The sequence below is a fragment of the Nicotiana sylvestris genome, chromosome 6 (genome assembly GCF_000393655.2).
Source record: "Nicotiana sylvestris chromosome 6, ASM39365v2, whole genome shotgun sequence".
NCBI lineage: Eukaryota > Viridiplantae > Streptophyta > Magnoliopsida > Solanales > Solanaceae > Nicotiana > Nicotiana sylvestris.
This window is the reverse complement of record NC_091062.1, coordinates 18,727,124-18,871,302: the sequence shown is the minus strand read 5'-3', so window position 1 is coordinate 18,871,302 and position 144,179 is coordinate 18,727,124. Positions and strand designations below refer to the sequence as shown.

General features: G+C 40.1%; 7 protein-coding genes and 2 non-coding genes across 38 annotated transcripts; 1 reads left to right on the top strand and 8 right to left on the bottom strand.

The window, feature by feature from the left end:
• Positions 1-64,913: 64,913 nt before the first annotated feature.
• Positions 64,914-67,119, bottom strand: LOC138870327 (uncharacterized). Its single transcript, XM_070148123.1, has 2 exons — positions 66,067-67,119; positions 64,914-65,090 (listed from the first exon to the last, which is right to left on the bottom strand). The coding sequence occupies exons 1-2, from the start codon at positions 67,117-67,119 to the stop codon at positions 64,914-64,916; spliced, it is 1,230 nt and encodes a 409-aa protein (XP_070004224.1).
• Positions 67,120-69,274: 2,155 nt separating this feature from the next.
• On the bottom strand, positions 69,275-69,358 carry LOC138872284 (small nucleolar RNA snoR77Y). Its single transcript, XR_011400747.1, has one exon. It is a non-coding gene; the product is annotated as a small nucleolar RNA snoR77Y (small nucleolar RNA).
• A 55-nt stretch (positions 69,359-69,413) lies between these two features.
• On the bottom strand, positions 69,414-69,568 carry LOC138872291 (small nucleolar RNA snoR2/U65). Its single transcript, XR_011400754.1, has one exon. It is a non-coding gene; the product is annotated as a small nucleolar RNA snoR2/U65 (small nucleolar RNA).
• Positions 69,569-72,396: 2,828 nt separating this feature from the next.
• On the bottom strand, positions 72,397-75,168 carry LOC104215420 (small ubiquitin-related modifier 2-like). The gene is made up of 3 exons (XM_009765221.2): positions 74,962-75,168; positions 72,803-72,952; positions 72,397-72,654 (listed from the first exon to the last, which is right to left on the bottom strand). The coding sequence occupies exons 1-3, from the start codon at positions 75,034-75,036 to the stop codon at positions 72,589-72,591; spliced, it is 291 nt and encodes a 96-aa protein (XP_009763523.1). The 5' UTR covers positions 75,037-75,168; the 3' UTR covers positions 72,397-72,588.
• A 1,332-nt stretch (positions 75,169-76,500) lies between these two features.
• Positions 76,501-79,258, bottom strand: LOC104215419 (clathrin coat assembly protein AP180-like). Its single transcript, XM_009765220.2, has one exon. The coding sequence runs from the start codon at positions 78,990-78,992 to the stop codon at positions 76,563-76,565; it is 2,430 nt and encodes an 809-aa protein (XP_009763522.1). The 5' UTR covers positions 78,993-79,258; the 3' UTR covers positions 76,501-76,562.
• Positions 79,259-82,443: 3,185 nt separating this feature from the next.
• LOC104215418 (protein-tyrosine-phosphatase IBR5-like) lies at positions 82,444-91,300 on the bottom strand. The gene is made up of 5 exons (XM_009765217.2): positions 90,911-91,300; positions 85,650-85,749; positions 83,961-84,018; positions 83,504-83,610; positions 82,444-83,040 (listed from the first exon to the last, which is right to left on the bottom strand). Exons 1-5 carry the CDS (start codon positions 91,142-91,144, stop codon positions 82,727-82,729), a joined length of 813 nt encoding a protein of 270 aa, XP_009763519.1. The 5' UTR covers positions 91,145-91,300; the 3' UTR covers positions 82,444-82,726.
• Positions 91,301-91,407: 107 nt separating this feature from the next.
• Positions 91,408-106,109, top strand: LOC104215416 (uncharacterized). 30 transcript variants are annotated; one of them, XM_070147912.1, is made up of 16 exons: positions 91,410-91,611; positions 93,564-93,866; positions 93,996-94,042; positions 94,161-94,223; positions 98,812-98,840; positions 99,625-99,654; positions 99,755-99,789; positions 100,861-101,025; positions 101,408-101,619; positions 101,695-101,810; positions 101,908-102,017; positions 102,121-102,288; positions 103,363-103,448; positions 105,268-105,370; positions 105,681-105,762; positions 105,869-106,109. In XM_070147912.1, exons 2-8 carry the CDS (start codon positions 93,794-93,796, stop codon positions 100,932-100,934), a joined length of 351 nt encoding a protein of 116 aa, XP_070004013.1. In that variant the 5' UTR covers positions 91,410-91,611; positions 93,564-93,793; the 3' UTR covers positions 100,935-101,025; positions 101,408-101,619; positions 101,695-101,810; positions 101,908-102,017; positions 102,121-102,288; positions 103,363-103,448; positions 105,268-105,370; positions 105,681-105,762; positions 105,869-106,109. The 30 variants fall into 30 exon arrangements, with proteins under 30 accessions (XP_070003992.1, XP_070004000.1, XP_070004019.1 ...); XM_070147906.1 differs by adding an exon at positions 105,072-105,119 and having other exon boundaries at positions 105,231-105,762; XM_070147903.1 differs by adding an exon at positions 105,072-105,119 and having other exon boundaries at positions 103,363-103,495; positions 105,231-105,762.
• A 3,116-nt stretch (positions 106,110-109,225) lies between these two features.
• On the bottom strand, positions 109,226-109,873 carry LOC138870326 (uncharacterized). The gene has a single exon (XM_070148122.1). It carries the CDS (start codon positions 109,871-109,873, stop codon positions 109,226-109,228), a length of 648 nt encoding a protein of 215 aa, XP_070004223.1.
• A 21,117-nt stretch (positions 109,874-130,990) lies between these two features.
• LOC138870325 (uncharacterized) lies at positions 130,991-131,473 on the bottom strand. The gene has a single exon (XM_070148121.1). It carries the CDS (start codon positions 131,471-131,473, stop codon positions 130,991-130,993), a length of 483 nt encoding a protein of 160 aa, XP_070004222.1.
• Between the last annotated feature and the right edge of the window lie 12,706 nt (positions 131,474-144,179).

Here is a 144,179-nt window from a genome sequence, read left to right as displayed (position 1 = left end):
CATTTCTGTCCTTTTACTTTCTGTTCTAGGTCGCCCACCAGTAAAATGCGGGAATACTTTCTGTTCTAGGTCGCCCACCAGTAAAATGCGGGAATACTTTATGTTCTAGGTCGCCCACTAGTAAAATACGGGAATACATTTATGTTCTAGGTCGCCCACCAGTAAAATGCGGGAATACATTTCAGTTCTAGGTCGCCCACCAGTAGAATGCGGGAATACTTTTAAGTTCTAGGTCGCCTACCAGTATAATGCGGGAATACATTTCAGTTCTAGGTCGCCCACCAGTAAAATGCGGGAATACTTTTAAGTTCTAGGTCGCCCACCAGTATAATGCGGGAATACATTTAAGTTCTAGGTCGCCCACCAGTATAATGCGGGAATACATTTAAGTTCTAGGTCGCCCACCAGTATAATGCGGGAATACTTTTAAGTTCTAGGTCGCCCACCAGTATAATGCGGGAATACATTTTAAGTTCTAGGTCGCCCACCAGTATAATGCGGGAATACATTTAAGTTCTAGGTCGCCCACCAGTATAATGCGGGAATACATTTAAGTTCTAGGTCGCCCACCAGTATAATGCGGGAATACTTTTAAGTTCTAGGTCGCCCACCAGTATAATGCGGGAATACATTTTAAGTTCTAGGTCGCCCACCAGTATAATGCGGGAATACATTTAAGTTCTAGGTCGCCCACCAGTATAATGCGGGAATACATTTAAGTTCTAGGTCGCCCACCAGTATAATGCGGGAATACATTTTAAGTTCTAGGTCGCCCACCAGTATAATGCGGGAATACATTTAAGTTCTAGGTCGCCCACCAGTATAATGCGGGAATACATTTAAGTTCTAGGTCGCCCACCAGTATAATGCGGGAATACTTTTAAGTTCTAGGTCGCCCACCAGTATAATGCGGGAATACTTTTAGCTCTAGAGTTTGGAATCAGTAGCCCCACCTGAAGACGGAAGGTTACAACAGAGAGCCCCAAGCAGGAAAAACAATAAAATCCCCAGCGCCAAGAAGCAGAAGTCTGCCAAAGCAAGCGCACATTCAAAAGGAAGAAAGAACGCGTCTCAGAAGAAGCAGTTCGGAAACATTGTAGCATGCCCAGTATGACAATACTGATGAAGAGACATACCACTGAAGAAACCAGTGGAAGATTTAAAGAAGAAAGCCATGTTCCCAGCAAATCAAACAAAGTGATGAAAACTGGCATTCAGAAAGGCGGGGGACCAGCATCCTCTCCCAAAGTCACAAGATAAAGGCATCGGAGGAAAGCGTTAGCCGACAAGAAAGCAAGGCAGCAAGAACAAGTGGAAAAAGGATAAGATCTCATGATCCTCAGTCTAGCTTAGCTTCTTGTTTTCCTTTTAGAGCAATGTAACAGGGAGATCGGTTGAGCAGTAGCATCATACAGCAGCATGCAACAGCGCACAACGACAGCAAGCACTACAGTCACACGGTAGTCCCAGCTACCAAAATTTCCCGAACTACATTGACCTGATTCCTGTTTCAGCCCAGGATATGTAGGAAACCTCTGAAGCAAAGGTTCGGTCAAATCGTTTTCAAAAAATGCTTCACACGGAGTATTCTGACGGGCAAAATCACTCGCTTTATCTTTGCGCGAAAACCCTTCGTGTCTTCGTGCAAAGAGGGGCAACTGTAAGCACGTGATTTTTGCTTCACGAGCAATCACTCCCAAAGGAAAACAAAAGAAAAATAGTAACAAATGGCTTCGCTGTACAAATTTTTTTCCCTTTTCGTGACATGTGTTATTAGTCGTTTGTAGGTCTGTCCATTTTGCATCTAGACATTATCAAACAAAAAATACAAAAATGCCTGTCGTTAAAAGAAAATTCAAAAAATATATATGTATATGCGCATCGTTCGTTCTAGGCTTTTAGTTCACTTACTTAAATATTTTGTGATAATTGTGTTAAAATATTGCATTGTTGTTTAGTTTTAATCTCGTTATTTTATTTATTTTGTTATTTTTATTTTTTATTTTTTTGTTTTAAAAGAAAAATGAAATTAGAAAACAAAGAGGGAAGGAAATCGGTTGGGCCCAAAAGAAATGAAACGAAAACAGGCCCAACCAGCACTGATCCAGTCCAAAACCGGCTGCCTAAGCAGCAATTCAAACGACGCCGTATGAGGGCGTTCGATCTGAGCCATCCGGCCAGGCCAATCCAACGGCTCAGGACCTCTATCAGTAACCCGTTTCAAAACCCGACCCAAATAACCAGCCTGACCCAACCCCTCACTTAAACCAAACGACCCCGTTTAACTACCAAACGACCCCGTCTCAGTTCTCACCCTCAGATCCAAGCCGTTGAGATCATCTGATCTAACGGCTCAGATCCAATCCCATAGACCATATATAAACCTTCCCTTACACCCACGCCCCCTATACCAACACCCCACCCCTTCGTCCCCAAGCTCAAACCCGGACCTCCCATTAGAAACCCTAGCCGCCCCCGTCTCCCTCGCCATTAAAGCCGGCGGCATGGACGCCGGTGGCCACCTCCTGAACACCCTAAGACCCCCTCACTCTCCTGAACATGGATCTGTTACTCCCTAGACTCGAATCACTTTCCTTCGTCTCGAATCTTCATTTGAAGATTTGAGTCGAACCTGGACCTATGCCAAACCACCCCATCTTCATACCAGACACTCCCCTGACCTTCCTCGTGACTAAACCAAGCTTGGTTTGGTCCGAATCTACCCACAACTCCCTAAAAATCAGATCTGGAAATCCAGACCTTAGAACACATGCACCTGGGGAACCCGGCCAGTCTTGACAAGGGTTTGAGGTCTAATAGACCTTAATCAAGGTGTTCTCATGTGAGAACACCCTGATTAAAGTTTGTTCGGCCTCAAGGGTTCGAAGTTGAATCAGAATTTGGGTCATTTTTGATTTCAAACCTTTTTGGTAAGTTTTTCTTTCTTTTGTTTTAGTTCTAATTAAGTTGTCAGCATGTTCTGTTGTGTTTGTTTGTTATGTTGTTATTTTTATTTCGGATTTCTTCCATCTCTGTTAAAGGCCTTTTATTTGGTCGATTGTCTTCTGTTTGTTCTGAATACACTCTGTGATAAACATGATCGTCAGTTAGATTAGTCGTCAAATGAACTAATTCATATAGGCCCAGTAATTTAACAAAAGTTGTCTGATACCCCTTAGGTCCCTGAACGTATTGTTTATACGAGCGACTGATTATTACCTGCTATAATTAGTATAGTCGACTCGATAAATGTCGTCGATTAGTTTTCTATAACTAATGAATCGAATGAGCTAATAATGTCGCATGACTAATGAGCCTGTATTGTGATTTGAATGTTGGGCATTACCCATGAATGGTAGTTTGTAACTACATTGTAAACAATTAAAGGCCAGGTTGGGGCAGTTCTGAAATCGAATGTTCAAAGCCCAAAGTGCCCTGATGCTGCAATAGGCAGGGCAGTAATAATCCAGGGTTAACAAGGGCATTCTGGGGTGTTGAAAAAGACAGAAAAGATTAGTATAAATGGGCTGACAAGTAGGGTACTAATTTAGGATTAAACTAATACCAATGGGGAACAAGACACAAGGGTATGGGGCTTAAATTGAATAATAAAATGATGCCCATAACTCCTGATTAAACAAAACCAGGCGTGGGGAACAAAAGGGGCTGGCACCAAAGATGCTTAGGCATGGGCTTTAACAGGGTATGGGCAGGCTGCAAGTTGCAGCATGAGGGCAGCCTAGCTGCACCGAGTCATTTGGCTTATAAATAGGCCATTTGAGAACTTAAAAGGGGATGGACATTTCTTAGTCTTCAGAAAAGAAAAACAAGAAACATAAAGTCTCAGAATATTGTAACCAAACACTGTCTGAAAATTACATAAGAGTTTATGTTGGTTTAGCTGTCTTGGCCAATTACTGTTGGTTGCCTGTTTGAGCTGCTTGTGGTTGTTGAATTGCTGGGGTGTTTACATTGAATACTCTGCTGTCTCTGCTGGTTCCTACTCTGTTTCTGGGATTTGTTGTTTGTTGCTCGACTACTCGGGAGCTTCATCTTTGTTGGTTGATTTTGTTGCTGTGTTGTTGCTGTGTGTCTGCTGCTGCTGTATTCGTTGCATACTACTCAACTGATCACTTTCTTTCTTCCTTTCCTTCCTATACCAGGTACACACCCAATACACTGTCAGATGTAGCTGGAAATTTGAGCATGAATGTAAATGAAAGACCTGAAGAATTTTGTTTATATACATAGTTTGCCCTTTTAAATATCATGTAATGTAGGAAATTTTATGCCTGTTTTGGATGTTGGAGATAGCCTTCAGGCCTGATAACTATCAATGAATGTTAGTTGAATGTTAGATTGTGTATATAGGATGGTGATAAGAGTATGCCTAAGGCAACAGGTTGTATCTCAGATTTAGTGCAATAGTGTAGTATAAGCATGTAATGTATGCCAAGCATAAAATTCGTACACTAAATGAGTTCTTTCCTTTCCAATAAATTGCTATATATAACTCTTAAAACCATGTCTTAAGATCAGGAACACAAATTCAGGGCCTCAACCTCACAAGGGTCGAGTTCAGGCCAAAACAGGCCAAGCCGGCCTGCTTCGAACAAGCAGTGGCCCAGGTCTGGCCAATCACGCTGGGCTGGATTTGGGCCTGTGATTACTTGTTCGGACAGCCTCGTTTCTGATTTTAGGCATTTCTGAATGTTGTTACAAACAACTTGCAAGCATGTAATTAATTAGGACTATCTACTGTTTTCAATTGATAAGGACAAACGCGATAAGAAACGTAGTTGCTATAGGATATCCTTTTAAAATAAGAACGAGATGAGCCTCGATGAAAATAAACAAAACGTGCAAATGCGGGGCCCTTGTTTAAATGTATATTATCGAAGCATTTAGGTTCCAGGACGGGTTGTTTAGCAAATCTCACAACCCTCCTAAAATAACAATACGATAGACTCTTTAGGACGCGCCTTAATAAATCTTACCTTCTTAAACTCGGGTGCGCATTTATGCGACCCAAATCCAATTCTCAACGGAGTCGAAATGTGTTTCTAATCACGGGTACATTGACTGTGACGTGGTTCGAGATGCATGTCCATGACGTTGCAAATTCATTAAAAATAAAGAACGAGATGAGCCTCGCCAAATAAAAAATACAAATTGCGGGGCCCTCAGTCAATATTTGCTTTAAAAATTATTTGGACTTCGGGATGGACCGTTAGTAAAATTCCACGGTCTTACCCAAAATAAATACGCTAGTCGCTTTAGGCGCGTCTTTAATAATTTAATTTCTTTAAACTCGGGTGCGCATGGATGTGACCCAAATCCAAATCTCAACGGAGTCAAAGTATGTCGACGACCACGGGTACATTGATTGTAACGCGGTTCGAGATACATTTTCACAACGTTGCAATTCCTGATAAAAACAGTAAAGTGATAAAAGCGGTTTAAAGATAAAATTTGCACACAAGTTCATATTGTATTTAAAATCAGATAAATAAGCCAAATATAACAGTTGAGCGACCGTGCTAGAACCACGGAACTCGGGAATGCCTAACACCTTCTCCCGGGTTAACAGAATTCCTTATCCGGATTTCTGGTACGCAGACTGTAATATAGAGTCATTCTTTTCCTCGATTCGGGATTAAAATTGGTGACTTGGGACACCCTAAATCTCCCAAGTGGCGACTCTGAAATAAATAAACCAATCCCGTTTCGATTGTCCTTTAATTGGAAAAAACTCCCTTGCGCCCCCGCGGGTGCGGAAAAAGGAGGTGTGACAGCTCTGGCGACTCTGCTGGGGATCCTTTTGACCCAGAACCACTGGTTCAGGGTTAAGAATTCGAGCTGGAAATAATTGTTATTATTTGGCTTTATTATTATCTGGTTTTTTACGTGTTTGAGCCTAATGTGCTAAATGCTGCTTTTACTGCTTTGATATTATTTGGACTGTATATATAAACTGTGCCGAAACCCTTCTCTTCTCTCTTGAGGAGCGCACGCTGGTCGTGGCTTCTTTCTGTTAGTGTCATATGCCAAAATAGAACGAGGATTCGGAGGAGTTGCAAAATCGGATGGCCTTTTGGTTACCGGTACACAGCTCCCATCCTTGGCTCGAGTTGTCCGCTCGGGTAAGCCAGGTCTAGAACAAACACCCAGGTTCTGAACGTAGTATAACAAAGCCACATGCCAGGATCCCTAGTAGGAACGTTTATTTGCATCATGTGCATTTGACTTAGGGGACTCAACACAGGGGTTGGGTCCGTCTAGGACTAGCAACCTGATATGAAAAGACCATCCTGCTGCATCCTGCTTGCTTTATGCATTTACTTGTTTCAAGGCTTGCATGCTGACCGGTTTCGGAATAACGGATAAGGAGATAATTATTTTTGAGAGGACTCTGCCAGAATTTTGAAAAAAAAAAAAAAGAAAAAAAAAAACAAATAGTGTGTCTTATTAATTTGTTTTAGCAAGGGTCTTTGATTCATCTCTAAGAGAAAAATAGTGTGTCTCCAAATTTCGGCTTATGCCTGAACTACGCCAGTTCAATTCTCGCAGGGTGCAAGATACATAGGCAACCCCCATCGGGCTCAACTCGTTTTTCAAAACATAGGTACAAACCAAATAACGAAAGTTTTAAGGTAACATCGTACTTTTCAGAAACAACCAAAATTTCGTTTTTCTAGAAAAATAGTGTGTCAATTTGTGTATTTGAGTCCAATGAGTCTGGATCTTTGCTTAATCACCCCAATAAACATGCAGAATGAGCATGAATCCAAGTTTGCCGGTAACAGTTAGAAGCAAAATCCCCCTGGAAGTGCGATTATGGTGGGAGGATTTGGAAAAGTCAGAGCAAGACAAGGTCAAACTGCACCTGGGAGGTTTGGTTGATTTGTTAAAAGTCAGGCCTCGGTGCGACATCATAAAGGCTTTGGTTACATTTTGGGATCCGGCCCACAACGTGTTCCGTTTCTCAGATTTTGAACTCACCCCAACCTTAGAAGAAATGGCGGGTTACATGGACGTCACTGAAGGTCTAAGACACAAATACCTGATCGCTCCAAGGGCTGTGAATTCACACAAATTCATGGATCTGTTGAAGATAAGCAAAGGAGTCCCATACGCTGAACTGGATAAAGGTTTTTCTACCCTACAATTCATATACCAGAGGTACGGGAGCAAGGGAGGATTTAATGATCCAGAAAGTGGTATTTGTAGCAGGGGAAATCTGGTAAAATGGAATGAGCATAGGCGGTTCGCTTTTATGGTGGCATTTTTGGGCCTTGTGGTGTTTCCCCGAAAAGATAGAAATATCGATCTAAAGGTGGCTGGAATCGTCAAAATCCTGATTACCAACGATAAAAGCATCCTTGCTCCCATGATAATGTCAGAAATATACCGAGCCCTCACAGCTTGTAAAGCTGGAGCAGACTTCTTCGAAGGGTGCAACTTGTTGTTACAGATGTGGATGATCGAACACTTGTGTCACCATCCTCAGTATATGCACTACATGTCTACAAATGGGGGCTGCATCGAGGGTTATAGCCTAAGGGTTTCAGGTTTTCGATCGCCGGGAGGGTTTGAAGAATGGATATCCTATCTCCGGATCATCACCGCAGACCAAGTAAACTGGACTTTGGGTTGGCTTTCTGTGGAAGAAATCATATACATGCCCGCCACTGGTCCTCACTTCCTCTTGATGGGACTCAGGGGTATTCAACCTTATGCCCCTTACAGGGTAATGAGACAGTTGGGAAGATGTCAAGTACCACACCCGGACGAAGATCTCAGCACTTATGCAGTCGAGGTCAGCAGTGACGGCCAATTTCCTGAAAAGACAGTTCGTTGCATATGAAGTGAATGCCAGTACTTGACGGCAAATACCCGGGTAAAAGATATGTCTAGGGGTGAAGTCTCGCCGGCCTATCTCACTTGGCAGAACAAGAAGAACATCGTGAAACGGCCAACCAAACGGCCTCACCTCCGAAATTTTGTTGAGTCATCGCAAGGACAATGGGACTGGCTCGCAAAAGAGGAGGGTTACCTGGTTGAAATTAGGAAGCTGAAGCGACAAGTTGAAAGGATTGTATTCGAAAAAAACGTGCAAGTCGCCCAAGAGCAGGCTGAAAAAGATAAGCTAGCCCAAGAGAACCAAACCCTGAGGGCCCGCCTTCGTCAAGCCAGTAAGAATAACATCGACCGACAGAAGCGCTGCTCCGACGAAAGATTGATAGCCAGTTTGAGAAATCAGGTCATCCAGAGCCAAGAAGAATTAGACCAATCAGAGGCTTGCATAGCAAGGATGAGGGCCAAATGGGCAGAAGGTACAATGGCCCGGAGGAAGCGCCTACAGCAAGTCATGAGGAATTGTGAACTGAGCGTCAAAACAGCAAAGGAAACAAATGCTGCTCTGCAAGAGCGGATCTTCAAGCAAACACAAGATGCCCAAGCCGACCGAAGACGCTATTACAATGCAATGACAAGGATGGAAAGGCAAATGGATATGTTCCAGGATCAGCTCGCCACCAATGCACAAACGCTAGGATTGAAAAGCCGACAGATAAGGCAATTGTTCGCAGAAAGGGACAACATTCGAGCAAGAATTGACGAAATCGGGCATTACATCTACCTAAAATGTTTGGCATGCGAGCAAACACCTCGGGAAACCCTCATTGCTTCCATCATGGGCTGCGTCCACCGGATTATGAACGAGTTGAAGAGCTTGCAAAGAGGCCTTACACCTAGGGCCGCGAAAGGGCCGAAAGATGCCTCGTGGGTCCCTAAGTTGGAAAATTAGTTGACCAAGTCCTGGTCGTTTTGTTTGTTGTTTCCCCATATGTTGTTTTCTTTTCCTCAAACCAAGTTTAAAACCGAGGAGTCTGTACTGTTGCTATTTTGTTTGAAGTAATGTGTAATAGCAAATTTTGATAATGAAATTAAGTGACTCCGGAAGAATTTCTATGTGTCTTTACTTTGAGGCAGAACTACGCCTGGTCTGATTCACGCGGGGACGTGATACGTAGGCAATCCCCATAAGATTCGACCGCTTTTAATAAATAAAGAAAAGAAAATGTAAATAAAATAAAACGCAGGGTTTCGCAAAATACTTTAAAGAGACGAATGAGCAAACCGGGATGACGCATGTTGTTTGAAGCAAAGCATGTAGAAACGGTTAACTGCCTAGGTGCATTGCATCCTCTATGTGTTATGATCAAATCTGTTAAGCTCTAACACTAACAAAGTTTGTTGTTGTCTGATACCAGACAGTTAGTTGTTAAAGAATTCTGGCAACACATTCATACCAAACCAGATCCAAAGGACCGATAGCATCAAGCATGACTACTTCGGAGAATAGAAATGAAGAAGAAAGGCCGATGAGCCAGTTGTTAAAAGAAGCGATGGAAAAGATTGAAAGGATGGGACTAGAAATGAATGCAATGCAACTAGCCCTAGCCAAAACACAAAAGAGTCCTGAAACACTGGGACACATGCCGGAGTACCCTCACTCTGGCCCTTCCACAAGCCGCCCAAATCCCCTCTATCATCAAGAAAGAAGCCCTCATGATTCCCAAGCTCCACCACCCCATCAACCTCTCCCAACACCCAATATTCCCATTTTTGTGGGACCTGCATCAGCCCCTTTGCAGCGAACGACCAGTGAGCCATTGTTTCAGGCTCACGATACACAATACTATCCCCCTGAGCCTACATTCCATGCACCCGAACCACAGGCTTACAATCCCCATTTGGAAGTACCGGCAGAGGTTGAGAAGCCGGTTAAGGCCCCTGAACAGGATGAAGTGTTGAGAAAGTTCAAAAGCCTGGAGCAATCCTTCAGGAACTTGCACGGGCTGGGCAATCAAGTCAGCGTGGCATACAAAGATCTGTGCCCTTTCCCAGATGTCCAACTCCCGGCTGGGTTCAAGATGCCCAAGTTTGATTTATATGAAGGGCACGGTGATCCCATGGCACATTTGCGGGGATTCTGTAGCAAAATGAGAGGGGCAGGAGGCAAGGATGAGCTTTTGATAGCTTATTTCGGCCAAAGTCTGAGCGGATCTGCACTGGAATGGTATACCAGGCAGGATTTCAGCAGGTGGTACACGTGGGATGATCTGGCGCAGGCTTTTGCAGGTCATTTCCAGTACAATCTAGAGATAGTCCCTGACCGTCTCACGTTATTGAGAACTGGGAAGAAACCCGGGGAAAGTTTTCGCGAGTTCGGGTTCCGCTGGAGAGAACAAGCAGCTAGAGTCGATCCTCCCATGAGAGAGGGAGAGATGGTGGACTATTTTTTGCAGACATTGGATCCAACCTACTTTGGTCACTTGGTGACAACGGTTGGAAAATCTTTCAACGAGGTGGTCAAAATAGGGGTCATGATAGAAGAAGGTTTGAGGTCGGACAAGATCTTGAACTATTCGGCACTCAAAGCCACGACCCAGGCTATTCAAAGCGGCACGGGGGGTGCGCTTAAGAAGAAAGAAAGAAGAGGTTGCCACGATCGAGGCAGGCAGTTGGTCCAGGGCTGGCAGGCCGCACTACAACCAACCCAGGCCTCACAGGTCAAACTACCCATACAACCCACCACAAAATTTCTATCCACCTCGAGAACCACATTGTTCCGTACACCAAGCCCAGGTATACACTCAGCCTCCGGTTCGCCCACAATGGCGCGCACCGGCTCCCCAGAACATATATGCACCACCACAAAACACCTACCCTCCACCAAGGGCATATAGAAACCCTTCAGGGGCAGGTTTCCGGGGAAATCCAGATGCTAGGAATGACAGGTTGCGGAAGCAAAGAACCTTCACCGAACTGGGAGAAACCTACACCGCTGTGTTCCACAAGCTGCGGCAATTGGGTTTGGTTAGTCCTGTCCATACTCGGGAACCAAATCCCCCACCTCAGAATTTGGATCGTTCAATCAGTTGTGAATACTGTTCAGGGATGCTCGGGCACGATACCGAGAAGTGTTGGAAGTTAAGGCATGCCATACAGGATCTTATTGACACCAATAAGATCGAGGTCCAGACACCGGAGGCTCCTAACATCAACCAAAACCCACTGCCAGCGCACCACGAAACTCACATGATTGAGTTGGTGTGTGAGGGAGGAGAATTAAGAAAACCCTCACAAACAGTGATGATGATCCAAGCCGCCCCGAAAGAAGTCTTAACCAGTGGAGGAACAAGTGTACAGTCGCAGGGAGAAGGCGTCAAGCCGGTAGTGATATTGGGGAAGAGCCCGTCCATCATAGCAAGCAAACCCGAGCCAAGCAAGTTGGTAATACCAGGGATCCTGCCCACACCGGCAGTCATGTTGAAAGGGGTATGTAGAGAACGGGTGACCATAAAGCCGGTGGTCCAACTGCCGATGATTGACAGCAGGGCTGTGCCCTGGAAATATGAAAAGGCAGTGGTGACGTACCAAGGAAAACAGGTGGAAGAAGTCAGTTGTGAAGCGCAAGGGCTGACTCGATCAGGTCGATGTTTTGCTCCGGTGGAGTTAAGAAAAACCAACCCAGTGGCAACCAAGAAGCCAGTGTCAGAAGAAGAGGCTGAAGAATTCCTGAGGAAGATGAAAGTACAAGACTATTCTGTGGTTGAGCAGCTGAGAAAAACACCTGCCCAGATCTCACTATTGTCATTACTCCTCCATTCCGAGGAACATCGTCGGGCCCTGTTAAAGATATTGAACGAGGCCCATGTACCCAGTGAGATTTCTGTAAACCACCTGGAAACCATTGCCAGCAAGATTTTCGAGGTGAACAGAGTGACATTCTCAGATGATGACCTGCCGGTGGAAGGAACGGAGCACAATAAAGCTCTATACCTAGCTGTCAAATGTGAAGACTCGGTGGTAACCCGAGTATTGGTGGATAACGGCTCAAGCGCCAATATTTGTCCATTATCCACCCTGGACCAGTTAAAGATTGACCGTGGAAGAATCCGGGAGAATAGCATCTGTGTCCGGGGGTTTGACGGAAACGGAACAGCCACTGTGGGGGATGTTGTACTTGAACTGACCATTGGTCCGGTCCTGTTTACCATGGAATTCCAGGTATTGGACGCCACGGTATCTTACAACTTGCTGTTAGGACGACCCTGGATTCATGCAGCTAAAGCGGTGCCTTCCACCCTACATCAGACAGTGAAGTTCGAGTGGGAAAGACAAGAGGTCGTGTTGCACGGCGAGGATACAACATGCACCATGAGCGGAACCATTGTGCCTTTCATAGAGACCACTGATGACAAGGGTCCCTGGGTCTACCAGATTCTCGATACAGGGTCGGCCAACAAAATTTCTGAAGGAGAAATCATCCCGCACCCTAGGGTAGCTGCCGCAACAGTCATGATGGTATCAGAAATGCTGGGTAATGGATTTGTGCCGGGAAAAGGCCTGGGAGTTGAACTTCAAGGGATAGTCCAACCTGTTTCCCTTCCTAAGAATCTGGAAACCTTCGGGTTGGGGTTCAAACCAACCGCAGCAGACAGGAAGGAGGCGCGAAGAATGAAGAAGAGGGTCTGGTTTCTGCCTAAACCAGTGCCACGCCTCTCAAGGTCTTTTGTTAAAGCAAGTGCCAAGGGGTCAGCGATCCCAAAGATTCGAGGACCTTTGATCGGTATAAATGAAGACCTGAATCAGAGTTTTGAGAGGCTATTCACAGATGTCAGTATGGTGGAAGCTGGAGAAGGTTCCAGCAGAGCAGAGATACAATTTGTGGGGCCTGAGGCCAAGACCAACAATTGGACAGTTACTCCTCTTCCTGTCCGAGGGGAGTCTTGGTAGTAGGCTTTGATTAATGTTTTGTTTGTTTGTTTGTTTGATCGGATTATTCAAGGGTGTAATCCAAGTTTTTACTTTCGTTTTTGTAAAAGTGTGAACCCTTTTATCCCGCAAATTTAATAAAGTTCTCCTCTTTTGTCTCATTTTAATTTTTGTCTTGTTCTTTTTCTTTCTGAACAGTTCTCTTTTTACTGGTTCTAATGACATGGCATGCACAGCGGATCTGCGACCTAGTCTAATAAATCAATCTGAAACCGACTCAATGATGCAAAAGGTCGTTTGTGACGATGAATCTGAATGTGACGAAGGTGAAGCCTTCGAAGAAATAAACAGAGAACTGTGCCAATTTGAAGAGAAACCCAAGCCTAACCTAAATGACACCGAGGCTGTGAATCTAGGAGACGCTGATAACGTCCAAGAGACCAAAATTAGCATCCACATTGAGCCGAATGTCAGAGCAGAATTGATCAAAACTCTCAGGGAATTCAAAGACGTTTTTGCCTGGTCATATGATGATATGCCTGGATTAAGCACCAATTTAGTGGTTCACAAATTACCCACTGACCCGGCATACCCTCCGGTCAAGCAAAAACTAAGGAAATTTAAAACGGAAATGAGTGTAAAGATCAAGGAAGAAGTGATTAAGCAGTTACAAGCGAAGGTCATTCGGGTTACTCGGTATCCCGAGTGGTTGGCCAATGTGGTACCAGTCCCAAAGAAGGACGGAAAAATCAGGGTGTGCGTTGACTACCGCAACCTCAACAAAGCAAGTCCCAAAGACAATTTTCCGCTACCCAACATTCATATCTTGATCGACAATTGCGCAGGGCGCGAGATCGGATCCTTTGTGGATTGCTATGCAGGTTATCATCAGATCCTAATGGATGAGGAGGATGCTGAGAAGACAGCGTTTATTACGCCATGGGGAACCTACTGCTATCGGGTAATGCCGTTCGGGTTAAAGAACGCTGGGGCAACATACATGCGAGCAATGACTGCGGTGTTTCATGACATGATACACAAGGAAATTGAGGTGTACGTCGATGATGTGATTATCAAATCTTGGCGTCAGGAGGACCATGTAGCAGACCTAAGGAGATTTTTTCAAAGACTCCGGAGGTATGATATCAAGCTTAACCCGGCCAAATGCGCATTCGGGGTTCCCTCAGGAAAGTTGCTAGGATTCATCGTCAGTCGGCGGGGGATTGAGTTAGACCCATCCAAAATTGAATCCATCCGAGATTTGCCACCACCAAGGAACAAAACAGAGGTAATGAGTTTGCTGGGTAGACTCAATTATATCAGCAGGTTCATCGCTCAACTCACAGCAACTTGTGAGCCCATATTTCGGCTGCTGAGAAAGGATGCTGCGGTAGGTTGGACAGCAGAGTGTCAGGAGGCCTTTCGACCAAATCAAAGGGTATCTGTCTAATCCACCCGTATTGGTCCCGCCTAAGCCCGGGAAACCCCTAATCCTTTACCTGACAGTCTTGGAAAATTCATTTGGTTGTGTACTGGGGCAACATGATGACACAGGAAGGAAGGAACATGCCATCTACTATCTTAGCAAGAAATTCACAGTACATGAGGTCAAGTACACTCAACTCGAGAAAACATGCTGCGCCCTAACTTGGGTAGCTCAGAAGTTGAAGCACTACCTGTCTTTATATACTACTTATCTCATATCCCGCTTGGACCCATTGAAGTATATCTTTCAGAAACCTATGCCCACGGGAAGGTTGGCAAAGTGGCAAATACTGCTCACAGAGTTTGATATCATCTACGTAACGAGGACGGCCATGAAAGCCCAGGCATTGGCAGACCATTTGGCAGAGAATCCCGTTGATGAAAAATACGAGCCTTTAAGAACGTATTTTCCTGACGAAGAGGTGATGCATACGAATGAGTTGGAATTACCTGAGGAACCGGGTTGGAAGCTTTTCTTCGATGGAGCTGCAAACGCAAAAGGGGTTGGAATAGGAGCAGTACTCATTTCTGAAACAGGACGGCATTATCCTGTTACGGCTCAACTACGCTTCTATTGCACCAACAATATGGCCGAGTATGAGGCTTGCATTCTGGGTCTGCGCTTGGCTGCTGACATGGATGTCCAAGACGTCTTGGTCTTGGGAGACTCGGACCTCTTGGTACATCAAATTCAGGGTGAATGGGAAACACGAGATCTAAAGTTCATACCATACCGACAATGCTTGCATGATCTGAGCAAGCAATTTCGATCGGTGAAGTTCAAACACATCCCGAGAGTTCACAATGAGGTTGCGGATGCCTTAGCCACCTTAGCATCAATGCTGCACCACCCTGACAAAATGTATGTTGATCCTCTACACATCCAGGTCCGTGATCAGCACGCCTACTGCAATGCCGTAGAAGAAGAAGCAGATGGCGAACCCTGGTTTCATGATATCAAGGAATACCTCAGGATGGGGATATATCCAGAACATGCTTTTGGGGACCAAAAAAGAGCCCTTCGGCGTTTGTCGAATGGTTTCTTCCTCAGTGGAGGAGTATTGTACAAAAGAACCCCGGATTTGGGATTGTTGAGATGCATAGATGCCGGGCAGGCAACGACGGTTATGGCGGAAGTACATGCCGGAGTTTGTGGGCCACACATGAGCGGATATATATTGGCAAGAAAGATCCTTCGAACAGGGTGTTATTGGCTAACCATGGAACACGACTGTATCACTTTCGTAAGGAAATGCCATCAGTGCCAGATACATGGAGATTTGATTCATTCTCCGCCAACAGAGTTACATACGATGTCAGCACCCTGGCCGTTTGTAGCATGGGGCATGGATGTCATTGGGCCCATCGAGCCAGCAGCGTCCAACGGTCATAGGTTCATTCTAGTGACCATTGATTACTTCACCAAATGGGTTGAGGCTAAAACCTTCAAATCAGTAACCAAGAAGGCAGTGGTGGACTTTGTTCACTCCCATATCATCTGCAGATTTGGGATCCCAAAAGTGATCATCACGGATAACGGTGCGAATCTTAATAGCAGCTTGATGAGAGAGGTATGCCAACAATTCAAGATTACACACCGCAATTCCACCCCATATCGTCCTAAGGCAAATGGAGCAGTCGAAGCAGCCAATAAGAATATCAAGAAGATACTGCGAAAAATGGTGGAAGGGTCCAGACAATGGCACGAGAAATTACCCTTTGCCTTGTTGGGTTACCGCACTACCGTCCGGACTTCCATAGGCACAACTCCTTATTTGTTGGTGTATGGAACTGAGGCCGTGATACCAGCGGAGGTCGAAATTCCGTCCCTCCGAATTGTCGCTGAAGCCGGGATTGATGATGATGAATGGGTCAAAGCTCGATTGGAACAGTTGAGCCTGATAGATGAGAAAAGATTGGCAGCAGTGTGCCATGGTCAGCTGTACCAGAAGAGAATGGCAAGAGCGTATAATAAGAAGGTGCGCCCCAGGAAGTTTGAAGTAGGGCAGCTGGTATTGAAAAAGATCCTCCCACATCAGGTCGAGGCGAAAGGCAAATTCTCCCCAAATTGGCAAGGGCCTTATATCGTGACCAGAATATTGTCCAATGGTGCTTTGTGTTTGACAGATGTCGAAGGTAGATGTGTCGACATAGCTATCAATTTAGATGCAGTCAAGAGATATTACGCATAACTTCTTTAATTATGGCAACTTTTGGTTTATTTGTTTGTATTTGGCATTTGTTGAATAATGAGATGACGGAGGCAATTCTTTCTTCTATCCAAACACTTTTAACCCTTGCTTTCCCCTTTGAGCCTTAAGCAATTCTTTCAATACCCCTCTTTTGGATCACTAATGGGAAAGATATGAAAAAAAAGAGAAAAGAAAAGAAAAAGAAGTGAAAAGAAAAAGACATGAAAAAAATGAAAAGAAAGAAAAGAAAAAAAGAAGAAGATAAAATCACAAGAAATACAAAACCGTGGGAATTACGTTTGACCTGATTCCTCAAAGAGGATACGTAGGCGCCTCACGGCTCGGTCATAGTATGCATCATAGCAAATATAGGATGCATAATGTACATAGCGGGAATACATTTAAGTTCTAGGTCGCCCACCAGTATAATGCGGGAATACATTTCAGTTCTAGGTCGCCCACCAGTATAATGCGGGAATACATTTAAGTTCTAGGTCGCCCACCAGTATAATGCGGGAATACATTTCAGTTCTAGGTCGCCCACCAGTATAATGCGGGAATACATTTAAGTTCTAGGTCGCCCACCAGTATAATGCGGGAATACTTTTAAGTTCTAGGTCGCCCACCAGTATAATGCGGGAATACATTTAAGTTCTAGGTCGCCCACCAGTATAATGCGGGAATACATTTAAGTTCTAGGTCGCCCACCAGTATAATGCGGGAACACATTTAAGTTCTAGGTCGCCCTCCAGTATAATTGCGGGAATACATTTAAGTTCTAGGTCGCCCACCAGTATAATGCGGGAATACATTTAAGTTCTAGGTCGCCCACCAGTATAATGCGGGAATACTTTTAAGTTCTAGGTCGCCCACCAGTATAATGCGGGAATACATTTTAAGTTCTAGGTCGCCCACCAGTATAATGCGGGAATACATTTAAGTTCTAGGTCGCCCACCAGTATAATGCGGGAATACATTTAAGTTCTAGGTCGCCCACCAGTATAATGCGGGAATACATTTAAGTTCTAGGTCGCCCACCAGTATAATGCGGGAATACATTTTATGTTCTAGGTCGCCCACCAGTATAATGCGGGAATACATTTAAGTTCTAGGTCGCCCACTAGTATAATGCGGGAATACATTTAAGTTCTAGGTCGCCCACCAGTATAATGCGGGAATACTTTTAAGTTCTAGGTCGCCCACCAGTATAATGCGGGAATACATTTTAAGTTCTAGGTCGCCCACCAGTATAATGCGGGAATACATTTAAGTTCTAGGTCGCCCACCAGTATAATGCGGGAATACATTTAAGTTCTAGGTCGCCCACCAGTATAATGCGGGAATACATTTTAAGTTCTAGGTCGCCCACCAGTATAATGCGGGAATACATTTAAGTTCTAGGTCGCCCACCAGTATAATGCGGGAATACATTTTAAGTTCTAGGTCGCCCACCAGTATAATGCGGGAATACATTTTAAGTTCTAGGTCGCCCACCAGTATAATGCGGGAATACATTTTAAGTTCTAGGTCGCCCACCAGTATAATGCGGGAATACATTTTAAGTTCTAGGTCGCCCACCAGTATAATGCGGGAATACATTTAAGTTCTAGGTCGCCCACCAGTATAATGCGGGAATACATTTAAGTTCTAGGTCGCCCACCAGTATAATGCGGGAATACATTTTAAGTTCTAGGTCGCCCACCAGTATAATGCGGGAATACATTTAAGTTCTAGGTCGCCCACCAGTATAATGCGGGAATACATTTTAAGTTCTAGGTCGCCCACCAGTATAATGCGGGAATACATTTTAAGTTCTAGGTCGCCCACCAGTATAATGCGGGAATACATTTTAAGTTCTAGGTCGCCCACCAGTATAATGCGGGAATACATTTAAGTTCTAGGTCGCCCACCAGTATAATGCGGGAATACATTTAAGTTCTAGGTCGCCCACCAGTATAATGCGGGAATACATTTAAGTTCTAGGTCGCCCACCAGTATAATGCGGGAATACTTTTAGCTCTAGAGTTTGGAATCAGTAGCCCCACCTGAAGACGGAAGGTTACAACAGAGAGCCCCAAGCAGGAAAAACAATAAAATCCCCAGCGCCAAGAAGCAGAAGTCTGCCAAAGCAAGCGCACATTCAAAAGGAAGAAAGAACGCGTCTCAGAAGAAGCAGTTCGGAAACATTGTAGCATGCCCAGTATGACAATACTGATGAAGAGACATACCACTGAAGAAACCAGTGGAAGATTTAAAGAAGAAAGCCATGTTCCCAGCAAATCAAACAAAGTGATGAAAACTGGCATTCAGAAAGGCGGGGGACCAGCATCCTCTCCCAAAGTCACAAGATAAAGGCATCGGAGGAAAGCGTTAGCCGACAAGAAAGCAAGGCAGCAAGAACAAGTGGAAAAAGGATAAGATCTCATGATCCTCAGTTTAGCTTAGCTTCTTGTTTTCCTTTTAGAGCAATGTAATAGGGAGATCGGTTGAGCAGTAGCATCCTACAGCAGCATACAACAGCGCACAACAACAGCAAACACTACAGTCACACGGTAGTCCCAGCTACCAAAATTTCCCGAACTACATTGACCTGATTCCTGTTTCAGCCCAGGATATGTAGGAAACCTCTGAAGCAAAGGTTCGGTCAAATCTTTTTCAAAAAATGCTTCACACGGAGTATTCGGACGGGCAAAATCACTCGCTTTATCTTTGCGCGAAAACCCTTCGTGTCTTCGTGCAAAGAGGGGCAGCTGTAAGCACGTGATTTTTGCTTCACGAGCAATCACTCCCAAAGGAAAACAAAAGAAAAATAGTAACAAATGGCTTCGCTGTACAAATTTTTTTCCCTTTTCGTGACATGTGTTATTAGTCGTTTGTAGGTCTGTCCATTTTGCATCTAGACATTATCAAACAAAAAATACAAAAATGCCTGTCGTTAAAAGAAAATTCAAAAAATATATATGTATATGCGCATCGTTCGTTCTAGGCTTTTAGTTCACTTACTTAAATATTTTGTGATAATTGTGTTAAAATGTTGCATTGTTGTTTAGTTTTAATCTCGTTATTTTATTTATTTTGTTATTTTTATTTTTTATTTTTTTGTTTCAAAAGAAAAATGAAATTAGAAAACAAAGGGGGAAGGAAATCGGTTGGGCCCAAAAGAAATGAAACGAAAACAGGCCCAACCAGCACTGATCCAGTCCAAAACCGGCTGCCTAAGCAGCAATTCAAACGACGCCGTATGAGGGCGTTCGATCTGAGCCATCCGTCCAGGCCAATCCAACGGCTCAGGACCTCTATCAGTAACCCGTTTCAAAACCCGACCCAAATAACCAGCCTGACCCAACCCCTCATTTAAACCAAACGACCCCGTTTAACTACCAAACGACCCCGTCTCAGTTCTCACCCTCAGATCCAAGCCGTTGAGATCATCTGATCTAACGGCTCAGATCCAATCCCATAGACCATATATAAACCTTCCCTTACACCCACGCCCCCTATACCAACACCCCACCCCTTCGTCCCCAAGCTCAAACCCGGACCTCCCATTAGAAACCCTAGCCGCCCCCGTCTCCCTCGCCATTAAAGCCGGCGGCATGGACGCCGGTGGCCACCTCCTGAACACCCTAAGACCCCCTCACTCTCCTGAACATGGATCTGTTACTCCCTAGACTCGAATCACTTTCCTTCGACTCGAATCTTCATTTGAAGATTTGAGTCGAACCTGGACCTATGCCAAACCACCCCATCTTCATACCAGACACTCCCCTGACCTTCCTCGTGACCAAACCAAGCTTGGTTTGGTCCGAATCTACCCACAACTCCCTAAAAATCAGATCTGGAAATCCAGACCTTAGAACACATGCACCTGGGGAACCCGGCCAGTCTTGACAAGGGTTTGAGGTCTAATAGACCTTAATCAAGGTGTTCTCATGTGAGAACACCCTGATTAAAGTTTGTTCGGCCTCAAGGGTTCGAAGTTGAATCAGAATTTGGGTCATTTTTGATTTCAAACCTTTTTGGTAAGTTTTTCTTTCTTTTGTTTTAGTTCTAATTAAGCTGTCAGCATGTTCTGTTGTGTTTGTTTGTTATGTTGTTATTTTTATTTCGGATTTCTTCCATCTCTGTTAAAGGCCTTTTATTTGGTCGATTGTCTTCTGTTTGTTCTGAATACACTCTGTGATAAACATGATCGTCAGTTAGATTAGTCGTCAAATGAACTAATTCATATAGGCCCAGTAATTTAACAAAAGTTGTCTGATACCCCTTAGGTCCCTGAACGTATTGTTTATACGAGCGACTGATTATTACCTGCTATAATTAGTATAGTCGACTCGATAAATGTCGTCGATTAGTTTTCTATAACTAATGAATCGAATGAGCTAATAATGTCGCATGACTAATGAGCCTGTATTGTGATTTGAATGTTGGGCATTACCCATGAATGGTAGTTTGTAACTACATTGTAAACAATTAAAGGCCAGGTTGGGGCAGTTCTGAAATCGAATGTTCAAAGCCCAAAGTGCCCTGATGCTGCAATAGGCAGGGCAGTAATAATCCAGGGTTAACAAGGGCATTCTGGGGTGTTGAAAAAGACAGAAAAGATTAGTATAAATGGGCTGACAAGTAGGGTACTAATTTAGGATTAAACTAATACCAATGGGGAACAAGACACAAGGGTATGAGGCTTAAATTGAATAATAAAATGATGCCCATAACTCCTGATTAAACAAAACCAGGCGTGGGGAACAAAAGGGGCTGGCACCAAAGATGCTTAGGCATGGGCTTTAACAGGGTATGGGCAGGCTGCAAGTTGCAGCATGAGGGCAGCCTAGCTGCACCGAGTCATTTGGCTTATAAATAGGCCATTTGAGAACTTAAAAGGGGCTGGACATTTCTTAGTCTTCAGAAAAGAAAAACAAGAAACATAAAGTCTCGGAATATTGTAACCAAACACTGTCTGAAAATTACATAAGAGTTTATGTTGGTTTAGCTGTCTTGGCCAATTACTGTTGGTTGCCTGTTTGAGCTGCTTGTGGTTGTTGAATTGCTGGGGTGTTTACATTGAATACTCTGCTGTCTCTGCTGGTTCCTACTCTGTTTCTGGGATTTGTTGTTTGTTGCTCGACTACTCGGGAGCTTCATCTTTGTTGGTTGATTTTGTTGCTGTGTTGTTGCTGTGTGTCTGCTGCTGCTGTATTCGTTGCATACTACTCAACTGATCACTTTCTTTCTTCCTTTCCTTCCTATACCAGGTACACACCCAATACACTGTCAGATGTAGCTGGAAATTTGAGCATGAATGTAAATGAAAGACCTGAAGAATTTTGTTTATATACATAGTTTGCCCTTTTAAATATCATGTAATGTAGGAAATTTTATGCCTGTTTTGGATGTTGGAGATAGCCTTCAGGCCTGATAACTATCAATGAATGTTAGTTGAATGTTAGATTGTGTATATAGGATGGTGATAAGAGTATGCCTAAGGCAACAGGTTGTATCTCAGATTTAGTGCAATAGTGTAGTATAAGCATGTAATGTATGCCAAGCATAAAATTCGTACACTAAATGAGTTCTTTCCTTTCCAATAAATTGCTATATATAACTCTTAAAACCATGTCTTAAGATCAGGAACACAAATTCAGGGCCTCAACCTCACAAGGGTCAAGTTCAGGCCAAAACAGGCCAAGCCGGCCTGCTTCGAACAAGCAGTGGCCCAGGTCTGGCCAATCACGCTGGGCTGGATTTGGGCCCGTGATTACTTGTTCGGACAACCTCGTTTCTGATTTTAGGCATTTCTGAATGTTGTTACAAACAACTTGCAAGCATGTAATTAATTAGGACTATCTACTGTTTTCAATTGATAAGGACAAACGCGATAAGAAACGTAGTTGCTATAGGATATCCTTTTAAAATAAGAACGAGATGAGCCTCGATGAAAATAAACAAAACGTGCAAATGCGGGGCCCTTGTTTAAATGTATATTATCGAAGCATTTAGGTTCCAGGACGGGTTGTTTAGCAAATCTCACAACCCTCCTAAAATAACAATACGATAGACTCTTTAGGACGCGCCTTAATAAATCTTACCTTCTTAAACTCGGGTGCGCATTTATGCGACCCAAATCCAATTCTCAACGGAGTCGAAATGTGTTTCTAATCACGGGTACATTGACTGTGACGTGGTTTGAGATGCATGTCCATGACGTTGCAAATTCATTAAAAATAAAGAACGAGATGAGCCTCGCCAAATAAAAAATACAAATTGCGGGGCCCTCAGTCAATATTTGCTTTAAAAATTATTTGGACTTCGGGATGGACCGTTAGTAAAATTCCACGGTCTTACCCAAAATAAATACGCTAGTCGCTTTAGGCGCGTCTTTAATAATTTAATTTCTTTAAACTCGGGTGCGCATGGATGTGACCCAAATCCAAATCTCAACGGAGTCAAAGTATGTCGACGACCACGGGTACATTGATTGTAACGCGGTTCGAGATACATTTTCACAACGTTGCAATTCCTGATAAAAACAGTAAAGTGATAAAAGCGGTTTAAAGATAAAATTTGCACACAAGTTCATATTGTATTTAAAATCAGATAAATAAGCCAAATATAACAGTTGAGCGACCGTGCTAGAACCACGGAACTCGGGAATGCCTAACACCTTCTCCCGGGTTAACAGAATTCCTTATCCGGATTTCTGGTACGCAGACTGTAATATAGAGTCATTCTTTTCCTCGATTCGGGATTAAAATTGGTGACTTGGGACACCCTAAATCTCCCAAGTGGCGACTCTGAAATAAATAAACCAATCCCGTTTCGATTGTCCTTTAATTGGAAAAAACTCCCTTGCGCCCCCGCGGGTGCGGAAAAAGGAGGTGTGACAAGTAGTATAAATTGTTTTAATTAACAGGTTTGTTTATTTAGAGTCATAAAAGGAGTTTTGTAGTTGCCGATTCCATTTCCACCTTATTGTGAATACTAAAAATGTAAAAGTAAGCCGCAGGTCGGACGTAAAAAAAAGAAATGGCCCAGGTCCAGTTCTGCGCCCGGTATGCTGGACCTGGGCCCCCAAAAACTGTGCTAGCCCCCATGTTCCTGTCTATCTTCGATGTTAGCTATTTAGGTTCGAAATTTCTTTTAATAATAACTCTCAAGCATTTAAATAAATTAGGTATTTTCTTCTTTTATTCTAGAGACAAACGAAATAGAAAACGTAGCCGCTTTAGGACTATCCCTTTTTTTAAAAAAAAATAATAATAAATGAGACGAGCCTCGCCAAATAAAAGGTACATACTGCGGGGCCTCAATAAATGTACATTTAATTACTTGGACTTCGGGAGGAGCCGTTTAGCAAACTTCACGGCTGTCCCCAGAAATAAGGACGTGATAGGCTCTTTAGGCACGTGTTTAATAATCCCACCTTCTCAAATTCGGGTGTGTATTTCATGCAACCCAAATCCAAATCCCAAACATTGAATAAAAATGTGTTCCGGGTTGCGGGTGCATTTCATGTGACGCAATCCAAAGATATGTTTTTAAACGATGTTCACATTCTTTAAAAATATAATAATAAAAGCGGTAAAGAGTTAAAACTTGCACATGAGCGCATAATTGTATAAAATCAGATAAACAAGCCGAATATGACAGTTGAGCGACCGTGCTAGAACCACGGAACTCGGGAATGCCTAACACCTTCTCCCGGGTTAACAGAATTCCTTATCCGGATTTCTGGTTCGCGGACTGTAATACGGAGTCATTCTTTTCCTCGATTCGGGATTAAATTGGTGACTTGGGACACCCTAAATCTCCCAAGTGGCGACTCTGAAATAAGTAAACAAATCCTGTTTCGATTGTCCTTTAATTGGAAAAACTCCTTCAACCCTCGCGGGGGCGGAAAAAGGAGGTGTGACAAGTATTTGTCGACTCTGCTGGGGACTTCTTTTTGGCCCAGAACCACTGGTTCAGGGTTAGAAATTCGAGCTTAGATAAATTGTTATATTTGGTTTTATCTGATTTTGTTACATGATCTGTGTATAATGTGCTAATTAACTGCTTTTTACCGTTTTGATATTTTGTGAACTGTATATAAACTGTGCCGAAACCCATCTCCTCAAGAGTCTTCTAAATCATGAAGAAGGGTGTACTTCGTACGACTTCTTTTCTGTATAGTGTCAAATCCCAATTTAGAACGAGGTTCGGACAAGTTGCTAAGCCGGTGAAGCTTCTGTATTCCCGGTACGCTGCCCCCCCTCGGGCTGTCCGCTCGGGTAAGCCAGGTCTAGAACAAACACCCAGGTTCTGAACCTAGAATAACTCAACTTCATGCCGGATCCCTAGTAGGAACGCTTATCTGCATCATGTGCATTTTTGACTTAGGGGACTCAACACAGGGGTTGGGTCCGTCTAGGAATAGCAACCTGAAACAGAAAAGACCATCCTAATGCATCCTACTCACCGCTTGCGCATTTATTTGCTTTGGACTTGCATGATGACCGGTTTTGAATATTGAAAAAAACTAATATAGCAGTGTATATGGTTAATCTTCTGTTTTTTTAAAATAAATAAAAAAATAAAAAAATAAAAAAAAAAATGCTTTAAAAAAAAATAACAATGTCTAAATAGTGTCGAAACTCTGACGAAATTTTGAGAAAAATATTTTATTTTTAATATAGTTGTTTTATTCAGAAAAAAAGAGTATCATTTTAGTTCGTCTGGTCTGCAAAAATGGAAAATGAAAAATAGTTTGTTCTGTTATGGGAAAAGAGTCTTGATTGTTGTTTCAAAATAGTCTATTTGCCCACGGAAGCGAAACTAGGTTGTGTTTAAAAAAGTAGTTTTTTTATTTTATTTTATTTTTCACTTATTTTGCTTGGAATGTTTCAAGATAGTTTGTTTAATTGGGTGAACTACGCCGGTTTGATTCTCACCGGATGTGAGATAGGTAGGCAGCCCTAATCGGGTCCAACCTCTCCTTTTGCTAAAAATAACCAAAATATGTCAAATGTTAATTTCATCAGAAAATAAATCAAGTCAGGCGATTTTGCCACAAATAGCCAAGTACTCCCGAAAGGACGCCGGAAGGCTGAACTTGCACAAACGGCCATTTTTGTGATTTTTGACCGGTATACCCACACAGCCTTAAAATCTTCGTCCCTGAAGTGCTGAAAGGCCGTATCTGAAAACCGAGTCCTTCATCTTCAAAATTCAGAAAAAAAATCGAATATAGATAGTTCTGTTTTGAGTCTAATAAAAGTTTTCTTTCTTTAATTACCTTAATAAATGTGCAGGATGAACAAAAATCGAAATGAACCGTTCTCAGTCTTTAGCGAGGTCCCTCTACAACTCCACATGTGGTGGAATGATCTGGAAGCCGATAGTAAAGAGATAGTGGGAAGAGTATTGGGAGGTTTTGTCAATCTGCTGAATATCAAGCCAAGGACAATATCCTCGAAGCTCTAATACCGTTCTGGGACCCAACCCGTAATGTATTCCGTTTCGTTGACTTTGAACTTTCACCTACACTAGAGGAAGTCGCCTATGCGGGATTGAATGGAAAATTAAGAGGACAATATTTACTTTCACCAAGACCAATATCTCCGCACGCGTTTTTAGATCTGCTAAGCATTAGTCGGAAGGTGCAAAATGATGATTTGTCGAGAGGATGTTGTGCTCTCCAATTCTTATATCAACGGTATGGTACTCCTCAGGGTTTTGAAGAACCAAACCTCAGACTAATTCATGCTGGGAACAAAAACAAGTGGGAAGCGAGACATACTTTGGCATTCATAACAACATTCCTGGGAATCGTGGTCTGTCCCCGCAAAGATAAGAAAGTAGAGATAGGCCTTGTAGGGATGGCCGATGTTGCAATCAAAAGAACTGACAGTACTGTGGTTCCTTTGGTTTTTTTCGAAATCTACCGAGCTTTAACTATATGCCGAGAAGGAGGCAAGTTCTTCTAAGGATGCAATCTGTTACTCCAGTTGTGGATGCAAGAACACCTCTGTCACCGAGCAGGATACATGAACCACGGGTTAACCGAGAGAAACTGTATCAGCGGTTTTGAGAAACGAATAACAGGCGTCGTATTCCCCGAAGGTGTCGAAGCATGGCTTACACGATTGAGGTCAACAACAGCCGACCAAATTGAATGGGAATTTGGGTGGTTGACTGATACTGAGGTAATATACATGGCAGCCGAGGAATGTCATATTCTTTTGATGGGACTTTGCAGCATCCAACCATATGCTCCTCATCGGGTTTTGCGCCAGCTAGGAAGATTTCAAGTAATTCCCACAGATGAGGATCTAAGCAAGCACGCCATTGAGTTGAGCCCAGGAGTCGTATTTCCCGAAGGAAAAATTAGAAAGCTGTGGCACGAATGTAGATTCTTGGAGCCCAAGACTATGGTTCGAGAAATGGCTAAGGGTGAGGTAGACCCAAAGTACGATCTTTGGTTCGAGAGAAGGTTCCAGATTTGTCAGAGACCTGCTAAAAGAGCTCACGTCCAACAATTTACGGATGATTCACAGGAACATTGGGGCTGGTTAATGAGGGAGGAGGCTACCGGGCTGAAATTGGGAAGCTGAAGCGACAAGTTGAAAGGCTCATATTTGAGAACAACGTGCAAGTCGCCTCTGAGCAGGGTGAAAAGAACCAATTAGCCAAAGAAAACCAGGCACTGAAAGCCCGAATCCGCCAAGTCAGTGAAAGCAACAGCGACCGACAGAAACGTCGCTCCGATGAAAGATTGATAGCAGAATTGAGAAATCAAGTCAGCAAAAGCCGAGAAGACTTGGAGAGATCCGAGGCGTGCATAGCAAGAATGCGGGCCAGATGGGCAAAAGGAACAATGGCACAGAGAAAGCATCTACAACAAGTCATAAGGGATTCTGAAATAAGCATCGGACTGTTGAGAGAAACAAACTCCACTCTTCAATAGCGAGTCCTTAAACAAGCCTGGGATGCCCGGACAGACAGAAGGCGCTGTTATGATTTAATGGCCAGAATGGAAGAACGAATGGAGAGGTTTCAGGATCGACTCGCCGACAATGCTCGAATACTTGGACTAAAGAACCGTCGAATAGAGCAACTGTTCGTCGAAAGGGACAACATCCGAGGAAGGATTGATGAGATTGGTCACTACATATACATGAGATGCCTAGAATGTGAGCAAATACCTCGTGATACCCTTCTGGCCGCCATCATGGGCTACGTCCATCAGATCATGAATGAGTTGAAGAGCTTGCAGAGAGGTCTTACACCAAAGTCCGCGGAAAGGCCGAACGACGCCTCGTGAGCACCTAAATTTAAATCTTTAATGTATCCTTAGTTCGAGTCTTTCTTGTTGGCTTTATGGGGCCATTGTCTTCCCATATGTTGTTTTTCCAAGTCAAGTTAAGAATTTTGGAACCTGTATTTTTGCTATTTTCGTCAGTTGAAATCAGTAGTTTGTAATAGCAAATTTTGGTAATGAATTTAAATGATTCCAAAAGAGTTTTGTGTCTTTACTTTGTGGTAGAACTACGCCCGGTCTGATTCACACAGGGACGTGATACGTAGGCAATCCACATAAGATTCGACCGCCACTAAAAGAAAAGAAAAAGAAGAAAGAAAGAAAAAGAGAAAAAAAAGAGAAGGAAGAAAGAAAGAATAATAGAGAGAAAAATGGGAGGTTCCCAAAACACTTTAAAGGCACAAATAAAGCAAGTCGAGATGACGCATGTGTTTGAAGCAAAGCATGTTAGAAATGGTTAACTGCCTAGGAGCATTGCATTCCTAATGTGCTATTATCAAAATCTGTTAAACTCTAACGCTAACAAGTTTGTTGTTTTCCACAAATACCAGACAGTTAGTTGTTAAAGCGTTCTGGCAACACACCCTTATCAGACCAGATCCAAGGGACCTGTACCAATTATCATGACTACTTTAGAAAATAGTACCGAGAAAGAAAGGCCAGTAAGCCAGTTGTTGAAAGAGGCGATGGAGAAGATAGAGAGGATGGGATTGGAGATGAATGCAATGCAGTTAGCTTTGGCTAAAGTACAGAAGAGCCCTGAACCACCCGCTGCTCTTACACCAGGGCATATGCTGGAATACCCTCACTCTGGCCCGTCAACAAGCCTCCCGAATCACCGCTATTATCAGGAGAGGAGCCCCTATGATTCCCAAGCTCCACCACCCCATCAACATCTCCCAACACCAAATGTTCCCACTTTTATGGGACCCACACCAGCCACACTACAAAGATCAACCAGTGAGCCGTTGTTTCAGGCTCACGATGCGCAGTACTATCCCCTTGAACCCACATTCAATGCACCAGAACCCCATACCTATAATCCACACTTGGAGGTCCCGACGGAGATTGAAAAGTCGGCTAAGGTGCTAGAGCAGGATGAGGTAATGAGGAAGTTCAAAATCCTGGAGCAATCCTTCAGGAGCCTTCATGGATTGGGCAACCAGGTCAACGTGGCCTACAAGGATCTATGACCTTTCCCAGACGTCCAACTCCTGGCTGGGTTCAAGATGCCTAAGTTTGACTTATATGAAGGGCATGGTAATCCTATGGCACATTTGCGGGGTTTTTGCAGCAAAATGAGAGGCGCAGGCGGCAAAGATGAGCTACTGATAGCTTATTTTGGTCAAAGCTTGAGTGGATCGGCATTGGAATGGTATACTAGGCAAGATCCCAGCAGATGGTACACTTGGGATGATCTAGCGCAGGCTTTCGCAGGTCACTTTCAATACAATCTCGAGATAGTCCCTGACTGTCTCACCTTATTGAGGACCGGAAAGAAGCCTGGGGAAAGTTTTCGTGAGTTTGGTTTCCGCTGGAGAAACAGGCATCCAGGGTCGACCCTCCCATGAGAGAGGGAGAAATGATGGACTACTTCTTGCAAACATTGGATCCAACTTACTTTGGTCACTTGGTGACGACGGTTGGAAAATCCTTCAATGAAGTAGTAAAGATAGGGGTTATGATAAAGGAGGGGCTGAAGTCTGATAAAATCCTAAATTACTCAGCACTCAAGGCAACGACCCAGGCTATTCAGAGTGGCACGGGAGGTGCGCTGGGAAGGAAGAAGAAAGAAGAAGTCGCCACGATTGAGACAGGCGGTTGGTCCAGGTCCGGAAAACCATACTACAACCAACCCAGACCCCACAGGCCAAATTATCCATACATCCCGCCACAACACTACTATCCACCTCAAGAACCACACTTCTCCGTGCACCAAGCCCAAACATACACTCAGCCTCCAGTTCGCCCGCAATGGCGCGCGCCGGCTCCCCAAAACACATACGCACCTCCACAGAACATATACCCTCCACCATAAAACGCCTATCCTCCACCAAGGGCATATAGGAACCCTCTAGGGGCGGGCTTTCGAGGAAATCAAGCTGCTAGAAATGACAGGCTACAGAGACATAGAGCTTTTACTGAGTTGGGAGAAACCTACACCGCCTTGTTCCACAAATTGAGGCAATTAGGTTTGGTGAGTCCTGTCGAGCCTAGAGGATCAAATCCCCCACCCCAAAATTTGGACCGATCAATAAGCTGTGAGTACTGCTCAGGAATGCTGGGGCATGATACCGAAAAGTGTTGGAAGTTGAGGCATGCAATACAAGATCTTATTGATGCCAACAAGATCTAGGTCTAGACACCGGAGGCACCCAACATCAACCAGAACCCATTTCCAGTACACCACAAAGATCACATGATCGAGTTGGTATACGAGGGAGGAGAGCCGAGGAAACCCTCACAGATAGTGATGACAATCCAAGCCACTCCGAAAGAGGAATCAACCAGTGGGGAAGTAGGGGTGCAGTTGAGGAGGGAAGATATCAAGCCAGTGGTAATACTAGGGAAGAATTCGTCCACCGTAACAAAGAAACCAGAGCCAGCCAAATTGGTGGTGTCAGGAACATCATCCACACCCGTAGTTGTTGTGAAAGGGGTCTGCAGGGGGCTGGTCACCATAAAGCCGGTAGTCCAATTACCAGTGATTGATAGCAAGGTCGTGCCTTGGAAGTATGAAAAGGCAGTGGTAATGTACAAGGGAAAGCAAGTGGTGGAGGATAGTTGTGAGGCGCAGGGACTGACTCGATCAGGACGGTGTTTTGCTCCAGTAGAGTTGAGAAGATCCAACCCAGCCGTAACAAAGAAACCTGTGTTAGAAGAAGAAGCTGAGGAATTCTTGAAAAAGATGAAAGTGCAGAATTACTCCGTGGTCGAATAGTTGAAGAAAACACCGGCCCAGATCTCGTTGTTATCATTACTGATCCATTCGGATGACCATCGTCGGGCCCTGATGAAGATACTGATGAAGCTCATGTGCCCAATGAAATTTCAGTAAACCACCTTGAAACGATTGCCAACAAATTTTTTGAGGTGAACAGGGTAACATTCTCTGATTATGATCTGCCAGTGGAAGGCACGGAACATAATAAAGCTCTCTACTTGACTGTCAAATGTGAAGATTTGGCAGTTACTCGGGCATTGGTGGATAACGGCTCAAGTGCCAATATTTGTCCGTTATCCACCCCGAACCAGTTGAAGATCGACCATGGTAGAATCCACAAGAACAACATTTGCGTCCGAGGATTTGACAGAAGTGGAACAGCCACCGTGGGGGATATTATACTTGAGTTGACCATCGGTCTGGTCCAGTTTACCATGGAGTTCCAGGTATTAGATGCCACGGTATCTTATAACCTTCTGTTGGGACGACCATGGATCCACGCGGCTAAAGCGGTACCATCCACCTTGCATCAAATGGTCAAGTTCGAATGGGATAGACAAGATGTCGTGTTGCATGGGGAAGACACTGCATGCACCATGGGAGGCGCCATTCTGCCCTTCATAGAAACCAATGATGACAAAGGTCCCTGAGTTTACCAGATTTTCGATGCAGTGTCAGCAGACAAGATTCCCGAGGGTGAAAGCATTCCACGCCCCAGGGTAGCTTCCGCAACAGTCATGATGGTTTCAGAGATGCTGGGTAATGGGTTTGTGCAAGGAAAGGGCGTGGGGGCTGAGCTTCAGGGGATTTTCTAACCTGTCTCCTTGCCCAAGAATTTGGAGACCTTTGGATTGGGGTTCAAACCGACTATGGCAGATGTAAAGCGAGCGCGAAAAATGAAAAAGAGAGTTTGGTTTCTTCCCAAACCAATACCGCGTCTCTCCAGATCCTTTATTAAAGCAAGTGCCAAGGGGTCACTGTGAGCACGTGATTTTTGCTTCACGGAAATCACTCCAAAAAGAAATCAAAAAATAAAACAAGTTACCTTTGGTTACAATTTTGAGAATTTGCGTGACATTTTTGGTAATCATTTTTGTCCGTAAATGTTACCTTTTTGTAGTTAATCGCAAAATGTAAAATAAATATATTACATGCTTATTTGGGATTTAATTGTACATTTAGGAATTAATTAAATCATGGTTTAGTTTTTAAAGAAAAATCGCAAAATGTATGTTTTTGTCTTGTGTTTTGTTGCCGTGGTGTGATTTTACCTATTTAAATATTTTAATATGTGTGTGATAATTGTGTTAAGTGTTAATTAATACGTGTTTAGTTTTACTTTAATTAGGTATTGTGTTTAAATTAGAAAATAAAAAGAAAAGAGTGCAAATTGGTCTAAATCGGATTGGGCCAGTTTATTTAGAAAATTCGAGGCCCAAAAGCACCAAAAACCAGCCCAAAGGCAGCCGGTCCAAGAGACCCATCGCCCAGGCCACTAAACGACGTAGTTTGACACCAAAACTACGCCGTTTCAAGAACAATCCATCTCAGCCGTTCAAACCAAGTTGATCTGACGACCCTCGTCACATATCCATACCCATTGTTTAAACCCGACCCGTTCAACCCCGGACCAACCCAACCCCTTTCAGTTGGAACGACACCGTTCCTCACAGGTGAAAGATCCTGGCCCTCAATCTCGCTTCATCCAATGGCCAGGATCTAATCACTCACTAACTATATAAGCCCAAAACCTTACCCCACGCCCCCATCCAAACACCCCCCCTTTCATCGTCCCAAACCCAGACCTCCCAAACCCTAGTCGCCCCTGTGCACCTTCACCGTAAACCCGGTGGCAACAACGCCGGTGACCACCAAAGTTACACCCCTAGGGCACCTCGACCCCCCGAACACAGATCCACCAGCCGTGGGTCTCGAATCTTCCCCCACCGTCTCGAATCTTCATTTGAAGATTCGAGCCAGACCCCAACCTATACCAAACCCCCCAAATCCATACCAGGCACTCCATTGACCTCCCTCGTGACCAAACCAGGCTGGGTTTGGTTCGAATCCAACCAGGAAGACCTGAATCCCAAATCCGCCCTAGGAACCCTAGAAGTCCTGAATTCGAGTTCTTGTTCGTTTGAACGAGAAGATTAGGGTCTAATGGACCTTAATCGAAGTGTTCTCAGTTGATAACACTTCGATTAAAGTCTGTTCAACCCCAAAAGAAGTTTTGATTCGAAATCCGAGACAGGGTCTTCTGATTTTTTTCAAACCTTTAAGGTATTTCTGCTTTCCTTTTCCTTGTCAGTTCATTTTGTTGTTTTGTTATAGTTAAATGTCTGTTCATATGTCCAAATGTTTAGTTGATTTATTTTGAATTTTTGTGTCGACTGTTTCTATCCATTTTGCCCGGACCTTTTATTTGGTCGAATCTCTTTTGCTATTCATTGATGAATGTATGTGTTTAACAGTGTAATCGATTGAAATGAATTTCGATCGATTAATTAGTTCCCAGGGTCATTTCTTGTTTTGACAGTGCAATCTGAACCCCCTGTTCAATACTGTTCGATTCTGATCATTAGCTATTGATTGTATGTGTTGTAATTCGCGTAGTCGATTCGGCGTATGTCGTCAATTAGTTTTAGCTAGGGATGACAGTAATCTAACTCATGCTTTTTAATTCACTAAGCCATTGTTTGAGTTAGCTAAGAATTGATTTTAACTGCTCATGGTCTGATTAGTTGAACCAAGAGTCATTAAGGATTGGGTTATAGCTGCAGTTCAGGTTTGAGTTTGAATCGATGGCATGTGCACTCTTGGGCAGCATGTGCATTATATTTTCTTTATTGAATTAAAGCAAATTTGACAGCATGTGCTGTCAGGGCATATTCAGGCTGCCCATATTTGCTAATTAGAATAAGGGACATGCCACTTTAGCAGTAAAGAAAGGGTTTGTCAGGGGAATCTTATGGGGGATACTTTTCTTTTAAGTTTTGAGTGGAAAAACAGAAGAAGGCACATGGGGGGGGGAGTTCAATGAGAAATAGGCTGGATTCTAAGCTATAAAAACAGGATAGAAGAGATAGAGAAGGGAGAGAGCATTCTGAAAGGGCAGACCTTAGGAGATAAAAAAGAAGATAGGGGGATTGGACAAAACAGTGGAGAGGGCAGAAAAATATAGTTCAGAAAATCAAAGATAGTTCTAAAAATCAGAAAAGAGAGGGTTTAGAAATTAGGGAGGGAGATAGAAAAGAAAATTTCTGCTGTTTGATTGAAGTTGAAAACTTTGCTTTTCTTCACCTTTTTGTGTTTGAAATCAGCATCAACTGCTTTGTTCTATTCGAAATTTGGGGTTTCTTTCCTTTGAGGGTCTGAAAATCAGAAACTGTGTTTCAATCTTGTGTCGGATTCATCTATTACCTGTTGAGTAACATTGGAGTTTCCTGGGTCTCAACTGAGCCTTGTTGAGTCTTTTACTTGGACATTGGGTACTGTTTCATTGAGTTACTACTGTTTCATTCTGCCTGGGGGTGCTATTGCTGCTGTATTTGTTGTTGTTGCTGTTGTCCTTTGCTACTGCTGCTGACTTCTCTATCCTTCTTCTTCTTCTTTGCATTTCAGCATCCAGGTACACATTTTGAATCTCACCTTGATGTAACAGTAACAATAAGTATTGAAATGAAAGGCGCGGAGAATTTTTCAGTCATTTGATGTTGTGCCTATAGTCTTATAAAGTGTTAGTATATTTGTGCAAATCTTTAGGTTGTAACTCAATAAGGAAATACAGCAGGTAGTTTCGTATCTAATTGAAAACTTAGTTTGTTTAATTTATCGTGATTTACAATGGTTTAGCTTGTTTAGTTTGTACGTATGATGTAATTATGTAATTCGTGGATTGCACGAGTAATTGGTATATCGATAACTAGACTTCATTTTTCATTTATATTTTGTATGTATAAGGTAGATTGCTACTAACCTGGACAAACACCATATAGCTTTAAATCATTTAATTTAACTCTGTCACGTCCGGATTCCATTAGGCAGTTTCGAATCCAATTAGTAGCATCTCCTAATAAGTAGTTGATTCCATTAATCAAGCCCAAATAAGTTAGTTTAAAATTCGAACTTGAAGAACATTTAGTGTAAGTTTAGTATTTTTATTAATCTTTCCTGCAATCTCCTTTAGCAAATTAACAGCATGTTCACCCGTGAAATAAGGCACGAGACAATTCCCGCCTCATAAACAACTAATCAGATAATCAAACAAGAATCCGGAGATGGCCAAGCATGCAATTTAATTAGAATGTATTTTCTTTCTTCCATTTCTTAGAGACGAACATAATAAAGATGTAGTCATTGTAGGTTTGCCCGTTTCATAAAATGAGACGAGCCTCGCCAAAAGAGATGCACAAACTGCGGGGTCCTCATAAATGTACATATTAAATACTTAGAATCCGGGATGGGTCATTTATCGAATTTCATGACCCTCCCCAAAAATAATAACGTGATAGTCTCTTTAGGCGCGTTTTAATAATATTACTTTCTTAAATTCGGGTGCGCATTTATGTGACCCAAATTCAAATCTCAGCGGAGTCGAAATGTGTTAACAACTACGGGTACATTGATTGTGACGTGGTTCGAGATGCATTTTCACAACGTTGCAATTCTATAAAAATAAATGATAATAATAAAAGCGGTTTAAACTTAATAAAAGCACATAAGTCACAACATGTATTTAAATTAGATATTTAGCCATTATAACAATTTAAGCGACCATGCTAGAACCACGGGATTCGAGGGTGCCTAACACCTTCCCTCGGGTCAACAGAATTCCTTACTTAGAATTTCTGGTTCGCAGACTTCATTTGGAAAGTCGAATATTTTCCTCGATTTGGGATTCAAGATAAACCGGTGACTTGGGACACCAAAAGCCAAACCTTTCCCAAGTGGCGACTCTGAATTAAATAAATAATCCCATTTCGAATATTGTCACTTAAATTTGAAAAACTCCCTCGCGCATTAACCCTTCGGGGCGGGCGCGCAAAAAGGAGGTGTGACAGCTCTGGCGACTCCACTGGGGAAATTTGAACCCAGAACCACTGGTTCAGGGTTCAAGAATTCGAGCTTAGAATAATTGTTATATTTGGCTTTATTATCTGATCTTTATTACATGTTTTGGCATAATGTGTTAAATGTTGTCTTTTACCGCTTTGATATTATCTGAACTATATATAAACTGTGCCGAACCCTTCTCTCTTCACCTCCGGGGATGTGCTTACTGGTTGAGACTCCCTATTCTGTTAGTGTCATACCCTGAAATAAAAAAGAGGCTCGGACAAGTTACGAAGCCGGATGGCCTTTTGGTTCCCGGTAAGTTGCCCCCTCCTCGACACGAGTTGTCCGCTCGGGTACACAGTCTAGAACATATACCCAGGTTATAAACCTAGTATAACAAAACCTCATGCCGGATCCCTAGTAGGAACGCTTATTTGCATCATGTTGCATTTGACATAGGGGACTCAACACAGGGGTTGGGTCCGTCTAGGACAGGTAACCTGAAATGAAAAGACCATCCTGCTGCATCCCGTTTGTTTTGCGCATTTATTTCCTTCAGATCTGCATGCTGACCGGTTTCTAAAAAAAACAATTCAAAAAGGAAAGAAAAATAGCAGTGTAGGGAGATAATTACTTATTTTGGAAAAATAAAACCAACAAGTAGTGTCAAAACCTTGCCGAAATTTTTTTTAAAAAAATGAAAATAAAAATTTGTCTTTTAGTTGATTTATTATTAAAAAAAAACATATATATAAAAAATTTCCTTTAATCACTTTCAAAATCCAAAAAATATATTTATTTAAAAAAGGGAAAAATTCAAAAAAAAATGTTGTTTCTGTTGTAGTGTCTCTTTTATAAATTCAGACTAATAGTCCAAATGCTTCCTTAAAAAGATTTTCTTTAGTCTTTATCTCTTTTAAAAAATATATATATATAAAAATCCAGAAAAATATTTTTTTCTTTCTAAAAAAGATTGTATTCAGGAGGGGTTTAGTTTATTTACTCTACGCTTGATCAAGCCCGAACTACGCCGGTTTGATTCTCACAGGGTGTGAGATACGTAGGCAACCCTCATCGGGTCCAACTTCCCTTTTTTTTTTCAAAAATAGCCAAACTGCCATAATTTTAATTTATGAGTCGGGTGATGCCGTTTTGTCAAGAATAGCCAAATGTTCCAAAAAGGGACGCCGGAAGGCTGACTTTGCATAAACAACCATTTTTGGTCATTTTTTTTTAATTTTTTTTTGACCAAGTTGCCCAATGGCCTTAAGATCCTCGTCCCCGAGGGTCTGCGAGGCCATGTTCCCAATGTCGGGTCACCATTCTGAAAAAAAAAGAGTCATAAATAAATCAAGTGATGCTGTTGTTGTCAAAAACAGCCGAATGTTCCCGAAAGGGACGGCGGGAGGTTGACTTTGCATAAACGGCCACTTTCGATCATCTTTTAAAGTTTTGATCGATTGATCCTCACAGCCTTAAAATCTTCATCCCGGAAGTGCTGAAAGGCCGTGTTCGAAAATCGGATCTTTCTTTCTAAAATATAGTCAAAAATTTTTAGTCAAATCATTTTTGCTTAACCACCCTATAAATGTGCAGGATGAGCACAATACAAAACAAACCCTTTTCAATAATGACCAAGATCTCTTTTGAGTTGCGATTATGGTGGAATGACCTAGGCAAGGAAGGGCAACATAAAGTAAAGAAGTATCTGAAAGATCTCCCGGATTTACTAGACATCCAGCCTCGGGGTGATGTTATCAGATCGTTGGTCACTTGCTGGGATTCGACACACAATGTATTTCATTTCTCAGACTTTGAGCTCACCCCGATATTAGAAGAAATAGCGGGATACATCGGAAGTGATGAAGCTTCACTAAGGTTCAAGTACTTGATTGCACCTAGGGCCGTCACTGTACACCGGTTTTTGGATTTCCTAAAAATACCCCAAACATTTCATCATCCATATTTTGCAAAAGGTTTCTGCAATCTCCGCCTCATATATGCTAGATATGGCCACGTGGGCGGGTTCAATAAGCCAGACTTCAAACTATGCAGTAGAGGTAACCGACAAAAGTGGGATGAATACAGGCTGGTAGCTTTTATGATAACATTTTTGGGTCTTATAGTGTTCCCAAGGAAAGACGGAAACATCGATCTAAAAGTAGTTGGGGTCGTCAGTACCTTGCTCACCCATGATAAGAGTACTCTGGCGCCTATGATTATGGCTGACATCTTCCGGGCTCTCACTATTTGCCGAGCCGGGGGCGACTTTTTCGAAGGATGTAACCTATTGTTGCAAATGTGGATGACCGATCATTTGTGCCACCGCTCCCCGCTCTTGGGTTACGGTTCGCCCGAGAAGACTTGTATTGGAGAATTCTACACAAGAATCAAAGGGGTTAGTCTGCCCGAGGGAGTCACAGCTTGGACGTCATTCTTCCGAACTCTCACTGCCAACCAAATTCAGTGGATACTCGGATGTACGCCTATTGAGGAAATCATATACATGCCGGCAACCAGGCCCTACTTTCTGTTGATGGGACTTAAAAACATCCAACCCTATGCACCGTATTGGGTTTTGAGGCAACTTGGGAGGTATCAAGTAGTGCCAAAAGATGAAGACTTGAGTACCCAAGTGGTTGAAATCAGTCCGGACGGTCGGTTCCCCAAAGAAGAAGTTCGCCAGATCTGGAGTGAGTGTCAACATCTGACGGTAAACAATTGTGTGTTGGATACAGATAAAGGAGAAGTTTCCCCGGGGTATCACGCTTGGTTTAGAGGTGACATGTCCTGCGAGAGACCAGCTAAAAGACCTCATCTCAAAGATTTCGTTGAGTCATCCCAGGAGCAATGGAACTGGTTAGCAAAGGAGAAAGGTTATCGGGCAGAGATCGGTGAGTTGAAACAACATGTTGAAAGTCTGAAATTCAATAACAATATGCAGGTCACTGCAGATCGAGGCGAAAAGAATAGATTGGCCCAAGAAAATAAAGAACTTAGGGCCCAAATCCAGAAATTGAGAATGGCTCTTGATAAACAACCAAGGAGTTGATCAGACGAGCAGTTGATAAAAGGGCTGAGAAGTGAAGTCAGGGAATGGCGAGAGGGTTTAGAAGAGTCTGAAAACGTCATGGCAGAGCTCAAAGTACAGTGGGGAACAAGAGCAGATAAGCATCGCCGATACTTGAATCAATTGAAACACGACCACGAGAAAACTGTTGCCAACATGAAGAGAAAAGTGGCTGCACTTGAGGTTAAAGCAGTTAAGCAGGCCGAGGATTTCCAAATTGAAAGCAGACACTGTTACGACTTGTTGGCCCAAATGGAGGTAGAAGTACGGCAACTGAAAAATCAGCATATGCAGGATTCTCAGGCGTTAAAAACATGTAGTGATCAGATAAAACGCATGTTTATAGAAAAGAGGCAAACCAGGGATAAGATTAGGACCATTGCCCATGCCATCATCAGAAGGTGTCTACGATGTGAAAACATGACCAGCATTACTGTTCTCTCGGCAGTGATGGTTTATGTCAAGCATACCATGCATGAGCTGTAACAACTTGAAAGGGATCTCACACCTAAGACCGCGGCGAGGACGAACGATGCCCCGCGGGCACCAATTTTCGAAACCTTAATGCATTCATAGGTCGAGTCTGTATCTTAGCATCTTCTGTCCATCTTTTCGCATTAGGGTGCATTAGTCCGTTTGAGTCTTACTTATTTTTCAAGGTTTGTTATTTTCCCCTAAAATAGATTGAGTCCCTTGTACTTACTTGGTTGTAATAGATTGTTTCAGTAATAAATGTGTGCTTCTTTTACACTCATCTGTTTTGAACTACGTAATGATCTAATTCACATGGCATCGTAATACGTAGGCAATCCTCATCAGATCCGGTCACATTTTTTTAACTGCAAATAATAATAATAAAAAAAAAACAAAGAAAAAAAGTGGTGATAAATAAAAGAAAAGCCTAAAGAGAAGCCGGAATGACGCATGTCTTTGTTGCAAGCATGTAGAAACCCCCCTAACTGTATAGGTGCATCACACCCCAATGTGGGATTACCTGTCTGTTGTTTGTTTCAAACTAACCATTTGTTTGCTGATAAGTGCAGGTTCCTAGAAAAGTGGTTTGGTTTTGTGGTAACATGGCCTCACATTCGTACTTCACGAGGTCAAAAGGAAGCGTTCAGCCACCCGTCGCTAAATCAAGAGGAAGTGTTCATACATACTTCACAAGGTCGAAAGGAAGTGTCGAAATGTCTTCAGAAGTTCCTCTGCCAATGATTCCTATTTCGGAGGAAAGTTCAATCTCAGCCATCCCAACTTCTGAGTCAGCAACGGTCGAGGAAAATAGAATTCTACGTCTCCGCATGATGGAAATGTGGGACGCCTGGGCCAATAGAAAAGAGCCACCAAGCGCGATCCCTGGATTCCCTGAGCTTTTTCCTAGGGCAAGTAGGACCTCCAACATCCCCATAAGTTATCCAAATACCCCACTGGGATTTCCTACCATCTCAACCTACTTTACTGGAACACCTTCTGAGTCTCGCCCCCAGGTGTTAGCTTTCGGTGTGGCTTCAAACATATTCACTGCTCCACCTTGTTCAGCCACGGCACAACCTGTTTTACCCAGGCCTAACTTCGATTCATCATCTTTCACATTTCAAGCACTACATCTTCCATTGGAACCTAGCCAGTTCACTACCAACGCTTACCCTCAGCCGTCTCGGTACGAGTTTATCGCAGGACAGGAGAAAGCCGAGAAAACGCCTGAACAAGAGGAAATGACCAGAAAAATGAGAAGCATGGAGCAAACTCTCAAAAATATACAGGGTCTGAGCGGGCAAAAGAGCGTATCTTACGCTGACCTGTGCATGTTCCCGCACGTACATCTGTCCTTGGGTTTCAAAACCCCAAAGTTTGAGAAATATAACGGGCATGGGGACCCCATAGCCCACCTCAAAAGGTACTGCAACCAGTTGCGGGGAGCGGGCAGAAAAGAAGAGCTTCTTATGGCTTACTTTGGAGAAACATTGATCGGCATTGCTTCTAAATGGTATACGGATCAGGAAGTATCTTGTTGGCACATTTGGGACGACTTGGCTCGGGATTTTGTCAGGCAGTTTCAATATAACATCGACATTGCCCCCGACAGGAATTCATTGTCGAATCTAAAGAAGAAGCCTTCAGAGAGCTTCCAAGAATATGCTGTCAAATGGCGCGAACAAGCGGCCAGAGTCAAACCTCCGATGGATGAAACAAAAATGGTCAGTGTTTTCCTTCAAGCCCAAGAGGCTGATTATTATCAAAACATGATGTCTGCATTGGGAAAGTCGTTTGCTGAAGCTATCAAAATCGGTGAAATAGTGGAGAATGGGTTAAAAATAGGGCGAATCTTGAGTCAGTCTGCTACAAGGGCCACCTCCCAAGCAATCCAAGGCGGTTCTGGAGGAGGAGCAAACCGAAAGAAGAAGGAAGAAGCAACAATGGCAACTTCGAGTGTAAGAAAACCCCATCCGTCCAGATTTCATTTCTCTGAAAGAGCCCCGCAACACTACTACCCCCATCAAGATGCGGCCTATGCTATGAACCTTCAGCCCTATACAGTAATGAATGCACAACCATATATTAGGCCACAACAACAATTTCACCAAAAGCGAGCTCAATTTCCAAGAAATCAACCTCCTCACCAAGCTTAGTATAATCCCCGACCTCCCAAAAATAATCTCCCCTACAACGCCCGCACTCGAGAGCCGCCCAGGAAAACGGACTTCACACCTATTGGTGAGTCATATTCCAACATTTTCCCTAAATTGGTCCAAATGGGTTTGTTACAACCCGTACCCCCAAATAGGCAAAACCCAGAGTCACCCTCTTACCAACCTGGTGCCCGATGTGCCTATCATTCTGGAGTGGAAGGGCATGACACTGAGAGCTGTTGGACTTTGAAAAGGGTTGTTGAAAACCTCATAGAACAAAAGCGAATAGTGTTAAAGGACGAAGGCATTCCTAATGTGACCAAAAACCCGTTACCAGCTCACAACAATGGACCGATTATTGGGATGATCTGCGAAGATAAAGAGTTTGATCCTATCTTGAAAGCCATCATTGCAATCGCCTACATTGAGAAAAAGCCCAAGACGTATGCAAAGCAAGAAAAGGGGGACAAGAAGAGTAAAACCCCCCTCAAAACACAGAAAAAGCAGTGGAAACCAAAACTGAGGTAGTACCCTCGAAAGATGTCGTCCTTTATGTCCCCCGAGGTTCGAAGAAAGGACAAGTGACATTGAGCCCTCCAAGAAGGTTTGAGCTGAACAAAGGATCTAAAATGTATGTGCCCAAAGGGACCTATGCGGAACGGGGGCCAATAATTTCACCAAGGCTGAATGAGCCCGTGATTATTGGACGCGCGCCGTAGAGGCCCATGACAGATCCTACTACCGTCCCGTGGAATTATAACAAGGCGGTAGTAACCTACAAAGGAAAAGAAATCCTGGGAGAAGTAAATGAAACTAACCCAACTGAGAAATACCTCAACCTGGAGGAGTTGAATGATTCTACAAAGAGGCGTTTCCCACTCAAGAAACCAGTTAGTGCCGAGGAAGCGGAAGAGTTTTTTAGGAAAATGAAAACTGCGGACTACGAGATAATTGACCAACTCCGAAAGTCTCCCGCTCAGGTCTCGTTGTTGTCTCTATTAATGAATTCAACTGAGCATCAGAAAGTGTTAATCAAGACCTTCAACGAAGCTTACGTCCCAATTGAAACTACCGTGGAACAGCTAGAGAGGATGGCAGAAAGATTCTTCATGATCAATCAGATTTCCTTCAGCAAAAATGATCTGCCCCCGGAAGGGGCCGCTCACAACAAGGCCCTCCACCTAACAGTTAAATGTGAAGGGTACTATGTGAAGAGGGTCATGCTGGATGGCGGGTCCGGAGTAGATATCTGTCCCCTTTCGACTCTGCAAAGAATGGAGATAGAGACAGGGAGAATCAGGCCCAACAACGTATGTGTTCGTGCCTTTGACGGCATCAAAAGGGACACCCTAGGCGAGATCGATTTGATTTTGACTATTGGACTTGTGGATTTTGAGGTGACCTTTCAGGTCCTAGATATGGATACTTCTTACAATTTCCTTCTAGGAAGGCCTTGGATTCATGCGGCGGAAGCCATACCTTCTACTCTCCACCAGATGGTAAAATTTGTATATGAAAATCAAGAGATTATAGTCCACGGAGAGGATGAGCATTCAATTTATCGAGACCCGTCGGTTCCATGCCTCGAAGCTAAGGAGGGTAGTGAACACATAGTCTGTCAAGTTTTCGAGGTTGTGGTCGCAGACCAATGCGAAGAAGGAAGCCCTTACCCTCAACCTTTTCTCTTAAAAGCGTTAGTTATGGTTGCCAAGGAAATGATCAGGCATGGTTATAAACCGGGGAAGGGACTCGGGGCATCATTGCAAGGCATCACCGAGCCTATCACCTTACCTGCCGCCGAAAAGTTCTTCGGTGTTGGTTTTTATGCCGAAGAAGCTGACGTAATGTGGGCAAACCAACGGAAGAGCAATGGTTGGGTTTTATCTCAGCCAATTCCGCATCTTTACAGAACATTTGTCAGACCCAAGTACATTGAAGAAAGAGAGGATGAGACCTTCACGACTGAGGAAATTGAAGAAATCTGTGGGGTTATGAGGCAAATGCTATATGAAACCCATATGGTTCAGCTGGGGGAAGGCTCGAGCACCGCTGAGGTGCTTTACATGGGGCCTGGTGCCAAATTGCAAAACTGGAAGGCTACTCCGTTTCTGATCAAGCGGGAATCCTGGTAGACCAGTCTTGCCACCTTTTCTGCATCACGAGTTATTTTGGGGTGTAACTCGAATGATTTCCTTTTAGTTTCCTATCCTTAAATTCTAATGTAAACCCTATTATCTTCAAAATTCAATGAAATGAAATTAATATTTCATCTTCCATCTTATTTATTCTCTCTGATTTTTTTGTTTTTTTTGTTTTATTTCTTTCAGTTCTAATAATGCGGTTTTAAATAACATGACATGCTTGCGGAATTCATGCCCAGATCCAAACATACAGTCTAGCTGCGAAATAATGAACCAAGAAATGGAATACGATGAAGAAGAGGCTTTTAAGGAAATAAATCGAGAATTGGAACACTTTGAGAACAAACCTAAGCCGAATCTGAATGACACCGAACCGGTTAATTTGGGAACTCCTGAGGAAATTCGAGAGACCAAAATAAGCATTCACACGGACAAGAGAACGCAAGACGCGATAATTCAACTCCTTTTTGAATTTAAAGATGTGTTTGCTTGGTCATACGATGACATGCCAGGATTAGGCGTTGATCTAGTGGTGCATAAATTGCCAATTCACCCTGATTGTCCTCTAGTTCAACAAAAGCAAAGAAAGTTCAAAACTGATGTCAGTGACAAGATTAAAGAAGAAATCACCAAGTAGTTGAAAACGGGAGTAATTCGGGTAGTCCAGTACACCACGTGGTTGGCGAATGTAGTTCCAGTGCCGAAAAAAGATGGGAAGACTCGGGTATGTGTGGATTATCGAGATTTGAACAGAGCGAGTCCCAAAGACAATTTCCCATTGCCCAACATCCACATCCTTGTTGATAATTGCGCCAAACATGAGATCCAGTCTTTCGTAGATTGTTACGCTGGGTATCATCAGGTGTTGATGGATGAAGAAGACGCCGAGAAGACTGTTTTCACTACACCATGGGGCACTTACTGTTACCGGGTTATGCCATTTGGTCTGAAGAATGCTGGGGCAACTTACATGAGGGCCATGACTACCATTTTTCATGACATGATGCATCAAGAAATAGAGGTGTATGTGGACGACATGATAGTCAAGTCCAGGACGCAGGACAATCATATCCAAGACTTGAGGAAATTCTTCGAGAGACTGAGGAAGTACGACTTGAAGCTGAACCCAGCCAAATACGCTTTCGGGGTCCCATCAGGCAAGCTTTTGGGTTTCATAGTAAGCAGGAGAGGTATCGAATTAGATCCAACAAAGATAAAATCTATCAGAGATCTACCTCCCCCAAGAACGAAGAAAGACGTGATGAGTCTGTTGGGAAGGTTAAACTATATTAGTCGATTCATTGCCCAGCTGACTAGCACGTGTGAGCCCATATTTAAGCTGTTAAGGAAGGATGCAGCAATCAAATGGACGGTTGAGTGTCAAGAAGCTTTTGACAAAATCAAGGAATATCTTTTAAATCCCCCAGTTTTGGTCCCGCCAGAGCCAGAGAGACCCCTGTTCTTGTATCTGACAGTCTTGGAAAATTCTTTCGGTTGCGTCCTCGGGCAACATGACATAACCGGAAAGAAGGAGCAGGCGATCTACTACTTGAGCAAGAAATTCACCGGCTATGAGGCCAAGTACACTCTGCTGGAAAGAACATGTTGTGCTTTGACATGGGTTGCTCAAAAATGGAGACATTATCTCCAAGCTCACACTACTTACCTCATAAGCAGGTTGGATCCTCTGAAATACATATTTCAGAAACCGATGCCTACTGGAAGACTGGCCAAGTGGCAAATCTTGCTTACTGAATTTGACATAGTCTATGTCACCCGCACGGCAATGAAGGCCCAGGCATTAGCGGATCATTTGGCCGAAAACCCGGTTGATGAGGAATACCAACCGTTGAGTACTTATTTTCCGGATGAAGAAATCAACACCATAGAAGTAACCTCGGAAAACGCTCATGTTTGGAAGATGTTCTTTGATGGGGCCGTAAACGCCAAAGGTGTAGGAATAGGGGAAATCTTGATCTCACTTGCTGGTCAACATTATTCGGCTACAGCTAGGCTTCGTTTCTTTTGCACGAACAATACAGCTGAATATGAAGCCTGCATCATAGGCATGAATATGGCGATCGATCAGGATGTTGAAGATTTATTGATTATGGGGGATTCCGACCTGATTATCCGGCAAGCCCAAGGTGAATGGGAAACTCGGGATGTCAAGCTTATTCCTTACCGACAGCACGTAGAAGACCTTGGCAAGCGTTTCAAGTCAATAGAGTTCAGGTACATCCCGCGGTGTCACAACGAACTAGCGGATGCACTTGCTACCTTGGCTTTAATTCTACCCTACCCAGGTGGAAATCCAAATCAGGGAAAGATACGGTTACTGCAACGTAATCGAGGCAGGATCGCGTACACAGCCATGGTACCATGATATCAAGAGGTTCTTGAAGACACAAGAATACCCCGAACATGCTACTGGAGATCAAAAGAGAACCACTAGGCGGCATGCAGGTGGTTTCTTTTTGAGCGGCGAGTTATTGTATAAAAGGACCTCGAACCTCAATCTGCTAAGATGTGTTGACGCCGAGGAGGCGGGAAGGATCATGCATGAAGTACACGCATGAGTGTGCGGGCCCCACATGAACGGGTATGTTTTGGCAAAGAAAATCCTTCGAGCAGGTTATTACTGGATGACCATGGAAAAGGACTGTTTTAGCTTCGTTCGAAAGTGTCATCAGTGTCAGGTGCACGGTGATTTGATTCATGCGCCTCCCACAGAACTGCATCCCATGTCTGCACCTTGGCCATTTGTTGTTTGGGGCATGGACGTCATTGGTCCTATCGAGCTGAAGGCCTCAAATGGACACAGATTTATATTGGTTGCTATCGACTACTTCACGAAATGGGTAGAGGCTGTCACTCTCAAGTCGGTCACTAAAAAGGCTGTAGTGGATTTTGTGCATTCAAATCTTATTTGTCGTTTTGGTATTCCTACAACTATCATCACAGATAACGCGGCAAACCTGAATAGTCACTTGATGGGGGATGTATGCGAACAGTTCAAAATAGCGCATAGGAATTCCACTCCTTATCGGCCCAAGGCCAACGGCGCTGTTGAAGCGGCGAACAAAAACATCAAGAAGATTTTGAGGAAGACAAACCAGAGTTCCAGACAATGGCATGAGCAGTTACCTTTCGCCCTGCTGGGATATCGCACTACAATACGCACATCAGTAGGGGCAACCCCATACTTGTTGGTTTACGGGATCGAGGCTGTGATACCGGCAGAGGTAGAAATCCTTTCTCTCCGGATCATCGTTGAAGCTGAAATTGAAGACAGTGAGTGGGTCAAAACCCGTTTGGAATAGTTAACGCTGATCGATGAAAAGCGAATGGCTGCGGTCTGTCATGGGCAGTTGTACCAACAAAGAATGGCCCGTGCTTACAACAAGAAAGTGCGACCCAGGAATTTTGAAGTAGGTCAACTGGTGTTAAGGCGCATTCTTCCACATCACCAGGAAGCGAAAGGAAAATTTGCTCCTAATTGGAAAGGTCCATACATCATCAGGAAGATATTGCCCAGGGGAGCATTATATCTAGGTGATATTGAAGGAAAAGATCCCGACACAGCCGTGAATGCAGATGCAGTAAAAAGATACTATGTCTGAATTTGCTCCGACGATGTTTTTGCACAATTGAGAGGACGAAGGCTTTCATTCCCGCTACCCAAACACTCAAATCCTTTGCTAACCCTTTGAGCCATTTACCTTTCTTTCATTACCCTCTTTGGAACCCGGAAGTGCTAGTTTAAAAAAAAAAATTAAAAAAAAACAAAAAAAAAATCAAAAAAAAATTGCCTGAACTACATTTGACTTGATTCCGAAAGGATACATAGGCAGCCTCTCTATGGGGTTCAGTCACACCAAAACAAAAATCCAGTTTTTCCCCAAAAATTTAAACTGGGGCAGACGTTATAATAATCCGGCGATAATCCCGCCTGGACGGTTCCAAAGTTGTAATTCGATCCAAGTTTTTTTTGACCCCAAACCTGTTGCAAGTCCTTCCGATCAATCGGCAAAAGTTTCCTCAAAATCAAAGGACGCAGTTGCTCGGATCCGACGCAGTCAGGATGAGAGAAATAAAATGAGAGAGTCTTATTGGTGAAAACCTACAGGCACCATAAGGCGATGGCGAGCAGAGAAATCAAAATGAGAGAGTCTTGTTAGTGAAAACTCATGACGAGCACTATAAGGCGACGGTAAGAAGAGAAATGAGAGAGGTCGGCTAGCGAAAACTCGCAAAGGGCGCTGTCGGCCGAAAAGAGGATTTCACCACAGAAGGTTTTGGCAAGGCTCCCTGGTTTGGAAACATAGATCCGTTTGGTTCGTGAGAAAATGTAGGTTCGTGAGAGTCGGGCATCCAGTCCAAAAAGCAGGTCATGTCAATTTAAAGCCAGCATGCACCTCGGATAAGTCTTTCTTTTCCCCGAAAAGGACGCCTCTCTTTTAAATTCATTTCCTCGCTCTTTGTTTACCTTTCTTTGGATTCCTTTTCGGTTTAACCCTAAGCCCCAAACATGCTAGAAAGAAAAGGTGGCAGGACCGGTTTCACAGGGCTCTGTGTGGCAAGAGGTGGAGAACATACCCGACCTCAGTGGTGCGTCGGTCCAATCCCGACTGATCGTGACGTCTGATTACCTCAAAATCCCCAAGCAGAGTTTGAGACGGAAGAAACAGAGCCTTACACGCGCAAATCATTGTGAAATCCTGAAATATTGAGTCTTATCAGTTTGAAAGGAGGTCGCATTGGAAGCCAATCAATGGCGAATTTTCTCAACAGAAATGAGGCTTGGGACCAAGAAAAACAATGAAGGCCACAAACCGACCACAATTTCAAACTAACAATTTTCCTTTGTTTGAAGTTGAAGCAGTTGCAATACAAAACGGACTAAGCAGGAAGCAGGTACAACCCTGCGAGAGGCAGGTGCATCCAAAAGGAAATGCGCAAAGATTAGAAATAGCTATGCTGCAATAATCAACCCAAAAGGGAAGTCTCCTCCCGATTCTTTCCTACATTTTTCTCCTAACCCGATGACTTCCTCGGCATGACCCTAGGACTCTCTCCCTTTTCCGGCATAACCCGATGATTTCCCCGGCATAACCCGAGGACTTTTTCCCTTCCCCGGCATAATCCGAGGACTCTTTCCCTTTTCCGGCATAACCCGATGATTTCCCCGGCATAAACCGAGGACTCTCTCCCTTTTCCGGCATAACCCGATGATTTCCCCGGCATAACCTGAGGACTTTTTCCCTTTCCGGCATAACCCGATGACTTCCCCGGCATGACCCGAGGACTCTCTCCCTTTTCCGGCATAACCCGATGACTTCTCCGGCATAACCCGAGGACTCTCTCCCTTTTCCGGCATAACCCGATGACTTCCCCGGCATAACCCGAGGACTTTTTCCCTTTTCCGGCATAACCCGATGATTTCCCCGGCATAACCCGAGGACTCTCTCCCGTTTCCGGCATAACCTGATGATTTCACCGGCATAACTCGAGGACTCTCTCCCTTTTCCGGAATAACCCGATGACTTCCCCGGCATAACCCGAGGACTCTTTCCCTTTTCCGGCATAACCCGATGACTTCCCCGGCATAACCCGAGGACTTTTTCCCTTTTCTAGCATAACCCGAAGACTTTTTCCCTTTTCCGGCATAACCCGATGACTTCCTCGGCATAACCCTAGGACTCTCTCCCTTTTCCGGCATAACCCGATGATTTCCCCGGCATAACCCGAGGACTTTTTCCCTTCCCCGGCATAACCCGAGGACTCTCTCCCTTTTCTGGCATAACCCGATGACTTCCCCGGCATAACCCGAGGACTTTTTCCCTTTTCCGGCATAACCCGATGACTTCCCCGGCATAACCCGAGGACTCTCTCCCTTTTCCGGCATAACCCGATGACTTCCCCGGAATAACCCGATGAATCTTCCCGGCATAACCCGTGGACCCTTTTCGGCATAACCCGATGACTTCCCTGGCATAACCCGATGAATCCTCCCGGCAAAACCCGATGAATCTTCCCGGCATAACCCGTGGACCCTTTCCGGCACAACCCGATGAATCTTCCCGGCATAACCCGATGAATCTTCCTGGCATAACCCATGGACCCTTTTCGGCATAACCCGATGAATCTTCCCAGCATAACCCGATGAATCTTCCCGGCATAACCCGTGGACCATTTCCGGCATAACCCGATGAATCTTCCCGGCATAACCCGTGGACCCTTTTCGGCATAACCCGATGAATCTTCCCAGCATAACCCGATGAATCTTCCCGGCATGACCCGATGAATCTTTTCGGCATGACTCGTGAATCGTTCTGGCATAACCCGATGACCTACCGGCATAACCCGAGAACTCTTTCCCTTTTCCGGCATAACCCGATGAATCTTTCCGACATAACCCGGACAGTTTCCAGCATAACCTGGCAATCCTCCCAATTCAGGTCTCCAGTCCCTGAACTGAGCATTTTTTTGTTAAGCCGACATTAGGGCTCCAATCCCTGAGTTGTGCATTTTTACCTTTTGCGACATTAGGGCTCCAATCCCTGAGTTGCGCTTCGTAGACTAGGTTTGTTTTTCAAATCCCCGCATCAGTGCTGTAGATTATTATGGCCATTAACTCACGAAATTTTCCTAGTGAAACTGGGGCAGAAAAATTTCGTTCGTTTGTTTTGTTTGTCTCAGCAGGTTTGACCTCGAGACGCATGGATCGAGATGACCCATGGGATGAGCCTCAATCTTGAATAAAGAAAAGAAGAAAAGGACAAAAGGAGAAGATGTCCCCAAATACTAGAACAAACAAACGGCGAGTCGCTCTAAAATTTGATTAAAGTCCCGAGTTCCGCCAATCCCGTTTTATTCAATATTGCAGAAATAAACAAGCGCCTACAACTTGCAAGCATCAAGATTCGGATCGAAGTCTACAAGCAGAATCAGCTAAGACCCAAGATCAAGTTGCAAAAGAATTATAGATAGGAATCTTGTAACTAGCGGTTGACAGGCATAAATAGTTAGTTCAGTTTCAACTTCCTTTGGTTGTAATAAGGCAGTCGGTAAGCAGTAGCGACAACAGCAACAGCAGTAACAGCAAGCATTGCAATCCAATGGTAGTCCCAGCTACCAAAGTTTCCCGAACTGCATTGACCTGATTCCTATTTAGCCCAGGATATGTAGGAAATCTTTGAAGCAAAGATTCGGTCAAGTCTTTCAAAGGTGCTTCACACAGAGTATTCCAATGGGCAAAATCGCTCATATCCGCTCACTTTATCTTTGCACGAAAACTCTTTGTATTTTCGGGCAAAGAGGGGCAGCTGTGAGCACGTGATTTTTGCTTCACTGAAATCACTCCAAAAAGAAATCAAAAAATAAAACAAGTTACCTTCAGGTACAATATTGAGAATTTGCGTGATATTTTTGGTAATCATTTTTGTCCGTAAATGTTTACCTTTTTGTAGTTAATCGCAAAATGTAAAATAAATATATTACATGCTTATTTGGGATTTAATTGTACATTTAGGAATTAATTAAATCATGGTTTAGTTTTTAAAGAAAAATCGCAAAATGTATGTTTTCGTCTTGTGTTTTGTTGTCATGGTGTGATTTTACCTATTTAAATATTTTAATATGTGTGTGATAATTGTGTTAAGTGTTAATTAATATGTGTTTAGTTTTACTTTAATTAGGTATTGTGTTTAAATTAGAAAATAAAAAGAAAAGAGTGCAAATTGGTCTAAATCGGATTGGGCCAGTTTATTTAGAAAATTCGAGGCCCAAAAGCACCAAAAACCAGCCCAAAGGCAGCCGGTCCAAGAGACCCATTGCCCAGGCCACTAAACGACGTAGTTTGACACCAAAACTACGCCGTTTCAAGAACAATCCATCTCAGCCGTTCAAACCAAGTTGATCTGACGGCCCTCGTCACATATCCATACCCATTGTTTAAACCCGACCCGTTCAACCCCGGACCAACCCAACCCCTTTCAGTTGGAACGACACCATTCCTCACCAGCTGAAAGATCCTGGCCCTCAATCTCACTTCATCCAACGACCAGGATCTAATCACTCACTAATTATATAAGCCCAAACCTTACCCCACGCCCCCATCCAAACACCCCCCTGTCATCGTCCCAAACCCAGACCTCCCAAACCCTAGCCTCCCCTGTGCACCTTCACCGTAAACCCGGCGGCAACAACGCCGGTGACCACCAAAGTTACACCCCTAGGGCACCTCGACCCCCTAAACACAGATCCACCAGCCGTGGGTCTCGAATCTTCCCCCACCGTCTCGAATCTTCATTTGAAGATTCGAGCCAGTCCCCAACCTACACCAAACCCCCCCAAATCCATACCAGGCACTCCCCTGACCTCCCTTGTGACCAAACCAGGCTGGGTTTGGTCTGAATCCAACCAGGAAGACCTGAATCCCAAATCCGCCCTAGGAACCCTAGAAGTCCTGAATTCGAGTTCTTGTCCGTTTGAACGAGAAGATTAGGGTCTAATGGACCTTAATCGAAGTGTTCTCAGTTGAGAACACTTCAATTAAAGTCTATTCAACCCCAAAAGAAATTTTGATTCGAAATCCGAGACAGGGTCTTCTGATTTTTTTCAAACCTTTAAGGTGTTTCTGCTTTCCTTTTCCTTGTCAGTTCATTTTGTTGTTTTGTTATAGTTAAATGTCTGTTCATATGTCCAAATGTTTAATTGATTTATTTTGAATTTTTGTGTCGACTGTTTCTGTCCATTTTGCCCGGACCTTTTATTTGGCCGAATCTCTTTTGCTATTCATTGATGAATGTATGTGTTTAACAGTGTAATCGATTGAAATGAATTTCGATCGATTAATTAGTTCCCAGGGTCATTTATTGTTTTGACAGTGCAATCTGAACCCCCTGTTCAATACTGTTCAATTCTGATCATTAGCTATTAATTGTATGTGTTGTAATTCGCGTAGTCGATTCGGCGTATGTCGTAAGTTAGTTTCAGCTAGGGATGACAGTAATCTGACTCATGCTTTTTAATTTCACTAAGCCATTGTTTGAGTTAGCTAAGAATTGATTTTAACTGCTCATGGTCTGATTAGTTGAACCAAGAGTCATTAAGGATTAGGTTATAGCTGCAGTTCAGGTTTGAGTTTGAATCGATGGCATGTGCACTCTTGGGAAGCATGTGCATTATAGTTTCTTTATTGAATTAAAGCAAATTTGACAGCATGTGCTGTCAGGGCATATTCAGGCTGCCCATATTTGCTAATTAGAATAAGGGACAGGCCACTTTAGCAGTAAAGAAAGGGTTTGTCAGGGGAATCTTATGGGGGATACTTTTCTTTTAAGTTTTGAGTGGAAAAACAGAAGAAGGCACATGGGGGGAATTCAAAGAGAAATAGGCTGGATTCTAAGCTATAAAAACAGGATAGAAGAGATAGAGAAGGGAGAGAGCATTCTGAAAGGGCAGACCTTAGGAGATAAAAAAGAAGATAGGGGGATTGGACAAAACAGTGGAGAGGGCAGAAAAATATAGTTCAGAAAATCAAAGATAGTTCTGAAAATCAGAAAAGAGAGGGTTTAGAAATTAGGGAGGGAGATAGAAAAGAAAATTTCTGCTGTTTGATTGAAGTTGAAAACTTTGCTTTTCCTCACCTTTTTGTGTTTGAAATCAGCATCAACTGCTTTGTTCTATTCGAAATTTGGGGTTTCTTTCCTTTGAGGGTCTGAAAATCAGAAACTGTGTTTCAATCTTGTGTCGGATTCATCTATTACCTGTTGAGTAACATTGGAGTTTCCTGGGTCTCAACTGAGCCTTGTTGAGTCTTTTACTTGGACATTGGGTACTGTTTCATTGAGTTACTACTGTTTCATTCTGCCTGGGGGTGCTATTGCTGCTGTATTTGTTGTTGTTGCTGCTATCCTTTGCTACTACTGCTGACTTCTCTATCCTTCTTCTTCTTCTTTGCATTTCAGCATCCAGGTACACATTTTGAATCTCACCTTGATGTAACAGTAACAATGAGTATTGAAATGAAAGGCGCGGAGAATTTTTCAGTCATTTGGTGTTGTGCCTATTGTCTTATAAAGTGTTAGTAGATTTGTGCAAATCTTTAGGTTGTAACTCAATAAGGAAATACAGCAGGTAGTTTCGTATCTAATTGAAAACTTAGTTTTTTTAATTTATTGTGATTTACAATGGTTTAGCTTGTTTAGTTTGTACGTATGATGTAATTATGTAATTCGTGGATTGCACGAGTAATTGGCATATCGATAACTAGACTTCATTTTTCATTTATATTCTGTATGTATAAGGTAGATTGCTACTAACCTGTACAAACGCCATATAGCTTTAAATCATTTAATTTAACTCTGTCACGTCCGGATTCCATTAGGCAGTTTTGAATCCAATTAGTAGCATCTCCTAATAAGTAGTTGATTCCATTAATCAAGCCCAAATAAGTTAGTTTAAAATTCGAACTTGAAGAACATTTAGTGTAAGTTTAGTATTTTTATTAATCTTTCCTGCAATCTCCTTTAGCAAATTAACAGCATGTTCACCCGTGAAATAAGGCACGAGACAATTCCTGCCTCATAAACAGCTAATCAGATAATCAAACAAGAATCCGGAGTTGGCCAAGCATGCAATTTAATTAGAATGTATTTTCTTTCTTCCATTTCTTAGAGACGAACATAATAAAGATGTAGTCATTGTAGGTTTACCCATTTCATAAAATGAGACGAGCCTCGCCAAATGAGATGCACAAACTGCGGGGCCCTCATAAATGTACATATTAAATACTTAGAATCCGGGATGGGTCGTTTAGTGAATTTCACTGCCTTCCCCAAAGATAATAACGCGTTAGACTCTTTAGGCGCGACTTAATTAAATTACATTCTTAAATTCGGGTGCGCATTTATGTGACCCAAATTCAAATCTCAACGGAGTCGAAATGTGTTAACAACTACGGGTGCATTGATTGTGACGTGGTTCGAGATGCATTTTCACGACGTTGCAATTCTATAAAAATAAATGATAATAATAAAAGCGGTTTAAACTTAATAAAAGCACATAAGTCACAACATGTATTTAAATCAGATATTTAGCCATTATAACAATTTAAGCGACCGTGCTAGAACCACGGGATTCGAGGGTGCCTAACACCTTCCCTCGGGTCAATAGAATTCCTTACTTAGAATTTCTGGTTCGCAGACTTCATTTGGAAAGTCGAATATTTTCCTCGATTTGGGATTCAAGATAAACCGGTGACTTGGGACACCAAAAGCCAAACCTTTCCCAAGTGGCGACTCTGAATTAAATAAATAATCTCATTTCAAATATTGTCACTTAAATTGGAAAAACTCCCTCGCGCATTAACCCTTCGGGGTGGGCGCGCAAAAAGGAGGTGTGACAGTCACAAATCCCGAAAATTCTCGGGCCATTGATTGGGATGGACGGGGATTTGAATAAGAGCTTCGAAAGACTGTTCGCTGATGTCAATATGGTATAAGTTGGAGAGGGTTCCGGCGTAGCAGACATACAGTTTGTGGGGCCTGAGGCCAAAACCAACAATTGGACGGTTACTCCTCTTCCTATCCGGGGGGAGTCCTAGTAGTAGGCTTTGATTTTTCTTTCTTCTTTTTCGGATTATTCCAGGGTGTAATCCAAATCTCATTTTATTTTGTACGAGTGTGAACCCTGTTATCTTGCATTTTTAATAAAATTCTCTTTTCTTGTCTCATTTTAATTTTTTTTTCTTTCCTCTTTCTGAACAGTTCTCTTTTTACTGGTTCTGATGACATGGCATGCACAATGGATCTTCGACCTAGTCTAATAAATCAATCTGACTCCAACTTAATTACACAAGAGATCTATTATGACGATGAGTCTGAATATGACGAGGATGAAGCCTTCGAAGAAATAAACCGAGAACTGTGCCAATTTGAAGAGAAACCCAAGCCTAATCTGAATGACACCGAGGCTGTAAATCTAGGGGATGCAGATAATGTCAGAGAAACCAAAATCAGCATCCACATTGAGCCAAACGTCAGAGAGGAATTAATCAAAACCCTCATTGAGTTCAAAGATGTTTTTGCATGGTCATATGATGATATGCTAGGATTAAGCACCGATCTAGTGGTTCACAAATTGCCCACTGACCCGGCATACCCGTCGGTCAAGCAAAAACTGAGGAAGTTTAAAATAGAGATGAGTGTGAAGATCAAAGAAGAGGTGACTAAGCAGCTGCAGGCGAAGGTTATTCGGGTCACTCGATATCCCGATTGGTTGGCCAATGTGGTACCGGTGCCGAAGAAGGATGGAAAAATCAGGGTGTGTGTCGACTACCACAATCTCAACAAAGCAAGTCCTAAGGATAATTTTCCATTGCCCAACATCCATAACCTGATCGAAAATTGTGCTGGGCGCGAGATCGGATCCTTTGTGGACTGCTATGTAGGATATCATCAGATCTTAATGGACGAAGAAGATGCGGAAAATACGGCTTTCATTACACCATGGGGGACTTACTACTACCGGGTAATGCCATTCGGATTGAAGAATGCTGGGGCAACGTACATGCGAGCAATGACTACTGTGCTTCACGACATGATACACAAAGAAATTGAAGTGTACGTAGATGATGTGATCATAAAATCTTGGCGTCAGGAAGACCATGTAGCGGACTTAAGGAAGTTCTTTCAAAGACTTCGAAGGTATAATATTAAGCTCAACCCGGCCAAATGCGCCTTTGGGGTTCCATCAGGAAAGCTGTTAGGATTCATCGTCAGTCGACGGGGTATTGAGTTGGACCCATCCAAGATCAAATCCATCCAAGATTTGCCACCGCCAAAGAACAAAACGGAGGTAATGAGTCTATTGGGAAGGCTAAATTATATCAGCAGGTTCATCGCTCAACTCACGGCGACTTGTGAACCCATATTTCGGCTGCTGAAGAAAGATGCTGCGGTAGACTGGACGGCGGAGTTTCAAGAGGCTTTCGACCAGGTCAAAGGGTATCTATCCAATCCACCTGTGTTGGTTCCACCTGAGCCGGGGAGGCCATTAATTTTTATCTGACGGTCCTAGAGAATTCGTTTGGCTGCGTGCTGGGGCAACACAACATTACAGGAAGGAAGGAGCAGGCCATTTATTATCTTAGCAAGAAGTTCACAGTGTATGAGGTCAAGTACACTCAACTCGAGAGGACGTGTTGCGCCCTAACTTGGGTGGCTCAGAAGTTGAAACACTACTTGTCCTCGTATACTACTTATCTCGTCTCCCGTTTGGATCCATTAAAGTATATTTTCCAGAAACCTATGCCTACAGAGAGGTTAGCAAAATGGCAAATTTTGCTCACAGAGTTTGATATCGTTTATGTGACGAGGACAGCCATGAAAGCCCAAGCGCTGGCCGATCACTTGGCTGAGAATCCCGTTGATGAAGAATACGAGCCTTTGAGGACATATTTCCCAGACGAGGAAGTAATGCATACAGGTGAGCTGGAATTACCCGAGGAACCAAGTTGGAAGATTTTCTTTGATGGAGCCGCAAACGCAAAAGGGGTTGGAATAGGAGCAGTACTCATCTCTGAAACAGGACGTCACTATCCTGTTACAGCTCAGCTACACTTCTATTGTACCAACAACATGGCCGAGTATGAAGCATGCATTCTGGGTCTACGACTAGCTGCAGACATGGATGTCCAGGACGTTTTGGTCTTAGGAGACTCGGACCTCCTGGTGCATCAGATTTAGGGTGAGTGGGAAACACGGGATTTGAAACTCATACCATATCGACAATGTTTGCACGATCTGAGCAAGCGATTTCGATCAGTGGAATTCAAACATATCCCGCGAGTTCATAATGAGGTTGCCGATGCATTGGCCACCTTAGCATCAATGTTACACCACTTCGACAAAATGTATGTTGATCCTTTGCACATTCAGGTTCGTGATCAGCATGCTTATTGCAGCATGGTAGAAGAGGAAGTGGATGGCGAGCCATGGTTTTATGACATAAAGGAGTACCTCAAGATGAGGATATATCCGGAGCAGGCCACCGTAGACCAAAAAAGAGCCATCCGGCGTTTGTCAAATGGTTTCTTCCTCAGTGGAGGAGTGTTGTACAGAAGAACCCCGGACTTGGGATTTCTAAGATATATAGACGCCGGTCAAGCCACGACGGTTATGGTAGAGGTGTATGTTGGAGTTTGTGGGCCACAAATGAGCGGATATGTATTGGCAAAGAAGATTCTTTGAGCAGGGTACTATTGGCTCACTATGGAGCATGATTGTATCAAATTGGTGAGGAAATGCCATCAATGTTAGATACACGGAGATCTGATTCATTCCCCGCCGACAGAATTGCATACAATGTCAGCGCCATGGCCATTTGTTGCATGAGGCATGGATGTCATTGGGCCTATTGAGCCGGCAGCGACCAACGGCCACAGGTTCATTCTGGTGACCATCGACTACTTCACTAAGTGGGTTGAAGCTAAAACTTTCAAGTCGGTAACCAAGAAGGCAATGGTGGATTTTGTTCACTCCCATATCATCTGCAGATTTGGGATCCCAAAAGTGATCATCACGGATAATGGTGCCAATCTTAACAGCAATTTGATGAGAGAGGTATGCCAACAGTTTAAGATTACACACCACAATTCCACCCCATATCGTCCCAAGGCGAACGGAGCAGTTGAAGCATCCAATAAGAACATCAAAAAGATACTGAGGAAGATGGTAGAAGGATCTAGACAATGGCATGAGAAATTACCTTTTGCCTTGTTGGGTTATCGCACTACAGTCCGGACTTCCATAGGTGCAACTCCTTATTTGTTGGTATACGGTACTGAAGCAGTAATACCAGCAGAGGTCGAAATTCCGTCCCTCCGCATTGTCGCTGAAGCCGGGATTGACGACGATGAATGGGTCAAAACTCGACTGGAGAAGTTGAACTTAATAGATGAAAAGAGATTGGCAGCAGTGTGTCATGGCCAGTTTTATCAGAAAAGAATGGCGAGGGCATACAATAAGAAGGTGCGCCCCAGAAAATTTGAAGTAGGGCAACAAGTATTGAAACGGATCCTCCCACATCAGATCGAAGCAAAAGGCAAGTTCGCCCCAAATTGGCAAGGGCCTTATGTTGTGACCAGAGTGTTGTCCAATGACGCTTTATGTCTAACAGATATCGAAGGAAGATGCGTCGACATGGCTATCAATTCTGATGCAGTCAAAAGATATTATGCGTAATTTCTTTGATTATGATAGTTATTGGTTCGTTTGTTTGTACTTGGTACTTATTGGATAATGAAATGACGGAGGCAATTCTTTCTTCTATCCAAACACTTTTAACCTTTGCTTCCCCCTTTGAGCCTTAGTTATTCTTTCATACCCCTCTTTTGGAATCATTAATGGGAAAAAATATATGTGAAAAAAAAGAGAAAAGAAATTAAAAGAAAAATGAAAACAAGATAAAGGTCATAAGAAAATAGAGAAACCGGTAGGAACTACGTTTGACCTGATTCCTCAAAGAGGATACGTAGGCGCCTCACGGCTCGGTCATAGTGCACCATAGTGTGCATAGAGTGTATAATGTGCATAGCTCTACAATAGTGTAAATATAAAAATCCCCAAGCAAGAAAACTGGGACAGGAATTATGTTTTTAAAGTTTCAAAAAGGGTTGATTCCAAGAGTTGTAGTGTTTCACCCGTCGAAGTTATTTTTGAGTTTTGATAGCCTTTCTTTAAACCTACACAAAACCAACAGCGATGTCCAAAAAAGACCTTCCGATCAATATCCGAGAGGTGCCAAGTCAGGCAAATGAAAGCCGAGAATAATACACTGAACCCCAGCAAAGAAGAGAATCATAAACTAGAAATTAATTGATAGCCGAAAAGAATTTCCGAAAGAAAGAGTCATATCGGCAGCGCTCCAAACCCCCATTGAAAGATAAAAATGAGAGTCTTATCGGTGAAAACCTTCACGGGCACCATAGGGCGACGAAAGATGAGAGAAATAAAATGAGAGAGTCTTATCGGTGAAAACCTTCACAGGCACCATAAGGCGACGGGAGCTGAGAGAAAAGAGAGAGTCTTATTAGTGAAAAACCCTCGAAGGGCACTATAAGACGACAAGATAGATTGGCAAAAAGGATTCGCATTTGCGAAGAGGTGGGCACCTATTTATCCCCAGCAAGTAAGGCCATCAGAAAGATTGATTGATACAAATAGACTGGGTCGAGTAATCCGTAATGCACAACATAATAGTTGGGACCAGTCATACCGTCCAAATAAGTTCTTTCCTTTTCTTCTCCCCCAGCATTTGTTCAGAAAGATTTTTCTCTTTTCTAGCCTTTTCATTTCTTTGTCTAAAAAGACTTTTCCAGAAATTTGTTTTGAGAAGGACTTGTCAGAGTTTCCTACCAAGGGCCAAAACTGTACAAAACAAAATGCGAAGGGCACAGGCCAAAGCCAAGGCAATAGGACAAAAGGTGTCTGTTGCAAAACCAAATGACAAACTGGCCTAGAAAGTTAAGGGGAACATGAAGAAAAGCAGAAAATGACGTTTGAAGGACTTGTGGAACAAGTTCCAAGAAGATCCCCAGCAAGAACTGCGATAAATCACGGACCAAGGTCCAAGGTGGTCAGACACCACAGAAAGGGGGAAATATGAAGAGAGAATTAATCCGCAACAAGATAACCCTAACAGTCTTATCCTCAATAACGTTATCCCCAGGTGATAACATGTTATGCCCTGCAGGGCTGGGAGAAAATAAACGTTTAAGGGAGTAGTTTTGAAGTTGAAAAGGACTCCCACAACATGTTGTGAAACAAAAGAGCAGGGAAGGGATAAATGGAAAACCATCCCCAGCGAAAATACCATCCCCAGCAGAGATGTCACCCCCAGCAAACAACTTTATCCCCAACCAGTTGCGGGAGCAAAGAGCAAGGGAAAGGGAAAGGAAAAATCATCCGCCAGCAGGAGTGACACGATCACTCACCATGTTAAAACTAACAAAATTTTCTTTGATTTCTACAGGAAAATAAAGGTTGATGATGGCAGAAAGACACGCCACAAGGAAGGTCACCAAAATCGGGGCAGAAAATTTTCTGCCGATTGTCCAAAATTTTCTCGAAGGAACGAGGAAACGAATTCATACATTTTCTGTTTTTTCATTTCTAGGCCGCCCACCAGTATAATGCGGGCATGCATTTCTGTCTTTTCATTTCATGTTCTCGGTCGCCCACCAGTATAATGCGGGAATACATTTCTGTCTTTTCATTTCATGTTCTAGGTCGCCCACCAGTATAATGCGGGAATACATTTTTGTCTTTCATTTCATTTCTAGGTCGCCCACCAGTATAATGCGGGAATACATTTCTGTCTTTTTATTTCATGTTCTAGGTCGCCAACCAGTATAATGAGGGCATGCATTTCTGTCTTTTCATTTCATGTTCTCAGTCGCCCACCAGTATAATGCGGGAATACATTTCTGTCTTTTCATTTCATGTTCTAGGTCGCCCACCAGTATAATGCGGGAATACCTTTCTGTCTTTTCATTTCATGTTCTAGGTCGCCCACCAGTATAATGCGGGAATACATTTCTGTCTTTTCAATTTATGTTCTAGGTCGCCCACCAGTATAATGTGGGAATACATTTTTGTCTTTCATTTCATTTCTAGGTCGCCCACCAGTATAATACGGGAATACATTTCTGTCTTTTCATTTCATGTTCTAGGACGCCCACCAGTATAATGCGGGAATACCTTTCTGTCTTTACATTTCATGTTCTAGGTCGCCCACCAGTATAATGCGGGAATATATTTCTGTCTTTTCATTTCATGTTCTAGGTCGCCCACCAGTATAATGCGGGAATACATTTCTGTCTTTTCATTTCATGTTCTAGGTCGCCCACCAGTATAATGCGGGAATACATTTTTGTCTTTTCATTTCATGTTCTAGGTCGCCCACCAGTATAACGAGGGAATACATTTCATATTTTGCATTCATGCACCCACCTGTATAACGAGAGGAATACTTTTCAGTTTTATACTTCAGGTTTTGAAATCAGTAACCCACCAGAAGGCAGAGGGTTACCACAGGAATCCCCAGCAGGAAACAATAAAATCCCCGGCACCAAAAAGCAGAAGGTTGCAACAAGAGGTCCCAACACAAATTCAAGCGCATGAGTCAAAAGGGAAGAAAAGACGCGTCTTGAAGGAAGCGGCCTGTGAACATTAAATTGTGCCCAGCATAACAAATCTGATAAAGAAAGATGGATCCCTAGAGGAACCACTGAAAAGCTTAATGAAGGAAGCCATACTCCCAGCGGACCGAACAAAATGATGAAAACTGGTGTCATCACCAAAATTCACGGAAGAAAAGCACCGGAAGAAACACAAGCCGACAAGAAAGCAAGGTAACAAGAACAAGTTGAAGATAGATAAGATCTTATGATCCGTAGTCTGGCCTAGCTTCTTGTTTTCTTTTAAGCACGGTGTAACAAGGAGATCTGTAAGCAGTGGTAATAGCTTGCAACAGCAGTAACATTGCAGTCCCATGGTAGTCCCAGCTACCAAAACTTCCCGAACTACATTAACCTGATTTCCTTCTAGCCAGGGATATGTAGGAAACCTTTGAAGCAAAGATTCGGTTAAATCTTTTTCAAAAATGCTTCACACGGAGTATTCCAACGGGCAAAAATTGCTCGTATCCGCTCACCTTATCTTTGCACGAAAACTCTTTGTGTTTTCGGACAAAGAGGGGCAGCTGTGAGCACGTGATTTTTGCTTCACGGAGACTACTCCAAAAGAAATCGGAAAAGAAATAAAATAAGTTACCTTCGGGTACAATTTTGAGGATTTGTGTGACGTTTGGATAATTGTTTTGTCCGTAAATGCTCACCTTGCTATAGTTAAAAAAAACATATGTTGCATGCATTTAGGAAAATGGTACATTTAGGAATTAATTAACCATTATTTGGTTTTAAAAGCGAAAATCACAAAAATACGCATTTCTATTCTATCTGTTATCATGGTAATTTTATTAAAAGTTTTAATTCGTGGATAAATGTTGTTAGGTGTTAATTAATATTTGTGTAGTTTAATTTTGGGTTGTAGAAATTTTTGGTTTAAATTATAAGAAGGAAAATACCGGATTTGGGCCAAAATTTAAATGAAAATCAGGCCCAAACTAATTACCACAACCCAGTCCAAATCCAGGCTTCCCAGGCGCACCCCCAAACGACGACGTATTAGCATCCTCATTCTGAGCCATTGATTGATTCAAATGAACGGACCAGATCAGGCCATTTACTTACCCAAACGACGTCGTATAGGGCCATCTAATCTCAACCGTTAACCCAATCCCATCCAACGGCCTCAGGCCATCTCCATATGCCCGACCCATTTAACCCCGGACCAGCCCGACCTCCCTTTAGGTGGAACGACACCGTTCCCTTTAAGTGAAGGGATCCTGGCCCTCGATTTCACCAGATCCAATGGCCAGGATCCATTTCCCCCTCCGTATATAAGCCCTTCATCACACCCCACGCCCCTATCCAAACCACACCCCCCACCTCATATTCATCATCGTCTCAAGAGACGAACCCGTTCCAAACCCTAGCCGCCCCCATACACTCTCACCCTAAACCCGACGGCAACGACACCGGTGACCACCAAAGTAACACCCTTGATGCACCTCACCACCCCGAACACAGATCTGTTACCCCCTTGCCTCGAATCATCCCCCATCATCTCGAATCTTAATTTGAAGGTTCGAGCCCAACCCTGACCTACACCAACCCACCCCAGTTTCACACCAGTCACCACCCTGGCCTCACTCGTGACCAAACCAAGCTTGGTTTGGTCCGAATTTACCCACAAATCCTCAAGCCCCAAATCGGACTGGTTCGAACCCTAGAACACAAGAACCTTGGAATCCGGCCAGTTTAACAGAGGGTTGGGGTCTAATAGACCTTAATCAAAGTGTTCTCGGTTGAGAACACCTCGATTAAAGTCTGTTCGACCTCAAAATGGGCAAATACAGTCAAAGCTGGGGTCGTTTGTTGTTGAGCTTTCAGAGTGAGTTCACTTTTTCTTTTCTATTTTTTGTTTTAGTATTGTTTTAGTTTGTCAGCATGGTTAATTAGTTTATTTGGTATTTCTGATATTTTCTTCCAATTTGTTCTCCATCTTCGTAAGACCTTTTATTTGGTCGATTGTTCTTCTGTTCATGGTTGAATACGTATGGTGATTATACATGCTTGGTTTGATCAATGTCGTCAAGTGTTCCATTTATGTTGTTCCTCTGTTTTGTGCAAAGTTTTCTGAAGCCATTTGGGACCCTGTTCGTATTGTTTGTTTAATCGACTGATCGTTCTATGTTATAATTAGTATAGTCGATTAGATAAACGTCGTCGATTAGTTTTATAGGAGTGAATGTTCAAATATTCTGATTCTGATAACTTCATATGATTGATCGAATCATTGTCGTTTAGCTGGTCGATTGACATTATCTGTGAATGGTTTGTAGCTGCAATGCAATAGCTAGAACTCAGTTTAGGGCAGCTTGAATTTGAACATTTAGAAGTTCGAAATTTCCAGCTGTTGTAGTATGGTAAAGCAGTAATAATCAAGGGTTAATAGGGGTAGTTTGGGGGTTTGAAAAGATCAGAAATGTTTAGTTTAAGTTGGGCTGACAATAGGGTACTAAAATAGGATTAAACTAATACAATAGTGGAGAACAAAACTTGATAGCATGGAGGGTAATTGAATATTATAGACTGCCCATACCTTTGGACAGAAAACACATGCTAGGGGGCTGCCAGGAGGATGGGCATTGGGGATTAGTTTAAGGAGGTATGGGCAAAGTTTGAAGAGGAGCCTGGTGCTTTCCCTTTTGCTTATAAATAGGTTGGCTTTAGAAAAAAAGGAGGAGGTTTTTTTTTTGGGTTAGAGATCAGAAAAAGGGGGTTAGACATGAGAGGTTAAGAGGTTAGGAAATCAAAAATTAAGGGTGGAAGACTAAGACTTCAGAATTTAAAAGAAAAAAACAAGAGTGTTAAGGCTGTTTGATCCTCATTCTAGGTTAAGCTTTACAGAAAAGAGCTTCAACTTGTCTTTGCCTTTGAGTGTTTAACAAAAATCAGAAATCACTATTGTTTGCCCCTGTCTGTTTTCTGCTGGTACTGTTGGATTTTTAGCTTGGTAGTCTCCAGTTTTCTGCTTGCTGAGTACTATTCCATTAGGCTACTCCTGGTTTTCTGTTTTTGGTTCAAACCTGTCGCTAGTTTCCTTGTTTGGTTATCATTGGATTTTCTTGCTGGGGCTTGCTTTTTGGTTCTTGAATCTGCCTGCTGGGTTTGTTTGGTTGCTGAGTGTTGCTTGTGTTGCTGCTGCACTGCTGCTATCACTGCTGACTTCTTTTCTACTGTATCTTTGTTCTTCTACCAGGTACACAACTTTATCATGGTTGTTGTAGGTCTGAAAATTTGAAGCATGAATATTAGATGAAGAACTGAAATTTTAACGTTTGGTTTCATATATTCTGAAATTTTAAGTTGTGTAAAAGGATATTTAGTTTCATTTGTTAGAAGCATGTAGTAGCTTTGCTATGTACAATTGAGTATCGAGCAGTAATAGTATATAGAACTCCTTGCATGTTATTCTACAAGAACCAATAATGTAATGGTAGCATTCTATTATTTCAGCTCATTTCTGTGTAAAGCATGCTTCAAATACGTATAAAGGCTTTAGGCTAATTAATCAGTAGTTTAAACTGTTTTAATTAACAGGTTTGTTTATTTAGAGTCATAAAAGGAGTTTTGTAGTTGTCGATTCCATTTTCGCCTTATTGTGAATACTAAAAATGTAAAAGTAAGCCGCAGGTCGGACGTAAAAAAATAAAAATGGCCCAGGTCCAGTTCTGCTCCCGGTATGCTGGACCTGGGCCCCCAAAACTGTGCTAGCCCCCATGTTCCCGTCTATCTTTGATGTTAGCTATTTAGGTTCGAAATTTCTTTTAATAATAACTCTCAAGCATGTAAATAAATTAGGTATTTTCTTCTTTTATTCTAGAGACAAACGAAATAGAAAACGTAGCCGCTTTAAGACTATCCCTTTTTTTAAAAAAATAATAATAATAAATAAGACGAGCCTCGCCAAAAAGGTACATACTGCGGGGCCCTCAATAAATGTACATTTAATTACTTAGACTTCGGGAGAAGTCGTTTAGCAAACTTCACGGCTGTCCCCAGAAATAAGGACGCGATAGGCTCTTTAGGCACGTGTTTAATAATCCCACTTTCTCAAATTCGGGTGTGCATTTCATGCAACCCAAATCCAAATCCCAAAACATTGAACAAAAATGTGTTCCGGGTTGCGGGTGCATTTCATGTGACGCAATCCAAAGACATGTTTGGAAAATTGAGGGTGAAGTTCCAGTATCACTCATCTTGACATTCTGAAGAAGTTGAATAAGTTGAGAAAATTGAGCTTGTGAAAGAGAGCTTCCTCCCACTTGATTGGCAAAAGGGAGTTGAACATTTGCCGGGGCAGTAGTCATGACAGCATTGCTCCTTATTGCACCTTGCATTTTTGTTGTTTTAGTGAACTTAAAATCTGTAGGGAAACCAATTATTCGATAGCATTTGTCAACTGAATGACCTGGTTTCTTGCAATGAGAACAAATGAAGTTATTCTTCCTCCCTTTAAGGTTTGATGTTTGAGATTTCTGACCTAAAATATTTTGATGTGTGGCTAGGAAAGAAGAAGAGTCACCAGGAAACTGAGGATTCATATATACTTCTCTCTGCCTCTCATCTTGAACCAAAAGAGAATAGGCAATGTTGATGTTGGGGAGAGGGGATATCATAAAGATGTTACTCCTAACAGAAGAATATGTATCATTCAAGCCCATGAGAAATTGAATCAACCTTTCATCTTGAAGAGACTTAACTAATTTCACTTTGCCACCACAGGTGCAGGCACAAGAACAAGTAACAGTAGTGTAGATAGCATCAAGTTCATCCCATAATAGCTTCAATTTAGTGAAATAGCCAACAATATCACTTGATCCTTGAATTAAGTCAGTTATTTCCTTTTGTAGGTGATAGAGTTTAGCCCCATTGGATTGGCCAAACCTATCCTCAAGATTTGTCCAAAAGGCTTGAGCAGATTTGGAGTAAAGAACACTGGCAGCAATGTCCTTTGAAAGGGAGTTGAGTAACCAAGAGGTTACCATATCATTACACCGAGTCCACAAGCTGAAAGAGATAGAATCAGAGGCAGGAGCAGAGCAGCTCCCATCGATGAAGCACAAATTATTCTTGGCGGAAAGGGCAATGAGAAGAGACCTCCTCCAACCTCCATAGCCACTACCATCGAAAACAGAAGTGACGAAAGTCATTCTGGGTGAATCTGATGGGTGAAGAAAATAAGGATGGCTAGCATCAATAGTTGGAGAGGTGCTAGAACCACCATCCTTGGAAGGAGTATCAGATGAAGAAACCATTTGGATTGAAGAGAGAAAAGAAACAGAGGGAAAAAAACAGAAGAAGTCCAGAATCTAGCTAAGTGTCTGATACCATGTAGAACAGTGAAATAAACGAGAGAGTATTGAACAATTTTCTGCTTGACTTTTTGAATGTGTACCAATGCATACAATTTATAAGCTAAGAGATTAAAATAATAAAAGGATCCTATAAAATAGTCTGACTAGTGTTGGCTAAAGGAATGACAAAATGACTACCTAAGGAATCCTATATAACAAACTCATGTGGGAATAGAAGGATCCAAAATGTGATCCAGATTTACCACTGGTCGTTGAAAAATAGCCAAGTTTCAAAAGTCATTGAAGTTTAGCCACTTTTTATGTAAAGATAAATTTGAGCGAAAACACTGTTCAAAATCCGAAAAATACGCCCGTAAATTTTACGGGAGTTCTAACATAAGTATGCTTGAACTGCCGCAAATTTTACGGGAGTTCCAGGATAACTATGTTGGAACTCCAGCAAATTTTACGAGAGTTCCAATAAGTATAATTGTCCAGTATAATATACTGGAGTTTGCAGCACTGATGCTTCAGTCTCCCGCAAATTTTATAGGAGTTAGCAAAGTATACCGGTCAAGCATAATATGCTGAAGTTCGTACACAAATGCACCAGAACTCCCGTATATTATACTGGACCGGTCTCTATTGCAGCAAAATAGTGACTATTTTTCATTGACTTGGTAAACGGTGACTATTTTTTATTGAACTATACCATGATATTTTAATATTGATGTGTCTATACAAATTGAGCAGATGGCCCAATTGTCACTAAATAAGCAGGCGGCCCTACTGTCTTATTTGTCTTGAGCCCAAGTGTTGAATTAAACATTTTTTGAATATATCGAACCTTTACCTTTTCCTTCTTCTCCATTAACGTCTTCTTCATCTTCTCCATTAATACCAGAGTTAACATTACTTAGTGAATAATTTATTTTCCTTAGAAATTCATATTATATTAATGAGTGTATCAAAGGTAAAATAATTACTTTTGTGGATACTTGATCTAAAAAGTAAAACTTGAAGAATATTGGAATGATACAGGAGGGAGTACTTGATTTAAAAAGTAAAACTTGAAGAATACTGGAATGATGATATACGCTTGCAAGGCTCGTATTCTCCTAGCTGAGAGGGTGATCGACAAGATTGGCCCTAGAGAGTTGGTCCTTACATATTGTCCCATTTTTGAAAGAATTTAAAAAATGATCCCGGCCTCCCACATGCTTATTGTTTATCATGGATTTCGCTACTGAATTGATAAAATTATGCTATATTTACTTTATAGCATGTTGTTAATTGTCACAAACTCTACCTAGTTGCCAAGATTTTGTGCTTATCAATTGTTGACTAAACTTCATCAAATCAGTAGGACAAAGTCTATCCAATTGACATTATTGTTCACAAACACTATATTGTTGACATGATTTTGTGCTTGTTCAATTGTCCAGTAAATTTTACTAGGTCGGTATAACTTGTATTTTATGCAATTGACTTATCTGTTAAGCTATTCATCAAAGTCAGCTGATCAATATAATATTTCTGTGCTATTTAACAAAATGTTATTCAAAATTGCAATTCCAATTTAGATCAAACAATCCCAAATCTGCTACAAATGATATCAAATTTGAAACAAAACTTCCAAATACCAGAACAAACTATCTCCAATCACCAATTTAGTTAAACAACACAAAAAAGAAGACCCACTTTGTCTTTTTCTACTCTTTCTAAGGACCAAATCACGAAATGAATGTTTGAACTAAAATTTTAAGTACATATTATCGGCATTAAACAATTGATATATTTATACATATTGGCAGTTCCCCCTAAACACATAGTAATTCGTAAAAAATACTATATTATGTTTAAAACAATTAAACTTAAATCCTCAAAATTAAAAAAAATAAAGAAGGAAGCCTCAGAGAGTCGATCTGCAATGTAATATTCAGACGATATCAAAATTTTCATCCTCATTTACTTCACTATACTATCTGCTTAAAAAATATATTTTTTAAAAGAAATCTTAATAATATACTACAAATTAAGAAATATTTCTGCACATTCATAGGAAATAATTTTATATTGACCAATAAATTAGACTTAAATTCATGAAAAAATAAGAAGGAAGCCTCAGATAGTAGATCTGACATCAATATTATGTTCAGACGGTAATTCCAAATATCAAAATTTTGATCCTCACTGGCTTGAAATATAATAATATTTCTTCAAAAAAGAATTAAATAAAAGGCCAAATTAAAAAATTATGTAATCGCACAAAACGGCTCCGTGGAAAAACTAAATATAATTCCACAGATTCCTATCAAAATGCGAAGCGTCAAAAAACTTGATGTCGGTCCGATCATAGCATCGCCGGTCACTGCTATTTTTCTTGCTACCGCCGACGTGGCATCGGACCAAGTAAATAATTACGCAATTACAAAAAATTCAGAGACAATTGGAGAAAAAAAAAACTTCAGATATCTGACTCCGAAAATCCTAAAACCCATAAAAGCAGAAATAGAGAAAGTAGATGATGATGAATTGGAAGGTGAATCGAATGGAGTTTAAATAGATAAGTGTAGTTATATTTACGAAACCTAATTTTGTGGGCTGGTCTGCATTTAGGCCCATCATTTCATTGGGCTGACTTTCAAAATCGTGGATTAAGGGGTGATTGACAGGAATGACCCTGTAAGGATTTGGTTCGAATTATTGCTCTTCTTGGATTTCTCTATCGAATTGTTAGTGTACGGGGGTGTTTGGCTAAGCTTATAAGCTGATAAAATTAACTTATAAGCACTTTTCGGCTTATCTACGCGTTTGGTAAAATTAAAAGTGTTTATAAGTCAAGTGCTTATAAGTCAAAAATAAGCCAAAAGTCATAAGCTAGTCACCATCAGCTTATGAATTTTTAGCTTATAAAGCACTTTAAGTTTGACCAAGACTTTTACTATTTTATCATTAAAATATTTTTTTAGAATAAAACTCCTACATCGTCACTGCCTCAAGTATTCAACCTAACCCCCTCCTCTCCCCCCCTCCCCGCCCTCTTAAGTCTGCAATTCTGATTGACTATTTAAGATAAACAAATTCTCTATTCCTTTGCATATTTATATCTATGTGATTGTGTTTTGAATTGTATGTAATAAATGAGGACATGTCAAATATTTGGTGTATTGCTTTCCAAATGTTGTGGTAATCAAGACACTGTTTGTTTCTCTTCAAATATTTTATCCTATTTAAGTTTATTTTTAATGAAAAACTTTTGTCAATTTATTAATTAGTACAACTTATGATTATATGCTTTATCATATAATAAATTATATTTATCATAAAAATTATCTTATCTAAGCACAGTTGTATTTAAAATAAAATGACAAATAGAATATTTGTATTTGATTCGATTTGAATATAAAATTTTGAAGAAATTACGCCCTTATAAGCGTAAAAAGCTCTAAGGTTATTTAAGTCATTTTAACAGAAAAAGAGTTTATCAGCACTTTTTTATCAAATATTGCAGCAACTTATTATTAATTTCGGCACTTGTACCCAACACACATAACTGCTTATTTATTAAATCAGTTTCAGCACTTAAAGGTGCTTTTCAGCACCTAATGCTTATTAACTACTTCAAATTAGCTAATCCAAACTGGCTCTATGTTATATTTACTCTACCTATTTGTTAAGTTGTTCATCGAAGTCTACGAAGTGTTCTTCGAATTTGCAATTCCAATTTCGACACCCCAAGTATTCTTCAAATGATCTCAAATTTAAAGTAAAGCTTCCAAGTACCAACATAAACAATCCTCAATTAATAATTTAGTCAAATAACACCAAAACAAAAAGACCAACTTTATCTTCTTCAATACTTTTTAAGGTCCAACAATAAAAGTTTAAGCATAAATTATCAACATTCAAATGAAACAATAATAGATCATTAATCTGCTACTTCTTACTACCATACACGAATTTCAAACTTTAAAATATTGAATACTGTGGAGTTCAAGTTAAAAACGGAGACATTTTCCTAAGACCGTCAAAAATGGGATATTCCATCAAGACATGCAATTTTAGCCACTTTTAGGGCTGTTTAAATATAGCCAGAATTTGTAATGTATTAACTATTCATATAGCCACAACTTCAAAAAAAAAAAAAAAAAAGGGGGTGGGGGTGGGGGGGGGGGACCTCCTTCTTCGAAGTTCAGTTTTTACCATTCAAACCACAGTCCGTGCAGTTTGAATTGCAATTTTATGATAAACCATGCCATGATAATTCAAGTTTATACCGTGTTTTTGACTTGATAAGTTAGGTAGTACAATTGTGACACTAATGAGATTTAAACTCATGCTACGAATTATAATCTCTCAACAACATGAAGGTTCCCTCAGAGAATGACTAATAAGGAAATACATTCTTCTATTTTTAGTGGTGATCGTGGTTCTATATGTTACATGGAGCATTACGATTAAAAAGTTTACTAGTATTACTACCATAATTTTGCTACTCATAGCAATATGGATGCATATAATGGTTGAATAAAATTTTAAGTAATGATCTTGTACTAATTATTTTGATGCTTCATAATTGGAAAAACGAATGCCTCTTAAACAATGAAAGACCATGATTAGCGACACGAAAGACCGACTTTTGAAATCTGTTTTCGAAATATCAAACCAAGGACTCCTTAAGCGCTCATTAGCAAAAAGAAATAAGCAACTTAACAGTCAAAAAATTGATTAAAATTGACAGAAGAGAGGACCATTACCCCAATGAACCACTGTAGTTTCAAAGAATCAAAGAGCCTGAATAGAAGTTCTAAAACAAACTTATTGTCCGAAAAATGGAGAAATCTCCGATGACAAGTGGCTCACGGAGATATCGCCAAGGGCCAGTGGCGCACAATTTATAACTAGATGAATAAAGGGCATGTTCTCTACTCTTCTCCACTTAAATACCTGGATTTTTGTCTGCGCAGAGTTCAAACCTGTGACGTGCACCTAACCCACACATTACGTACTGCACTTTTACCACTTGACCAACACCTTGGTGCTAGTTCTAAAATAAACTACCATCAAGATAAAGAGCCTGAGATAACGGACCAAACTGTGATTAAGGTGAAAAGCAGGCCACACTGGAGCTTCTTCTTGTCACCAAGGTACAGAGTTTTCGTGGGAGTTGAGGGAGGGGGTTATTTAAAACAAACCAAGACTTTGGATTCATGTCATCTTTAGAAAACTAAACGGTTAAGGAAGTAATGACTTTCATATCAAGTTGCAGTGGCGATTAAAGTTCAGCCGAGCTGGTCAACATAAAGCAAACATGATCACGTTCATTACACTCTACACGCCCTAAAGTTGAACAACCTACACTTCACCAAGTCCATACCACCTAGACACACACATAAAGCCTAGGTCCACAGAAACAGCAAAGAAGACTCAAAGAATTGTGCCTCCAGTTTGATGCAACATTGCATCAATTTCGTCACCATCTTCCATCTCCAGCTGCACAAGGGAGAAAATTATAAGGAAACAAGATAATTAACACAATTGTTAAGCACAATATCAAGCAAATACATGGGTCTTTCTTTGGTATTCTCTTGTTTGTATTTGTGTGTGCACATTTGGGGGCTTTGGGGGGGGGGGGGGAGACCTCATCTGGTGACTGTTCTGCTCTGAGACGACGACCATCAAACAAGAAAGCAATTGAATTGAAATCCACTGACTGTCGGTCGCAATAAGCATTCATCAGCTTCTTCAGCTGGGTGCTTCTTTTGATCCTAAAGAAGACTTCATTCCCATCCTGAAACCAAAAAAAGCCAAATATATAATTTTCTCACCATTTTCCCCCTTTTCATTAAAACATGCAAAAGCCCATTTTTCCAGAAAATCTTAATGAGAAGCACATCATCCTAATAACAGCAAGAAATGGACAAAAACAAAAGATAAGACAAAGAAAGAAAAGGTTTACTACTAATTGTTCCATCAAGTATCGGAATCAACACACAACTGCATAAAATTTCGTGTTTGTATAGCCAAAATGAAAGATTTTATGGAGTAGCAACAGAAAGTAAATTCCAAAGCTCAAGAAGGATGTAGGTACAGCCCAGGTTATTGTCTTATCGTGAAGAAAAACTGCCACGCGCAATTACTCTTGGTAATACAACCCCCGATCACCAAATCCACATAAACAAATTCCCAATTCCAGGTTGACTTTCTGAGTCAAGCAGCAGATCAGATGACTTGACAACAACTTCAACTAATACAAGATAGTTAACACAAGCATTACAAAAGTCTGACATTGATGACTAAGCCATCAATTGCATTATCTTTTGCGTTGATGAAAAGACTGGTCTTTAAATCTTCAGAAAAGGTAATACAGCTCAATCAAACATGAAATATACAGGGGCTTCCTCTGAGTTTAAATACTTTTCTGAGACAATATACTAAACATGAACAGTTAAATTTTCTTAATGACAATGAATATAACATTACAAATCTTTTGCATCACATTAATGTTAAGGTAGACCAAGATATCTTGGTTTAGCATTGATGAAAAAAGTACCAGTAAATAAACCTCGACAAAAGATAATATGCCTCCATCCAACGTGACAAATATAGGGGGCTTTCTCTGAGTTCAAGAACTTCTCTGATCCAGCATATATTAAATATGAACATTCAAATTTATTAACAGAAACTCATTAAGCATTAGGATCATTTCGGTTTAAACCTTGATATTCCAAGACAAGTAATTAGTGTGTGTGTATACAATTTTTTTTTGATAAGTGAGAAATACGGAGGGCCAATAGCATATGGTTCAAAACTCGGTGAATATTGGACCCACCCCTTTACTCTTCTCCACTTAAATACCAGGCTTTTGTCTGTGGCGACATTCGAACCCATGATGTGCGCCTAATCCACCAATCATGTGTTGCTCCCTTACCACTAGACCAAAGCCCTAGCGCAGATAAGGAATTAGTATACAACAATAGAGTTTTTTCTTTCTTTTCTTCTTTTCGAGTTGAGGTGGGGACTGGGGTTAAGTTTCTATTTTCTAGTCGATTTAAGTTCAGATGATGTTGCTCAAATGAGTGACTAACGGCTTGTTTGGATGGTTGTGACATGTTGTATTGTATCATATTGTAACTTTAAATACAATATTTATTTTGATTGTTACTTAAATTTTAATGTATCGTATCTTATAATCCATCCTTACGTAACGACAAAAAGTGTCACTTCATGGAACGACTGATTTGGTATGGTCGCGTTGTTTCCATATTTTTTCCTCCCATCTTGCCCTTCCTTATTATTAAATAATCCTATCTTATCTTTTGCCCTACCTTTTTATATAATTATTCTACCTCGTACCTTTTTCTTTATAATATTGTAAGTTTATTTTTCGTATTGTTGGTGCATGACATCATGAAAAGACAACAAACATTACAATCTATCCAAACATTGTATACATCAAAACGATACAATACAATAAAATACTATACTATACTATACGATACATCATGAGATGATACATAACAACCATCCAAACAAGCTGTAAAGATTTTCAACAATGTAGACACACAAATCACAGAATGACAGTAAAAATTCCATGCAACCCTAAAGAAGGCCTAATCCATCAATCAATTACTAAATCAATCCCAAAATCGACATCTATTATGCTCTATTCAGGCTCATAAAACTAATTTAATGTTCAAATACACTTCAAAAGTTCAAATAAGGTACCAAACCAAACCCTAATGAACTCATACGAGGGACTAGTAGGGAAAGAGGAGATAAGAAAGAAAAGAAGAAGACCTGGCCTTTGACTTTGAGATTGATGTGACCAGCCTGATCGCCGGCGGGCTTCTTGTCTTCTTCTGCTCCCGACATTGTTCGCTTCTCCTCCTCTATTTCTAACGAAGGAAAAAAGTAAAATTTTTCTAATTGATAGTTCTGACTCTATGATGATTTAATAGACAAGAAGTTGAAGGGTTTGTTTTAAGAAGAACAAGAAGTTGAAGGGTTTAATAGGCCAAGAATTAAAGATTAAGATTTTTAAAAGAAAAATGAAGTCAAGTTTTAAAAAATTATCAATGTATTTGACCATCTAATTGGTGTGAATGCAAGGAACTGCTCACAATGGTATCACTTAAAATGAGGTGAAGCATTAAAACTGATCCAACTCAATACATCAAATTTAAAATGGGATCAAAATACTAATCATAAAGCTTAATGTAAATTTTATGAAAAAATACAAATATAGGCTCTTATGGTTATGTCCAAAATAGTCCCTTAAATATATTCCTAAGGAGTTTTGGTCCTTTAAATTTGCCAAAAGTTGTGGCCTCTATGGAATGAAGAGTAGCCTCTGTAGAGAATAAGTTGCGGGAATCAAGGTAGAGGTAGTTCGGACATGTGAAGAGGAGAGACATAAATGTCCCAGTTAGGAGGTGTGAAAGGTTAATCATGACAGGTCTGAGGAAGGGTAGAGGTAAGTCAAAGAAGTACTATGGAGAAGTAATTAGGCAGTACATGTCATTGCTTTAGCTTATCAAGAACATGACCCTCGATATAAAGACGTGTAGGTCAAGAATTAGGGTTGAAGGTTGACAGGTAGTTATGAGTTTCTCCTAGGCTTACGAGTAGTACTAGTACTATTATTGTATTTTCTTATCCTACTTTTTTATTACATGTTTTGTCATTCGCTTCTGTTACCCTATTAACATGTTGCTATTATTTGTTACTTTATTTCATTATTCGTTGAGCTGATGGCCTGCCGTAGAGGTAAGTTATGCGTGCAATCCTCCCATACCTCACTTGTGATATTATATTGGATTTGTTATTATTGTTGTTGTAATTTACCAAAAGTGAATACTTATTCTTCATTATTTAATATTCAAATATTTAATAAATTTAGTTGTTCAACAGGAATTGTAAGAAAAACAAGATTTAACCAAAAACACAGGAAGTCTTATCAAATTCTAAAAACACCAACACCAAGAATTGCAATAGGTACCAGGAATAGATCAAAAATAGTGGAAACTTTTTTGGGGGTGTTTGGGGTTGGGGAGGAGACAACCATCGTGAAATGCCACTCATGAAACTTATTTTTTCTATTCCCACCAAGAAAGTTAATTTCCTGATTTTTAAAGAACTTGTTTTCTTAAAGAAACTAACCAAACATGAAAAATTGAAAAAAAAAATCTGAACTCCACACCAAACACACCCTTAATATAGAAAATGTTTCGAGGATTAAATTTTAATTGATTGAATTTTGAGCCATTTTTTACGAACTAGATGCACGGAATAGAAAAATGCTGCAATTAATGTAAGTCATAATGGAAAGAAGGAGATTTAACAAAAGCAAAAACGTAAACATAACAACAAGATTTATTCATTTTACACACGTATATAAATCAAGCCATATGTTTTGCTATGATCTTGTTTTGGTTCTGCAACCATAACTGTTGTTCATGCAACAAATTCTGCTCATTCGGAATGCCATTAAACATCTGATCACTACTTGAAAACGTCGCGAATGGATCCTCCACACCACTCTGCACTGCCCCTGAAGTTGAATTCTGAGCACTAAAAGTTGGAGTTGCTTGGAATGTAGGTGCTGGAGTTGATGATGAAAACATGTCAGTAGACGTCGGAAATGTAAAGGGAGCATTGGTGGCCATAGTCGGGTACGTGGCAGTGGCAGTGGTGGTAGCAGTTGTAACCGCTACCATGGCCAAGTCCATTGATGTATCTTGTAAAAATGGATTGTAGTGTTGAGGTGCTGGCAAAACTGGATTTTGATGAGTATATGCATTCAGTCCATTATTTGGAGGTGGCAAGTTCAAGGACAGATTCTGATCATTCCAAAAGTTGTTTGTACTAGCTGTATATTGTGAATTTTGGCCACCATTTGGAAACATTGGCACTGGATTCTGATTATATAATTCGTCCAGAGTGGCGAAGTTGAAGCTGTTAACGTTGTTCGTTGTACTAGGCATGGATTGTGTTGATTGTGCTTGTGGAATATTTTCGAATAACACCAATTCCCAGCCATTGCTTGAAGAAACCTCTTCTGATGATGTCCCTATTGCTTCATTTGTTGGCGCGATTTCTTGTCCTTGTTCTGGAAACGCGTTGAAAGATGCTGATGGTGTTATTATCGCCTCTGTAGACAACCCTGTTGCTTCATTTCTTGGCAAATGTCCCGGTGTTGGCTGTTCAGGGAACGCGTTGAAAGATGCTGATGGTGTTATCATCGCCTCATTAGACGACCCTCTTGTTTCATTTCTAGGCAAATTTTCTGGTTTTGGTTGTTCAGGGAACGCGTTGAAAGATGTTGATGGTATCGCCTCAGTTAACACGAGCTCCCATTCTTTTGCTGAATTAGAATCTAAGGATGGATTCTGTTTATGCTCTTGTTGATGTGCAGCTTTTTCCTTGTTGATTTCTTGATCTTTCACTGCCTCCTGCTTTTGTTGTTTATCCTCTTCTTGTTTTCTGTCGTCGTCTTCATCATATCCTTGCCAATCTGGTAAGGATACAAGATCAACCATTGAATTTGACACAGGCAATGAATGAGTAGACCCCGTATCGTCCTTCTCATGCAACTGCTTCTCAAATTGAATATCCGAATAAGCCTCCAAATCAATCGAAATATTAGCTGGACTTTTCCATGTTTCGGTTGCACTTATTAGATCTTCTAATGATGTGCAACGCGAATCAACACCAGAATTAATACTCCTCTCCGAGTATGGCTCTGTCGTTTCTGTGGCCAAAGAAAATTCAGATTGTCCGCCATAACTATCACGTTTGCTGCTCGTGGTCCTCGTTGATCCACCAGGTCCCGGAAGAAGCAAATGTGATTTGGTTTGTGTATGTGCTGGAAATGAAGATTGATCTTTGAGAAATTCTTGTAATGTTTCAATCAATTCCTCTGATATAGTTTGTACACTTGGATATTCTGATGTCCTACCAACTCCAATACTTTTACAAACAGAATAAAATGCACTAATTTCTTCAAATTGTTTAGCTGCTTTGACACAAGTTTGGAATGCATTTACACATGATTGATATGGTAAATGGAAAAAGCTATCAAGAACAAGAGCAAGCCCATCTGATATATCTTTGTAAAGATCAAAACTTTCTTGAACAACAGCATATAAAGCAATTTGGACAAGACGATTCGTCTTAGCTGCCCCTGTTGGCCTTGTAGCGATTGCTCTCTCAATCAATCGTTGCCAATATGAAATCTTGTCGAGCAGCATTACTGGTTTCATGTCACGGACAGGCTCATCACCCCTTCTTCGACTACTCATACTAGTCCTATAATGACTGCTAGAATTTTCTCTTTCGCGATTATTATACCTTCTTTGAAGCTTACCAGTAAGGAAACAATCCAAACGCTCATCAAGATACAGAGCAAACGTACGAACAAAGGCTGTGAAATCCCAAGGACTAGAATTAGAATCATCGCGGAAGCTAGAGAGGTTAAGAATCTTGGCCCCTCGTTTCATGGCATGAAGAACTTCTCGAGGGAAATAAGGATCACCATCTTGAAAAATTCTTAAGACAAGCATCAACGATTTAAGGGCAACGATCCAATTCCTCGTTCTACCAATACGTTTGCCAATGGCACGAGCACAGGCAGCTGCATAGGCTTTGTTGGAGGAGACAAGTTTGATGACTTCTTGAACATATCGATCATCGACAGGCACATCATCATGACTTGTGGCTTTCAGCACAGCAACTTCAAGGGTTGAGGAAGTATTGCTTGCAACTTTTGCAAGGCTAATGCTTGTTTGATCTTTTACTGCACCAATTGCCTTCTTTAACTTGCTTGGCATATTTCTTGATTCAAATACAGAATGTGTATAACCAATATGATCACATTGGCATTTACAAAAAGGCAATTATGATCACCAAGTGAAAAAACACAAGAAAAAAAGAATGATTCTTTTGTTTTGAAGAGGATGGGGTTCTTGATTTGTCAACTTTTTTGGGATCTTGATCAGAAATATTGCAAAAAAAACTGTTTTTTGGATTCAAGATTGATGAAAGTGAGTGAGAGAGAGAGAGAAGTTAGTTGAAAAAGTAGTTGGAAAATTCTTTCTTTTTTTTCTCTCTGAATCGATTTGGTTAATGCAGTTTACTAGTGTTGTGAAGAATAAGAGAGCCTCCTTGAATTTCTCTCAGCCTAACATTATAGTGTACAAACGTGACCAACATTAAAAGCCATTAACAATAATACTCATAGCCATACACGTAGATTATGAGATTATGCCAAAAGATTGGGAGAAATAATTTTAAAAAATAGAGCAAGAAGAAAGGAAAAAGAGATCAAAGGAACATGTTATAGTGAACGTGCTGAGCATTCATGTGAATCTTTGATTATGATATGAAAAATTAAACTAATTAACCAGCTGCTCATTGTAGATATCCAATCCAAGACTAAATCAACTTTTGAAATTTATAAAAAGCTTTACAGTAGGGAGGGTCTAATTGCCTTCTTTAGCGAGTCTATCCAGCGCGATTCATGATTAATCTGACCAATAAATTTCAAATACTAGATAATTAAACCAACGAAGCTAACATATTGAGTAATTATCATCACATCATAGACCAAGATAATGACAATACTAACTAATCCTAGAACTCTAACTATAGCTATAATATAGTATAAATACCTAACCATACAAAATCTGTAACACATGAAAATTAATTGGGTGCAAACTTAGGTATACACTTGGCTGAAAAATCATGTATCAAAGTACTAAGGACATACAATGAGCAACTATATAATAAGGGTAGTTCGGTGCACAAAGTATTCCGCGCTCACGCAGGTCCAAGGAAAGGTCGCATCCCAAAGGGTGTGATGTAGGCAGTCTACCCTAATGCAAGCATCAGTAGTTGATTCCACAGCTCGAATTCGTGACCTAAGTCACACCGAGTTAACTTTACCATTGCTTCAAGGCTTCCCTTCCAAGCAACTACATAATTAATTAGATCTAAATATTTTTCGAATACATTTGTTTGCAAATACCAAAAATAAAAATGAAAGTCAAATTATTCTAAGGGAAAGATTGATCATGATAAAGAGGAAAAACATGTGTGGTCACACACCAATTACTGTATTACCCCACTTGCTTGTTTCATCAAGAGCTCCTTTGGCTAAGCTGCCAAAATTTGTCGTATTTTGAAAAGTACTTTTGAAAAAAATTGTTTGTGTTTGACCAGTTCATTTAAAAAGTACTTTTTGCAACATTTGGTAAATAAATTATATTTGGTCAATCTTTTTAAAAGTGCTTTTGAGCGTCATATTACCAAAAAGGATAGTATTAAGATCTTATAATTCTTTTAAATAGAAAAATGAACTTAAATATTTCTCGTAAGAGACTTTTATTATTTTTTATTTGATTTGATTAAAATATAAAACATAAAGTAAACAAACATATTAAAGATTTAAATCAATTTTACATGTATTGCTATACCAAATCATATGATATGATCTAGTATAATTACTTATTGTTATATGATGATTTGAATAATTAAAATACATCATTCAGTATAAATTAGAAGTCTATCCACAAATTACTATATATTAATAATCCAACATGAAATAATAAGTAAAGTCACTCACACATGATAATATTTCTCAACAATTTCATCTCTACTTCCATCACACAACGCCTCCATATTAGTAGAAGACTTACCTCGCATTTCTAAAGGAATATGAGAAGGCTCATCTCTTTCATCAATCTCTGCAGTAATGTCTTCATTAGCATAATAATTGAATTTTGTATCGGTAGAAGAATGTCGTCGGATGAAATTATGTATAGCCATGGTAGTTGTAATTAGATGATTCTGAGTGTCAAACTTGAAAAATGGCATTGAGCGTAAAATAGAAATAATTTTAAATATATTAAAAAAATCGTAAAAGAAATAGTTAAGTTTGTTTAAATTCTAATTCAAAAAGAGTAACTAATTAGTAACAACATATAATGTATAGTTTATTTTTTAAAAAAAAATTCAAATTATAAAAAAAACTAATTATTACATAACCTTACTAAACTTTGTCCTAAAATGCCAGGTGGCCTATTGTGAGGCTGCCACTTGACTTAATGTGGATTATAGATAGATTATGCAATGCAATTTTAAATTTATTACCTATTTGTAAGTCATTTTCACAAATTAGATTTGATAACTATTTTAAAGATTCGGGAACTAATAGCATATAATAGAAGAAATTATAAATGATTATTTGTAGGAAGAGAATTGATAATCCAAAGAAGGATGCAGATAATTTGCTTTAGTGTGCAAAAGGAAGAAGATAATTTAGAAAGTTATAAGACATTACACACACAAAAAAATCAAAAACAAGAAAAGTTAATAAAATTTTGGAAAGTTACAATAGGATTCATATATATATGATATCTTTAATTTTAATAGAAAGATAAAAACTAGAAACAAAAATGAAAAGAAAAAACTTAAATTTGTAAGGGATAATTTGGAAAATCAAATTTATGGTGAGAATGGTTTTGTCTTGAATAAATTAATTTTCTACTTCTGCTTCTGCTTCTTGGAAGAAACTAGAATTTTCTGCTTCTTCTCAAAAGCAGAAAAACTGCTTCTGCTACTGGCCAAAAGTACTTCTTTGTATTGGCCAAACCGCTCAAATTTTTCGAAAAGTACTTTTTTGGGGAAAATACTTTTGGCCTCACAAAATGGTTGGCCAAACATGCTCTATGAAACTTTAGAAGTTCTTTTGCTTTTTTCTGGATGAATGACATACGCGTGGTTCTCCTGACTACTGCTTTTTCTTTTGATAATCATTCTATGCATACACCAAATTGAATGGTAATGAAGCAATTTGTTGTAGGATCAATTTACTTATGCTAGTATTTGCCAACTGTGTGATTGTCAAAATAGATTGCATTATACCCTATTCTTTTTAACAGGAACCTAGAGAAAATGTTTTCCAAAATCTTTGTTGTGGGTCATCTTGGAATCTGAGAAAGGGAATATCTTCAATTTCTTCCTTTTTGCAATACAAGAGCAAAAGTTGGGAGCCAAAGTCTTTTGATGTATTTATACTGGGGCTTGTTTTCACTCTGGAAAGATTGGTTTTTGGACATCCACCATCAATGATTATTACCGTTCACAATGTTCTGGTTGAGTAGGTTTTGGAGTCTTAACTATACTTAACACAAACATGAGAAGCAGCTTCTCAGCAGGAGACTTGGTATAAAAGGAAAATGTTAACAAATTTCACCTACTTTTGCCGTAATTTAACAGTCATTTTCTACACAAAATCTATTAGTAAGGACCCACACGAAAACAGGCTTTAATATCTCGTACAGATTAGGCAAGAGTTACTTGGATTTCCTGAATAACGAGTCCATTTGATGGCACATTAAGTTACAGGGATGTCCAACTCTACATCTAGTGATGTATACAGCACTTACTCCCACTTTACATCCAAACTTCTGAAAAACTTGGTCTCTTGGCGTCAGCAACTGGCATAACTTTCTGAATACTCGTTGAAGTTGAGGACTTTTCACAAGGCAAAAGGCATGCAGTATCACGAACCATCCATGGAAATGTCGCTACCATTTGGATTTTGATTGGCACTCAAAGGGCTTTGTGAGACGTTGCCCTGATTATGAGCAGCACCAAAAGTGAATTCCTGTGGAGGAATGTCAAAAGCAGGACGGGCAAAAAGTGAAGGAGCACTAGAATTATTGAAGGCTGGAGGAGGAATGGGGTCGCTAGGCTTTGGGAAGCCAAAGTTGAAGGATGTCACAGGAGAAGGGAAGGCTGGCATGACGGGGCAGGGCTGGTTCTCAAGTGACGCCAAGATCTTTTGCTCGTACTCCTGTAGCTGTTGGTAGACCTCTGTAGAGGTAAAGAAAAGAAGGCGTCAGAGAGACGCAAAGCTAGAAGTAAACTTTTTAACTAATATCAGTTTCAAAGAGCAGCCACAGCCCAAGTGAAGAAAGAAAGGTTTTGTGAGCTGGCAACTCACCAACACAAAGGTTAACGGGCTCTGATCTTCTAATTCTAGAAGTCACTACATAATGACTTAACTCTATTAGCTTGGTCACAGTTTATATCACCAACGATGCACTAATGTTGTGCAGTTTTTCCCATCCCTATTTTTTCAATTTACCATTCGAGTATGAAAATAGCATCCAAAATCAAGATCAACTATCTGACCTCTTTAACTATATGGATACCAGGGTTTGTCATCTCACAGATTTGCATTTCTCAGAATGTGTAGAGTTAGTACCTTAATATTTTCGCTTTTCAACTGTATGTAAAAGAAGAAATCCTTATAAAGATAGCAGAGTATGTAGACCTTGAGTTAGGTCAACAGAAGGTCTTCGCTCTTTCACCCACTGAAGGCTCTGTGCAAGGTTCCATCTTCTACTTTTCATCAAATAAGCGATTACAATGGCTGCCGACCTATCAAAAAAGCACAAGTCTATGAGTTCTATATATAAAAACCTTGCACAAACCAAAATGGTGGTTTCTGCATGAACAATCAATTGAAAGCCACTCCAGAAAACTGCTGTAACAGTTTACTGCATTTATCATTCTCAGTGAGAAATATTATGTTTTAGCACTAAAGGTTGTTTAAGTTTCTGAGAGGAAGCTGAAAAAAGAGCACAAGTTTAACATCTATACCTTAATTGTGGAAAACCCACAAAGGGAGAACAAGAGAATGGAGGAGAAAAGGATAAAGCACAAACACGAAAGGAAAAAGGCAAAATGTAATGAGGCTTATGTGAAAAATTGATAATCAATCTCCTTACCTGTTTTTGCCTAACATACAGTGCACAAGAACACGAGCCCTATCCTTTTCACATTGTTCTGCGCAAAAAGAAATATTCTCAGATTAGCCAGCACAATGCCTCCAACAAAACATGAAAGAACACTGGAGAACAAGCTTGAGGTCATAAGCATGATATCTACTGTAGCAGTCAAGGCCGACGGTGTCTTCGTTAGTAATGATGCAACAGCTAGAGACATGTAAACGGAGGCTTCAGTTGAAACATATTAAATGCTGTCATGTAGAAATACATGTATAAAGAACCTTACTAGAATGTTTTTAAAAAAAAAAAGAAAAACAAGATCGCCTTTCCAGGTGAACCTGTTGTAAACAAATCTGTGATAATCAAACATTACATGGCTCAACATTCAACTAGAGAAAGCTACCATTCAATGTCCAGCAGAGAACAAAACTCAATCTAATACATTTATATAGCAGTTTAACTCGCTATGGTTTTTTGTACCTTCAGAGGCAGAGGAAGATGAACTAAAGAGGCAAAGCAGTAAAACACAAAGAAGAAGGCTGTAGATGAGGAAGTGAACTCAGAAGCTGGTTCACAATCTCATGGAAAGCAAGAGGCCATACCTTCGCGGGGTGGCTTGGTTTGTGAGTAAGGGATAATAATTCCGGGATAAAATACGGAATTATTTTATCCTGTGTTTGGTTGAACTTTTGATTTTGGGATTAGTCGGAATTATTTATACCATAATTGTTATATTATTTCTATCCATATGGTGAAGAATACTCCACTAAACAACACTACAGCCTAAATATCACATTTTGCAATATCAACAAAATTGTTTGTTGATAGATTATTAGTTTGTATAAATAATAAGCTTCAAAGCCTAACGTATCCACAAGATAAGTGTCGTAGACACACAAACGTTAAAATGGATGTGTGATCATACAAGATTATAAATAATCACATTCAGCATAAAATGCAAGTAGCACCAGTGATGGATTAAATGAGAGAATGTCCCTTAAGATGATCAGGTCATGTCCTATGTCGACCTGCAGATGCACTGGCACCAGTCCATATAAGTAAAATCTTGGAGATTGAAGGAGTTAAAAGGGAACGAGGTAGGCCTAAAATCACATGGAATGAAATTATCTATAGACCTACAACATCTTGGATTCATGCAGAGCTAACAAAGATAGGGACAAATGAAAGGAAAAGATCTATATAGACTACCAATTATTTGGGATAAGATTTTATTCATCTCAGTACATTACTTTAGGTCCACTGTTTGCTAAGATTCTTATAGTCTTGTCCGCTATTTATGTGCCAGGAAAAAATGTAGAATGCTTCTAGTGCTACACAGCTAGAGAAACTAATAATTTATAATATTGAACAAAGACACGCTTAATTGGAATGACGTAGACAATAATGATTCATATGACGGACCCCAACTTACTTGGGATTGAGAAATAATAGTATGCATTATTAGTTTGTTCACACAAATCAGTCCTCACTCCATAATTTCCAATGAACGAGGCACCTTAAGAGGATTGCAACAGCAAATAATTGACCAAACTAAAGAACTACTTTAAAGAGAAGGGTCTCATAGAGATCCCTACCTTTTCATTTAAAAAAACAAAAGAAATGTCTCATAGATCTCCAAATCAAGATTAGATGTGCTAGGTTCAACAAAGTAAAGAGAATGATACTCACCTAAGAATTGGATAGCATCATCAAATGGCAAATTTTGGTCATCTTGAAGGCAGTGATAAGTGAACGAATTTTTATAAAGATTCTGACAAGCAGGTACTGTCTGACATAGAAAAAATAAAAAAGTGAATACTCAGTGTCAACAATCAAGAACATGGGCCACAAAGAGCACATGGAAGTCATGTCAATGAATGATTTCTCAAGTACCAGAAAGAAAAAAGAACCATCTAATACGATTCAAGAGAAAAGTATATACTTTCCACTATGGTTTTATGGATCCAAAAGTACATATATCTAGTTCATTTATCCGAGTCCATACAAAGGAGCAAAATACCATACAAATAAATATAGAAAGAAAGAAATGTCCTTAGTGAGACCAGCATCATTTATCTTGGGAAAATGTTAAAATATGTGACATTGCTAAAATCTAAACACTTGTCATATTCGTGTTTTTACAAGAAAATGGGACATAGGAAAAATGGAAACACAAACATCCCCTCTTCCCAACCCTGCCCTCCACCACTGGGAAAAATCTCTCTGCATGTGTATATGTGTTGTGTCTCTGTCACGAGCCAAAGAATCCTTTACATTCCCCCCGCCCTGTCAAACCCTTTTCTTTCTCTTTTGAGAACGAGAACAAACGAACACTACAGAAGGGGCACGTTCTTAAATCCCTCACATTCTTTCATATGGTCTCCTCTTATAGATAGTCTAAAGTACAATAGCTTCTTTTTGTTTACCCATCCGTTCATCCATCTTCTAGTATCAAATTTAAAGAATGAGGGGAGTTGCCTAATCAAATAAAAAATAACAAATAAAATGATAAGAGTCACTCCCCCAGGTAAATAGAAAGATCACAAGTTCTTAAAAAAACAGATCATCTATATAGCCCATAGGATTTCCAAGGTCTCCTTTCGCACTGCTTCTATCTCCCACTGTAGAGTATCATTTAGCAAAACATTCGAAACCCCTCCCCCTTATTCCTCGAGTCTAGTCCAAAGAATGACATGAATTTGGCAAAGAAACCCTCTCCAAGACAGGTACTGTCAACATTCAACATAACTGTGTTTTCTAACATTTCGTCCATGTTGAAGAGGCATATCCCTAACCATGTTTTCCACTTCATAAAGTTTAAGACCAATTACAAGTGAACATTAGAATGGCAAGAGGAGAACTAGAATATTTCAGTTTGTTCTAGATGGTAAATATCTTCTCACCATTGTATTGCATTATAAATAAATTAGAGAAAAACAGCCATGTGTAGTAGAATGAGTAGGGAAGTAAATTAGCAATGTACCTTTTTGCGACGTTTCAGTCACATCTAACAGTCTAATCCCTAGATAACGCAGCTCAACTCAGTTGAGAATATAAAAAACCTCATCAGGTTCTAGTTGTTATGTGATATAAATATTCAACTGCTAAGTTGCCTAAGGGATTGCAGACTTCGCACCCAAGGGTGTGAGCATGATTCGGATCCAACAGGGGGAAAAAAGCTAATTGATTCCTTTGCATCTACTAAGCCTTGGTGGCTACAATTACCCAATATCTTTAATGGTGAGAGGATGCAAGTGCTCGGTAGAACAGTCGAGGTGTATGCAAGTTGTCTTGGAATTTCCATTATATATATGAAAAAATGGAACTGCAAACTTCACCTTTTCCTTCATTAATTAGTAATGCAAGATAGCTAATCAAGATCCCCAATCAATAATGACATGGGAGAGAATGACTAATAACAAGGGCCCTCTAACCATGATATGTTGGGAGTTCGAGTCACCAAGAGAGCAAAGTGGAGAAGGTTATTGCCAGGATCTTAGGTAGGGAGTTTGATTTAGTGCTAGGTTACCATATAATTAAATAAATAAAAGTGGAAAAAAGGTTCTCAATCAATAATGTGCAGACAGATAAAAACAGGATACACTACAGCTGGTCAAGCACTCAACCTAAAAAGGAATTATGCTCTTCTTCTTTTTTCTGAAATGGATCTTCTTTTCTCCTTTTTTGGTAAGTTAAAAATTATTTAATGAATAAAATGAAGGTGCAAAAAACAAAATCCAAGCTAATATGATATGACTTTTTTTTTTTTTGTGATAAAGAAAGTAGATTCATTGAATGGCATCAAGAAGATGCAGCGATAACAAAAGTAGAGAGCTAGCTCCATACAAGATGTTCTGATAGGGGCTGGGAGCGAGCCAAAAAAGAGTAGATTAGAGAGACTAGACTATACTAGAGTGAGAGCGCTCACAAAATCTGAGAAGACAGTAGACCTATTTAAATAGGACTGGTTGGTCCAACGATAGAGACTGAGCTGATATGTTATGACCTATGAGGGCATTTATCTCCCTTCCCGTTTTGGCTATTCAGAGATAACAGCAACTCCACTCTTACAAGATTGTACCTTATGTCACCATACTCCATAAGTACAAGCACACTCACATGTTACAGCCGTGACAATCACTGCTAAAGTTACAGAGACAACTTTAGCAAGTTCATACTATCTTGATCACTTCTATAACCCTTGGTATGTTTGGCACATTATTGACTCATGACCTTTTGCCTCCAGACAAATAATGCATTTGAAGATGGTCCAATAGAAAATTTTATTATACAAGTACATTAAATATTGAACTTTTCTCATGCACATGCTTAGACACGAGCTTAAGAAGATCTAATCCAATTAAGCAGCATTGTTTCCCTCAAACCTCCTGTCATCAAATACTGATGACCACTAAAAAGGGTTTTTAGCAATCATAACTGATAACTGAGGATTTGAAGAACTATGAACTATAAATTACAGATCAATCAAGCCACCATGCATTCTCACAAGCATAAACCTACAAAGAGAACTCCCAAACACTCACCTAGCACTGGCTGCATCGTCTCACACTTGCATCCTTCCTTTTCTGGCTAAGTGGCAAATACTAAAAGTTTTGTTCTTTTTATATAAGTGGTAAACAATATAAGATAACAAAGAACCATATCCACAGATCCTTTCCTAGAGAAAAGGCCGGTATTGAAATGTAATATGTGCTTTGCTAAACAGACTAATCCCTGGTTATATCTGCAATTTTAGCATTTTCTTCAAAGGGTTACAGTATCTTTTATGAAGTAGTTTGGTACAAATTGTATTGACACTAAAAATCAGTGCTAGTTAGTACCTCATTTAAGATGAGGGTACATTTGCAAATTCACAAAGATAAGAAGGAAAGAAACTAAATGCTCAAGTAAGAGAGGACCCCATTTGCTTCTCTTCTGCACCTAGCTGACAGCATGTTTATTGTACATAATAGCCCCCTATGAGACAATCTTTCCGCACCTGCACTATTCATATCCTCTACTCCTTCAAGAAGTATCCTTATAAGAAGAAAAAGCCATCTTGCACCTAAGGGTATGGCCTAGTAGTCAATAAAGTGGCTGAGAACCATGAGGTCCGAGCGGAGGCAAAAAACACTAGGTGATTTCTTCCCATCTATCCAAGCCTTGGTGGATAGAGTTACCTGGAACCTGTTGGTAGTGGGAAGTGGCGGGTATCCCGTGGAATTAGTCGAGGTGTGCCAAGTTAGCCCAGACACCACGGTTATAAAAAAAAAAAGAGTTACCTGGAACCTGTTGGTGGTGGGAAGTGGCAGGTATCACGTGGAATTAGTCAAGGTGCGCACAAGTTGGCCCAGACACCACGGTTATTAAAAAAGAAAAGGGGGAAGGCCATCTTTAAGGTTAAAATCACTACCCTAATTTCTTGCAAGTTTAAAGCACCTAAGGCAAAGCTAGGCTTGAAACTTGTGAATGATTATCTAGACAGTACTAACCAGTAAGGAAGATTTCTTACATGATTCAAACAAACGCATTGATAAGTATTGAAAAACAAAAGTGATAAACTCAATTCCTAGCCCCTCTCCCATCTCATCACTAGATCCTGTGTGAGTGACTCGTGGAAAGTGTAAGTGATGCTTGCTTCTTTTTTTCTTTTCTTTTTTTGATAACCACGGTGTTCGGGTCAGTTGGCGTGCGCCTTGACTAATTCCACGGGATACCAACTACCGCCCACCAGCAACAGGTACCAGGTAACTCTATCCACTAGGCTTGAATAGATGGGATTCACCTAGTATTTTTTGTCTCTCTTGAGAATTGAACATGAGATCTCATGGTTTTAACCCACTTCATTGATTACTAGGCCACACCCTTGGGCCTTGGGTGCTTAAGTAATGTTTGCTTCTTCGTTAATCAAAATATGGCGAAAGCTCTCCCTTTTCTAAATTCAAAAAAGTAAAAGGTACTATCTGACCAGGAAATTCAGGTACATTCCCATCCTATCGGAGGCAAATCCAGTAGATCCAGCATATTAAGCAGGTGAAGTTTGCAACCAATGCTTATAAGCCGACTATATGTGTGTATAAAAAGTTTAACCAAAGTTTAATAGGTAATAATTCAGACACTGCCTTTAAATCCACCTCTATATCCAGCTCTCTTTAGACAAAGTATTAAGGAGTTAAGCCATCAAGTTGAGTGATTTCATATCTTAAAAAGCTAATGCAAGAAATACTAACTAGATCCCAAAATCCCTCAATCACAGGCACGCACTTTTGATCAGAGAAAAAATTCCCAAGCAGAACAAGTCTACTGATTGCTACTTCACCCAACACACTGTTAAATCTTTCAACTTTTGCTCCCAAAGCAATCTAACTATTCAATCAACAGACTAAGCCTTGGGTTCTTTTAATATGAATTTTGTTCATCCCTTATGCTCTATTTAGTTCCGTTACACTCCAAAACCAACTCAACTCAAGGAATCAAATAATCATGGCGCAAAACCACATTAGTTGGCGACTTGGGGTCGACTAGATGAATCCTCCTGACCGACTCTATTTAATTCCATTTCATTCCAAAAGGATCTATAACAACATCCCTATATAACAGTCATTCACTATATAAACCAAGTTTTCTTGAATAATATATGTCCTCTTTAACAGCATTTCACTATAACATCCAGAAAACATCGGAACAAACACGGTTGCGGCTGTTATAGGGAGGTTTGACTGTATTCACAGGAATCCAAGAAATAGCAAAAGACAGAAAACAATAATAAATAGTAATGAGTTTAAATACTATGTAAACATTTTTTATACTATCAGGTTACTTATAAGGTACACTTTTGATAAGCATTAATTGATAATCAAATAAACATGCAATTGATAATCAGTATATATAACTTAAATCCAATACTGACAAATTTATTGAGGACAAATTAGTAAAAGAATACTACTAACATTGAGAATACGAGAAATCCCAAAAGTTTTGAGAAGCTCAGCACGAGAAGCATTATCATAGCTACCCAAAAATAGAAACTCAGGCAAGATCTCAGAAGGGAACGCACTGAGTTGAATCCCCTTTTCAGAAACAGCAGGCATTCGGTGTCCACAGATCCCACAAACTTCGCCTTCCTCATATTTGTGATAATGCCCACAAACACCACATGGATTTTCCCTTTCCCTTTTCCTCATAATATTGATTGATTTGTTGTGTGAACTAATTAGAACGAATGACCTATAGATAAGTAAAATAATTGATTTGAAGTGAAGTCGGTTTTTGTGGATTTTTTATGGCGAAAGTATAAAGATCTTTGCCCAGTGTGCTTTTGGGTGATTTTGACTTGTATAGGTTTCTATTTATATTACTTTACTACTATTATAGAAGCTAGCTTTGGGGTAGTAAGGGTATTTTCGGAATAGCATTTCGCTTTATGGACACGTGCTATCTCTGAATTTTTCCATCTCTGCCACGTTTTAGCAGAGGTACAGCTGCCGCTATGCAAAAGCCCAAAGCCACAGAATTCCGAAGAAGATCCACACTTCCACTGTTTCTCTTCATTTTGATTACTTTATCAACTCATCTCCTATTTCCCTCAAATCTCTCTTTCGATCTTTTCTCTTACGGCTCAATTTGTGCGTTTCGTGGACATAGTTATCAGGTTAGTTATGTTTTACCTGGAATTTGAATTTCGATTCTTTTTACTCAACTTTTGTGTATTTCTCTGATAATAAGGGTCTTATATGTGTTTGACAAAAAATCTTCAATGAATCACACTTTCTATGAAGAATAGTTTGATGATTTTTATTTTGGGTAATTTTGATTTTATTTTGGGTAAACGATGTGCCGAGCAGTAATAGATTTTTGAGGTTCTTGTGTCTAGTATTTGGTTAAATGGGAATTCTATTTTGATCTTTTTATAGTTTGTTCTGCTTTTTCAAGTTTGCTCTTGTGTCGATTTCTTTGATAGGTTTTAGCATAGTTCCCTATGGAAAATTGGATATGTTGTGACGAATTTGTTATGCATATGTTGTTTGACTTCTTCAGTAGTATATATTCTGCTTTTATATGTATTGTTATTGCCATGCTTTTGATTTTTTTTAATGTGAACATGTGTGACTGTAGGTGATATACCATAAGCTTTTCCCTTTAACAATAAACTTGGAAGATTTGGTATTGATAACTTCTACAAGTAGACTGCTAAGCATATATACATATACAATACATATATAAATATGTGTCTGTGTATGTATGTATGTATGTATATTTAATAGGATACTTGGTTAGGGGAATGAAATACTTTACTTATTTTCTGCTCCGAATGATTCCGGCTACTTTAATGGAAATTACAGAAGGTTTTCATGCTTTATATCGTTGAACTGGAAGTTGTGACTCTATTTTAGCTTAAAGTATCGTTGGAATTCATTTATTCCTCCCAGACCATGAGGGATAATCTTTATGATGTGATGAATGTGGTCTTAAAATCAATGCTAAATTCTTCTCCCCCTGTTTGTCTTACTGCTATTAGAACAATAAAAGGGATGAGTTTAGAATTGTATCCACATGAACAAGATAAACAGTGTCACATGCTTATTGCGTTGCTATTTTAGGCACCTGCAGATAAACACTTTCTACTGCAGTATTGACCTTTGATTTTAGCTTCCTTTATTCCACCTTGATGATTAAAAGATTTTAAACAAACATAATTTTTATGAAAAGTATCATCAGGATTTTTGAATCAACACGTAAGCTAAAGAATTTGAAGTTGTACTTGGCCTGTTGGTCATGAAATCATGATAAAAGGCACGTGTACATCATAGAAAGCTAATTACACCGGATGATTATAGCTGGCCCTTCTGGCCAATACGCTGAATATAGCAAAAAAACATGGGAATTCTCCATAATACCGTTACGATCGGGAAGCATGACAAGCTAGCACGACGACGCAAAGCTCCTTACTTTTTTGTTCTTGAGATTGTCTCATCAGTTTTTTGTTCTTCTATGTACTACTACACATTAATTGGTTGTTATATCTTGCTATCCAATCATTCGTCCACGTAAGCACGGCAAAGCCTAGCCGAAGTGGTGAACACCTTCAATTCTATAACTCTATAATTTTGTGATGTAGATCTGAACACTAACAATGTATATCTGATTATCGACTATCCTAAAAAATGTTTAGTCTTGCATTGGAAATCTAATTTCATATTTTTCGTGCCTTAGATGTCACGGTGAGTGAGATGCCTACAAATTGATATCATATTGTACAATCAGTTATATTTAGTAGTAAATTAGTTAATTAGGTGTCACGGTGAGTGAGATGCCTACTGATTGACATCATATTGTACAATCAGTTATATTTAGTGTGCAATCTGATAAGTTGATAAACGTTGTTGAATGGGATAACATAGGCAACATATACAGTGAGCGAAAATTCAATGTATGGTGATAGGTTATAAATATTTGTCCTTCATATTAACAGGGTTTAATTTAATCTCTATGTTTGTTCGTCTTATCATTAACATAATCGAGTTGCCTAACGAGAAAGCCTAAGACTTAAAATTGATATATGGCAAGTTACTACACCTTTTGATCTTTATTTTTCTGATGTAGGTTTGTACTGTGATTAGAATAGTGACATTTGTAAAACTCAAGTTCTCTTAACAATGGATCCTCATCAAACAAAAAAACGTCCTTGCATAACGGCAAAAGCTTATGACAAGAATGCCAACGACGTGAAGTATACAGCAATATGACCATGGCTGAAAAGAATGCGCTTCTGCTGCAACGACGTCTAAAAAAAAGAGAGACAACAACTAATCGTCTTCTCGCAAGTAAAACTTATGTCAATCTTGTTGAACCAGCATCTGTCAAGTAATTTTGCTGCTGGAGCCTCTTGTTCTCTGCCAAAAACAGGTTAGAACATTAAATTCACTATATGTCTTTTCCCACATATATATATGTATATACACACACATATGAGTGCGCATGTGAAACAGTTATGCCCATTTGGTTCTCATGTTTGTTAAAAAAAAATTCTTGCAGCAACCAATGAATGTGAAGTTTGTACGCCACCCGCTGTGCTTCACAAGGTGAAAAATGTGTTGTGCCCTTTTCATGTCTTTGAAAAAGGAAATCATGTAACCTTGATCACTGACAATTCTACATCTGTTGTGCTCACGTGTTTAATCCATAATCGTATTGCATCAGGTTCTACATCAGGCACTTCAAATGAGTCAAGTGCTATATCCTTTGAGCCGATTTTGGTTGACGGTTAGTATGAACATAACATATCATTTCTACTTTTTTGGTGTTTCATAATATTTTCCACTCCTTAAGTCTATTTGGAGTATGCAGGTCATGTAAAGAATATGAAAAAATTGACTAATGTTGGTTATGAAAAAAAGAGAAATATGCTAATAATATCCGATTATGCTCTGACTATGTTCCACTTAAAAAAGTGCCAAATTGTGAATTCTGCTCGGCAAAAAAATTTCAGTATGAACCGCCTTCGTTTTGTTGTGCTAACGGTACAGTTAAGTTGACTTATCATAAAATGCCACCTGCACTGAGAAATTTATATCTAGGATCTTCTGCAAAATCCAAGCACTTCCAGACGTATATTAGAACGTATAATAATATGTTTGCTTTTAGCTCGCTTGGTGTCAGTTACGATAAAGATCTAGCCAAAAGAAACCGTGGTATATACACATTCAGAGTTCAAGGTCAAATGTATCACTTTATAGATGATTTATATCCTGCACAGAGAAGGCCAAAAAATTTGCAGTTGTATTTTTATGATAATGACAATGAGATTGCAAATAGAATGGGTTGCTCTGATAAAATAGATGAATTGATAGTGAGGGAATTGATAGACACACTGAAAGATAATCCATATTCTATATTTTTACGAGCTTTATCTGAGATTTCGAACTTACAGAACTATCACATCGCACTTAAATGTAACTCTGGTTTGGATCAACGAATATTTAACTTGCCCAGTACTACTGAGGTTGCAACAATATGGTTTCATGAGAATGATGTTGGTGCTATTCATGTACCGCACATTCAAATTTATACTCATAGCAATAGAACGCAAAGAGTGAACTACTATTTTAGCTGTTATGATCCTTTATAGTATCCTTTACTATTTCCATATGGCCAAAGTGGGTGGCATTGTGGCATTAGAAAGTTTCATGGGGAAGAAAATATGCCTAAAAATTATGCTTTGTCTGATTTGGAACAACTACCAAATATAAAAACTTTCACCTCTGTTGACGGATATCTTGATATGGAAGATCAAGTTATGCAAAAAGGGAAACGAAAGAGAGATACAGTTTCAGTTCGTGAATACTACAGTTACAAGCTCTAGATGAGAAACGATGATGAAGATGAACTTCTACATACAGGTAGATTACTTCAACAGTATTCGGTTGATGAATATATAAAATTGGAGACTCAAAGATTGGATTTTGTTTTCTTCAATCAAGATTTGTTCAGAATGGATATGTTAAATGGACTTCTTGATATTTTAAGACTTGGTGAACGAGATGCTTCTAATGTTGGAAAACAAACATTTCTGCCAAATTCATTTATAGGAGGGCCTAGAGATATGCGTCAACGTTATATGGACGCTATTGCATTAGTGCAGTATTTTGGAAAGCCTGATTTATTTGTAACGATGACATGTAACCCAACTTGGCCAGAAATTGAGGAACATTTAGCACTTAGCGATGAGGCACAAAATAGACCTGATTTGATTAGTCGCGTATTTAGGGCCAAGATAGAAGAGCTGAAGACGGATATTCTAAAACGAAATATCTTTGGAAAAGTTGTTGCTTTTATGTGCACCGTTGAGTTTCAAAAACGAGGTTTACCTCATGCTCATTTTCTTATTATATTACAGAATGACTATAAATTGTTGACAACTGAAGCATACGATGAAATAATTAGAGCAGAATTACCAGATGCTAATGCAGACTCAGATTTGCGTAAGCTTGTTCTTAAGCATATGATGCACGGTCCCTGTGGTAGTTTAGACCCAACAAATTTCTGTATGAGGAAAAAAATAGGTTCTTGCAAGTTCAAATATCCAAAAATGTTTGCTGATCAAACATCAAAAGGAAATGATTCTTATCCAATTTATAGAAGACGAAACACAGGTGAAGTTGTGAAAGTAAGAGGTCATGACTTAGATAACTCTTGGGTCGTCTCATACAACCCATATTTATTCGGTAAATTCAATTGTCACATAAATGTTGAAGTTTGCTCTGATATCAAAGTTGTGAAGTACCTTTATAAGTACATCTGTAAAGGACATGACAAAATTGCATTTTCTGTACAGAATAATGATGCGAATATAGAAATAGATGAGGTAAATGAATATCGGTCTGCTAGATGGGTATCACCTCCGGAAGCTGTATGGCGTCTCTTTCGTTTTCCTATTAACGAAATGTCTCCGAATGTTTATCGTCTTCAGCTGCATCTTGATGGACAACTTGTTTCTTTCAAGAAAAAATATGGATATAAATACGATTGTAAACAATCCCATGATTAAAAAAACTATGTTGATCGAGTTCTTCTATATGAACAAAACGAATGAGAATGCCATGAAGCTGAACTTATTGTACAGAGAATTTCCTAAATACTTTGTGTGGTCCTCCAGCGACAAAATTTGGGCACTTCGACAGCGTCGTTGTACTGTTGGTCGCGTTGTAACATGTCATCCAACAGAAGGAAAACGATATTATCTTAGATTATTATTGATGCATGTGCGTGGGCCGACATCGTACGAGAATCTTCATATGGTAAATGGAGAACCTTGTAGTTCATTTAGAGAATCTGTGGAAAAAAGAGGATTATTACAGTGTGATAACAGTTTAACGGAATGCATGTCTGAAGCAACAAGTTATCAAATGCCATATAGTTTAAGGCGTTTGTTTGCTACATTATTGGTACACTGCAACCCTACCAATCCAAGAGAACTATGGGAGCAGTTTGAAGAGTCTATGTCTGAAGATTATAAAGTGTTATAGACTATTGAAACAAAAGAAATCCGATATCAAGTTCTGAACCATATCAATGATATTTTGCATTCTATGGGTCACAATGTAAATGAATATCAACTCATTCCACAAACTATTAGGACTTCCGCAGCAGCGAAAGAAGCAAAAGAGATTCACTTTGAAAGAACTATTACTGTAAGTGAAGACGAGGTACAATTGCATGAGAGACTAAATAAAAATCAACTGACAGCATATGATGTAATTATCAATAGAGTATTTTCTAACAAAGCAGGCGCATTTTTCATTGACGGTCCAGGAGGAACTGGGAAAATTTTCTTATACCGTGCTTTACTAGCAACTGTATGGTCTATGGGATATATCGCTTTGGCAACTGCGACTTCTGGTGTTGCTACTTCTATTCTCCCTGGTGGGCGTACTGCACATTCACGCTTTAAAATTCCTATTGATATTAACGAGAATGTCAGCTGCAATATTAGTAAACAAAGCGCACTCGCGAGTTTAATTCGCGATGCAAAAGTGATTGTATGGGATGAGGCATCTATGGCAAATAAAAGAATGCTAGAAGTTTTTGATTTGCTACTAAAAGATCCTATGGATACACATTTTATTCGGTGGGAAAGTAGTTGTTTTTGGGGGTGATTTTAGACAAATTCTTCCCGTTGTGAGAAATGGAAAAAAGGAAGATTTTATTAATCAAAGTTTGTTATATTGCAGCATTTGGGCCAAGCTAGAAAAAATACAATTATGTGAGAATATGAGAGCAAAAACAGATCCGGCATTTTGTGATTATTTTCTAAGAATTGGGAATGGACAAGAACGTCTTAACGCAACAAACAACATTGAAGTACCAAATTCTTTAATTGTGCCTTTCACAAGTGAAAGAGAATCTTTAGATAAACTATTCACAATAACATATCCATATTTGAATTCATCTGGTTATGACGCTTCTTGTACAGACTCCCGTGTAATTTGACAACAAAAAATAATTTTGTCGATGAAATCAACGATATGCTTATTACTCAATTTTCAGGAAAAGCAAGAACATTTGTTGGTATTGATGAGACCATTGAATCTGACAATCAATCACAATTTGAAGATCTATTGCATACTTTAAACCCTACAGGTTTGCCTCCGTATATATTATCTTTGAAAAAGAATTGTCCAATTATGTTATTACGAAACTTAAATCCATATGAAGGTTTATGTAATGGCACGCGATTAAACTGTTGTGAATTTAAAACGCATGTTCTAAGTGCTAAGATTGCAGCAGGTGATTTCAAGAATACGCATGTATTTATTCCAAGAATACCATTATTATCATCAAATAATGAAAAATTACCTGTTCAATTCAAGAGAACACAATTTCCAGTAAGATTGTGCTTTGCTATGACTATAAATAAAGCGCAGGGTCAAACATTGTATTTTGTGGGAATTTATTTGTGTGAACCTGTATTTTCCCACGGCCAACTTTATGTTGCCTTATCTAGAGCAAAGAGTTCGAACTGTGTGAAATTGTTGATTCGACCTCCCACCCCGACTAGCGATGATGATCATTCTACCTGTAACATAGTTTACGAAGGCAATCATGTGATGTTTCTTACTACAAGATGATTCTCTAAGTCTTTTGTTCTGGACTGGATAATTCCTCAGTGGATTATACTTCGTTTACATCTCTAAATGTTAACCAACAAGTATTTTCATCTTCCATTTGTTTTCATCTTGATCTCTATCTAATAGAATATGATTGCTTTTTTGGTGAAGAGTTATTGAATTATTCATTTATGTAATTTTTTATTTCTCTATCTGCTTCGCTAATTCTCTCCTTTTTCTTCTAGGATTGTTGTTGCCTGAGATCCCCATTTAGGTTTGTTTTCCATGCTTCCTAGCTTTTTTGACTTTTACGTTCTCCATTGGTACCGCTTCTAAGTAAGCTTTGCGGTTAATTACTACAAATTGAATTATCTATAAAAACTTTGAAGTTTCAAAGTTGCAATTACAAAATTGCATCATATATCTATAGAAGATTTTAATGGAAATACCAACATATCTAATATCTTACTTTCATGGTGTTTTACATCTACATTTGGAGTGGCTTCTGTTTTTCTTTTACTTTGTTCTTCCAGTTATATAACCTTATTCATTCTTTAGTGTTTACCTAAAATAAAACAGTGTTAAACAAGACTGATGAATGGTTGTACGATGAATTACTAACCTTGCTAGGACATTCTGCGGTCATTGAAAATTATAACTGGTGACAATTAATTAATCATTCTACGATTGTTCCTGGTGCAAGATGGAGGGCTAATATATTTTTATTGGAATGTTGCATATAGGTAAAGCATATTACATTACTGTAGCATGATGTTTTTAGGTGGTGTTCTAAAATTTTTTGCTTTCTCTTTAGAGAAATATAATATGTACATGATGATAAATCTAATATTTGGAAAAGCCAAAAAGAAAAAGAGAGCAAAACAAATGCATTCCGAAAGCAAACGCAAGCCTGATATGTCTACAAATCTGTATGTTTCATTTCTTTCGCTACTTGCTACTTCTCAATTTCGCCAACATCTGTTTTGACTCTTTAAGTCTCCTCTCTGGTGGATCTATGAAAAATTAGCACTAAACTTCTCCATGATTTTTCCTTGCAGTTGGTGTGCCAGTCAAGAAAAACTTTCCAGGTTTGCTTCTCCGACATTTCAACAAATTTTGCCGTTCTTTGATTAAAATATTTTAAGATTTATTATAACTGACTTGACACACTTTCTTATTATCCTAAAGTCTAATCATTGGAGCTTTTCTGTCACGTGGAAAAGGTATGAAATTGCATTTGCAGGTAGTATAAAATTAACCTATATTTTTTTAGCAAATGAGCTATTACATTGTTTGATAAATGCTATTGATGTTATCTTTGAATAGGTCATCAAGCAATATTGAGTTATCGATCAGTTTTTTTTGTTGCAAATGTGAGAAAATAAGAAGATGATATGTTACTATTAGAATGTGAAATGAATATGATAAGCCAACTTTTGAAAGAATTTTCATTTTACATGATTGAATGGATATTCATATTTTCCTCCTTTAATTTGTTGGACTTTGTGTTTTTTATTTTGCCTGGTATAACGATTAAGCTCTATTCTCCTACTGTTTGCTAACTCAACTGCTTTTAGAATTTTGGACAGAAATTACATAAAATTTTGGTACTTTTACTTCATTTATTTTATTTGTGTAAAAGAAAAGGCCAAAGCTAAAAAATGTGTTGTTGGCTACTCAAAAATACCACATTCTGTTAAGTCGAAAGATTTCAGCTGTAGTTGTTGGGGCAAAATGTAAACCTATATTCCACCCGAAAAGGAAAGAACTTTACATCAATTAATTTTGCCTATCCAGAAGTTTGTGACTACTTGCATGTGCATATTAGATGAGGGAATACAGACATGAATATGGTAGGTATTTGATAAAACAAAAACACCCGAACAAACAAGGTAACATTAATGATATAGTAAAAAATAGATTTATATATATTATTCTCCCTATAGAGTACTACATTTACTATTTTACAAAGGAAAATAAGTAGTATATTCATCTTTAAAAAAAAATTTAACCCCAAAAATAATATTTTTTTGTTAAATTAATCATTTTTATGTAGATGAGCAAATAAAGTTGTATTATTAATATGATCATTAAGGGAATAAGTAAGTTGATGGCTCTTTTATAATGAAATATTGCAAAAAATTTCTTTTAATGTTTCTTGTTCACTCTATAGATGTTTGGAGTACCCAGGTTTCGAAGTTTAATCACCACTAAATGTTCTTACAGTTTAATTTAACTGAGAATATACTACTGACAAATATACTTCTGACTCCAATATTATTACTGTAGTGTAGAAACACTTAGTGATGACATAACAGTTGTACGAAGGGATCACGAACACAGATTTCAAACCAAGAAAGGAGAATAAGAAATGATACAGCTCGAGAAGAAACCAAGAGAAAACAAATAACTCTTCAAGAAGACACAGCCTGACAAGAAACGATCAGAGCAAAGACAAGGTAAGTGTTTTTCCGCTATCTAGAGAGATTTACAATGTGATATGCTCATTGAAAATTGGCACATATGCTTACACTTTTTATTTACTTTATTTCACTAGCTTTTTCTTCTACTGATGTGTAAAGGATATGCCTCCATCTCTGATAGAATCCAACACTAAAATATAGTTGTTTCATTACAAGGTCCACAATTGAATACAAGTAACTGTCATCTAATTCCATTATGTGCTAAATACATGCATGATAACGTACTTGAAATGTCATTATTCAAAATTTGTTTATTTAATCCGGCCAAGTGATTCCATCTTTACTACTCAGAGATCTATTTTGTTTTAAGTTATTACCATATAGGCCTAATAAGTATATCTTTTTCCTTTGCGAACAGGTCAAGTCTATCACAAGTTTATCTTCCCAAAACTATTTGACAAACTTTTTGCACACATGAAATATTGAAGAGGGGTTCCTTTGCGAGCAGGTCAAGTCTATCACGAGTTTATCTTCCCAAAACTATTTGACAAACTTTTTGCACACATGAAATATTGAAGAGGGGTTCCTTTGCGAGCAGGTCAAGTCTATCACGAGTTTATCTTTGCCCAGGTTTGTCATTTATGGCAAAAGGACTTTCTAACTGTATGAGAAAAGATTGCTTAACAGATGCAACCCTTGCATCAGGCACTGGCGACTATCCTCTGACAACTATCCTGAAGAAAACATTCTGAATACATTAGAACTAAGTGACCGGGTTGGTCCCAATACCGGGTATATAAGCAGTGACTTCAAATCCAGAGGTATGCAGGGTTGTTCATATTTCCCCATTTGCTAATAGATTATCAATGCATCTTCCATATCATCTTCAGTTCCTGAGATGCTTTTCCAATTATGAAGCTTTGAGGTTCTCCTTGGCCATATCGACACTTGCAAAGAAGTTAGTCAAGCGCATGATTGAGAGGAGCTCTAACTCTGTTGGAATTTCTATCCACCTTCGCTTTGAGGAGGTACAATCTCTCTTCTTAGTTCTGCTTGCAAAGGATTTTCTGGAAGTCCATTGACACTGTTGATCTACAATCTAATGATGCAAACTCCAACTTACATGTGAAGGACATGATAGCCTTTTCATGTTGTATTTATGATGGAGGAGTGGTTGAAAAGTCACAAATGGATGTGGTACGTGAGAAGGGATGGAGGAAGAAGTTCAAACAAAAATATCGTGTTATTGCACCTGCTGTCAACCGCATAAATGGAAAATGTCCTATGACCCCTGTAGAGGTTAGAATTTATTTTTATCTGTTTCCCTTCAAATAAAATTGGGCTTCCTATCAGGAGAAAGAAAATGGATGTATCAGTATTACACTACCTAAGTGACATCCTGATCTAACTGTTTTATTTCTCCTCAGGGGAAAAGCTAAATTTTATAGGCTGAATGCAGCTCTTACGTCTTTAGTGGTAAAAGCGAAAATATTACACCAACTTGCTGTATTTCAGCTTTGAACACCAGCCAATTCTCAATTAGAAATACATTGTATAATTGACAAGCTTCCAGAGTAGATCTGGAAGAAATTATTTGTTATACTTGGAGCGTCTACTACAAATTGCTACAAGTCAAAATTGCATTTTAGAAACAGCGAAATGTTAGAGGCTGACATTTCATCTTAGTGCACTCTTTTGCTGAATGTATCTTTTAGGAGGCCTAGGTCTCTATGAGGTTTGATGGGACACATGCCAATGTTGACCTTCCGAGGAGTCAACAAATTGTGAATCATATTTAGTTTCTCTGCCTCAAACACTATGTGTTTCTTCGCAATGATCTTTCTTGATGAATAAAGGCTGGGGTTAGGATAGATACAGGGAGTAAATGTATCTTTCTCTCCTTTTTTTTGGTATTTTTCTAACTACTCTGGTAATCGAAAGAGGTGAATATATTATTGGTATAACTTGTAGAAGCTTTATGTCTAGGAGAACAGCTTGTAGAAGTTTAGGCTGTCAAAACCTATTCGAAGTGGAAATGGATGGTCTATATTATATATGATTAACTCCCTTTTTTTGGTTTATTGGCCTCAAAAAATGACTTCTATTTCCTGCTATTATTGCAGTCATAATCTACCATATGGTAGTCGTATATATAAATGAGGATGTGAGTTCAAAAGGGCATTAATATATGATTTTTTTGTTTCTAAGATAATCTTACAGATGAATGCATCTCACAAGTTTATTCACAGCTCTCTTAATTGTTAATAATTATTGCACATAGTTTTTGTGGGTGTTAGATATCCCTGAGTTTATTTGAGCAGATTGTACACTCTTATGTGAATCATTAACACGCTTAATTCATCTTCATAGCAGAGTAGAAGACGCTCAGCTGACTGACAAATTACTAGAGGCCATTTTAGTGCGTGCAACAGTACCAACATGAAAAGCTGGATGGATAGGTGAAGACAGTGCGCATGTTGCTAAATACTGTTAGAATCACATTTATGTATGTAGTTATGACAGTTAAATACAATCTCTCTTTAGCCTATAGTACTTACAAAACCTTTAGGTATACAAAAACCTTTTCCATAACATGTTTCTTTTCGATGGTCCATGATAGATTTAAGTACCTATATAGCTTTATTAACAAAAATACTAAATAGTCGTTCGGCCCGGGCATAGCCCGGGCATACCCTCACTAGTACTATTATAGAAACAGCTAGCGAGAGGAGCTTGGGGTCGTAGGGGTAGTTTGGGAATTTCAAATATTTTAGCTTTCTACACACGTGTTACCTTCGATTTCGGTTCATACTGCTGTTTCTTCGGATTTTCATACCTTTCTCAGTTCCTCTTCAAGTTATCTTTGTCTCTTCTGGTCTTTCCTCTTGCGGCTCTGAAACTTTTATCAGGTTAGTTATGTTTTGCTGGATTTTCTTTTCCTTCACTTCAACTTCTGTGTATTTCCTCGAGAATAAGGGCAAAATTTTACAATGAATCAAATTTACTACTTGATTTTTATTACTGTCTTCAGATTTAATTTCTTGGTTCGCTTGGGTGAAGAATAATCTGGTAATTTTGATTTTGGGTAATTTTGATGGCATTCTATTTTCATCTCTCTGTAATTTGTTTTGCTTCTTCAAGTTTGCCCACAAGTTTAATTGGTACAAATCCTTGATAAGTCTCACTTTCCTTAAATCATCCAAAGTTTTGCCCTCTCTTGAATCTTCTTATTTTTTCTTCAACTTGTTCCTGAAAAAAATTTAAAGAAAGGAATTTCAGAAGACATGATGTTATAGTTGTGACAATTTAAAAGTATACAATAAAGGAAACACAATAAAGGAAAACGGAGCAAAAGTGCAATGCACCTGTTGAGACCTTTGTTACTATAATTGTGAGAATGAAGGAAAAGAGTAAACAAGAAGCCGGTATATGGATGGTCTGAAGTGGTCGATGTAGTGAACTGCGACCCCTTTATGTTCATACAGAACATCGTATCTACTTCTCAACTTTCTTTTCCCCTAAATATTAGTACATACTTTCAATTACAAATATTGTTAGTATCTTAAGTCAAACCGCATTGATAAAATCATATGAAAATGAACAAGTAAACTTAAGAATTAATTGGTTTCTGCTGCTTTGCTTTTACTTTTCACTTGACTTTGTTTCTCCTCTCAATTATATTCGTTATTTGTCTTGTTATCCTCTTTGTTCTCAGAATATGCTTGTAGACTAATGAATTAACAAAGAGAGTTGTATATTAAATCAGTTTGCTCTCTTTTGTATTTCTATCCTTTAAGTCTATGTTCTTTTTGTGTATTTAAGCGTTACTTTTTTGTTCTTGAGATTGTCTCATCAGTTTTTTTCTTCTTCTATGTACCTACTACACATTAATTGGTTGTTACATCTTGCTATCCAAACAATATTTCAGTTTCTTTTGTTCTGGATAGTTCTCATCCGTGAAGCAATCAAATGGATACTTTACACTGACATCTTTTCTTGGATAATAAGTAACAACGTCTACTTCCCAAGTAATAATAATGGTTTCCACTAACTAAGCCTATTCTTGGTCTTACTTATGTCAGAACATGTACTTGGTGGAAGTATATCACTCATTTTAACACAGCTGTTAGGTGCTCATTCATGAACTAATCTTCTCTTTTGTTGACAAAAGCAAGCAATTTAAAATCTACTTCAAACTGTAGCTCAGTTTTAGTTAAGATTTCTTCTTTTATGTGTCTCAGACTTTGGAACAGCTAAGCTAGCTTCTCATGGGTACAGGAGAACAGCTTGCAGAAGTTTAGGCTGGCAAAACCTGTTCTTTCCATTGGTGGAATCCTACAAGTGGAGCTCTTACGCAGAGTTCAAAGACAAGAAATGGATGGTCTATATTATATATGGCTAACTCCCTCTTTTGGTTTATTGGCCTCGAAAAATGACTTATATTTCCTGCTATTAATGCAGTCATAGTCTACCATATGGTAGTCGTATATATAAATGAGGATGTGAGTTCAAAAGAGCATTAATATATTATTTTTGTGTTTCTAAGATAATCTTACAGATACATCTCACAAGTTTATCCACGGCTCTCTAAGTTGCATGTAGTTTTTGTGGGTGTTGGATATCATTGAGTTTATTTGAGCAGATTATACACTCTTATGTGAATCATTAACACGCTTAATTCATCTTCATAGCAGAGTAGAAGACGCTCAGCTGACTGACAAACTACTAGAGGCCACTTCAGTGCCTGCAACAGTTGGATAATACGAAACAAAAGTAAATTAAAATTTAAGTATTTTAAGTGGGTTATGGTAATCTCATCAGGGGGTAGCAATATGCTCGATCTCCTAACCATGCTTTTTCTCTCTTTCTCCTTCTGCAGAGAAATCATTTTTGGTGCACTGCAAGAAGCGTATGCTCATGAAGTTGGAGGAGAAATTCAAGAAGGAAAAAAGAGTGCTGGATGGATAGGTGAAGACAATGAGCATGTTGCTAAATACTGTTAAAATCACATTTTTGTATGTAGTTATAACTGTTAAATACAATCTCCCTTTAGCCTGTAGTACTTTGCTTTATAAAGCATCCTAACAAAACCTTCAAGTATACAAAAACATATTCCATAACATGTTTTTTTATGCCCCAGCATAGATTTAAGTACCTATATAGCTCTAAATAGTCGTTGGGCCCGGGCATAGCCCGGCGTACCCTCACTAGTAGATATCGGTAGTAATAAGTGAGTACAGTTTTTGGACGGAATTTCGACGGAGAGAGAGAGATCAGCACGTGATAGGTTGCAATTGCATAGACCGTAGCCAGTAGGTTCTAGTAGATGATATGGATAGATTCCTAGCACTAATGTTAATATATTTGGGATATTTGTATCTTTTTTTATACTTTGTTATCAGTATTATCGAGATTAGAAAAATAACTCTAATCTCTCTACCCTAGGGTAGGGGTAAGGTCTGCGTATATACTATCCTCCCCAGACCCCACTAAGTGGGATTATATTGGGTTGTTGTTGTTGCTGTTGTAAAAATAACTCTAATATAAAATTTGGATTTTTTGTGTGCAAATTTTCCAAGAAAACTCATAGCCGCTATCTTTCTGGCAAGCATTGGGTAACCTGCTCACTGTGCAATAGCTCGCAAATCACACATGAGATATAAACTGCGCTAGCAAACCCGGTGCGACCAACTCTAACTGAGAAGACTGCTGGTGAGGGGAAAATAATTCTGATATAAGATTTGGTATTATTTATATATGTTTGGTTGATATTTTGTAGGTACGAGGAATATAGCTTATTGACTAGAACCGTTAATTTGGCATTGGTTTGCGCGGCCGACCTAGTCTAGTCCTTCATGATAAGGTTGGACTAAGAATTTTTGAGCCTATTTAGATTGAGACCTTTTAGTTAGGTTCAAGTAAGTTCGTTGGCCCTTGAGGCTTGATTTGAATGAAAGGATGTAAGGAACTAAAAGTAACTAGAACAGGAGCTCAAACTCTACTTACAACACATTGAGGTCCATTTGAGGAGCTTGTTCTAACTTTTAATGGATAGAATATGGGGCATTTGCATCTATACCCGCTTTTTGGGTCACGTTTTAACTTGTGCCCGCTTTGCAAAAAAAATTACAAGCGTACCCACTTTTTCGCGTAACTTCAGCATACGGGGCTAAAGTAGCAAAGGCAATCACGCAAAACTTCAGCATTCTAGTAGACGGGCCTAAAGTAAACCAAGTGTACTGAAGTTTTTGTTTGTAATTGCTGAACTTAAGCATAGTAGATGAAGTTTTGTTCTCTATTTGTTGAAGTTTTTGTTTGTAATAGCTGAACTTAAGCATAGTAGTTGAAGTTTTGTTCTCTATTTGCTGAAATTTTTATTTGTAACTGCTGAACTTAAGCATAGTAGCTGAAGTTTTATTCTCTATTTGCTGAAGTTTTTGTTTGTAATTGCACTAAATAAGATAAAGTTTTTTGTTCTGGATTCATTAGTTTTGTCATTAAGCTTTTTCAAAAACTTCAGCACTAAATAAGCTGAAGCTTTTTTGTCCTGGATTCACTAGTTTTGTCATAAAGCTTTTTCAAAAACTTCAGCACTAAATAAGCTGAAGCTTTTTTGTCCTGAGAAGATGCTGAAGTTATTTAGTTCATTTGTAAAAATTTCAGTACTATATAAGCTGAAATTTTTGAAAAAACTTTCTAACATACTAGATAAATAATCAGATTGTCAACAGTATCTAAATCATAAATTTTGAAAACAATGAACGTGAAAAGAACAGAATTATCATGAAAAGAATCACTAAGTGTGACCTTAAACTTCACGTACGTGGAAATATTCACAAATTATTGTCTACTAACTTACGTAATTATTTATAATTTATTTTTAAATAATCTGATAAACATACTTATGGCAATAATCCCGTGAACTGATGTTTCATAGCAGCAGAAGAAAGAAGAAGAAAGAATAAGAAGAAGAAGAAAGAAGAAGAAGAAGAAGAAAGAAGAAGAAGAAGAAGAAAAAGAAGAAGCAACAGAAGAAGAAGAAGAAGAAGAAGAAGAAGAAGAAGAAGGAAGAAGAAGAAAATGAATAAGGAGAAGGAGGAGCAAAAAAGGGGTTGAAGTTGTTTAAAAAGTGAGTATAAGTTAAAACTTTTTAAAAAAATGGGTATAGGTTAAATGGGGGCGACCAAATAGGGCGCCCCTCTACTTCTTTGAGATTAGACGGGATACTTACTGGGTACATATTGTTTATGTACTCATACTACACTTCTGTACTTAATTGTACATGATCTGAGGCAGGTACATCTGGTTACCAGTCCGGTGCGCGCCCCTAAGTTAGTGACTGAGACTTCCACAGTGAGCTGATTTCCTTCCTATGCCGTTCAGCAGCCGAATGGAGTCTTTCTTTACTTTTGTTGTTTTTTCTATCCCATACAGTAGGATAGAGATATCCTTTTGTATATTCTACTAGATGCCCATACTTGTGACACCAGGTCTTGGCACACACATTGGTAGACTTATATTTTTGGGTTGTATAACTATGTCATTTACATTATTGATTGCTTCTGGCTTAAAATCCAAATTGGAGTATTTATTTCACTTATTTTTGATAAAAGTGACATAAGAATTTAGTAATGTTTCCGCGTTGGCTTGCCTGGCTATGGTGTTGGGCGCCTTCATGACCTATTATGCAAATGGGTCGTGACACACTTGTCTCATAAAGTTCTCCCCCTAAACACGACTCTCAAACACTATAGCTACATTGTGGATGCTGCTGAATTAGAAGGAAGGATCCTCAATTTATAGAAGTCCAAACATTTTCCTACAAGAAAAAGGACTAGCCAAGTATATGAGAATTATAATTTCCTTCTATAAAAAGGAAAATCCAATTAAGGTAATTATATTTCCCTTTCCTTCAACAAATAGGAAAACCAAATATGGTATGGAAATTATGGCAAACACCTAACAATTCTCCCCTTGGCCAGAATTTTCTGATAAAATAAACTTGATCCACCTTCTTCACATGGCCTTCAACAGGTCGCATCTCTAAATCTCCACCACAAAGTTTGTCTCAAACGACCACCCTTGACAAAGATAAAAAGCAGCCTTTAGTGCCTTAGCTCTTTTTATCCTTGTTTCCAGAAATCCAAACAAGCCAACCTTCAAATTATGGACAAACAGGTTCATTTCTTTCTGCTTGTCTGGCTTGTTTAGACCTCTGGCATTCCAAAAGCCTATGCTATCCATTTGGGTTGGGGTTTCCCCCACCCTTCCCTAGTTTAGGACCCCTATCAGCTTTACCTTCCCCAGGGCAGGGAGGCTTAGCTATCCCAGTGTTGTTATTACTTTGATCCCCTAGTGCAGCAAATGAGTTTCTAGTGTCACTTTGTGGTTCCCTTATTACTATTCCTCTTCTTTCGAACCCCCTCCTGTAGTAGTATTTGTCTTGCCTTAGTCTTACTACCTGCTTCCCTGCTCTTTGTTGGAATTTTTCCTCTATGATTTCTTTCCCTTCTGCCTGCTTGTTGTTTACTGTTTGTTCTCCATTTGTTTTCTTGGATTCACCATCCTTTACTTCTTCTCCTTGTTCCTCTGCCGTGCTGTTTTGCTCCTCTTTTATCTGCTTCCTGCATTCCTTCAATTCATGTCCATAGTTTTTGCATTTTGTACACAGTACTGGTTTCCACTCAAATTCAATTTCTTGTTCTACAATCTGTCCATGTTCATTTTCAAACATCACTGTATCAAGGAATTCCATATTGATTGGCACTTCCACTAATACTCTAGCATAGGTCATTCTTTCCTTCATGGTAGTTGCCTTGTCTGATTTCAGCGGGTTTCCAACCATTCCAGCTATTTTGGCTAGAGCTTGTTTTCCCCAGTACATCACATTTAGCCCAGGAGTCTGATCCACACTGGTATGTTGTCCATGATTTTCTTTTTCAGTTCAATATCCTGCTGCCATGGCTTAACAATGACTGGCTTTCTATCGAACATCTAGACTCCTTCCTCAACCACTTTCATTCTACTCTCAACTGTGTGGAATCTGACTAGGAACACACCTCGTTGAACTTGTGCTACTAGGTCAAGTCCCAATTTCCCCCCAAATTCTGTTAAAATAACCTTCCATTACACTTTGCGGTGGGTTTGAACCCAACACATAACATACCACTCCAGTTTTCCAGAATTCAACTTCTTCATGAATGTCTTCTGTTGTAATTTTAACATTACTGTGTTTTGGTGATTCTCTCTTTAGATCTTCTCCTTCTTCCAATGGAACAGTAGCTACAATTCTGCTCCATGTTTTCTTCTCTTGTGTTTGTGTCTCTTTTACTCTTCTTTCTTCCTCCCCCTTATCCGCCCAGGATTGGCTGTGTGACGACCCAAAGGGGTCATCACCGTAATTCTTCCTTGTTCCTTGCTTCCGAAGCCTTGAAAACCTCTTATTTTGTTGCCTCGATTTGCATGCGTAGTCCGGGCGCGAAGCCGAAAAGTTTTTATGTGGAAATATATGAATTTTGTGTTAAAAACTATGAATTTTGATAATAATATTGATATAGCTGACTTTTGTCAATATTTTGGGTAAACGGACCCGGACCCATGATATGACGGTCCCGGAGGATCCGTAGGAAAATATGGGACTCGGGCGTATTCCCGGAATCGAAATCCGAGGTCCCAGGCCCGAGAAAAAAATTTTCCGTGAAATTATTTTCTGAAAATGTTTAAGGGAAATGAAAATGAAATTTGATCAAAAAGTAATGGTATCAGGCTCGTATTTTGGTTCTGACGCCCGGTACAGGTCATATATGGTTTAAGCGCTTTCTGTAAAATTTGGTCGAAATCGTATGTCATTGGACGTGTTTCGGACTAAAAATGGAAAATTTGGAAGTTATGAACCTTGAAATGAAAATTATGAGTTTTGAGGGTTGATTCTTTGATTTTGATGTTATTTTAGCGATTTGATCGCTCGAGCAAGTTCGTAGGATGATATTGAGATAGTATGTGTGTTTGGTTGGGAGCCCCGAGGGCTCGGGAGTGATTTCGGGGGTGGTTCGAAGTGTTTTTGGACTTAGAATGCATCGGAAATTCTGCAATTCTTGCACAGACCCATTGGCCTACGCGAATGCATAGGAGCTTCGCGTTCGCGTAGCTTTAGTTGACCGTGGCAAATTCTCTTCTACGCATTCGCAGCCAGCTTTCGCGAATGCTATGCCTTGCACTCCCCTCCTTCGCGTTCGCGTGTCTACCACACGTTCGCATAGAACGACCCAGGCCCCCAGAAAACTTAACCCTCTGCGTTCGCGTTGCAGCATCGCGAACGCGATGCCCGTCTGTTCCCAACTCAATGCGAACGCAACCTACTATTGCGAACGCGATGAATGTTTTTCTCTAGTGATTTTAAAAGCCTAAAACAGTGTTCATTACGGGTTTATTCCCACTTTTTCACACAAACTCCTCCCTTAAACCCTCCATAGACGAAATTCAAGCTCTCCTTCCTCCATAACTCTTTGGGTAAGTAATCTTAACATCATTCCCTCATTATTTCTTCATCTAATCACTAAAATCCTGGCCTAAAAACATGAAATCAAAGTAGAAATTAGGGCTTTTGGGTAGAGTTAGGTTTTTGGGAATTTTGGGCGATTCAACCTCAATTTGGGGTCGAATCTTTAAACAAATTATATATTTGAACTCGTGGGGTTATAGGTGATTGGAATTTGGTCCAAGCCTCGAGTTTGGACCATGTGGGCCCGGTGTCGGATTTTGGTAATTTTGGAAGAATGTTAGGAAATTCATTTCTAAGCTATGGAATTGTGTCCTTGGGTTATTATTGATAATATTGAACCTAATTATGCCTAGATATCATTGTTTCGGAGTTGGATTCTAAAGAGAAGGCGACTTTAGAGCATTGATTGCTATTTTCGGACCGAGGTAAGTGTTTGATCTAACTTTGGCTTGAGGGAATAGGATTAGAGTGTTTGATTGCTATTTGCTAAATGATCGAGTACGGTGTATAGGCATGGTGACAAGTATCTATACACCGGTGTCTAGCATGACCGTGAGTCGTAAATGATTTTAATTCGAAAGAGATGATACAACTGTTTTGTTAAATTGATAATTTCCATGTAAAGTGTTGGATAAGAACGAAATGAACTGAAAAAGTTTGTGAAATAATAATTCCCTTGCCGGGATGAGTAGACTGTTACTATTGAATTCTCCCTCGCCGGGATGTATGGGCTATTAGTTGTACCCTTGCCGGGTTTAACTGTTATATTGTTGTTCTTCCCTAATGGGACCTCCTTTAGAGAGATTATTAGAGTTATTCACTTATAATATGAGATCATGTGGCACATCGACCACAACTTATATTGATTATTGTTATTGGCCTGAGATGCCAGTGACATTGTGCACAGAGGAAACGGGAGCGAGTGGTACGCCTACTATGTAATATATGAAACGGGATCATGTGGCGCGCCGTCTACTTATATACTACACCAAGGGATCATGTGGCGTGCCGTCCACTTATGATATACATTATGGGATCGTGTGGCGCGCCGTCCACTGTAAACATATGTATTATGAAACCCGGAGTAGATCTGTTGTTGTTTCTAATGTTCCATTTTTCATCTAGTACTCCCCGATAACATGTCCCCTCCCAGTTTTACTTTGTATTATTTTGTTATTGTTTTTCTCGCACTTGTATGTTATAATTGCACAGGTTATAAGTGGTAGGTCCTGTCTAGCCTCGTCACTACCTCGCCGGGGTTAGGCCAGGCACTTACCATCACATGGGGTCGGTTGTGCTGATGCTACACTCTGTGCATTTATTTTGCACATATCAGGACGTAGCTTACGGACCGCAACAGTAGATTGGGAGCGTGCCTTCAGTCCAGAGACTTCTAGGTAGTTTGCTGACGTGCGCGGGCCCTGAGTCTCTTCTATTTCTTTTCTGTTTGTTTTCATTGTATCGAAACAGACTTCTTATGTATTTTCTTTCAGACTCCTGTTTGTAGTATTTCATAGTAGTCTGTGAGCATTATGACACTAAATCTTGGGTAGAGGATGATGTTAACTTTTTCGTATTTCTTTCGGTTAATATTAAATTGAGACTTCCACTTTAATTTACTGTTTTTATTATTATCTTGTTCATTAAAAGTTGAAAATGTATGTTTAAGTTGGCTTTCCTAGCTCCGACAGTAGGCGCCATCACGACTCCCAATGGTAGGAAATCCGGGTCGTGACAAGTTGGTATTAGAGCACTAGGTTACTTGGGTCTCGGACAAGCTCGGTAGAGTCTGAGGGATCGGTACGGAGACGTCTGTATTTATCCCCCAAAGGCTACAGAGTTAGGAAAATTTCACTTTGTTTATTCTTGTCATGCAATTTTGTTTCTCAAATATTGATTGTCGTCCTACTATGTTCTTTCGCAGATGGCGAGAACTCGTGCGTCTTCTTCTACTGCGTAGCAGCCCGAGCCCCAGTAGCAGCTCCCGCAAGGGGCAGAGGCTGAGGCCGTGCTAGAGGCCGTGGTAGGGGCAGAGCTCAGCCCCAGGCAGCAGTTCCAGAGGTGGAGCCTCATATTGATTATGATGATGAGGTTCCAGCCCCAGCAGCTCCAGTGGGCCCAGTTCAGGTCCCAAGAGGGGTTATGTTTCCCCCAGATCTCCAGGATGCTCTAGTCCGACTGGCAGGCTTTATGGACAGTGTCACTAGAGCGGGTTTTGCTGCCAGTAGCACCAGTCACTTCTCAGGCTGGAGAAGGGGTTTAGACTCCTGCTACGCATACTCCGGAGCAGGTAGCTCCCCGGACTCAGGTTCTAGTGGTTCAGCCCGTAGTGGCAGCTCAGATAGGTATGACAGCTCAGGCCGGTGATGGAGTGGCCATGTCTTCGGATGCGTTGTGGAGACTTGATCGGTTCTCTAAGCTTTTCACCACCACTTTTAGTGATGCTTCATCGGAGGATCCCCAGGATTTTCTATTCAGTTGTCATGAGATCCTCCGGACTATGGGTATAGTGGAGACCAACGGGGTCGATTTTTGCATCTTCAGACTTGCAGGATCCGTCAAGACTTGGTAGAGAGATTTCTGTTTAGCCAGGCCAGTAGGGTCGCCATCATTGACCTGGGATCAGTTTTCCGAGCTATTTCTGGGGAAGTTTCTCCCAGTTACTCAGAGGTATGTCCTTCTCAGGCAGTTTGAGCGTCTCCAGCAGGGCTCTATATCAGTTACGTAGTATGAGACTCGGTTTATTGATCTTGCACGCCATGCTATTGTGATACTCCCCATCGAGAGAGAGAGGGTGCGGAGGTTTGTAGATGGGTTGGTTCAGCCGATCCGTGTTCAGATGGTCATGAGTGCCGGGAGTGAGATTACATTTCAGGAGGCGGCAGATGGCGCCCGCCGGATAGAGATGGCACTTTCTCAGGGAGGTGGTCAAGGGTCTGATTAGAGGCCTCGTCATTTTGGTAGATTCAATGGTACCTCGTCTGAAGGTAGGGATTCTTATAGTAGAGGCCACCCTCCGAGGCCCTTTCAGTCAGCCCTCCAGGCTTCTCATGGTACTCCAGGCGGTCGTAGTTCTCAGCCACAACATTCTGACCAGCAGCTCTTCAGCTCACCATCAGCTCCTATCAATGCACCACCACTTTGATATTCTCAGCAGCCGAGGGCTTGTTTCACTTGCGGCGACCTGAGGCACATTGCCAAGTATTGCCCTCGAGCTTCTAGAAGTTCTCAGCAGCAGGGTCCTCGCCCCATGATTCAGGCACCAGGTGATCCACAGTCTGCCCAGCCAGCTAGAGGCGGGGGCAGGGATCATAGAGGTGGAGGGAGAGACCGTAGAGGTGGAGCTCGGACCGCCAGAGGCAGGGGTCAGCCAGTAGCCGATCGTCCTAGGGACGCAGTTCAGGGAGGTGGGGCCAAGCCCCGTTGCTATGCCTTGCCAGCCAGGCCAGAGGCCGAGTCATCAGATGCTGTGATTACAGGTACTATTCTGGTCTGTGATAGAGGTGCTTCAATGTTATTTGATCCGGGATCTACGTATTCATATGTGTCGTCCTATTTCGCATCCTATTTGGTTATGCCCAGTAAGGCCTTGGGTATTCCTGTATATGTGTCCACTCCGGTGGGTGATTCTATAGTGGTCGACCGAGTGCATCATTCGTGTGTGGTAGTATTTGAGGGTCTTGAGACCCATGTCGACTTATTTCTCTTAGATATGGTGGACTTCGACATTATCTTGGGGATGGATTGGTTGTCCCTATATCATGCTATTTTGGATTGTCACGCCAAGACTGTGACCTTGGCTTTGCCAAATTTGCCCCGACTTGAGTGGAGAGGGACCCCAGGTCATGCCACCCGCAGTGTTATTTCGTATGTCAAGGCTCGACGTATGGTCGAGAAGGGGTGTCTAGCATATCTGGCGTATGTTCGCGACTCCAGCACAGAGGTTCCATCTATTGACTCTGTTCCTATTGTTCGGGAGTTCCCCGAGGTTTTCCCTTCAGACCTACCGGGTATGCCGCCCGACAGGGATATTGATTTCTGTATTGATCTGGCTCTGGGCACTCAACCTATTTCCATTCCGCTGTATCGCATGGCCCCGACAGAGTTGAAAGAGTTGAAGGAGCAGCTTTAGGACTTGCTTGATAAGGGTTTCACTAGACCCAGTGTATCGCCTTGGGGCGCACCAGTGTTATTTGTAAAGAAAAAGGATGGGTCGATGAGGATGTGCATTGACTACTGGCAGTTGAACAAGGTGACGATAAAGAACAAGTATCCACTGCCGAGGATTGACGATTTATCCGACCAGCTTCAGGGTGCTAGGGTGTTCTCGAAGATAGATTTGAGGTCTGGTTATCATCAGTTGAGGATTAGGGCGTCTAATGTCCCTAAGACAACATTTTGCACTCGGTAGGGGCATTATGAGTTTTTGGTCATGTCATTTGGGTTGACCAATGCCTCGGCAGCATTTATGGAGTTGATGAACCGAGTGTTCAGGCCCTATCTATATTTGTTCGTGATTGTATTCATTAACGACATTTTGATATACTCCCGCAGTCAGGAGGAGCATAAGCAGCACCTCAGAGTGGTTCTTCAGACTCTGAAGGATAGTCAGTTGTATGCCAAGTTCTCAAAGTGCGAGTTTTGGTTGAGTTCAGTTGCATTCATGGGTCATGTCGTATCAGCAGAGGGCATTCAGGTGGACCCGAAGAAGATAGAGGCAGTCAAAAACTGGCCTCGACCAGCTTCAGCTACAGAGATCCGGAGCTTCTTGGGGTTAGCTGGTTACTACCGATGTTTCGTGGAGGGGTTTTCATCCATTGCATCCCCGATGACTAGATTGACCCAGAAGGGTGCCCAGTTCAGGTGGTCAGATGAGTGCGAGGCGAGCTTCCAGAAGCTCAAGACAGCTCTGACTACGGCACCAGTATTGGTTTTGCCCACGGGATCAGGGCCTTACACTATTTATTGTGATGCTTCCTGTATCAGGCTTGGCGCAGTGTTGATGCAGAATGGCAGGGTCATAGCATATGCTTCGAGGAAGTTGAAGATCCACGAGAAGAATTATCCAGTTCATGACCTAGAGTTGACAGCCATTGTTCATGCCTTGAAGATCTGGAGGCATTATTTATATGGTGTGACGTATGAGGTGTACACAGATCACAAGAGCCTTCAGTACTTGTTCAAACAGAAGGAGTTGAATTTGAGGCAGAGGAGGTGGTTGGAGTTGTTGAAAGACTATGATGTTTCTATCTTATACCACCCAGGGAAGGCTAATGTGGTGGCCGATGCATTGAGTAGGAAGTCCGCCAGCATGGTTAGCCTTGCCTATATTCCGGTCAGCCAGAGACCGCTTGCCTTGGATGTTCAGGCCTTGGCCAATCGATTTGTGAGATTGGATATTTCTGAGCCTAGCAGGGTGTTAGCTTGCACGGTTGCTCGTTCGTCGTTGATGGAGCGTATTCGGGAGCGGCAGTTCGATGATCCCCATTTGTGTGTCCTGAGAGACACGGTACAACGAGGAGGTGCCAGGAAAATGACCTTGGGAGATGATGGTGTATTGAGATTGCAGGGGCGAGTTTGTGTGCCTAATGTTGATGGTATTCGGGAGTCGATCTTAGCGGAGGTCCACAGTTCTCGGTATTCTATTCACTCGGGCACCGCGAAGATGTATCAGGATTTGAGGCAGCATTATTGGTGGCACAGAATGAAGAAAGACATTGTTGCATATGTGGCTCGTTGTCTGAATTTCCAGCAGGTTAAGTACAAGCATCAGAGGCCCGGTGGTTTATTTCAGAGGATTGAGCTTCCCGAGTGGAAGTGGGAGAGAATTACCATGGATTTTGTTACTGGACTTCCGATGACTCGGAAGAAGTTTGATGCTATATGGGTTATCGTTGATAGGCTGACTAAGTCAGTGCATTTTATTCCAGTTGCCACCACCTATTCGACCGAGAGATATGCTGAGATTTATATCAGAGAGATCGTTCGCCTTCATTGGGTGCCTATATCTATTATTAAGGACCAGGGTCCGCAATTTACCTCGTATTTCTGGAGAGCGGTACAGCAGGAGTTGGGCACCCAGGTTCAGTTGAGTACAACATTTCATCCCCAGACGGACGGTCAGTCCGAGAGGACTATTCAGATTCTTGAGGATATGCTCCGAGCTTGCGTTATTGAATTTGGAGGCTCATGGGACTAGTTCTTGCCTTTAGCAAAGTTTGCCTACAACAACAACTACCAGTCCAGCATTCAGATGGCTCCGTATGAGGCGTTGTATGGTAGGCGGTGTCGGTCCCCAGTCGGATGGTTTGAGCCGGGAGATGCACGGTTATTGGGTACAGATTTAGTACAGGAGGCCTTGGATAAGATCAAGATCATTCAGGATAGACTTCGGTCAGATCAGTCTAGGCAGAAGAGTTATGCAGATCGCAAGGTTAGGGATGTTGCTTTCATGGTTGGTGAGCGAGTATTGCTCCATGTATCGCCTATGAAGGGCGTGATGAGATTCAGGAAGAAGGGCAAGCTTAGCCCTAGGTTTATTAGCCCATTTGATATTCTCGATCGCGTGGGGAAGGTGGCTTATAGACTTACCTTGTCGCCTAGCTTGTCAGCCGTGCATCTGGTTTTTCATGTATCCATGCTTCGGAGGTATCACGACGATCCCTTCCACGTGTTAGATTTCAGCACTGTCCAATTGGACAAGGATCTGTCATATGAGGAGGAGCCGGTGGCTATTTTAGACCGACAAGTTCGACAGTTGAGGTCGAAGAGTTTTCCTTCAGTGCGTGTTCAGTGGAGAGGTCAGCCTCCTGAGGCATCGACCTGGGAGTCTGAGTCTGATATGCAGAGCCGTTATCCCCATCTATTTCCCGACTCAGGTACTTCTTTTCTTTTGTCCATTCGAGGACGAACGATTGTTTTAGAGGTGGAGGATGTGACGACCCAAAGGGGTCATCACCGCAATTATTCCTTGTTTCGTGCTTCCGAGGCCTTGAAAACCTCTTATTTTGTCGCCTCAATTTGCGTGCACAATCCGGGCGCGAAGCCGGAAAGTTTTTATGTGGAAATATATGAATTTTGTGTTAAAAACTATGAATTTTGATAATAATATTGATATAGTTGACTTTGGTCAATATTTTAGGTAAACGGACCCGTACCCGTGATGTGACGGTCCCGGAGGGTCCGTAGGAAAATATGGGACTCGGGCGTATTCCCGGAATCGAAATCCGAGGTCCCAGGCCCGAGAAAAGAATTTTTCCGTGAAATTGTTTTCTAAAAATGTTTAAGGGAAATGAAAATAAAATTTGATCAAAAAGTAATGGCATCGGGCTCGTATTTTGGCTCCGAAGCCCGGTACAGGTCATATATGTGGTTTAAGCGCTTCCTGTAAAATTTGGTCGAAATCGGACGTCGTTTGACGTGTTTCGGACTAAAAATGAAAAAATTGGAAGTTATGAACTTTGAAATGAAAATTATGAGTTTTGAGGGTTGATTCTTTGATTTTGATGTTATTTTAGCGATTTGATCGCTCGAGCAAGTTCGTAGGATGATATTGAGATAGTGTGTGTATTTGGTTGGGATCCCCGAGGGCTCGGGAGTGATTTCGGGGGTGGTTCGGAGTGTTTTTGGACTTAGAATGCATCAGAAATTCTGCAATTCTTGCACAGACCCATTGGCCTACGCGAACGAATAGGAGATTCGCGTTCGCGTAGTTTTAGTTGACCCTGACAAATTCTCTTCTATGCGTTCGCACCCAGCTTTCGTGAACGCGATGCCTTGCACTCCCCTCCTTCGCGTTCGCGTGTCTACCATGCGTTCGCATAGAACGACCCAGGCCCCCAGAAAACTTAACCCTCCGCGTTCGCGTTGTAGCATCGCGAACGCGACCTACTGTCGCGAACGCGATGAACGTTTTTCTCCAGTGATTTTAAAAGCCTAAAACAGTGTTCATTACGGGATTATTCCCACTTTTTCACACGAGCTCCTCCCTTAAACCCTCCATAGACGAAATTCAAGCTCTCCTTCCTCCATAACTCTTTGGGTAAGTAATCTTAACATCATTCCCTCATTATTTCTTCATCTAATCACTAAAATCATAGCCTAAAAACATGAAATCAAAGTAGAAATTAGGGCTTTTGAGTAGAGTTAGGTTTTTGGGAATTTTGGGCGATTCAACCTCAATTTGGGGTCAAATCTTTAAACAAATTATATATTTGAACTCGTGGTGTTATGGGTGATTGGAATTTGGTCCAAGCCTCGAGTTTGGACCATGTGGGCCCGGTGTCGGATTTTGGTAATTTTGGAAGAATGTTAGGAAATTCATTTCTAAGCTATGGAATTGTGTCCTTGGGTTATTATTGGTAATATTGAACCTAATTATGCCTAGATATCATTGTTTCGGAGTTGGATTCTAAAGAGAAGGCGACTTTAGAGCATTGATTGCTATTTTCGGACCGAGGTAAGTGTTTGATCTAACTTTGGCTTGAGGGAATAGGATTAGAGTGTTTGATTTCTATTTGCTAAATGATTGAGTACGGTGTATAGGCATGGTGACAAGTATCTATACACCGGTGTCTAGCATGACCGTGAGTCGTAAATGATTTTAATTCGAAAGAGATGATACAACTGTCTTGTTAAATTGATAATTTCCATGTAAAGTGTTGGATAAGAACGAAATGAACTGAAAGAGTTTGTGAAATAATAATTCCCTTGCCGGGACGAGTAAACTGTTACTATTGAATTCTCCCTCGCCGGGATGTATGGGCTGTTAGTTGTACCCTTGCCGGGTTTAACTGTTATATTGTTGTTCTTCCTTAATGGGACCTCCTTTGGAGAGATTATTAGAGTTATTCACTTATAATATGATATCGTGTGGCACGCCGACCACAACTTATATTGATTATTGTTATTGGCCTGAGATGCCGGTGATATTGTGCACAGAGGAAACGGGAGCGAGTGGTATGCCTACCACGTAATATATGAAACGGGATCGTGTGGCGCGCCGTCCACTTATGATATACATTATGGGATCGCGTGGCACGCCGTCCACTGTAAACATATGTATTATGAAACCCGGAGTAGATCTGTTGTTGTTTCTAATGTTCCATTTTTCATCTAGTACTCCTCGATAACATGTCCCCTCCCAGTTTTACTTTGTATTATTTTGTTATTGTTTTTCTCGCACTTGTATGTTATAATTGCACAGGTTATATGTGGTAGGTCCTGTCTAGCCTCGTCACTACCTCGCCGGGGTTAGGCCAGGCACTTACCAGCATATGGGGTCGGTTGTGCTGATGCTACACTCTGTGCATTTATTTTACACAGATCAGGACGCAACTTACGGACCGCAGCAGTAGATTGGGAGCATGCCTTCAGTCCAGAGACTTCTAGGTAGTTTGCTGACGTGCGCAGGCCCTGAGTCTCTTCTATTTCATTTCTGTTTGTTTTCATTGTACCAAAACAGACTTCTTATGTATTTTCTTTCAGACTCCTGTTTGTAGTATTTCATAGTAGTCTGTGAGCATTATGATACTAAATCTTGGGTAAAGGATGATGTTAACTTTTCCGTATTTCTTTCGGTTAATATTAAATTGAGACTTCCACTTTAATTTACTGTTTTTATTATTATCTTGTTGATTAAAAGTTGAAAATGTATGTTTAAGTTGGCTTGCCTAGCTTCGACAGTAGGCGCCATAACGACTCCCGATGGTGGGAAATCCGGGTCGTGACAGGCTGCTAGTTCCAGTCCCTTGCATGTTTCCGATCTGTGTTTTAGCCGGAGTAACTACCGGTGTGCTCTCAATTTCTCGCTCCATCTCAAATGGTACTATGCCTGTAATTGCGTTAATATTTTTCTGTTTTTTCGAGTCCCCAGTTCTAGGGATACCTTTTCCTCCATGATTTTGAGTAGAATTAGTCATCTGATTGCTTTGCCCTCCCCTTCTTGCCTTCGATTTCCTTCCCATTTTCAGCTTTCGCTGAAAGGAAATGTCATTCTAGAGAGAGAAAGTTTTCTTTATAAAAGTACTTCATTCAATCGTATCTATTCCCCTTCCTTATTTATGACAGGTTCGTGCATCTTCCCTTCTTAACGGCTTTTATTCATTCCGCTCATGTTTTTTCTTTTACAGCTATCAAGTCCGGTTCTTTTCTGAATGTAACCCCGAGGGTGTTCCTCCCGTGCCTTTTTCGCATTCTTTAATTCGTCTAATTAAGAACGCTACTTGTCGCGATATTGATGATCCACATACCATGCCCTGTCACCTTGATAATAGTTCATATGTCATACCTTTTTTCTACTAATACAACTAAAAGGTTGTCTTGGAAATGCGATATTCCTATGGGTATGGCCTCTTTCGTCTTGATATAGAATAGGGAAAGAAAATCAATAGACGAGACCAATTGGGACCAAACCTTTCTATCTTCTTCTTTATCTTTTGTTCCCGCCTGCCGAGGACCTATGTTTCAATAACGATGAAGGTTAACTGTAACAAGTTATTGATCTATTTTAAGGTTTATATGCTATTGAAATTATTATATAAAAATATATTTTCTTGTACGTTAAATACTTATCATGATAACGAAAAATTATCATACTCAATTACTGTATAGAAATTAACTCTTATGAATCATGGGCGGAGAACAAGGCATAGTTAATTAGGTCAAGGGTGTGCTTGCCATTTATATCAACAAGAAGAATTAGTCAATTACTTGAAACCACATGTTTCTGAATCTTGTGTTTCTATCAAAGTAAATATTTCAAGTTATTATATTTTTAATCTTTTCTTTTTCAAAATTCTTTTTGGAGTATGGCCCAGTTACGGATGTTCCAGGAAAGGGAGAAATTTAAAAATAGCCAGAAGGTCGTTGAAAAATAGCCAAGTTTCAAATGTCATCGAAATTTAGTCACTTTTTATGTAAAGATAAATTTGAGCGAAAACACTGTTCAAAATTCGGAAAATACGCCCGTAAATTTTACGGGAGTTCCAACATAAGCATGCTTGAACTCCCGCAAATTTTACGGAAGTTCAAGGATAACTATGCTGGAACTCCCGCAAATTTTACGGGAGTTCAAGCATAATTATGCTGCAACTCCCGCAAATTTTACGGGAGTTCCAGCAAGTATAATTGTACGGGAGTTCCAGCAAGTATAAGTCCTCGTGGGATCGACATCTGATTTTTAGTCACTTTATTACTTGACGATCGCGTATACTTGCGTGTGCGTTTAGCCGCAACAAGTTTTTGACGTCGTTGCCGGGGACTTAGAAATTAACTATTTTTCTAGATTAGACTTTTACTTTTATTTTTACAAGTTTATTTCTTCTCTTTTTGTAAATATTTGTAATTTTATAACTATATGACTTTTTTCTTAGTGTATTTCTAGTTCTCTCAACATGACATCTGGGGATGAAATAGTCGGAGATAAGGTTATTGATGAAGACGCTTGGTTGACGGAAGACTTTTATGGCCCGTATTTTTGGGCTTGTCATGACCTGAACTATGGGAGGTCTGACCATGAATATGGGAGTAAAGGTTGGTATTGGAAAGAATAATTCTCGATTAAACGAATATGCAAAACGACGTTGTCTTCTAACAACGTTGGTGAATTATTGGTCTAAGGAGAGAGATGAACTTGCACATAAAATTGATAATTTTGGCTTGACTGTACATAACTTAGATGCAGATTTGAGTGCAAAGGTTGATGCGTGTAACGCCCAACAATTTATTAATGAGTTGTGTGAAGCTGAAAAAAATCTTCTAGACCAAATTGAGGAGCTAAAACGAGAATACCCATCACTAGACCATATTTTTCTTGAGGATGCCAATATTGAGAAGAGTGCTCTAAAGTCATATGAGGGAGTAGATAACATTACTTTAGGAGACTTGAGTGTGTGTAAATATGGGGATGCAAATAGTAGTAAAATTCATGAGTTAGGGCGCATTAAACCTCATTCCAATCATTTTTCCACATTGTGCTTAGATAGTAAGATAGTAATCGAGCCATCTGAGCCTATGGGGGAGTCAAAGAGTGAGGATGAAAGTGCCTATATTCTTGAATTTGTTGTGTCGAAAAGCAAAAATTACATTCCTCATTTAAAGGCCAAGAAGTGCAGAATGAAAAAATTATTACTTGGGCTGGTTATCATTGTAGCCCCACCACTTGAGCATAGCCGCAGACTGGATGCCATGTTAGGAGTACAATTCATAAGTTCGAGGTGGAGGAAAAAGTGGTTCACGTCGTGCTGCGACGTTAAACTAGGCGCTTGTTGGGAGGCAACCCAGCTTTACTACTTTCTTTTATTTTTTATTTTTTTCTTATTGTATTATTCTTGTAGTGTTGTTTTATTTTGTAGGATTTTGAGCATATGGAGTCAAAGCCAATGGGCATGTGCAAAAGCGAGCAGGTGGTTGAAACTAAGTGTGAGGTACCCGCACAAGGGATCATACCTGGGAGAAGTCTGAGTATCCCGTGAACTGCTAATTCTTTCGGCGTTTGGCCTACCAGGGAGTCTCTTTTACCTTTTTGTTATTCTCAGTGTGCATTGAGGACATTACACAATTTTAAGTGTGGGATGAGGGGACTGTCTGGGTAATTTTCTATGCTATGTTAGCTTAGTTAGAATACTCGTTCTTAGAGTAGTAATTTTTATTTACAAAAACAAAAATGGAAAATAAGAAGACTCTTCCTGATGACGGATCCTTTGGACAATTTTCTTAAGGGAAGTAAGTCCAAAGAAAATACAAAAAAGATTTTTTGTTTTGTTTTAGGTAGTGTAGTAACTCCCCCTTGGTTTTTCTTTGGGCCACAGTTCTTTTCCAAGGGTTTTATTTGAATCGGGTGTAGTTATTTTTTTTTTTGGAGTAGGAGCCATGGTGTTATGCTTTGAATTGAAGCAATATCTCTTGACTTGGTTATGCCTTGAGAATAGTGAGTACTTTGGTTGTGACACTTGGGCTCAATTTTTTACTCTTGTAGAAGTACCTTAAATTTTATTATCTTAACTTTGCTTAACTGCTTTGACTAGAGTGTTTATGAATCCAATCCCGAGTGAGTTATGTGCCATGTGTGTGTAAGGTTTTGCATTATTCAGTGCATTGCATTTGATGTCTAGAACTTGCCCCGTTTGTTTGCAAAGCAAAATAATAGTTTTGTTAAGTCTTGGAAGTGATATAGACGTTTCTTTGTTGAGCCAGATATGTATATGTTACCCGCCTAATTATTATGTATCGTAGTTAACCTCTTTGAGCCTATAATCCTTATTCTTTGGCAACCACATTACAAGCCTTACCCATTTGTTTGAATTAACCATCTATTTGAACCTTTTCACCTCTCATGAACACTTGAATTGTTATGAACTTTGTAAAAGTTAAAGTGTGGGTGGTTGGTTTGGCTTTTGAGTGGAACTAATTGAATAAGGAGAAAAGTGCACTGTTTTGAAAAAGTAAGAGCCACTTGAATTGAGAAAAAAAATAGTTGGATTATTGTGAAAAAAGATAAGTGGTGGTTCTTGATGTAAGTGTGATTAAAGAAGAATGGGGAAATTTACATTGATGTGAAGGTGGAGTTTTGGTTCGACATAAGTATGTGGTTTAAATGTTAAAATGTATGTATTAAAGTGCTTAGGGAGGTGTAGTCACTCTTATATCTAAACGTATCCTACCCGTCCCGTAGCCTACATTATAACCAAATAAAGTCCTAATTGATCCTAGATTGAATGAGCTCGATTAGTGGAGTAGTACACCATGGGAAAGCTTATGGTACATCTTTTGTGGCATATGAATTTTATTTCTGAGAGTGAGTGAATTCTATCAATCTTGAGTTCTTAAGTGTTCTTAAATTTTATTGTGTGGAACTACTCTTTTTTGTTGTGTGAGGGCACTTGATTCGTGAAGGAAAGGTAATGTTAGTGACCTCTATGTTAGAGCAAGTGAGTGAGTTGCGAATAATATGTGGTACTTGTGAGTCAAATTTTGAGGTGAAGATATTACACTTTTGTGCTTAGTCTATTTTAAATATTCTTGGTGTGATGAGTTAGGAGAATTGTATAAAAAGACTGTGTCTATAAAAAGTGTAGTTTGATTGCTCGTGGACGAGCAATGTTTAAGTGTGGGGTGTTGATGATAGGCTATAATTGCGTATTTTAGTTGCTCCAAACTCCATTTGCGCTCCGCAATATATGGTTGGAAAGATAACTCAAAGGGCTACAACTTTCATGTTTTGCAGTTTTCCAAATTCGCAACGGAACAGGATGGAAAATGCGCGTCAATAGCGCGATCGCGCTCAGGTCGCGCTCGTCAGGCAGAACACTGGAACATGCGCGAAGTGTAGCGCGAGCTCGCGCTAGTGAACCCGGGAAAAGTGTCCTTTTTCAAATTGGAGAAGGTATAATTATTTGGGCCCAACCCTACTTGGTATATGTAACTACAAATTTTCGCGTCGAGAAAATTAAATAATCAAGACTGGAAAATTGCGTGACAAATGTAGTATTTGATTTCAATAAATGAAAGTATTACAATCTCTATGGTATTCCTCTGATTCTTCAAGAATGTAAAGTATCTTGATGAGCTTGACTTTGATTTGATTCAAGGGCTTGTAAAGCTTGATCTTGAATCTCCTCCTTGAACTTGAATTTGGGTTTGATCACGAACAAGTAATTTGATCTTGAACGCCTTGGTATTTGATTTAGCTTCTTCTTGATCTTGAACTTGAACTTGAACTTGAACTTGAACTTGTAGCTTGAGTGCTTGAACTTGTAGCTTGTAGAGAAATCTGTGGTGTTTGATCCACGAGCTCTCTGCTTGCTTCTTGTTCTTAATTCTGGTGTCTTCTAGCTTTATGAAGACCTCTATTTATAGTTGTAGGGGGTGATGTGGCTCTGCAATTTGATTGGTCCGTTTGAACGAACCAGTACCACCTTGACATTTGGCATGATTTAATTGCCTCATTTATTTGGCTTGGATTGCCACATCAACTGACACATGGCATGATTTTATTGTCTTATTTATTTGGCTTGGATTGCCACGTCACTTGACACATGACATGATTTCATTGGCTCATTTATTTGTCTTGGGTTGCCACGTCACTTGACATGTGGCATGAGCCTGGGCTTTAAGACGGGCTACTAGCCATTTGGACTTTGGGCTAATTAAATGGACTAACCCAACACATATATATTGAATTTAAATAATAGCCCAACTTACTAGCCACAATATTTATTTGGACTAATATCTTGAATTTAATATGGTCCAAATTATTTTACGGATTTAATTCCGATAAAATTTGAATGCCTACAAAAGACCCCTACTTCAAGGCTTGTTGAAGTATAAACTTGTCAAACTTTAAGAGACAAGTCTTGAAGTACCCATAGAATTTTATTTTATTTTTACTCGGACAAGCCAAGATATGGTATGTTTACAATCAGGTTCAGAAAACAACTGCTTTTGGCCATGTATTAATTCCCATTTCACGGGCTTCAACTAACAACCAGTTTCATCTCAACTAGCAATATATGTTCCGTGGTTGAAAGGAGCAATTGGTACCATTTTCTCATACTTGAATACTATATGTTTTTTACGCTCTATCGATCCTCGAACAAACCGTATGTAATCAATTTTAATACAAGGAATTGATTAAGGATAGGAACGAATCACTTTTAAGTGGTCATGGCCAAAGCATTTACACCACCTAGGACACCAAATTCTTGTAAGACATCCCAACATCACTTCTAGAGTTTATATTCTTAAAAGAGATTACAACTTCCTCTTGAATCTTTAGATATTGAGCTCTTATCTGTTAACACGTGGGATCTTTTAACTCAAGAGGAATTGTTTTTTACTATACAAAGCCTCGCCTTTATTAACGCATTCGACGTGCGCATGACTTCTGATATCTCCTATTTCAATTCGAACTCTATGAGAAAACGAATCCAATTTGATAACTCTTGAAGCTCTTTGTTACCTAACAGAAGTCAACTACTGCTTTATGTATGTGCCTCTTATAAAAGGTGCATGGCGCATGGAATGCAATTTTGTATCAGAACTTGCCTCTGCTTCACAGTTTTTTTTTCTTCTTATTTGTAAGAAAACTGCTCTTTCAGCTCTATCATGAGTCTTGCTAGCTTAATGGGGTGGTGGCTTAGGACATGAGAGTTTGCAAATTCAATGAAGGGAGCATTCTCGTCCCATAATTGTTCCATGTTTTAATGAACTGAAGCCATTGGCTTCTCTTCTACACCTTCGTTCTCAAGTTCCTTTAATGTTTATCTATTTCTTTTATTTTTTGTTTTTGTAGATTCTGCCAAGCTTGATTTCTTGCTTCTCTTACACAGTAAAAGAAAATTTATTCTTGAGAGCTTTGCCGCAGAACTGCTGATCATACTCAAGCCCCTGGCCTTGAAAGTCCGTCCAGCGTTGATTGTCACAAAACTACTTGGAGCGTCCCTCTATCTGACTTGGTCAAATTTGTTGCAGTACTCAGCTTGATTCTGGGGAGGAACACTTGGCATATTTACCTTCGCAACTATGGTTTCAACGAGGAATCACTTGGCATATTCAGCTTTTCAGTCGCATCTTTGGCCGAACACGGCATGACAACAACACTTGGTGCATATACTTTTCTTGAATAAGAGCGTGACATGTCTTCTCCTCGCAGCTTGACAAAGAGTACTACATGATATATTTTTGGTTCTTGAGACTCGGCGAGAAAGAGCCTTGGAGCAAGATAATCCATCCTCGGCAAGCGAGCATGTTGCTCATCTCATCCTTGCAGCTTGGCTAAGACGTACATGAGTTTTTCCACCATACTTTTGGCGAGAAGTATATAGAACAGACTATTCTTGCATCTTGGCGATGTTGTACATTGAGTGTGTCCATTCTAGCTTTGCCGAAAAAGTATATGAATCACTCTCTTCTTGCAACTTGACAAAGAAGTGCATTATACATCCCATGCTTTGCCGTGGAAAGGCTGCAATTTTACGGAGAAGTTCAAGGAGTATCCATTTTGCGGCATGATGAAAGAATACATATGATATTTTTTCCTTCAAATCTTGGCAGAGAAGCACATCAACCATCTCATCTCTTAATCATTTTGGCGTGGAGCAAACCTTTCTTGTTTTTTCTTTTTTTTTGTGGGGCGTACACAGTTTAGGCTCATGCGGTCCAGGAGTGTAGGAACATGCAGTTTAGGCTCGTGAGGAGATTCATGACTTGCAGTTTAGGCTCGTACGTCGAGGTGAAGATTATTATACCGTCCGAGCCAAAGATTTTACTTTGTCTGAGGTGAAGACCATTACACCGTCTGAGCGAAAGATTTTACTGTGTCTGAGGTGAAGACCATACACCGTTTGAGCTGAAGACTGTATTTTATTTGAAGATTTGACTTTACTTTATCTGTGGCATAGACCATTACACCGTCTAAGCCAAGTATTTTTTTTTTTGAAGATTTGATTTTACTTTACCTGAGGTGAAAACCATTACACAGTTTGAGCCAAAGATTATACTTTGTCTAAAGCGAAGACCATTATACCGTCTAAGCTGAAGACTCTATCTTGTTTGAAGATTTAACTTCATTTTATCTGAGGCATAGACCATTACACCATATGGGCCAAAGATTTATTTTATCTTAAGTGAAGACCATTACACCGTCTAAGCTAATGACTTCATCTTGTTTGAAGATTTAACTTCATTTTATCTGAGGCATAGACCATTACACCGTCTAAGCCAGAGATATTACTTTATCTTAGGTAAAGATCATTACACCATATAAGCCAAAGAATTTACTTTTATCTGAGGCGAAAATCATTACACTATATGAGCCAAAGATTTATTTTATCTGAAGCGAAGACCACTACACCGTCTGAGCCAAAGACTTCATTTTATTTGAAGCGAAGACAATCATCCAAGCTGAAGGCTTTACTTTGTCCGAGGCTAAGACTATTACACCATCTAAGCTGAAGACTATACATTGTCCAAGGCAAAGACAACCCTCTAGGCTGAAAACTTTACTTTGTCCGAGGATAATATCGTTACACTGTCTAAGTTGAAGACTATATTTTGTCCAAGACGAAGACCAACAAAGTCCATTATACAGTCTAACTTGAAGATTTTAATTCACCACCAAAAAATTTGACCTTTTGGCGCAAAGGAATGAAAACTCGTCCTCATTTCGAGATACATGAATCAGGGATTGTATGAAGCATAATTTATTTATTTTCAAAAAGCTGACCATCAAGAATATCTCTTCAACTTCAATCTTCACAAGTAACTTTATGATCTCCTTTATATAGATATATTTCTCCTTTTTTTTGCAGGTAGAAGAAGAAATCAATTCCAAAGATACTATTTCAGTAAAGATAACCTCACAGTCGAAGAATCCTTTTTACATTTCAACTTGAAGACATGGCAGACTTGAAGGCTTCTACTTGAAGACTTGACAGATTAGAAGACTTCGACTTGAACACTTAGTGGATTTGAAGACTTTAACTTGATGATTCAACTTGAAGGTTAAAGTATAAGAGTTAAACTTGAAGATGCATCCACTTTGAAGAATTCAACTAGAAGACGTGGCAGATTAGGATAGTTGAAGACTTAGTGGACTAGAAGAATTTAACTCAACTTCAACTTGAAGATTTAGCATGCAAACTTCAAATCAATGATATAGAAAATATGAAGAATTCAACTTGGCGACTTGGCAAACTTGAAGAATTCAGCTAAAAGACATGACGGTCTTGAAAACTTTGCAGCATGCTAAAGACTATAATTGTCTTGAAGATACCAATCTCGGTGAAGAGGATCAAGTTATTCTGCAGTTTATAACGAGTGAGCTTCTTATGTTTTTAACACTTTATGGATTTGATAACTTGACACACTTGAATACTGCAACTTTAAAACCTAGCATGCTTGAATACTTCAAATCGATGATGTAATAGACTTGACAAAATCAACTTGACTTAGAATTGGAGCTTTCAACTTGAATATTTAGACTCTTATTAAAGAAACTACAATCACTCCAACAAGGACCTCAATTTGATATAGAGAACTTGCACCCGCTGAGCCATCAAGATAAGACAGAGAGTTCAACGAAAGAATACATGTACACCCAATTTTCAAGTGTCAATCAAGTGAATCATATTCCATCATACCTCATTTGAAGAATGACTTGGGTAATATGTACTTTTTGAACTCATATGACTGAACTTAGAATGAAACTCTAAGCTGCCTACGTACCTCGGTGAAGAGGATCAAGTCATTCCGTAGTTCGAAATGGGTGAGTTTTTTTTTCTTTTCTTTTTTTGCGTCCTAACTTTTGCCTAGGCCGCCTCTTTCGAGGTTTTCAACCTAGCGAACTTTTTTTTTGATGTCCTAACTTTTGCCTAAGCTGCCTCTTTCGAGGTTTTCAACCTAGCGGACTTTTTTTTGTTGAACCGTGCACAGTTTATACTCTTGCGGGCCAGGAGTAATATGCAGTTTATGCTCGTGCGTCAAGGAGCGTATTTGTTTTCTTCAAGGATAGTATCCCTTCATGAATTTTCCATTGATGGGGCCAATCCACAAACCTTCCGAGTCAACTATCTTGTAAGCGCCACTTGAGTATACCTCTTGTACGATATATGGTCCATCCCACTTAGCAGAGAATTTGCCCCCAGATCGACGAGAGGTAATAATAGGCCTTTTGACCATAAGAACTTGGTCGCCCACTTGGAAAGATCTAAGGCGTACCCTTTTGTTAAAAGATCGAGACAGACGAGCTTGATAACATTCAAGGCTTTGTTGAGCTTCTAGCCTCTTTTTATTAAGAGATTCTAATTCTTCAAGGTGCAACCGAGCATTTTCTTCATCAATGAGTCCTTCTTGAATGGCAAGCCGCAACGATGGGATCTGACGCTCAAGTGGAAGGACTGCTTCAACTCCATAAACAAGCGAATACGGGGTCGCTTGTGTTAGTGTGCGATATGTGGTCCTATATGCCCAAAGAGCTTCTTCCATCCTTTCATGCCAATCTCTCTTAGACTTAGAGACAAACTTTTTCAACAAGTTGCAGAGTGTCTTGTTAAATGCTTAAGCAAGTCCATTGGCAGCAGCATAATACATGGAGGAATTGCGTTGCTTGAAGCCAAAAAGATCACATATTTTATTCATCAACTTGTTATCAAATGGCTTACCATTGTCTGTCAATATATATATCAAGGAATGCCAAAGCGATAGATAATATTAACTCGGATGAAGTTAGCCACATTTTCCTTCTTTACTTCCTTAAGAGAAACAGCTTCAGCCCACTTCGAGAAGTAATCAGTTGCGGCCAAAATGTATAAATGTCCACCAGAAGACTTTGGCAATGGACCAACAACATCTAAACCCCAAGCGTCAAATGGCCAAGAAGCAACAGTTAGGTGTAATATTTCCGGTGGTTGATGTATGAAGTTAGCATGGAATTGGCAAACTTTACACCTCCGAGCGTAATCCAAACAATCTTTCACCATGGTTGGCCAATAATACCCCATTCTTTTTATGTGGAAATGAAGTTTTGGCCTAGATTGATGCGCACCACATACTCCAGAGTGTGCCTCTTGCAATGCTTGAAGGGATTCGTCAGTCCCCAAACAACGTAGGAGCACTCCATCAAATGATCGCCTGTAGAGCGTATTCTTGTAATAAAGAAAATGAGGGGCTCTCCTTCAAATTTCCGTTTTTCTTCGGGGATTTTCTGGCAATATACCGTAACAGAAATAATCTATTAATGGTTGTCCCCAGTCTTCAATTTCAACCTCAAGAACGGAAGCAATATTCTCAGCTTCGCTTTCTTCTTCCTCATAGTCATTTGGTGGAGGAACTACCCATCTTTGGCAAACAACGACTTGTGTCTGATCAGGCAAAGATAATGTAGAAGCTAAGGCTGCTATTGCATCAACTATCTTATTTTCCTTTCTCGGCACGTGTTGAAAAGTTACCTCTTCAAGCCAACTTACCAATCTTTGAGCATATTTGTGATATGGCACCAATTCTGGCTTCTTAACCTCATAGCTACCCAAAATCTGATTGATAACTAATTTGGAGTCTCCAAATACTTGTAATTGCAATTGTTTGATATCCACGGCCATTTCAAGCCCAAGTATGAGCGCTTAATATTCAACAACATTATTGGAGCACCGTTGTGTTAGAGTGAAAGAATATGGCAAAACTTCTCATTGAGAAGTGATACACACTATTCCAGCGCCAGCTCCTTCACGATGTGCAGCGCCATCAAAATACATTTTCCAAGGAGGCTGAATTTCTATGACCATTGTATCTTCATCAGGCAATTCATCAGACAACTCCCAATCATCTGGAATTGGATGGTCAGCCAGGAAGTCTGCTAATGCCTGTCCTTTTACTACCTTTTGAGGAACATACACAATTTCAAATTGTTGAAACTGGAGGCACCACCTCGCTAATCGATCACTTAGGACTGGTTTAGACATGACAAATTTGACAGGGTTCGCTCTTGAGACGAGTCGCACAACGTGAGCTTGGAAGTAATGCTTCAGCTTTTTAATAGAGAAGACAAGTGCCAAACATAACTTCTCAATAGGCTAATACTTGAGCTCATCATCCTACTCAAGTAATAAAGCACATTTTCTTTGCCTTTATTGTTTCCTTGAGCGAGAAGCGCTCCTACTGACCTTTCTTGTGCTGAAATATATAACATTAATGGCTTTCCAGGTATGGGGTCTGCCAGTATTGGAGGTTTCATCAGATAAGACTTAATTCTTTCAAAAGCATTTCTGCAAGCTTGGTCCCATTCAAAAGGAACCCCTTTCTTCATGAGGCGACTAAATGGTTGGCATCTTCCAGCTAGATTTGAAATAAATCTTCTAAGATATGCCAACTTACCCTACAAGCTTTTTAATTCATGAATATCTTTAGGCTCGGGCATTTTTAAGTTAGCGTCCACCTTAGCTTGATCAATACCTCAATGTCGAATAATAAAACCGAGGAACTTCCCAGAAGTAACTCCAAAAGCGCATTTCAAAGGGTTCATTCTAAGTTGGTATCTCCGAAGGCGTTCAAATACCATTCTCAAATCTTGCAAGTGATCATACCTCTTCCTTGACTTTACCACCAAGTCGTCAACATAACACTCCACGTTTTTATGAAACATGTCATCAAAAATATTTTGCATGGCACATTGATATGTAGCACCAGCATTCTTCAAACCGAAAGGCATTACCTTGTAGCAGTATATACCTTTAGGGGTGCGAAAGGCAGTAAGTTATTCGTCCTTCGGTGCCATGCAAATTTGATTATATCCAGAGGAACCATCCATGAAAGACATCGCCTCGTATCCAGTTGTTGCATCAATCATGAGCTCAGGGATAGGAAGAGTAAATTCATCCTTAGGACAAGCGTTATTTAGGTCCCTAAAGTCAACACAAACTCGGATTTGGCCATTCTTCTTTCTTACAAGGACGATGCTTGAAATCCATGTAGGATATTTAACTTCACGAACAAAACCAGCCTCAATAAGCTTGTTAACTTCGGTTTCAATCAAGGGAACTAGTTCAGGTCTGAAGCGACGTTGTGCTTGCTTTACAGGACGAGCACCTCGTTTGACAGCAAGATGATGAACAACCACCTTGGGGTCTAAACCTGGCAATTCCTTGTAGCTCCAAACAAATACGTGTTTGAACTCCTTAAGTAGCTCAATATATTTGCTCTCTTCATCAACAGTTAGAGAGGCACTTATATACGTGGGCTTTGGATCTTCAACTACTCCGAGATTGACTTCTTTTAGTGCATTAACTGTTGTCTTCACCCCTTCTTCAAGCTCTGATGGTTCATCTTTAACGTCTTCATCATCTTGAGGATCATCATTATTGAAAGATATGTGATGACATACATGAATATCAAGGCACTTTCCCTCGATTTTCGTATAGGGTGAAGCATTTTGTTCATCACGAATGGTGATATGATATGATGACCCCACACTTTCTTCATCTTCCTCTCATTCCTTGGTGTGGACTATGGTATGAGCCTTTGCTTTGAGGACCTCTCCATACGAAAATACATGTTTTATATCTCGCCTCATTCTAGAAGGAATCAGACGTGGGTAGTCTATGGTCAAAATCTCCTTTTTAAGGGAGATAGGTGCTCCAATCGTTCTATTACTTCCATGGCACTTGTTTTCCTTCTTCAGCGGTCCCAACCTATCAAAGACTGAGGTCATTGGTTTCGTAAGTTGGTCAAACACAAAAGGCTTGTTATTAAGCGTCGTAGACACTTCTTTAGCAGTAATGTAGTTACAACTTGCCCTTTTAATGGAGATACAGATTGGCGGGGGTTGTTTGTAACCCAATCATTCACGTGATTGCTTCAGTGGGTACCCTTTCTCTATCATCGTATTTTGAGTAGGATTCTTCCTTGATTATATGACCTTCCAATCTTGACCGTTGTCCGGATCTTCTAGCTTTAATTGTTCTTCAGTGATTTGATCTGACTCATCAATCACAGATTGTGTTGAATCTTTATTCCGTTATGGTAGATTTGATTTCCCAGAACCATGGAGTTAATCCTGATTTGCTGATGTAGTACTGTTTCTTTCCTTGTACATCGTAAGTGTCACACCTCCTTTTTCACCTACACCCACAAGGGGTAAAAGAGTTTTTCCAACTAAAGGACAATCGGAACGAGATTTAATTATTAAAGTTCAGAGTAGCCACTTGGGAGATTGATGGTGTCCCAAGTCACCGGTTGAATCCCGAACTGAGGAAAAATATGACTCTACTAACAGTCCGCGAACCAGAAATCCGAGTAAGGAATTCTGTTAACTCGGGAGAAGGTGTTAGGCATTCCCGAGTTCCGTGGTTCTAGCACGGTCGCTCAACTGTTGTATTTAGATTTATCTAATTTTAAAAACATGTTTTATATTATGTGCATTTTTAATTCTGAACCGCTTTTATTATTATTATTATTTTTTATGAGAATTTCAACGTCGTGAAAACGCATCTCGAATCACGTCACATCAATGCACCCGTGGGTTTTGACACATTTAGACTCCGTTGAGATTTGGATTTGGGTCACATAAATGTGCACCCAAATTTAAGAAGGTAATGTTATTAAAGTGCACGTCTAAAGAGACTAACGCATTATAATTTTGGGGAAAGGCCGTGAAATTCGCTAAACGACCCCTCCTGAATTCTAAGTATTTGAATATAATATTTATTGAGGGCCCTGCAATTTTATATTTTTTATTTGGCGAGGCTCATCTCATTTCTTATCTAAAAGCCAATCCCAACATGACTATGCTTTTTCTATTTATTGTTGCCTCTAAAAAAACACAAGGAAAGTCCTATATAATTTGTTGCTATATGAGGCAAAACAGGCATTGGCCCAAATCTTGGGCATGCGTAATAGATGATTTGAGGCCCAGAAATGCACGTTGAAAGGCATACGTGGGCCATCCTTCACGAAGGACCTGGGTTCGAACCCTCGTGCCTGTAATTGAATGTCAGGTATTATTTGGGCCAAAGTTCATGGCCCTGGTACATTTGGAGGCCGTGGACCTCACAGCCAAACATGAGATTCTACTTTCAACAACACAAATTAAAGTGTTAATAATGGAGAGACAGTTAGTGATAGTTATGCAGTGGATCCTCAATATGTGATGAACTAAGCTTAAGGGCCCTTTACTGTTCGAATAGACTATTTTATGAAAAAATGAGTACCAAATCCTAATGAAGTATTATGTGACTGAATTAATGCTATGCTAACATGCTGCTGATTAATCAACTAAACTAAACCAACAGTTAAGCCAAACTAAGAACAGACCTGCTGATTACTCAATTATATTGAACTAACATGCTAATTCCATTTCGAACTATTCGAACCTGTTTTACAACATATAGACTTTTGAACTAACTTTGCTAATACTGAAAATGGCTGAGACAGTCTACATTATACTACTCAACAGTCCATCAATTCGAAACAGTCCACTAGCTCATTATAGACAAACTAGAATAATGAATGTATTAAAGCAAATCCTATAACTAACTACAATAAAACATGAATAGCTGGGTTACATATCAACAGTTAATCAATGACTTCGAATGAATTCAACTGAACAATGGCCAACTCTTCATTCATAGATTCCATAGGTAATTTATACAAGCAGGTCAGACTTCCAACTCAAGAGTCAACGAAAATGTACCTGGTAGTATAAAACAAACAGAGAAAGGTGAGAGTCAGCAGCAACTAAGCAGAACAAGATTCACCAGCTTCAACAAAGCCCAGGAAAGGGGAAATCCAACCAAAATAGACCAAATCTGTTCGAAGCTAAACTAGGCAATCACAGAACATCTTTCAACAGTCAGAATCACCCAGCATCAACTCAATTAAACCTCAAACGACTCCAAGGACCTCAAGAGCTGCTGAACTTCAATTAACTGAACACTTAAGAGCAAACTTATGCTGTTTCAAATGCAAACAAGCTAGAACAAAGAACTTCTAATGGAAGAATTTTTAGTTTTCTACTATTTTTCTGATTTTTTATATTGGGGCTCAAAACATCTCCCTTAAGGCAAAGAGGACTGCCTTTTATAGGCATAAGGGAGGACATCCCTCTATTTTCTTTTTCTTTTTCAGTCCCTCTTTATTTTCAGATTCAGTCCCTTAGTTGTTAACTTGTGCCACAAGTTAGTCCACTAAACCACCTAAAATCCTAAGTTAGACCCCATTCTAGAAGAATCTAAGATGTTCTAGTATGATCTTTAACATTCCTATCCAATTCCAATTACCCATATACCCCTGAATACCCCGACAATTACTTTCCTAAGTCACCATTAACCTATCCCTTTAACTGGAGCCTAATTAATCAAAACTAATTCAACTATAACCAATCACCTATAACTAGTAAAAGAGCTAATAAAAGAACTATCAGCTACAGAATAAAAATCAAACAAATGCACAATTAAACTAACAGAATTAAACCTAAAACAAATACTAAACTGTGATGAAAACAGACTACCAAATCGACATAAAAATCAAAAATCATGATTAAAATATCAGAATTAAGCTAAAAACAATTACTAAGCTAGAATCAGGAATCAACTCAGACTGAATCACACCAGCAATAAAAAAAAGAAAATCAAAACACAACTAATTTCAGAATCGGAACCAAACTAAACGACATTTAAACTAGCAATTAACACTTATGCGAACACGAGCAACAAAAGAAGTTAAACAAAGAGAAAGGAAAGACTCAAAACTTACTGATTTCGTGCTTCAACTTGATTTGATTTCTGGAATTGAATTTTAATTAATATTATAGGTTTATTTTGTCAAAAATAAACTTATAACATTAATTAAAATCATCCACATTATTGAAACTCCAAACGGGCTAAAACTCGAAAACCCTAGATCCGCAATTCGAACTTAACCAATGATATTTGGAGGTTTTTGTCTTGTGATTCAGGTTGAGGGGGTCATGGGGACTGTGGGGTGTGAATTTGAGGCCGTTTGGACAAGGTAAGGTTTTGGCCGGAAAATTTAGATTCAATATTTGAGCTTTTTGGCTATGATTCGAGAGAAACTAGTACCGGATATGAAAAGAGGAGGATGAGGGGAGATTGGGTGTAATTTTGGGCGGAAAAGGACGTCGGCCGCCGCCGTGTGGCGATTTCCAGCGGCGGAGCACGGCGGGGGTATGGCGGCGTTATGGTGGGTGGTGGTGTTATAGGGGAAGGGGTGGGGGTACGAGGAAGAGAGGTTATGTCTCTGAATTTGTGAAGTGTATTATTACACATTTATTTAAAAGCTTGAACCAATCTGGACCGTTGGATTAAAAGGATTTAATGGCTCAGATTAAATGGTGGGGGGTGAAGCGGTGTCGTTTGGTGGGAATGAGGAACCGGACCGGGTGGGGGCTATTTGGGCCTGGGCGTGGGGGTTCAGGGGATATGGTGACTTGGGCCTGGGGTTTCAAGAACAAAAATGGCCCAACCTTGTTGTAACATCCACTTCCTTTTTTATTTGTTTTCTCTTTTTAATTCTTTTATTTTGTTTTTGTTTTCATTTTGTATTTTTTATTTTTTTTATTTTTTCTGATTTTATAAAAATGCTAAAATAAAACTCACAACCAAATTAACACTAAAAATTAAATTTCCTAATTTCCCATACATTAATTCCTAATTAAAATGCAAACTAATACAAATTTAAACTAAAAATGCAAAAAAGGCCATTTTATTTTTTCTTTCTTCGTTAAATAACCTAATCACTAATTAATCCTAAAATGTGGAATAAAACCCTAAATGTAAGTGCCAAGTATTTTTGTATTTTCATATGAATAAAAATGCACAAATAAAAAAAATGCAAACAATTAACAGAAAATAAAACAAAATTCACAAAATTGCAAAAATAATGAAAAAATCATTTTGTTTGAATTTTTGGGTATAATTCATATATAGGGAAAAAATCATGTGCTCACAGCTGCCTCTCTTTGCCCGGAAATACGAAGAGTTTTCGTGCAAAGATAAGTGAGCGGAAACGAGCGATTTTTGCCAGCTCGAACATTCCGTGTGAAGCATTTTTGAAAGAGCTGACCGCACCCTGCTTCAGAGGCTGCCTACATATCCTGGGCTAAACAGGAATCAGGTCAGTGTAGTTCGGGAATGTCTGGTAGCTGGGACTACCAAGAGCTGTGATTTCACTGCGATTGCTGCTGCTACTGCTTGCTGACCTCCCTTATTACACCATGTCAAAAATAAAAAGAAGCTATACTAAGCTATGTCCTATGAATTACAAAAGTCCTATCTAAATTCTTCAAACTTGTTCTTGTACTTCCTGTTGCCTTGTTGTCTTATGTTTTCTTGTTGCCTTGTTGTCTTGTGTTCTCCTGGTGAAATCCATTGTTGTCACTCCGAATTATAAACTGAGATGTTGTCCCTCCTCTTCAAATTGTTGAACTTGAATGTATTCCTCTGCTATACGGGCTGGCTCCCGACTTCAAAACTTGAACTGTATTCCTCTGTTCTCCAGGCGGGCTCCTGACTTCACGAAAATAAACAAAACAAAGAAACCTTTCTGCCCCAGTTTGGAAAACTGGGTACATGTTATCGGATATTAATAAAAATTAAAACTAAAACTTGAATTGTAATACCTCTATTCTCCAAACGAGCTCCTGACTTCAAAACTTGAACTGTATTCCTCTGTTCTCCAGGCGGGCTCCTGACTTCGAAATAGACAAAACAAAGAAAACTTTCTGCCCCAGTTTGGAAAACTGGGCGTTACGTTACCAGATATTAACAAGAATTTAAAAAAATAAAGCTGGAATTGTAATACCTCTGTTCTCCATGCGGGCTCCTGACTTCAAAGCTTGAAATGTACTCCTCTGTTCTCCAGGCGGGCTCCTGACTTCAAAATAGACAAAGAAATCAATTGAAAACTTAAAATTTGAATTGTAATACCTCTGTTCTCCAGGCGAGCTCCTGATTGCTGCGCTTGAATGTATTCCCATGCTCTCCAGGCGGGCTCCTGACTTCTGAACTTGAAAGTATTCTCATGCTCTCCAGGCAGGCTCCTGACTTCAAAATAGACAAAACAAAGAGTTTGAAAACTAAAACTTAAATTGTACTCCCTTGTTCTCCAGGCGGGCTCCTGACTGTTGCGCTTGAATGTATTATCATGCTCTCCAGGCTGGCTCCTGACTGCAAAACAGACAAAATAGAGAATTTGAAAATTAAAACTTAAATTGTACTCCCTTGTTCTCCAGGCGGGCTCCTGATTGTTGCGCTTGAATGTATTCCCATACTCTCCAGGCGGGCTCCTGACTGCAAAACAGACAAAATAGAGAATTTTAAAATTAAAACTCAAATTGTACTCCCTTGTTCTCCAGGCGGGCTCATGACTGCTGCGCTTGAAATGTATTCTCTGCTCTTCAAGCGGGCTCCTGACTGCTAAACATGAAAATATTCCCATGCTATCCAGGCGGACTCCTGACTTCAACAAAATATACGAAAACAAAGGAAAATTTTCTGCCCCAGTTTGGTAACTGGGTCCATCGGTGAGTGTTACTGAATCATATACCAACTATTAAGAAGAATTTGAAAGCTAAGTCCTATTATCCAGGGAGGTCCTGACAACTCCTAACAATTATGAACCTAAGTTATATCTTCTAAAGTACTACTCTCACTACATCATATTATTTATAAAGACTTTAAACTATATCCTATTATCCAGGAAGGTCCTGAAAACTCCTACTTGAATCCTATTTTAATTATGCAAATCTTGAAACCTACTTATATTCCTTTGGGATACGTTTATGCCGAATTATGCTACTCATTATTATTTTGAACTTCAACTAACCCACATTTCCCAGAAGTTTACGGTCAAACCTGTTTTGGTGCTTGCTCTTTCCTTTGAGGGGAGTTTGCCCGAAACGAATGAAATTTATGCCCCGGTTTCAATCAAAGAAAAATCTTGTCAATTTAAAATGGTGGTTGGTTTTTGGCCTTGAACTTTGCGGCGATTTCTCCTTCACTCGCCATGAAGACTGATTTCCACTCAAAGACCTTGCTTGTTTATGAACCAACCCCTTTTCTGTTGCCCTAATCACATAAGGTGCGCATGGCATGAACTGGCATCTCCCCAACCTTTGTCTTTCACATGAATCCCACAGCACGTCCATTGCCCCCACTCCGTGTATATGTTGTTCTTTCTTGACTTATCCGATGGCCTTAGCCCTGAGGTCTGTCGCTACCTTACTTGCCCTGCCCTGCTAACTTTTGTTTCCATTTGAATACCCCACTTGTTTCTTGCCTAACCACTTCCTTTGTCATCATTAGCACAGAACATACCTCTTCTGCATTCGAACCCTATACCTTTTGTTTGTTGCACTGCTCCTGAACTGACTTTTACCAACCCTTGTGCCTCACGTGAACCCCAAAGCATGTTGATTGCTACCCACATCATGTTGTTATTCTAAATTGAAACCCTGGGCCCCTCGACCTTGAGGTGTATTGCTCCTTTGCTTGCCATGACAACTTTGATCTCACCTTGAAAGACATTGCTTGCTTATTGACTAACCACCTTCTATGTCATCTTTGTCACAGAAAATACCTCCTCTCCGTTTAATCCCAATACCCTCTATCTGTTGCATTACTCCTGAACCGACATCTATCAAACCTTTGTGTTTCACCGGGATCCCCAAAGCATGTTGATTATTACCAGTCCAGTGCTATTGTTGTTTTTCTTGACTTGTGACACTTTGATATGCTAGCCAGACCCCATTTTGTGCAATTGGAAAGCTGGTGGCAAATTTTGAAGTCATTTCTCACTTGTTATGACCAAAAAGACTCAGAAAGGGGAAGTGAAAAAACAAAGGAACGCAGTGAAGGACAAAGGAAAGAGACGATTACCAAAGAGGAGACTACGAAGTAGAAACCTATCAGATATGGGTACCAACTCTAATGACCACGACATGCACTTATAGATATTCCGTCAATTAAGCCTGATGTTCAGTTCTCGCTGTAACCTTTCGTTGTGAAACTGGGCTTCAATGCTCCGCTTATCCAATCTGATTCATATTCCTTATTCGACTTGTAGTGCCCAAAGGGTTTTCACCATCAAGCCTCTCTCATTTTGTTCTTTTCCTCAACTTACCGTCGCCTCAAGGTGTCCGTGAAGGTTTTCACCAATAAGAATCTCTCATTTTCTTTTCTCTCAGCTTACTGTCGCCTCAAGGTGCCCGTGAAAGTTCTCACCCATAAGACTCTCTCACTTTTATTTTTTTCTCAGCTTTCATCGCCTTGCGGTACCCGTGAGGGTTTTCATCACTAATATTCTTTCATTCTCATTTTGGACCGGAGCATTGCCCTGACATGAATCATCTTTACATGCTTGACTTGGCATTTATCAAAGACTAATCGAAAGGTCTTTCTTTGGACCGTAATGTGGGCTTTTGGATGGGGTTAGAAAGAAAGGGTATAAAGGCTCAAATACAATTCAGAATGGGGTTAAAATACAACTTTCGGAATCAGATCTTTCGCAACAACCACAACTTTTGCCCCGGTTTCTTGCTTGGGAATTTTTGGATTTTTATTTTGATATGACTGAACCTCAGAGAAGCTGCCTACGTACCCTTTCGGGATCAAGTCAAATGTAGTTCATGTCATAGAATGTACTTTGTTTTTTGGTTTTTCTTTCTCTTTTTTTTTCCTTTTCTGTTCTTCTTTTCTCCTTTCCTTTTCAGTTCTTTTCCTTTTTCCTTTCTTTCTTTTTCTTTTTCCCTTCTTTCTTTTCCTTCTTTTTTTTGTCTTTCCTTTTCTTCTTTTTCTTTTCTTTCTTTCTTTTCTTCTTCTTTTCCTTTCTTTCCTTTTCTCTTTTTCTTTTCTTTCTTTCTTTCCTTTTCTTCTTTTCTTTTCTTTTCTTCCTTCTTTTGTTTTTTATGTACTCATCTTCGGCACTTGCATTTCTTATTTGCTCCATTGATTCCGAGAGAGGGGTATGAAAGAAAACAAACAGGGCTCAAAAGGGGTGACAAGGGATAAAAGTATTTAGATAGCAGAACAAAACTCCTTCATCATCTCAATCCTCAGAATATGCCAAATATAAACAAATACATTTAAACACAGAAATTATTCATAGTATCTCTTGACCGCATCGGAGTTGATGGCCATTTCTACATATTTTCCTTCCACATTTGTTGGACAACACTTTCACTCTCATTACCACGAACAGCCTCTGTCAATTTGGCAAACCTACCTTTAGGGTTCCTTTATGGTTTATTTTCCCCAGTTTCACATGGTTCGGGCTTCAAACAATCTCAAAACGTCCAAATCTATTCTTATTTCCCTCAAGTGCCCCTATCATCTTCAAAATGGTTTCATTGCTTCCCGACTAACTTTCAAAGATCAGACTGAGAATTATGCGTGCATGTCATGTCACTAGAACCAGCATTATAAAAAAGACAAAACTAAAGGATGGAAAAACAAAGAAAATGCCTGGAAGTAACAAAAGATCGGATTTTGCATTAGACAAACGAGGAAGCAGTTCGAATAACAAAACAAGCAAAACAAACTGGAGTACAACCCTAGAATGAAACTAAAACAAACCTGGACAACACTAACAAACCACTACGACTAAACAAGTTAGACGAAATGAAAGGATAAGAGGGTTTGATCAAAAGTCAATATGCGAATTACAACCCTGCAAATAACCCAGACAACAGAAATGACAACAAAATGGACTACCAAAGCTCCTCCCCGGCTGACCTAGGAATGGAGCGTCTTTGCAATTACTAAGCACGACATCTTAGCCACTGAATTTTGTATCACCAGCACTAGGAACTTCACAAGTATTCATCATATCATTCTTAACAAGTTGTTTTTGGGCCCCCGAGGTTCTCAGAGAATTTTCACATTCCATGTCTATCTCATTATGCGCAGGTGATGGACTTTGGTTGGTGTCCGCTACATCCGGATTTTGTACGACAATGTCACTTGCATCAATAAGCTCCTGAATTGCTTCCTTCAGCTTCCAACACTTTTCTGTGTCATGCCCCGGAGCATCTGAGCAATATGCGCACTTTAGGGAAAGGTCACATTTCTTTGACAGAGAGTTTGACATTTTTATCTGAATCGGCTTCAGCATGCCCAATTGCTTCAACTTCTAGAATAAACTGGCATATAATTCTCCAATATGGGTGAGAGCCTTTTCTCGTTTC

Coding starts and splice junctions, on each gene's coding strand:
- LOC138870327 (XM_070148123.1), bottom strand. CDS start 67,119: ATGGTTTCTTCATCTGATACTCCTTCCAAGGATGGTGGTTCTAGCACC. Junction 65,091..66,066: donor TTATTCAACTTCTTCAGAAT/GTCAAGATGAGT, acceptor TCAAATTTTCAG/ACCTACAACAACCATGATAA.
- LOC104215420 (XM_009765221.2), bottom strand. CDS start 75,036: ATGTCGGGAGCAGAAGAAGACAAGAAGCCCGCCGGCGATCAGGCTGGT. Junction 72,953..74,961: donor ATCTCAAAGTCAAAGGCCAG/GTCTTCTTCTTT, acceptor TTTTGGTTTCAG/GATGGGAATGAAGTCTTCTT. Junction 72,655..72,802: donor CAGAACAGTCACCAGATGAG/GTCTCCCCCCCC, acceptor TCCCTTGTGCAG/CTGGAGATGGAAGATGGTGA.
- LOC104215419 (XM_009765220.2), bottom strand. CDS start 78,992: ATGCCAAGCAAGTTAAAGAAGGCAATTGGTGCAGTAAAAGATCAAACA.
- LOC104215418 (XM_009765217.2), bottom strand. CDS start 91,144: ATGAGGAAAAGGGAAAGGGAAAATCCATGTGGTGTTTGTGGGCATTAT. Junction 85,750..90,910: donor GGATTTCTCGTATTCTCAAT/GTTAGTAGTATT, acceptor TTTCTATGTCAG/ACAGTACCTGCTTGTCAGAA. Junction 83,611..83,960: donor TGTATGTTAGGCAAAAACAG/GTAAGGAGATTG, acceptor CTTTTTTGATAG/GTCGGCAGCCATTGTAATCG.
- LOC104215416 (XM_070147891.1), top strand. CDS start 93,794: ATGTCAATCTTGTTGAACCAGCATCTGTCAAGTAATTTTGCTGCTGGA. Junction 94,224..99,624: donor TGAGCCGATTTTGGTTGACG/GTTAGTATGAAC, acceptor TTTTCCTTGCAG/TTGGTGTGCCAGTCAAGAAA. Junction 99,655..99,754: donor AGTCAAGAAAAACTTTCCAG/GTTTGCTTCTCC, acceptor ATTATCCTAAAG/TCTAATCATTGGAGCTTTTC.
- LOC138870326 (XM_070148122.1), bottom strand. CDS start 109,873: ATGTACTGGGGAAAACAAGCTCTAGCCAAAATAGCTGGAATGGTTGGA.
- LOC138870325 (XM_070148121.1), bottom strand. CDS start 131,473: ATGGAAGAAGCTCTTTGGGCATATAGGACCACATATCGCACACTAACA.